This window comes from Lemur catta, chromosome 14, assembly GCF_020740605.2.
Source record: "Lemur catta isolate mLemCat1 chromosome 14, mLemCat1.pri, whole genome shotgun sequence".
In the NCBI taxonomy this organism is placed as follows: domain Eukaryota; kingdom Metazoa; phylum Chordata; class Mammalia; order Primates; family Lemuridae; genus Lemur; species Lemur catta.
In genome coordinates, this window is record NC_059141.1 from 224,542 (window position 1) to 327,869 (window position 103,328).

The 103,328-nt window shown below is 56.8% G+C and overlaps 7 protein-coding genes across 14 annotated transcripts; 4 read left to right on the forward strand and 3 right to left on the reverse strand.

The window, feature by feature from the left end:
- Positions 1 to 16,059: 16,059 nt before the first annotated feature.
- On the forward strand, positions 16,060 to 19,065 carry SPRN (shadow of prion protein). The gene has a single exon (XM_045568763.1). It carries the CDS (start codon positions 16,076 to 16,078, stop codon positions 16,499 to 16,501), a length of 426 nt encoding a protein of 141 aa, XP_045424719.1. The 5' UTR covers positions 16,060 to 16,075; the 3' UTR covers positions 16,502 to 19,065.
- Positions 18,396 to 32,647, reverse strand: MTG1 (mitochondrial ribosome associated GTPase 1). 3 transcript variants are annotated; one of them, XM_045568755.1, is made up of 12 exons: positions 30,655 to 30,733; positions 29,935 to 30,007; positions 29,306 to 29,370; positions 28,088 to 28,192; positions 25,898 to 25,978; positions 25,285 to 25,341; positions 25,015 to 25,105; positions 23,327 to 23,388; positions 22,766 to 22,862; positions 22,279 to 22,360; positions 20,026 to 20,138; positions 18,396 to 19,656 (listed from the first exon to the last, which is right to left on the reverse strand). In XM_045568755.1, exons 3-12 carry the CDS (start codon positions 29,357 to 29,359, stop codon positions 19,517 to 19,519), a joined length of 882 nt encoding a protein of 293 aa, XP_045424711.1. In that variant the 5' UTR covers positions 29,360 to 29,370; positions 29,935 to 30,007; positions 30,655 to 30,733; the 3' UTR covers positions 18,396 to 19,516. The 3 variants fall into 3 exon arrangements, with proteins under 3 accessions (XP_045424711.1, XP_045424712.1, XP_045424713.1); XM_045568756.1 differs by lacking the exons at positions 29,935 to 30,007; positions 30,655 to 30,733 and adding an exon at positions 32,494 to 32,647; XM_045568757.1 differs by lacking the exon at positions 29,935 to 30,007 and having other exon boundaries at positions 30,655 to 30,895.
- On the reverse strand, positions 32,568 to 40,717 carry PAOX (polyamine oxidase). Its single transcript, XM_045568754.1, has 7 exons — positions 40,514 to 40,717; positions 39,583 to 40,069; positions 38,731 to 38,930; positions 36,797 to 37,049; positions 34,749 to 34,861; positions 33,820 to 33,977; positions 32,568 to 32,900 (listed from the first exon to the last, which is right to left on the reverse strand). Exons 1-7 carry the CDS (start codon positions 40,692 to 40,694, stop codon positions 32,757 to 32,759), a joined length of 1,536 nt encoding a protein of 511 aa, XP_045424710.1. The 5' UTR covers positions 40,695 to 40,717; the 3' UTR covers positions 32,568 to 32,756.
- A 6,163-nt stretch (positions 40,718 to 46,880) lies between these two features.
- ECHS1 (enoyl-CoA hydratase, short chain 1) lies at positions 46,881 to 53,904 on the forward strand. Its single transcript, XM_045568758.1, has 8 exons — positions 46,881 to 46,993; positions 48,204 to 48,401; positions 48,803 to 48,930; positions 49,617 to 49,716; positions 50,458 to 50,562; positions 51,082 to 51,201; positions 52,348 to 52,415; positions 53,383 to 53,904. The coding sequence occupies exons 1-8, from the start codon at positions 46,915 to 46,917 to the stop codon at positions 53,446 to 53,448; spliced, it is 864 nt and encodes a 287-aa protein (XP_045424714.1). The 5' UTR covers positions 46,881 to 46,914; the 3' UTR covers positions 53,449 to 53,904.
- A 1,101-nt stretch (positions 53,905 to 55,005) lies between these two features.
- On the reverse strand, positions 55,006 to 81,216 carry ZNF511 (zinc finger protein 511). 2 transcript variants are annotated; one of them, XM_045568760.1, is made up of 9 exons: positions 81,012 to 81,216; positions 80,611 to 80,684; positions 80,171 to 80,372; positions 79,903 to 80,027; positions 78,751 to 78,900; positions 56,454 to 56,520; positions 55,960 to 56,012; positions 55,352 to 55,485; positions 55,006 to 55,244 (listed from the first exon to the last, which is right to left on the reverse strand). In XM_045568760.1, the coding sequence occupies exons 1-9, from the start codon at positions 81,162 to 81,164 to the stop codon at positions 55,021 to 55,023; spliced, it is 1,182 nt and encodes a 393-aa protein (XP_045424716.1). In that variant the 5' UTR covers positions 81,165 to 81,216; the 3' UTR covers positions 55,006 to 55,020. The 2 variants fall into 2 exon arrangements, with proteins under 2 accessions (XP_045424716.1, XP_045424715.1); XM_045568759.1 differs by lacking the exons at positions 55,006 to 55,244; positions 55,352 to 55,485; positions 55,960 to 56,012; positions 56,454 to 56,520 and adding an exon at positions 77,584 to 77,963 and having other exon boundaries at positions 81,012 to 81,207.
- On the forward strand, positions 62,923 to 72,191 carry CALY (calcyon neuron specific vesicular protein). 2 transcript variants are annotated; one of them, XM_045568761.1, is made up of 6 exons: positions 62,923 to 63,072; positions 67,654 to 67,808; positions 68,796 to 68,909; positions 69,778 to 69,891; positions 71,039 to 71,378; positions 72,023 to 72,191. In XM_045568761.1, exons 2-5 carry the CDS (start codon positions 67,674 to 67,676, stop codon positions 71,351 to 71,353), a joined length of 678 nt encoding a protein of 225 aa, XP_045424717.1. In that variant the 5' UTR covers positions 62,923 to 63,072; positions 67,654 to 67,673; the 3' UTR covers positions 71,354 to 71,378; positions 72,023 to 72,191. The 2 variants fall into 2 exon arrangements, with proteins under 2 accessions (XP_045424717.1, XP_045424718.1); XM_045568762.1 differs by having other exon boundaries at positions 63,044 to 63,128.
- On the forward strand, positions 81,189 to 102,286 carry TUBGCP2 (tubulin gamma complex associated protein 2). Of its 4 annotated transcripts, none has more exons than XM_045568752.1 (20): positions 81,189 to 81,293; positions 83,011 to 83,109; positions 84,936 to 85,030; positions 85,522 to 85,728; positions 86,903 to 87,031; positions 87,830 to 88,000; positions 89,893 to 90,052; positions 91,637 to 91,844; positions 92,168 to 92,367; positions 92,655 to 92,844; positions 93,508 to 93,653; positions 94,263 to 94,443; positions 95,122 to 95,302; positions 96,727 to 96,899; positions 97,148 to 97,276; positions 97,977 to 98,097; positions 98,754 to 98,897; positions 99,856 to 99,984; positions 100,781 to 100,944; positions 102,007 to 102,286. In XM_045568752.1, exons 4-20 carry the CDS (start codon positions 85,579 to 85,581, stop codon positions 102,140 to 102,142), a joined length of 2,712 nt encoding a protein of 903 aa, XP_045424708.1. In that variant the 5' UTR covers positions 81,189 to 81,293; positions 83,011 to 83,109; positions 84,936 to 85,030; positions 85,522 to 85,578; the 3' UTR covers positions 102,143 to 102,286. The 4 variants fall into 4 exon arrangements, with proteins under 4 accessions (XP_045424708.1, XP_045424706.1, XP_045424709.1 ...); XM_045568750.1 differs by having other exon boundaries at positions 85,540 to 85,728; XM_045568751.1 differs by lacking the exon at positions 81,189 to 81,293 and adding an exon at positions 81,490 to 81,504 and having other exon boundaries at positions 85,540 to 85,728.
- The last annotated feature ends 1,042 nt before the right edge of the window (positions 102,287 to 103,328 follow it).

The following is a 103,328-nucleotide window of genomic DNA, read 5'->3' on the forward strand; positions in this document are numbered from 1 at the left end:
TGCCAACAATTTAGGTAACCTAGATGAGATGGACAAATACCTAGAAACACAAATACCAAAACTAACTCAAGAAGAAAAGAAAATCTGAGCAGACCTATAACAAGTAAAGAAATTGAATCTGTTATCAAAAACCTCCCAGCACAGAAAAGCCCACGGCCAGATGGCTTCACTAGTGAATTCTACAAAGGTTTAAAGAAGACTCAACACCAATCTTTTAAAATCTTCCCAAAAACAGAAGAGGGAGAAGACCCCCTAACACAGTCCATGAGGCCAAGAGTCCCCTGACACAAAAGCAAAGACACCACAAGAAAAGAAAACTACAGACCAACATCTACAAATATAAGTGCAAAAATCCTAAACAAAATGCTAGAAAGCTAAATCCAACAGCATATTAAAAGGATCACATACCACGGCCGGTGGGATTCAACATAACACACCACAAACAAAACAAAGGTAGAAAACACAGTATCAACTCAATCAATATAGGATGGTCACCTGACAAAATTCAACATTCTTTCGTGATGAGAATTCACAGCCAACTAGGCATAGAAGAAAACGTCTTCAGCATGCTAAAGGCATTTATGAAAACCCAGAGCTAGTGTCACATGCGCTGGGGAAGGATCAAAGCTCCCCTGTGCAGCCAGGACAGGACACGGCGCAGCTTCTGCCACGACTCGGCAGTGTCAGCTCTGCCAGAGCAGTTGAGCCAGGGAAAGAAATTAAAAGCATCCAAATTGGTTAAGAAGTAAAATTATCTCTATTCACAGATGACATGACCCTTTATATAGAAAAGTCCTAAAGAATCTGAACCCCCCAAAACTACTAGAACTAATAAATGAATTCAGCAAAGTTTCAGGGTATGAGATCAACACCCAAAAATCAGTTGTGTTTCTGTATGCTAACAATAACTAATCCAAAATGGAAATTAAGAAAACAATTCCATGTACAATAACCTCAAGAGGAATAAAATATCTAGGCATAAATTTAACCATGGAGGTGAAAGACCTGCACACTGAAAACTATAGACATTGCTGAGAAAAACTAAAGATGAATAAATAGCAAGATGCCCCCCGTTCATAGATTAAAGACTTGATACTGTTAAACGGCAACGCTACCCAAAGTGATCTACAGATTCAACGCAATCCCTGTCGAAATTCCAATGGCCTTTTTTTACAAAACTGGGGAAGCTGATGCTCAGATTCAAATGGAAAAGCAAAGTGCCCAGAAGAGGCCACAGTCTGAGAGAGAAGAACGAAGTCAGAGCACTCACACCTCATTTCCAAACTCGCTACAAAGCTGCAATAACCAAAACAGTGTGGCACTGGCACAAGGACAGACACAGACGGACGGAAGAGGATTTAGAGTCAAGAAACAAGCCACATGTCTGCAGCAGTTGATTTCTGACAAGGGTGTCAAGACCGTTCAATGGGGAAAGAATAGTCTCTCCACGAACGGTGCTGGGACAACTGGCACATCTGGAAGAACGGAGCTGCGCCCACCTCACACCACATACAAGAATTAACTTAAGGCCGGGCACGGTGGCTCACGCCTGTAATCCTAGCCCTCTGGGAGGCCGAGGCGGGTGGATCGCTCGAGGTCAGGAGTTCGAGACCAGCCTGAGCGAGACCCCGTTTCTACTAAAAATAGAAATAAAAATTATCTGGACAACTAAAAATATATATACAAAAAATTAGCCGGGCATGGTGGCACATGCCTGTAGTCCCAGCTACTCGGGAGGCTGAGGCAGTAGGATTACTTAAGCCCAGGAGTTTGAGGTTGCTGTGAGCTGGGCTGACGCCACGGCCCTCACTCTAGCCCGGGCAAGAGAGCAAGACTCTGTCTCAAAAAAAAAAAAAAAAAGAATTAACTTAAGATGGATCAATCACCTATACACAAAAGCTCAAACTATAAACCTCTTAGAAGAAAACTTAGGGGTAAATCTTCATGACCTTGGAATTAGCAAAGGGTTCTTAGGTACAACATCAAAAGCATGAGCAACAAAAGAAAAAGATATATGAATGGGAGTTCGTGGAGATTAAAAATTTTGTGCATCAAAGAGCACCATCAAGAAAGTGGGTCAGGTACGGTGGCTCCCACCTGTAGTCCTAGCACCTTGGGGGGCTGAGACAAGAGGATTGCCTGAGGCCAGGAGTTCAGGACCAGCCTGAGCACCATAGTGAGACTCTGTCTCTACAAAAATAATAATAATAATAAAATTAGTTGGGCATCGTGGTGCACACTTGCGGTCCCAGCTTCTCAGGCGGCTGAGGCAGGAGCATTACCTGAGCCCAGGAATTTGAGATTACAGTGAGCCATGATGACACCACGGCACTCTAGCTGGGCAACAGAGCAAGACTCTGTCTCTTAAAAAAAAAAACAAAAAACAAAAGAAAAACAGGAGAAAAGTTTTGCAAAGTATATATCTCATACGGTTCTAGTTTCCATAATATGTAAAGGACGCTCATAACTCAACAACAAAAACACAAACAACCCAATGTAAAAATGGGTAAAGGATTTGAAAAAACACTTCTGCAAAGAAGAAATGCAAATGGGCCAATGAGCACTTGAGAAAAGACAGCAACGCCATTAGTCATCGGGGAAATGCAAATCAAAACCCCAGTGAGACACCACTTTACACCCACTGGGATGGTATAATTTTGTAAAAGCAGAAAATGAGTGTTGGTGAGAACGTGGAGAAATTGGAATCTTTGTATGCTGCTGGTAGCAGTGTAAAACAAGCTTCTGTGGGAACAGTCTGGCAGTTCCTCAAAAAGCTAAACACGGAATTGTCATATGATCCAGAAAGTCCATTCCCGGGTGCACCCAAGAGAACTGAAAGGCAGAGACTCAAACAAATACTTGTCCACGAATGTCCACAGCGGCATTACTCACAGGAGCCACCATGTGGAAGTGCCCAGTGTCCGTGGCAGATGGACGGACACACAGGATGAGGCCACGCAGACAGTGGGGCACCGTCCAGCCTTCAGAAGGAACGCAGCACCCTGCAGTACAGACGAACAAAAACATCATAAGTGACAAAGCCACACACAAAAGGCACAGGCTGTACGATTCCATTTACATGAAACACTCAGAATAAGCGAATCCATGGAGACAGAGCCAACGCGGCGGCTGCCGGGGCTGGGTACTGAGTGGGTGCAGGGTTTTATTTCGGAGCTAGATTGAGGTATGGTTGAGTTGACACTGTGAATGTACTAAGTATCACTGAATTGTGCACTTAAATCATTAATGTTTTGTTACATGAATTTCACCTCAATTAGAAAAAAGGAAAAAGAAAAGAAAGTTTAAAAAGAAATGAATCCTTAAAAACATTCCCAATAATATATAAATAAATATTATTCTGGTCTCAGAGTAGCCGAGAATTCCCTTTAAAAGAAAGTGAATCATAAAAGAAAAGATTGAAAATTCTGACTGTGTTAAAATTAAGACTTTAACGCCTTTCCAAAAATGACGTTCAGATGAAAAAATGTGAAAATAGGCTCAGCACCATTTGTCACTAAGAAATGGTGGCACATGGGTATTTATTTTTTACTTTGGGTCACAGTCACTACTGGCTTCTTTGTTTTGTTGCTCAGATTGTTCTAGAACTCCACTGGGAGCTCAACCAGCTGTTTTCTGGGACCCTTCAACACACTCCATCACTAGTTTTGGCTTTGGTTTTGGTTTTTTTCCAACTCTGGAGAAAATTACAAACCCATGAGTCCGAGTTGTTCAATGAATCGCAGCACAGGAAACAAAGAAAACCATACCAAGGGACATTACAATCAAACTGCTCAGGACCAATGATGAGATAATCTTAAAAGCAGCCAGAGGAACAAAGATAAATATGACCACAGATGTCTCATTAGAAACAATGAAAATGAGAAAATGGAGCAGCATCTTTTAAGTATTGAAATGAAAAAAAAGTCAACCTAGAATGCTATACTGTATCTATCAAAAACAAAAGTAAAATAAAGACTTTTTCATACATACAGCAGCTGAAAGAACGTATCACTAACAGACCAGCATTACGTGAAATGTAATGATACTAAAAGGAAACATGGATGTGCACAAAGCCACGGCAAGCACAGTGGATAAGAAGCTTATGAATACACATAATGCTCACTGTTCCTTATTAGTTAAAAGACAATTGTCTGTATGACCAAAAATAGTGGATAAGAAGCTTATGAATACACATAATGTTCACTGTTCCTTATTAGTTAAAAGACAATTGTCTGTATGACCAAAAATAATAACAATGTGTGTGGGATTTATAACACGTGAACATAAAATCTGTGATCACAGTAGGACAAAGGCCAGTAGGGGAGAAGTGAAAGCACATTGTTGTAAAGATTTTATTAATATATGTGACAAGATAAAATAGCACTTGAAGGTAGAGTGTGATAAGTTAAAGGTTTAGTCTAACCCTAAAAGGGAACAAAAATCAGACAGGATAAGTTTTAACCAAATAGTAATGTGGTAAATTTAAATCTAACCATATCAATAATCACATTAAATGTGAATGGTTAAATATCCCAATCAAAGGCAGAGATTCTCAGATTGGATAAAAAGACATGATCCAACTATATGTTGCCTACAAGAAACACAATTTAAACAGAAAGATACAAACAGGCTTAAAGTAAGAGTGGTAACAGATATATCGTGCAAACACTATTGGAAGAAAGTTGGAGTTAATATCAAACAAAGTGGATTTCAGAGTAACAAATATTACCAGGGACAAAGGAAATAAATTCATAATTATAAAAAGGTCAATTCTTTGAAGGACAAAACAACCCTAAATATTTATGCACCTAAAAACAACCTAAAAATATATGCAGCAAAAAACAATATAACCTCAAGAAAAAATAGACAAATGCACAATTAAGAGCCACAGATTTAAATATCCCTCTTTCAACAAGTGACAGAACAAGTAGACAAAATCAGTAAGGATATAAGAAATCGAACACCACCATCAACCAGCTTAACCTGACTGACATTTATAAGATGTGCCACCCAACAACAGCAAGTGCACATTTTGGGGAGGTGAACACACATTGCTTACCAGTAGAGACCCCAATCTAGACCATAAAATAAATCTCAAATCACAAACAATTCGAGTTTATACAAAGTACTTCTCTGGTCTCAGTGCAATTAAAAAAGAAGTGAATAACAGAGAGATATCTCCAGACAACCTCCAAGTATTTGAAAATTAAATAATACACTTCCAGATCATCTGTGTCTATTTATATAATGGAACAAACACTTGACACCCTCGGTATGCCTCAAAAACATTATGCTGAGCAGAAGCTGGAGACAAAAGAGAGGACACTGTGTGGTTCCATTTATATTGTGTTCTAGAACAAACAAAACCAATCTATGAAGAAAAGAATCACAAAGTGGTTGCCGCAAAGTGGGGAGTCAAGGTCTACCTGGGAAGGGCATGCAGGATGTCTGTGGTGAAGGGACGCTGCACCTGCTGGGCTCCAAGCACCTGTGCATTTGCCGAACTCAACACTCAAGGTGCCTTCACTTCACTGTGCAAATTGTACCTCAATAAAGAAATTTAGAAATGAATATATAAAGAATTCAAACAAATCAAGTAAAAGATGACACCATTAGGAGAAATGGGCAAAAGATACACTCGGGCATCTCACGGAAGCAGAAACACATGGATACTAACCGTGTTCAAAGAAGCAGGGAATACAAATCACCACCACAGTGAGTTGCCGGCTTTTGCCCACTGTGTGGGCCAAGATTAAGAATTCTACCACCTGTTGGAAAGGGTGGGGGATGGATGGTAGATGTGTAATCAGTACAGCACTTGGGAAAGAACTTGATATTTTCTTGCACAGTCTTGTGCAAAGGTCACCTCAGTGCCCCCATTCTTAGGTGTAGATCCGAGGGGAGCGTCCGTGCACGGCCAGGGCCTGTGCACAGGAATGTCACAGCCCTGCTACTCATAACGACGGGCGGCGGGAGACAGTCCAGCCTCCGTGCACAAGGACCGCGTTCACGAGTGTGGCGTCGTCGCACGACGGCGTGTTACACAGGCGTCAGAATCCGCCGGGCACAGCTGCTGGGAGGAGGAAAAGTCTTAGTGACACAAAGAAGCAAGACCAGGAGGACAAGACAGCGCGATATCCTTTGTCGTGAAGTCCACACGCAGGCAAAACGAGGACGTGTGTTGTATGTAGTTAAAACGCTTTAAGTGCACGAGAATCCCAGTGGGGGCCCTCCGACGGCGGGAGAGGGGAGGTCGTGCGTTAGCAAGTCTTGTGCTGAGGGCAGGCGTGTGTGTTCATCACGCGATTTTATAAATAAATGAATAAACAAATGTCATGCATAGAAGAGCAATAAAAACGAAATGGGCGTTCGGAAAGCTCTGGCAGCACTCAGCACCCCCAGCCTCGGGCGAGGCCCCGAGCGGCGGCGAGGGTCCCCAGCAGCCCCGCTCGCGGGCAGGCGCCGGCGCCGACGCGTCCCGCACGGACCCCGCCGCGGACCTGCGGGGCGCCTCCGCAAATTGCTCTGAGAGTCCCACCGGTGCGACATTTTGCAATTAGAGTCCTCCAGGCTGGGGAGCAGAAACGCGGACGCGGAGGGCAAGGCCACGAAGGAGCCCGATAAAACCCATGGGGGCCCGCGGGGCGCCCGGCGAGATGCCGCGCTTCGCACAGACCCTGGCGCAGAGACGCGCAGACTCCGCACCTTCTGCGAAGGGAGGTCCGGCTGGCGCGACCTTGGTGTGGAGGCGAAGGGCCTGGGGAAGGCGACGAGGGCAGACAGCAGGTTCCGGGCGTCCTCAGACACGGGCCGCCCGCAGAGGTCGGACCGGGCAGCCAGCCCCGCTGCCCAGCGCCCGCAGCCGGGGAGTCCCGCCCTGCTCTGCAGCCCGCGGCCGGCGCGCCCGGTGACATCGGCCGGGCGCTGGGGTCCGCAGTCCGCTCCGCACCGGCCTTGCGCCCCCACCGGCTTCCCGCGGGGCCCTGTCGTGGGCGCCCTTAGCCCCCCGGCGCTCCTGCGGCCGCTGCCGTCGGGGGGCGCCTCTGAGCCGCCTCACTGAGCAGCTCACCTTCCCAGGTGAGGAGGGGGACGCTGGAAGGGTGGGCTAAGGGTCGCCGGAGAATTTCACCTGCCCACGGGAACCCCCCGCTGTGCAAGCACAGACAGACCCTGGCACAGCAGGAGGGAGCGTCTGGGGCTCACCTCCCACCAGGGGGACCGGGCTGCCCCAGGAGCTGCTGCCGGCCGCGCCCCTTCCCCAGCCCCTGCCCAGCCCCCCCACCATCCACGCCCCCTGCCCTCGGGCACGCAACTGCTGGCATGGCCCCGCACCAAAGCCCCAGCCGCACAGGCCCGTCGGAGCCTCCTAGCCACCGCTCCCGCCTCTGCCTCCGCCGCGGCTTTGCAGGAGGAGGACATCGGGGGCCTAACGGTGGGAGGAGCCCCCGCCCTTCTGCAAACGCCCCCCTAGCTGCGTTCTCCCCTGCAGGGCGGCCTGTCACCCGGTGCTTCCCCAGACATGAGGGGCCGCTGGCCACAGCGAGCGGCATGAACCGGCCCGCCCTGGAGGAGGACAGGAAGGGCCCAAAGCAGGTCTTTCCCCGCGCTGTGTGTGCGCCCGGGGGGGGGGTGTGTGTTCACCTGGCGTGCGTGTGCACTAGGGGGAAGGTGCGTGCATCTGGCCATGTACCTGCATGTTGAGACAGGGAAGATGACGCAGCTCAGGGCATATAGGGAGGTGTGTAAAGGGGTATAATCTGCTTACACGGGTGTGTACAGGTCACAAGGCCCCTGGGCCAGGTTAGCTTGGGGCAATTGTGCATGTCGCCCTGAGAGGTGGAGATGACAGATAAGTTCTGCTGCGGGTCCCAAAGGTACACAGTGGGAATGTGTCCTCTCCCTGCCTGGGCACCTGGCCTGTCCCAGGAGCCGGGGCGGGAGTTCCACGGGTCCTCAGGCAGCCACGCAGGCGCGGCAGGCCCCACCTCTGAGACCCCAGAAGGGGCTACGGGTCACTTGCCCAGCTCGCACCAGGGGAGCAGAGGGCCTGGCCCCAGCACACACCACACCCGAGTCTCTCTGCTGCTCCAGGGTGCCCAGAAGTGGCCTCCCCAGCCAGGGGGGACCATGAGCAACTCCAGCGGCAATCTGATGACAGAGTTTGTCTTGCTGGGCTTCCCAGAGCTGTGCCATCTTCGAGGGCTACTATTCGGGTCATTCCTTGTCACCTATGTGGTGACCGTCCTGGAGAACCTGGTCATCGTGGGGACCATCCGAGCCAGCAGCCGACTGCACACGCCCATGTACTTCTTCCTGGCCAAACTTCCGGTGCTGGAGACTCTGTACACCTCGGTCACTGTCCCCAAGCTGCTGGCCGGCCTCCTGGCACAGGGCAGCACCATCTCCTTCTCCGGCTGCCTCACCCAGCTGTTCCTCTTCCTCTCACTCGGCTCCTCCGAGTGCTTCCTCCTGGCCACCATGGCCTGTGACCGGTACCTGGCCATCTGCCGCCCACTGCACTACCCGGCCATCATGGATTCGAGGCTCTGCCTGCACCTGGCCCTCAGCGCCTGGCTCGGTGGCTTCCTGGCCTCCTTTGTGTCCATGGCCCTCATCTCCCGCCTGACATTCTGTGGCCCCAACGTCCTCAACCACTTCTTCTGCGACATCTCACCCCTGCTGCGGCTCTCCTGCTCCGACACCACTGCCATTGAAACGCTGGACTTCGTGGCAGCCCTGGCTGCGCTCGCAACCTCCCTGCTGGTGACCACGGCGTCCTACGCCCACATCCTGGCCACGGCGCTGAGGATCCCAAGCGGCCCCGGCCGCCGGAAGGCCTTCTCCACCTGTGCCTCCCACCTGGCCGTGGTGGCCATCTTCTACACCACCACCACCTTCACGTACGCCCGGCCCCACGCCATCAGCTCCTTCGACCTCAACAAGCTGGCCTCCCTGCTCTACTCGGCGGTGACACCCCTGCTCAACCCGGTCATCTACTGCCTGAGGAACCACAACATCAGGGAGGCCCTGGCCCAACTCCTCCGGGCCCCCGGGCCCTGCTGAGCCCCTGCTGCAGGACCCGCTCCCCTCCTCTCCTCTGCTCACAGACGCTGCCCAGGGCAGCCCACGGCCCCTCCGACCAGGGCCGTCAGCCAGCTGGAGCTGCAGAGACCAGAGTGGCCACAAACGAGACGGCCCCCGAAGCAACAGGGGAGGAGCCACACAGACTAGACCAGGGCTTCGGCCCCTGGCCCGGGAGTGTCAGCACCTGCCCGGGGGACAGCTCCTCACGCTGGCCCCAAGGAGCCTTGCCTGGAAGGCAGGTGGGGGCCCACAGGAAGCCCCCTCTCCACTGCCGCTCCCCCAACAGGGGGTCTGGACGGTTTCTGTGGGGGCTGCCTGCCCTGCATGCCCCACCCCCAAGCCCACAGCCACCTCGGCAGGAGGTCCCAGCTCCGCAGAGCAGACCCCAAGACCAGCCTCAGCTGCCTCGCACAGGCCAGTGAATGCCCCCGGCCAGGAGGACAAAGGGCACCACTAAACACACAGTGCCGCCTCTCCTCAGAAACAAGAATTTGTTTTATTTGGTTCTTTTATCTAAAACTTACTAGGTCTAATGAATAGAGGAGACACCCGTCCGGGGTTGTTCTGCCTTTTCTTTCTTTCCTGGTGCTTGAGGGAGAAATCGAGTGCATCCAGCACTCCCGTCCTCCTGGCTGTCTCCTCGCCGTGCGGACGTCTCCCTGGAGTCGTGGTCCCGCCTGCCACTTCCTTCGTCACAGCCCACCCCACGGTGTGTGTGGCACGTGTCCTTGGAGATAAATATATTCAAGAGATGCATCATGCTGTGAAAGTTTTAAATTTATGTCAATGATTTTGTGCTATAAATCTCCTTTCTTACTATTTTTGTTTTATATATTTTGAGGTTATGTGATTAAGTTCATGCAAATTTAGTATTGTTTTACCGTCTTGGTAAATTTTACCTTTCTGTCATTAAGAAGCATTACTCTTTGTCTCTAGTCCTGCTTTCTTCCTTAACCACTAGGTCTTAAAGTCTACTTTGGCATTAATACAGCTATCTCAGCTTCCCGTTAGTTAGTATTTGCATGACACACACATATATATATATATATATATTTTTTTTTTTTTTTTTTTTTTTTTTTTGAGACAGAGTCTCACTTTGTTGCCCGGGCTAGAGTGAGTGCCATGGCGTCAGCCTAGCTCACAGCAACCTCAAACTCCTGGGCTTAAGCGATCCTACTGCCTCAGCCTCCTGAGTAGCTGGGACTACAGGCATGCACCACCATGCTTGGTTAATTTTTTTCTATATATATTTTTAGCAGTCCAGATCATTTCTTTGTATTTTTAGTAGAGACGGGGTCTCGCTCTTGCTTAAGCTGGTCTCAAACTCCTGACCTCGAGCGATCCACCCGCCTTGGCCTCCCAGAGGGCTAGGATTACAGACGTGAGCCACTGCACCCGGCCAAATGACATATATTTTTATCCGTGGCAGTTATTAATCTACTGCCTCTCCACCTCTCACAGTCTTTCCACAGTCGGCTCTGTGACACTGGAACGGAGACTTGGCAAACCACATCTCCACTCTGCCAGCTCCTTCCTCTCTCTGTTGAGAAGCAGCTGTCCGTCTTACTTTTACTCTTTGTGGGTAGTTTGGGTTTCTCCTGCCTCTGGAATCTCTAAGATTGTCTTGTGCTTGGTTTCCAGCTGTCTTGCCTAGGTATGCTTCTCTTTGTATTTATCACACTTTGAGTTTGTAACGCTTCTAGAACTCATGACTTAATTTCTCTTATCAGTTTTTGGAAATTATTGGCCATTATTTCTTTAAATATTACATCTGCCTCATTCTTTCTCCCCACTTCCCTTGGTTCCACAATTACACAGCATGTCAGACCTCTCTGCAGTGTCCTCTCTGCCTCCAGCATCCTACTCTCTGTGCTTTTTTTTCTGGATATTTTCTTCTGATTTCCACATTACTAATTCTCTCTCTAGCCACATCTAATCTTCTGTGTTTTAAAATGTATTTTTTAGCTCTAGAATTTCCATTTTGTTGTTTGTTTAGTTTCCCATTCTCTACCAAAATTCTTCATCTTGATTTAGTCCTGTGGACACGGACCAGTACGTACGCAAGTGTTAATGGTGTCCTTGTTGTCTTGGACTGCTCTCTGTTCCTTGCCAAGACTGGCTGGTGTTAGTACCATGGCTTTCCACAATGTCTTCATATCTGGCATGCTGGGTCCCTCTTTGACCTTCTTTTTCAAACATTTTAGTTATTGAGGCCTTTATTTTTCCATATAGACTTTAGAAACTCTTGGGTTCTGTACTAGTTTGCTAATAACATGACAAAGTGCCACAGATAGTGGCTTAAATGACAGACATTTATGTGCTCACAACTTGGCAGGCTGGTCCCTCCTGAGTCCTCTCCCCTTGGCTTGTAGATGCATCTCCCCCTGTGTCTTCACACGGTCGTCGGTTGTGCCTCTGTGGGTGTCTGGGTCCCAATCTCCTCCTGATAAGGACAGTTGTCAGATTGGATTAGCACCCACATCAGTGACCTCATTTAACCTTAATTACCCTTCAATAAAGGCCCTGTCACATTCTGAGGTCCCAGGGAGTAGGGCTTCAACATATGCATGGGGGGAAATTCAGCCCATAACAGATTCTTCTAAAAATTATGATGAGTTTTTTTGTTGTAATTGCATTAGATTTACGGATCAATTTGTGGAGAATTGTCGCCAGACCAAGCTGCCCTGTCCTTGCTCCCTCCACCCGTGCCGATCTCCTCTGTGTCTTCGGTAACTGCCTCGTGTGCTCCACAGAGGCCTTTTGCACCACGGAAGGTTAATTATGGTGTCGGCTGCTACTGTGAATGGCATTTTATTCTATAGTTTCTTGCTATTTCTTGTTCTGATAGAGAAATCCTGCCATCTTTCATGAAGTCTGAGACACACATCTGGCTGCAAGTCCCAAAATATCCAGGCAGCAATTGCTTAAACCAACAGGGACAAGGCCCAGCGCTCAGCAATGCAGGGTGACGGGGCACCCAGCTGTGTGCCGGGGACCCACCCAGCCACTGACTCGGTGCCCTGCTTCCAACCACAGTGGGCACCCAGGCCCCACGTCCCAATCCAGCCAGGGAACAAGGAAAGAGGAACAGAGCGGAGAGGTTCTGCACAGCCCCTGCTTAGTGGGGACAGGGGCCCTCTCAGGAGCAGCAGGCACACGCTGCCGTGGGCGGCATCTGCTGTGCCCGTGTCCCGCAGCCTCCCCAGAGGCAGGTGACAGAAAGCACAAGTCTAACTGGCCTCGATGAAAAGGGGAGTCTCCCTCACTAACCCAAAACGTCCGACGTCGGCTCTGGCACTTCTGGATCCTGGAGACCAAATAGCAGCACCACGGCCACCTCTTCTTCTCTCAGCCCTGTCCGCGTCCACGCAGCCCCTGTCCCAGCCTCCGTGTGAGGCTCCTGGGCCTCACCCTTGAGTCGCAGGGAGGACAGTGGCCTGTCCTGGAAGTCCCAGAGTGTGCCAGGAAGCAGGCCCCATGGCGGTACTAGCTGCTTGGCTGTCTTGAGTGGACATTACCCAAGTGCCCAGCGCCAGGGAGGGCACAGCCAGACCCCATGAGCCAAAATGAAGAGAGGTCTGGCTCTCGGGTCACCGTGTGATGCTGAGAGAGAAGCTGCAGCGTCCATGGCCGGCCCCAGCCGTGAGGGCTGCCCAAGAGAACCCTGTTGCCTTGGTGAGCAGCTGGTGGCTGGCTGCTGTGAGTGGGACCGGGAGGGGCTCCACCGGAGTGTGCAGGCCTCTGGCGACCCCCTTTCTAGCCTGCTTCCCACAGCTGCCATCTTCACGGCTGCCCGTGTCCTGCCCGGCCACTGCCCTCCCCTCCCCGCAGGCCCCCTGCACCCGGTGAGCTGCCCCTCCTCCTCCTGTCTCGCCCAGAAACCGGTGAAAACCTCCTGTTCTCATCATTAACCCCTTTACTGTGATTCTCATCAGTCCCACGACGGGGAGGCTGGGGGGAGCGGCCAGCCACCAGGACACCTGTCAGTCACCCCAACACTTTCCAGCCCGTGCTGGCAGGATCCTGACAACACTGTGGTCCAGTCCCACCCAGAGGAGAAGCCTTCTCACCTTCACAGTAGTTCCCGTTTAGAAGAATAAGCATGGTTTTTATTCCCAGAATGCTTCCTTCTGACTTATCTGGAAAGTTAGAAGACAAAAGCGCATTTATTCACTTACTCATCCAACACTGCTGAGCACTCCTGTGTGGGGAAAGAGAAGTCACCGAGCAGTCCCTGCCCTCTAGGAACGCGGACAGCAGGCGCCCTCTGCTGGGAATTTGCAGGAGACACCAGCTGCCCCTGGGACACAGCAGTGGGGTCTGGCCAGGAGGATGCCATAGACCCAGGTGGCATCTGCCACCAAGGGAGGGAGGGAGACTGCCCAGCGGAGCCCGGGGACTGGATCTGGTGGAACCAGGAGATGGCACACACGGAACGAGGTCAGGCAGGCTGAGGAGGTCCTGACTCCCCGCTCCCCAAACCGATAAGGCCTGATGTCCCCAGGTGGCTGGGTGGGGACAAGGCCCCATGTCCACAGGTGGGAGGGGGAAGAGGGTCCCTGAGGCAGGAGCAGACCCTGGAAGGCAAGATGGCCCCATTTCAAGAGGACCCAAGTCCAACCAGGCAGAGCCTGGGACACACCCCTGGCTTGGACAGTCAAGTTACAGGTGACCTTGCTGTGAAATGGCCGTGGGGAGGGCCACCTGGTGGGGTCTGAACAGTGGGTGTGGCCTGGAACAGCAGAATCACCATAAGGGCCCCAAATCATGGCAAGTGGGGGAGGGGCCCACGGGGAAGGGCTCAGACCTGGGAACGGGGCCTGCTGGGGGTGGGGCTCAGGACAGCGTGGGGTCCTGGACAGGCGTCCTCGCCCCCCAGCATGGGCGCTCAGAGGTGGACGCTGGGACACACCCAGGGGGTGGGGATGAGGGGGTGAGAAGAGGGAGGAAGGGGCCGGGTGGCGGAGGAGAAGAGGGTGGGAGGTGGGGACTCGGGGAAGAGTGAAACGCGGCGGACCGGTGCGCAGTCCCACGGGGACAGGGCCGCGCGCCCCGGTGACCGGAGAGCGGGAAAGGGGGTGGGGGCTGGTGACGCAGTGGGTGGGAAGGAGGACGGGGTGCAGCCAGCAAGGGGGCCCAGGTGGCGAGCAGGGCTGCGCCTTCCGCCGACCCCCTTCCCCAGCCCGTCTCCTCCCACCCGGTCTCGCCGGAGATGCGCTCGGCGACGGCCCGCCCCCAAGCCCAGGGCGGAGGCCTCGCGCAAAATCCCAGCGCCGCGGCTGGCGCTCGGTGAAGGAGCTTCCCTGCAGCAGCCACTTCGGGCCGCGGTTCCGACCCGGGTCCGCTGCGGGTAAGGCCGGCGGTGGGACCCAGGCGCGAGCGGGAGGCCGGGGCGGCGCCCGCGGGCCGAGGCAGAGGTGCGGCGCGGGGGCCGGCGGTGCGGGGAGGAGGGCCGAGCCGCCGGCCTGATCGCTGCGCCCGGAGCCGGCCCAGTGACCGGTCCCGGCCCGGCTGCTGGGCCAGACGGCGGGGAAGGCGTGGAGCACCGGGCGGGGGCTGCAGGGACCGTCCACAGGGTCCAGGCCTGCCGGGGCGGGCCCTGCGCGGTATCACCAGCCGCGCGTCCTCCGCGCCGCTCTGGGCCCGTGCCCAATGCGCGCTGCCCTGCCCGCGGGCCCAGAAGGCTCGGAGCCAAGGCTCTGAGGGGTCCGAGATGCCAGGCCCAGGCACGCGGCCGGTCCCTTCTCCCGACCCTGACCTGGGTAAGCCCTCAGTCTCGGATGCCAAGCCCTCCGAACACAACGCCCCAGCCCCCACACGGCGGGCCCACCCAGAGCGCCTTTGTGCAAAGCCCAAGGAGCCCTGTCCCCAGGCACTGAGCCCCCTGTCCCCAGGCACTGAGGCCCCTGTCCAGGCATTGAGCCCCTCGTCCCCAGGCACTGAGCCCCCCGTCCCCAGGCACTGAGCCCCCTGTCCCCAGGCACTGAGCCCCCCGTCCCCAGGCACTGAGCCCCCCCCATCCCCAGGCACTGAGCCCCCTGTCCCCAGGCACTGAGGCCCCTGTCCAGGCATTGAGCCCCTCGTCCCCAGGCACTGAGGCTCCCCCCCAGTCCAGGCACTGAGCCCCCTGTCCCCAGGCACTGAGGCCCGTGTCCCCAGGCACTGAGCCCCCTGTCCCCAGGCACTGAGGCCCCTGTCCAGGCATTGAGCCCCTCGTCCCCAGGCACTGAGCCCCCCGTCCCCAGGCACTGAGCCCCCTGTCCCCAGGCACTGAGCCCCCCCCCATCCCCAGGCACTGAGCCCCCCGTCCCCAGGCACTGAGCCCCCCCCCATCCCCAGGCACTGAGCCCCCTGTCCCCAGGCACTGAGGCCCCTGTCCAGGCATTGAGCCCCTCGTCCCCAGGCACTGAGGCTCCCCCCCCAGTCCAGGCACTGAGCCCCCTGTCCCCAGGCACTGAGGCCCGTGTCCCCAGGCACTGAGCCCCCTGTCCCCAGGCACTGAGGCCCCTGTCCAGGCATTGAGCCCCTCGTCCCCAGGCACTGAGCCCCCCGTCCCCAGGCACTGAGCCCCCTGTCCCCAGGCACTGAGCCCCCCCCATCCCCAGGCACTGAGCCCCCCGTCCCCAGGCACTGAGCCCCCCCCATCCCCAGGCACTGAGCCCCCTGTCCCCAGGCACTGAGGCCCCTGTCCAGGCATTGAGCCCCTCGTCCCCAGGCACTGAGGCTCCCCCCCAGTCCAGGCACTGAGCCCCCTGTCCCCAGGCACTGAGGCCCGTGTCCCCAGGCACTGAGCCCCCTGTCCCCAGGCACTGAGCCCCCCCATCCCCAGGCACTGAGCCCCCCATCCCCAGGCACTGAGCCCCCCATCCCCAGGCACTGAGCCCCCCCCATCCCCAGGCACTGAGCCCCCTGTCCCCAGGCACTGAGGCCCCTGCTCTTCATAGAAGCTGAGGTCCGCTCCCCCTCTTCCTGCAGGTTTTGCCCCACGAAGATGAACTGGGCGGCCGCTACGTGCTGGGCTCTGCTGCTGGCGGCTGCCTTCCTCTGCGACGGCAGTGCAGCCAAGGGCGGCCGTGGAGGGGCCCGGGGCAGCGCCCGGGGAGGGCGCGGGGCGTCGAGGGTGCGCGTGAGGCCCGCGCCTCGCTACAGTGCCCCGGGCTCCTCCCTGCGCGTGGCAGCCGCGGCGGCTGCGGGGGCGGCTGCGGGGGCGGCCGCGGGCCTGGCGGCGGGGACAGGCTGGAGGAGGGCGGCGGGGCCGGGGGAGTACGGCCTGGAGGACGACGAGGACCGGGTGCCTGGTGGCAACGGGACTGGACGGGGCGTCTACAGCTACTGGACTTCGGGCACAGGGCCGGGGCCACGCCTCTGCCTGCTGCTGGGCGGGGCCCTGGGCGCCCTGGGGCTGCTGCAGCCCTAGGCCTGGCTGGGCTCCGGGACCAGGTCCGGCCCACAGCCCACGCCGCCACGCAGGTCCCTCTGGCCCACTCGAGGCCATCGCACTGGCCACCCCTCCCCTTGGCTGCCCACAGTCTTGGGGCCCAGAGGCCTGCCTGGGCATTCTAGCCAGGGGGCAGGAGCTGCAGCCTCTCCTACCCATGGACCTGCTGTCCCCCAACTTGCCCAAGCCACTCCCCAAACTCCCTAATTCCCACCTACCAGGGACCAGCAGCCTTGTGGGCTCCAGGGTGTTAGGGTCCCCCAGCCAGAAGGGCAGGCAGCAGCCTGTGGCTCCCGTACCAACCAGCCCTCCATGCTCCAGAGCTGCCCACAGGAAGGTGCCAAGGCCAGGCTCAGGCCACTCCTCCCCCAGGCCCTACATGGACACAGCTGGCCCCCAGAAGCCACCCTCAGGTTGGGCTGACTCTGCCCCAGAAGCAGACAATGGGCCAGAGGAATTCAGGATTTGGGGAAAAGGGAGGGGGGAGAACATGCACTCCAGCAGTGCAGGAAATGTTCGGTGCTAACCTCGGCCCAGAGGAGCAGATCCTGAGGCTTCACAGCCCAGGAACATTCCCACGCGGGGAAAACCATCCATCCCAGGAACGCCTGTCTGGGCTGCCGAACTCGGCTGCCCACGGAGGCTGCCTGGGCCTTGCGGGACGAGCCCTCACACGAGGCCGTGTGCCCTCCTCCAGGCAGGCTCCCTGCAAGACCCACTGCCAGGAGCGGTTCCCCTCTCCCTCGGAGCCTCTTTGTTCCAACCACTTGAAGTCAGTCACTTTCTTGGGACCCATTTTGGGCAAAGAAAAGAACACATTCCAGAGCTTCCGCTTTCCTTTGAACTTCAGGTTCCCACTCGGGGTCACACAGTTCTCACCTCTACTCGGGTATGGCAACTGCCAACCCCACGCAAGAGCCCTCCCTGGGCACAGCCCGAGCTGCACGGCTCCTGGACTTCCCAGCGGGCATCCGCTTCCTGGAAGCAGCTGGACTAGGTGACAGCCTGCTTGGCAGAGCCAGAAGCTCAACTGAGACCCACGGGCCAACCATGGCCACCAGCAGGTCCTGGGATCAAGGGTGACCACAGCAGGGGGCCAGTACCCAGCAGGTGCAGCCAGCGCCAAGAAGAACTCACAGAAGGCTGAGCCCCTTCACCACTGCGGGTGGTCTGGCTGCCCAGGGCCTTCAGGAAGCGCTGGGTGCTCCTGGCTGGGCTTTTTACATCTCTGTGCAGAAGACCGGCCCTTTGCTGCTCTGCTGCCTGCCAGCCTGGCTCGTCCCCCTGGAGCTCAGCACCACACGGCCTCCGCCCTGTGCCACGTTCTCTAGGTCTCTAACAACCCTCCCCGAGGTAGGTGGGTTTTCCCAGGCCCTGGCACCCTGCAGCTGTGGGATCTCACCCGCCTGCCCCCTGGGCCACTCAGCTGGTGGACACCAGCGTCAGGCTGGCACCACCCAGGGCCCTGCCAGCCTCCGCTCTCCCCAGCACTCGCGTCTGACCAGGTGAGGGTCTGAAGCTCCTGGCGAGATCCTGGACCAGCACTTTCCTCCAAACATCGGGGCCCTAAGCCGCAGGCGGCAACTCCCCGCAGCTCTGCAGGTCCACGCTGCCAGCGTCCTCTGGGCACCAGCTGCTCCTCTGTCCCTTCCGGACCAAACTCGGTGCCACCAAAGACCAGCAAGCCAGGAACAACACCTGCCCAGGGTCCTCAAAGGCAGAGGTTCTGCCATTTTCCTCAAAGGAGGCAGGAGAGTCTGAGTGTCCCCAGGGCAGGGAGACCCACCAGAGCCCCCTCGGCTGCTCAGACACCCACCGGGACCCTCACGCACCACAGGGCGCAGGAGCCGACGTAGTTCTAGACATCGGAAACGTCACTCTTCCATGACAGTTTATTTGGCGCACTAGCATTTGGCGCAGCCGTGACTCCGAGTATGTCCCGCCCAGGCAGGAAGAGGTGGTGCTGGGGGTCATTCCAGGTACCAAGTGCACAGGGCGTGGGGCAGCCACACGGAGCAGCCACATCTGGTGGGGCCAGCGGAAGACACCAGCCAGCCCCGAGGAGAGGCGGGACACCCACGCAAGAGGAAGGCCAGCTGCGCACGGAGCACCGGCAGAGACAAAGCCAGGCCACCGATGGACAAAGATGAGGCTGGAACTTCAGACCAGGTGGCCCCAGCTCAGGCCCAGCAGCACCTCCAGAGTCTGGCCCCCGCCCAAGCCCCCCGGCCTGCCCCGGCCCTTTCCTAGGATGCAGGCTGGAGGCAGGAACGTTCAAGTGCAGATGCCCCGGCTGGGAGGGCCCCACAGCGCCCCCCAGCCCCGCGGAAGCACACGCCCACCATCCCGTCAGCTAGGAGGTGCTCAGAGGCCGGGGGTCTCCACTGCCCACACCAGGCACCCTCCAGCCCGGACGCAGCGAAGCCCAGCGTAGGCCCTCAAGGAATGAGCCCCGGGGCACTGAGGGGAGAGGCCCGTCCTTGGGTTTTGCTACTCAAAACCCCTTGTCCCTGTCTGTGAGCACATTCGATGGTGTGTGAAATAAACCCTCTGCTGGCAACAAGGCTCCCTGCTTGTGGGGGGCAGGTCTCCAGTCTGAGAACCGGACAGGAACCCTGGCTGCCAAGCCACCTGTTTCCCATGCTCCAAGCGTGAGAGGGGCTTCAACACAGGTGGGCCCAGGCCTAGGGCTGCACACTTCATGGGCCAGTGACGAGGGGCCTTCTGATGCAGAATTTTAAAAATCAGAGAGTATAGCTTAACTCCTTAAGAGACACTGAGCAGGAACGTCACTGCCGGGCCAGGCACTCGGGATGTTGGCAGGTGCCCCTGTAACCAGGAGCCGGCCAGGTGCGGGGCGGCCAGGAACACCGTGTCCCTTCCTGGAGCAGGGACCTGAGTCATGGTGGCTGGTGTGGAGCTTCTAGAAAAGGGTAGCCTGTCCCAAGCCTCAAACACCCGGGCCAGGCGGGTCTGGGAGGCCACACGCCCAGTTCAAGGGTCTGTCTCGGCAGTGGGGTGGCCCCGCAGAACATCGAGATCCAGCATCACGGGGCCCAGCTGCCCCCTGCGGAAGGTCCGGAGGAAGTCTCGCGCCGCCTCGGGGTAGTTCGGCTGAATGACGTTCACGTCACCTGGGATGGGAGGGTCTGGTGAGGAGGGGCCTTCAGGGTGGGCCCCGCTTGAGGAATGGGCCCTGGGGACCCCAAAGCCAGCATCAGGGCAGGCCGGGGAACCCGGCACATTCAGGAAGAACCTAGAGCTTGAGCCACGTCTCTGGGAGCCTCCAGAGCCCAGACAAGTGACACCGCCCAGGGCCAGGGCCAGGGCCACCCCCTGGAGCCTGGGCCCAGCTCCTTCCCCTCTAGAACCTTCCGTTCCCCCACCCCCAGACCCGTTCCCTGAACAGCCATCACATGTCTCTCTCCCTGCCTCTTCTGGGGGTGGCGGGGAGTCCCCACCAGGTGTCAGGGTGAGGGCCCCGTGTCTGCAGCCTCACGCACCTGTGCCCGTGAGCACCTTCACCTTCTGCGTCTTCCCCAGCTTCACGGCCACGCTCTTCAGCACGCGCTCGATGTCGTCACAGGCGGCACCCAGGCCGTAGTGCTGCACGTACCTGCACGCAGGGCCCGGTCGGCACTGCAGGCCCAGCACCCACACTGCACCCAGGGCCGGCCCCTCCCGCCTAAAGGCCAGGCCTGGCTCCACAAGTGACGGCCAAGCACCACAGGGGGGAGTGTGGTGAGGGCACTGGGTCCTACAGGGGAGCTGCTGTCCAAGAGTCCCCAGGCTCTGTCCTGTGTGGCCATGGCCAGAGCCCTTGGCTGCCGTGGGTGACATAATGGCTGCTCACATGCAGCGGGCTGCACCCACCCTGCCCGAGTGCAGGGCTGGCCTCCGCACAGGCAGCAGAGTGAGACTCTGTCTCAGGAAAAAAAAAAAAAAAAAAAACATACCACCAGAGAAAATCACTTAACCACAAAGGAAGTCAGGAAGGAAAAAAAGAAGACAGGAGGTATAAAACTGGAAAACAAGTTATGAAAAGGCAGTACTAAGTCTTTATCGATCAACAACAACAATGAATATAAATGGACTCAATTCTCTAATTAACACAGAGTGGGTGAATGGATAAAAATGAAGACCTAACTATATTCTGCCTACAAGAAACCCACTTCAGCTATAAAGACAAAATTAAACTGAAAGTGAAAGAATGGGAAAAGACAATGCATGCAAAAAGAAACCACACAAAAAGCAGGAGTAGCTATACACATCAGATAAAATAAAGTACAATACTGTCTCCAGTTATTAATCTAAATACATTAATTAAAATAAAGCACAAGCCAAAGACTGTAAAAAGAGACAAAAGGTCACTATTATATGATAAAGAGATCAATTCATCAAGAGGATAAAAGAATTGTAAATATATGCACCCAACACTGGAACATCCAAATACATAAAAATCAACATTAACAGACCTACAGGGAGAGACTGACTGCAATGCACTAGCAGTAGGGCCTTCAACACCCCACACTCTCAGGAATGCACAGATCACCCAGGCAGAAAATCAATGAGGAAACATTAGAGTTTAACTACACACTAATAGGACTGATGCTTACAGAACATTTCACTCAACTGCTGCAGAATATACATTCTTCTCATAAACAAATTGAACGTTCTCTAGAATAGAACATGTTAGGCCACAAAATAAGTCTCAACAAATTTTAAAAAGTTGAAATCATATCAAGTATCTCTTCTGACCACAATGGAATAAAACTAGAAATCGGTAACAAGAGGAAACTTGGAAACTACAAAACACATGGACATTAAACATGATTCTGAACGATCAATGGGTCAATGACAAAACTAAGAAGGAAATTTAAAACTTTTCTTGAAGCAAGTGCAAATAAAACACAAACCTAGGAGATACAACAAAAGCAGTACTAAGCGGGAAGTTTATAACAATGAACACCTACATCAAAAAAGCAGAAAGACTTAAACAACCTAACAATGTACCTCAAAGAAACAGAGAAGCAAGAACAAACCAAATCCAAAATTAGTAGAAGAAAAGAAATAATATAAATCAGGACAGAAATAAATGAAATTTCGACTAAAAAAATACAAAAGATCAATGAAACAAAAAATTGGTTTTTTGAGAAGAAAAACAAAGTCAATAAACCTTTACCTATACTAACTAGGAACAAAAGAGAAAACACCCAAATAAATAAAACCAGAAATGAAAAAGGAGACACTACAATTGCTACTATGGAAATGCAAAGGATCATTAGAGACTATTACAAACAACTATATACCAAGAGATTGGAAAACCTAGAAGAAACGGATAAAATTCCTGGACACATACACCTGACCAAGACTGAACCATGAAGAAATAAAAAACCTGAACAGAACAATAACAAGTAACAAGATCAAAGCAGTAATAACAGTCTCCCATCAAAGAATATCCCAGGACCCGATGGCTTCACTGCTGAATTCCACCAAACATTTAAAGGAGAATACCAATTCTATTCAAACTACTGAAAAAAAAAAAAATGAAAAGGCAGGAAACTTCCAAACTCATTCTACAAGGCCAGCATTACCCTGCCACCAAAACCAAAGACACGACAAAAAAAGAAAACCACAGGCTAATATCCCTGATCAACATAGATGCAAAAATATTCAACAAAATACCAGCACACAGAATTCAACACCACACTAAAGATCATTCACCATGATTAAGTGGCGGCCCCACCACCACTCACCCAAAGAGCCGGTGCCTGTTGAGGGTGTAGAGCAGGTAGTCGGCCATGGTCTCCTCCCCCACCAGGTGGTCCAACACGGTCCCTGGGAAGCAGGCAGAGGTGAGTGCCTGAGGGCAGCCCGCTGCTGGATACGGCTCCAGCCCACACCCAGTCTCAGCCCAAAGACAGCCTTGCTCCTAAGGACGAGGCCACACAGGGAGAGAAAGAGCCTCCCCAGACGGTGGTCCCGGCCCCTGCTCCCTCCTGGCACGTGTCCCGCCCATGTGACCTTGGGACCTGATCTCACTGCCCTGTCACGATGGGCAGAGTGAAGGGTGCTCTCCCGTGGGACAGGGTCAGCACACGTTATCTGTGAGCCACGGCAGCTTTCACCCTGGGCTTTGGGAAGTGTCTGGCAGCAACCAGGGCAGAGGCAGTGACAACTGCTCGGTCCAGGGCCCCGTGCAAAGGCAGCAGGTGGAACCCAGACGGTGGCAGAGGGGCTCACCACACAGGGCCAGCTTCAGGCCCGTCTCCACGCTTTCGATCCGGGGAGCCAGCACGCCAGGCGTGTCCAGCAGGAACACCAGGGGCCGCTCACAGACCTGCGCGGGCACAGAGGGTACAGCCAGGTCACAGGCAGCCTCTCCCACCAGGCCGAGCTCCCAGGGAGGCACCTGGGACCCCCGTGGTGGCAGCATCACTTTCACCAAGCTCTAGGCTGCTCCATGATATTAATATGCGTATTCCCCACTTAATGTGAAAAACAAGTAAAAGCACCAGATCCCAACAGCTCGTCTTTTCCTCCGACAGAGAACAAAGGGAAGCACGGAGGGGGGCTCCGCCCAGCTCTGCCCACGGCGTGGCCTGGGCAGGGCTCTGCTCACTTGGACACGGGACAACCAGAGTGCTGCCCTCAGGGCTGGTCTCAGGGCCCGGCCAGGGTGAGCACCGGTGGGGACACCCAGGGGAGGGGACAGGAGGGGTGGTCAGAGGAGGGTGGCCACGTCCTGAGCTCACCAGGCACCACGTGTGGACACCTGTGCTGCTCTGGCCACCGCGGACCCACCTGAATTCTGGACATCACAGCTCTGGTGATCCCAGGCTCGCCGCCCACCCTGGCGGCTTTCCCTGTGGGGAAAAAGGGGCCGTCAAGTGTACAGTGAACACGTAAGCACAGAACAAGCAAGGAAACGACCGTACCTGCCTAACACGTCTGTGCATCCAAAACGGAACCAAGCTTCCCAAGGCTAAAATTCATTCCGTGTTCAGCCCCAAACAGCTCACAGCACGGGCACGTTCCAGGCTATGCAGAGGTCAAGAGGCTTCAACAAGCGCACCAGAACTGACCTCCCCGTGCCAGAAAGGAGCTCCCAGAGCTGCTGCTCCCTCCTGGACCTGCCCCTGCCCCCAGGCAAGCCCCCCTGCCCCCTGTCCCCCCAGGCCCTGCCCACATGCCCCCTTGGGCTCCAGCTGCCACAGGTGCTCCGGAGCCAGCTCAGGGCGTGGGCCCAAGGACAGACGGCTCACCGCTATCAGACCAACGCCAGAGTAAAGCAACACACGTCTGCATGGACAGAAGAACAGACAAGATGTGGCCAGCACACACCACAGAATGTTCTTCAGCCTTAAGAACGTGGCACAGGCTACAACACAGACAAATGTTGCGGACGTCGCACTCAGTGAAATAAGCCAGTCACGAAGGGACAAATGCTGTGATTCCACCCATGCGAGGCTGTTAACAGTCGTCAGTCACAGCGACGGCGCGGACGGGGTGCGGGGACAGGTAGGCGGGGGGGGGGGGGGGGGGGGGGGGGGTGACTGCTCAGGGCTTCTCTTTTGTTTGGCTTAGAGGCAGGGTCTCACCCTGTCACCCACTGCAGTGCAGTGGTGTCATCACAGCTCACGGCAGCCTCAAACTCCTGGACTCAAGTGGTCCTCCCGCCTTGGCCTCCCAAAGTGCTGGGATCACAGTTGTGAGCCACCGCGCCCAGCTTGTTTATATTTACACATCAACACTGGGGTTGTGAAAAAGTTTGAAAAAACAGAGTGTACTTAATGCCACTGATAAAAAAAGACACACAGAGAAAAAATGGCTGTAACTCTGCAGTGAGCACCAAGATACCCTCCTTATAAAACAACAGTTCTGAATACAGTTTATGGCCTTTAGATTTGCACACAGTGAACAGGTTTTTAAATAAATGCTACATTTAATATGAAAAAGCCAATACAGACCTGAATTAAACTTCAAAATGCTTAAGGGAAAAAAAGAGCAGAGGACACAGGGAGTGACAGTGCCAGGGCTTCTGCTGTGAATCAAAATCCGAGAAGACGCCTGAGAGAGGCCCCGGCGCCCAGTCGCCGCCTGCGGGACAGGCCCGGCCACACGGCTCATTAGCGAGTCAGCCTCCCTGCCAGACAGCTGAGCCCCGTCAACTCCACCACACTGTGAACTCTCTGATCAAGGGATTTAAATATGTGACAAAACAAAATTGTCAAATTTAGAAAAGTCATCCTTCCATCAAAGATTTCAAAGGAAAGAACACTCAGATGTAGAATTTACAGCAGACAGCCTCTGTCCCACCATCCAGCCCTGGCTGGACTGCGTCCTCCGGGGTCCCTTTGGTGGAGAGGGACAGCCCCCGGGGTGCTGTGAGATCTTCCTCAGAATGGCAGCGGGAGCCTGGCCGCCCTCCCCGGGCCCGTCCTCTCCAGGAACGACGGAGACATCCAGTCGCCAGCCACAGGCCCCTGTACCTTTCTTGAGGTGCTGCCTCCTGAGGGAGTTGATGAGGGAGGACTTGCCCACGTTGGGGACCCCGATCACCATGACGCAGTACTCCAGGTTCTGCGGAGGCGGAGGGAGGGTCACGGGGCCCGCCTGAGCCACTGCAGCCTCAGACCCCAGCCCAACCCAGGCAAAGGGACCCCCAGCCCAGGCCAGCTCAGGGAGAAGGGAGGTCGCGGCACAGCCCTGCCTCCCCGCCGGGCCCAGCCCACGGCCCTGCTCCGGGCCCACCAACCAACCTCTCCTCGGTGGTAGCGGCAGCTGCTCCCAATCAGCTCCGTGACCACTGGGATGACCTGCAACAGACCAGCCACTCACAGAGCCCTGCGGTGTCTGCCGGGGCTCCGACCAGCCCCTCCTGCCACCTCGCACCCCCAGATCACGGGCTCCAACCCCCCTCCTCGCTCCTCAGCTAAGAGAACAAAGACCCCACATCCAGGCTTCTACTCCACATTTCTCAGGGGAACTTGGCTTCTTCCTTAATTTCTGCTACACTCAAGTGTCCGGCAATGGGGACCTTGGCTTTGTCCAGATCACAGATGTCAGACTGAGTCCCGGGGCCAGGGACGGCCGTGACTGTAACTACCATCTAACAAAGGCGCACACTGACCAAGAAATTCTGCCAAACACAACTAGGGAAAATAAGTTCGCAGACTCTGCAAGGCCCTGACCACTTACAACCTCACACTCCACGCTCTCTGAAAATTCACCCCCCGCCGCTGTGCCCCCAGGAGACCCCCCGGCACCTGTGTGGCAGCTGGACAGCAACACCCAGGATCTTTTCTGAAACGCAGCTTCTTACCCCTGCGCGTACTGAACAGAAACATCAGGGCGTAAATGGAAACGGCCTACCTGCTTGACATTTTCATCCTTTATGCAGTTGGTGAAAATGACATTTTTTAGGCCTTCTCCTTCTAAGTGTTGCAGAATTTTCTGAAAGAGACAAGACATTTCCACTTTAAACACTGAGTGAAAATGTGGGTGGGTGACACGTGCCACTCAAGGATCTGAGGCTGAAGGTCAGCTCTGCCAGGAGTGTCCACGCGCTGACAGCCACTGCAGGCCGACACCCTGGCCGCGAGGAGCTGGGACTGAGGCAGACGTGGGCTAAGGCGACGACGGCCCCCGGCAGCGAGGACTGGGGGTCGGAGGAGCATGGCCGGCCCCCTGCTGGCCCCAGGGAAGGCGGTGCTGTCACAGTCCGGGCCCCGCCAGGGGTGAGGATGCGGCAGACACAGCGGCCCCCCCGGGACATCAGTACCGTCCGTACTCACAGTGAGGGTGAACTGGGTTGTTCTGCAGCCACTGCCAGCACCGAAACCACAGGGTTTTGGTCTTTATGGAATGACCATACTGCTCTCGCACGTTCTACCTCGCACAAAGTGAACTCAGCTTTAAACTAAGGCTTGAGCCCAGTGTGATTACAGAGCACAGTATACGTAATACTTTAAAAGCCCAACAGTAAACTGAGGTTAGTATGAAGTTACTATAATGCCTTTAACATTCAGTGAAATCAGTGTAAAGCTGTACTGTATTTTTAAAGATCAGTATTGTATCGTTTGACCAGCTACTGACCTAAAACTATGATCAATGCTTAAATCAACCAAAGTCATTCATTAATTCAGTTGGTGTTGATCGTTTACTCTCAGTTACGCGTTACCGTGACTCGGGCTGAGACCAAGCACAACAGAAGCACTTGTGAAGCCACTTGCTGAGGGGACAGACTCAGCCAGACCCCCCCCCAGGGAGGCAGCCGGCGGGGCCACGCGGATACTTCCGCCCTGATGCTGCAGACACACCTGGCGTTGCTCCTGCCTCCCGACCAGGCGTGACGGTGGGTGTCCCTGCGCCAGACAGCCACCCCCAGTCCCACACACACCAGCATTCTAAGGGCAGAAGTACCACCAACTGACAGAAACAACTAGAAGAACTGTGATGATAAAGAACTAAAGCTTCAAAAGCAGTGAAAACCGATCAGACGTGCGTGGCTGCCACATGGGAAATGCCTCAACGAACAAAGCAACTCTGTGGCTTTAGCAGATAACGTTTCCCTGGAAACCTGTGGTGGAGTCTCGTGGTTGGGGTTTAAGTACCTCGAAAGCAACCACAGTCAGCTGAGAAGCGTGAAAGGCATTATTGCTGCTGCAACGAAAATTCTGCACCATTAACAACGTTTTAAAACATTGGCTTGAATTCAAAAGATTCTGATACCTACTCTTTGAAGGATTTGACAACAGAGCAAGAAAACCAGAGATGAACACTTCAAAAACGACATTTCCAGAGTGTTCATGTTTCTTTTTCTCCAGATGCCTTGCCCAGGTCTACCTGGCTTTTGAGAAACCCCTGAGCTAATCCACCACCCCCCACCCAGCCCTTCCAGCTTCAGGCTCTCACAGTGCAGTCAGCACTCAGCACTCAGCATTGAGCACTCAGCATACAGCACTCAGCATTCAGCACTCAGCATTGAGCACTCAGCATAGAGCACTCAGCATTCAGCACTCAGTAATTCAGCACTCAGCATTAAGCACTCAGCATACGCCACTCAGCAGTCAGCACTCAGTATTCAGCACTCAGAACTCAAACATTCAGCACTCAGCACTCAGCAGCCAGGCCCCAGGTCACACCGGCAAGCCTGACACCTGGGACACTGCAGCCGTCATGAAGACCTCAGACCCGACCAGTGGCCACTAAAACTTAAAAGTAGTTAAAATTCAGTAAAATATGAAAGTCACATGTGGCAGGAGCCACATGTCAGGTGTTCACAGCCACACGTGGCCACCACATGGGACAAAGCAGACACAGAGCAGCTCCATGGCTAAGGAAAGGTCACTTGGGCTCCAGCAGCACAACTGCCCGCCCTCGGGAGGTGCACACTGCAAGCATCTGGGTGGAAGTAACACGTGACAGGGAAGCATGCTATGCCGAGGAACCACGTTGGAACATTCCGGCAAAGCAAGGCCCGTCTGGGTAACTGACACAGAGTGAGCCAAGCAAGCCTCCAGCAGGCACAGAGACCTGGGAAATGCCGCGCTGCCTGATTACCTGCTGCTCCGTGAGATCTGCCAAGTCCATTTTGTTGAGGACCAGCAAGTGAGGCTTCAGCCCAAGCGTTTCCTGAAACAGAGGGTTTCGGCCTGAAAGTGGGATGTGGCGAAATTAAGGCAAAAACTGCTTCAAAGCTTTACCAGCCAATGAATTTATTTTTCCTCGTCTTGTCACGCAGATTGGCACCACTGTCAGAAGGCGATGGGCAGAGAAGGAAGCCCAGGCCCTGAGCAAGGACAACGGCCAGCCCATCCTCACATCCTAAGAGCTGCAGAACCAATTCCAATTCTGCCCTCCCGGCTGGGGAAAAGGCACCTTTCCCTCCTCACCACAGCAGTGAAGGTCACGCAAGGGTGCCAGCTACCCAGTGGCAAAAACATAAAATGAAGTTCAGAGAAAGATTTTATAACTAAGTCACTGTTTGGTTACCAAATTCAAAATCAATGATCTCATCATTCAAAAAAAAGTGCCTCCGGCTAAGTACAGTGGCTCACGACTATAATCCCAGCACTTTGGGAAGCCAAGGAAGGAGGATCGCTCGAGGCCAGGAGTTCCAGACCAGCCTGGGCAACATAGCAAGACCCCAAATTTACACAAAAAGAATATTAGCTGGGTGAGGTGGCGCATGCCTATAGTCCCAGCTATTCAGGAGGCTGAGGCAGGAAGATCACTTCAGCCCAGGAGCTGGACGCTGCAATGAGCTGTGATCGTGTCACTGCACTCCAGCCTGGTCGACGGTAGTCAATGAACAAATCATCACTTCTTGCCAATTCATGCCTCAAGCACAAGAGGGAAGCCCCAGTTGGCAGGAACATTTAAACTGAGGTTTCACATCCTATCTAGAGAATTCTACCGCTGGATTGTGCCGGACAGCTTGGGTGAGCCAGGCAGAGGTCGAGATGAACAATGCTACGTACCAATGCACAGCTTCAAAAAACAAGCTAGCTGGACGCCACACCAGAGATTCTGATGAAGTGTTCTGGGAAGGGGCCCGGCAACTGGTATTTTTAAAAGCGTCCCCAGGTAATTCTAACGTGCAATGAGAGCTGAGAACCACCGTTTTAAATGCCAATTAAGAGGTGAGGCTGCTGGCCCCAGAGATGGGCTGGCCGGACTAGGGCAGGGGCCAGAGAGAGGTGAGCAGACACCAGGTGACAACCCAAGCCGGCTCCTGCTGCCTGAGGAAGAGGTGCCGCCCTGCGCTGTGAAGGATATCCGGGCGTCGTGGACCTCGATGACGCAGTCCACCAGCTTCAGGCAGCTCTGCATCTTCTTCAGCCCTGGAAAGCAGAAGGACACCTAAGCAAAGTGACTCGCACCCTTTCAAGAGCAGCAGATTTAAACTGCACAGTCCGGAACAACACCCCACCATGAACAACCTGAGAGGATGACATGTGAGTGAAGCGCGCTAAGTAACAACAACCGGAGCCACCTGCTGAGTGCCCCTCCAAGTCCCACACCCATGGCGGCATGGCAGAAGCAGCACACGGCCCTGCCAGAAGGGTGGCAGCATGTCAACGCCAGGTCCTGTCTCCACCACCCGACACTTGGGTGACTCTGGGTGGAATATTTAACTTGTGTGGGTCTCGGCCTGGGCCATACAACAAAGCAACGCTGGCACATAAAGCCCTTGATGCCCTGTGAGGACGACAATGCTTGCACACGAACACGGCACTGAACTAGTGCCCCAGCCGGAAACACAAGCAGCAGTGTCCCCTCAGTGTGGTCTCAGCACTGAGGACACCTGCCATCTACATACATGAGACATCATCACATCATCCCTCCTCTTTCCAACCCCACAGGCCCCCACCCCAGAGTCTCCCCTCTCGAATGCCAGCTTGTACCAGCGCAGCTTTCCAAGGGGGCAGCAGTGAGGCCATCACAATACCCAGGACGGCTGGACGCGTCCTAGATGTCCTGTGGGGCCGAATTTTGACAAACGGTAAGAAATTACCAAACGTTTAGACAGGGAAAAAAAGGAGTCCAGATATGTTTTAAACGTGTTGCGAAGATACAGCTGAATATTTTACAACTTAAAAGAACCTTCATACCCACTATTTCATTTGGTCCTCAAAATAACATTTAGAAAATTACGCCTTTCCACAAACACGGGGACACAGGCTTCAGGGGACTAAAGGGACAAAAGGGACTTGCTAGGAATTGAGATGAGCCCAGTCCACCCCCCACGGCCCTCCGTCCCGAGTCAGTGGGCCTGAGGTCAGGGGTTGAGCAGGATCCGCGGAGGGCGGGGGCGCTCGTGCCGCTTCTCGAGCAGCGAGACAGACCCGGGGTGCGCGTAAAGGGGCGCCGGGGGCTCGGCCAGCTGGGGCGGGGACTGTGGGGACAGGGATGGGGAGCAGAGGTCCAGGGAGGCGGGGTCGGGGGGCGACAGTGGGAGTAGCACTTCTAGGGGTCAGCGGTGGCGGGTAGGGGGACAGGGGCGCCCCAAGGACGACCCCCGCCGGCCGGCTCCTGGCGACCCTGGGAAACGCGCCGCGGCGGCCGAGCCTCTGGCGCAGACGCGACAACAGAGGGGCTCCGGGCGGGACCCCGCCGGACCTCACCCTTGGCCATGTGGCCCGGGAACCAGCGGGCCACATCGCGCCCGTGCAGGGGGAAGTTCTCCCGCCAGGCGGCCCCGGCGGCGCGGCACAGCACGCCCGGGGACAGCCTCATGGCGTCGCCGTCCCGGAAGCGCTCCCCACCGGACCGCCCCCAGCTTCCGGCGCTCGCGGTGCCGGCGCTCCCGGGTTCCGGCGCTCCGAAGGTCCGCGGCGTGGCCCGCGCCTGCGCACAACGTTGCCTGCGGCCGCGCGGGGCCCAGGACGGGCGGGGCTACGAGCTCACGGCGCGGTCGCGGGGGTCGTGCGCTCTGCGGCGTTTCTTCAGCTAATATTCAGTCCGTTTTTAAAATCCTGGTTCTCCCTTAAGCACATCCTGTGTATGAGTGCGACAGAACTCAGCAGTCCCTGGCAACGTCGGGTCCCTTTTCACAAACGTGGTTTAAAACGTCCCAACATTTTAAGTTCACCTTGTAGATGCAATATCTTCATTTTCTTTCCAAGTACTTCAGGTTTTAACGTAACACATGTGAACTAAAATAAACTTTTAAGGCTCACCCCCCACCAGCGGACTCAATGGACCCCTCGAGTGGAAAAGAATTTCCTAAAACTAAACTGCCTGCCGGGAGCAGGGAGGTCAGACCTGCTTCATCATGTCCCCTCCCTTCTTGGGGACGTCCTTTGTAACCCACTAACAGGCCTAAAGGGTACGCAAGACAGACCTGCAGGCCCTCAATTTACACAACAAATCTACGTCAGGTGGCTTGTCTCTGATAAACAGCAACTATGCTGAAACATTCCAAGCCTTTAGACAAAGCTTCATGTCTTTAACCAATTACAAGCCAAAGAATCTTTAAACTCACCTATAAGCTGTAAGCCCCTCCCCTACCCCCCCCCTCCAGATGGCCCACCTTTTAGGGCCAAATCAATGTATGATTCCCATGTATTGATTTATGATTTTACCTGTAACTCCCGTCTCCCTGAAACATATAAAACCAAACTGGAACCCAGCCACAGCGAGTCCACTTGCTCAAGACCTCTTGGGCTTGGCTCCAGGTCATGATCCTCAAATTTGGCTCAGAATAAATCTCTTTAAAATTATTTTACAGGCTGGGCGCGGTGGCTCACACCTGTAATCCTAGCACTCTGGGAGGCCAAGGCAGGCAGATTGTTTGAGGTCAGGAGTTCGAGACCAGTCTGAGCAAGAGCAAGAGCAAGACCTCGTCTCTACTAAAAATAGAAAGAAATTATATGAACAGTTAAAAATATATAGAAAAATTATCCGGGTATGGTGGTGCATGCCTTGTAGTCCCAGCTACTCAGGAGGCTGAGGCAGGAGGATCACTTGAGCCCAGGAGTTTGAGGTTGCTGTGAGCTAGGCTGATGCCACGGCACTCTAGCCTGGGTGACAGAGTGAGATTCTGTCTCAAAAAAAAAAAAAAATTATTTTAGAGAGTTTGGTTTCTTTTCTGTTGACACTGAGCGTGACACTGGTGCACCCCAACACCACCTGACACCCCAGCACTGCCTGACACCCCAGCACTGTCCAGCACTCACACGCTCCCATGCCACCATGCTCTTCAGGCCTCACTGTCTATTCTCTAGAAAGCCTCTGGCCCAGGTGAGGCCAGGGTGCCCCCTCTGCACGCCGTCTCCCTGGTGTACCGTGTGGTGGGTGCAGTGTCTGTCCATGAGTAGGGAGGTTTGCAGCCACGCTGGGCAGCTGCGACAACCACTCGGGGGCACCATAAGGCGTCAGGGACGGGGGCGTCCACAGGACCCAGAGCCTGGGGAATGCAGGGGGCCCGTGGCAGGGTCAGAGACACAAGGCCCGGTGCTGACCTGGGCCTGGGGCAGGATGAGGACAGCAGCAGCAGATGCCGCAGCCAGAGGCAGGAAGGATGACTCCAGACACGGTGACTCCTGAGTGTTTTATGTGCGAGGAGGCGCCCTCAGTGCAGTGTCCCGCGTCTGCTTCAGGAAGACCTCGTGGTCAGCTCGAGGACTGTCATTAACAACCCCGATCCGAGCCAGACTGAAAATCCTCTGTCAGAGGAAAGGAGGGCCCAGGCTCTCTGGCACAGGGGCAGAGCAGGCAGGGCCAGCTACAGCCTGGGCCTGGGCTGCTGCACCTGCGGGCCCCACAGACCCAGCAGGCGGTCGGCTTCCCTCCAGCCGGACAGCAGAGCCCCGTGCGTAGTGGAGTAAAACGTCCGGTGTGTGGCTTCCCCCGCGAACAGAATCTGCAGCTGGGAAGAAGAGCCGCAGTTGGGATGGGGCTTGGATCACAGAGTCTGGGCAGGGAAACACGCACACACTGACTCACATGCAAATCTATAAGCGGGCATGAAAAGAAGCCATTGCACCCTGAGTGCTCAGGCGTGGAGAAAATAAGATCACGTAAACACGGAGAGTGATCCCGCCAAAATCACCTAATTCGGTGGGGGGAGGCTGGGGGAGAGCCCTGAGGCCAGGGCGGGCAGAGCGGGAGGCAGGGAACCCGCCCTGCTGTGGCAAGTCAATCAGCAAGGCCTAACCCGGAAGTTCGAGGAGGAACATCTCCAAACAGGCCAACTAAAGGCACTGGGCACTGCCTTAGTGTCGGGTAATGCTGGGGAATTACTGTCAACTTTTAAGTGGGAAAATAGCATTATAGTACGTCATGTTTAAAGAGTGTCCTTATCTTTTAGAGATATGCACCAAAATATCTGCGGTGAAATGACACTGGGTGTGAGACGTGCTTAGTGACCACGGGGCAGGGGAGGAGCCTCCTGGGACCCAGCCGGTGTCTGGGTGCTGCCCAAGGCTCTGCCTACTTCTGTGGACATCTGACATTTTCCATAATGTTTTTAAAAAGTGGACATTTAAACATGTTTTTAGACACACGGTAAACTCAGAGACAAGAATCAGCTGCAAGCAGAGTCTGGGAAGGGGAGAAGCAGCTATTTATTTTATCGTGTTAGCTAGCACTGTGGAACTCTCTGACTCCTTAAGCTATGTGTGTGCACAATTTGGACAAAAACAATACGTTTAAAAATTCTTAGTTTCAAAGAGAAATGGCTTCTGAGTCTAGGGGTCCTGGCCCACGGGTCACTCGCGCAGGCTCCTGCAGCACTGAGCCTCGGGGGCCCCTGCAGGCCCCGCCGGGGCACTGGATGGACTACATACCTGGGCGTGGGCGTCGTCCGCAGGCAGGGGCCGAGCCAGCAGGTCCAGGTCGTCCCCAGTGCTGCCCACGGCCACGTAGCTGTAGGAGCCCCTGGTGTACGGGGCACTGTGCCAGCAGGACCTCAGCATGCTCCTGGGGGCCGGGAGCTGTGGGTTTCCTGGGCCGCAGAGACGCAGCACATTAGCCCGGAACTCTCACCTGCGTGTCTGCAGTTGGCTTCTCATTTTAAAGATTGAGCAGTTTAAAATGAAAGACACCACCTGGGAAGAAAACTCTGAGCACACTAAGAGGCACTGGCACCCAGGACGGCACCAGCACTTTCTCTGAGCCTCAGCTTCTTCCTCTGTAAAAATCTGATTAAGGGCCAGGCAAGGTGGCTCACGCCTGTAATGCTAGCACTCTGGGAGGCCGAGGCAGGAGGATCGCTCAAGGTCAGGAGTTTGAGACCAGCCTGAGTGAGAGCGAGACCCCCATCTCTACTAAAAACATAGAAAGAAATGATCTGGATAGCTAAAACTATATAGAAAAAATTAGCTGGGCATGGTAGCACATGCCTGTCGTCCCAGCTACTGGGGAGGCTGAGGCAGGAGGATCCCTTGAGCCCAGGAGTTGGAGGTTGCTGTGAGCTAGGGTGACACCACGGCACTCTAGCCCAGGCAACAGAGAGAGACTGTCTCAAAAAAAAAAAAAAAAATCTGATTAAGAACAACTGCACTTGTGTTGGTGGCATATTTTAGAAAAAAGAAATAGAAAGTGTTTGCAAAGCATTTTAGCTCCTCAGAGAACTGTTACTGACTCCAGAAGGAAGAGGAAGGACTGTCCCTGGAGATGTATAGAGCCCAGCTCAGCTCCTCTCTGCTCTGAGTTTAGTTCCCGTTCAGAGATCAGCCAGTGTGGGGGGAGCAGTAACTCCCCACGTGCTGCGTACCTGTCACTCTCCGGAGCACTTGGGTCAGAGATAGAAGCACTTCTTCATCCGACAGCGTCTCCATAAACTCCGACTCGAGCCCAGCAATGAACCCGCAAAGAACGTGGGCAGACCTGGTGGAGAGACATCCGAGACAAGCTCCAGCCAGCCCAGCTCTCCGCCATCTCTCGGCGAGGAACCAGCCACTGTGCCACCCGCAGGGCAGTCCCCAGGCAGCGGTTCTCAAAGTGGGGGTCCCAAGACCTGTCAGGGACCCTCGAGGTCAGAACCATCTTCGTTACACTGAGACGGCATTTGCCTTTCCACTGTGTCAACGTTTTCACCCGTGAAAGAGCAAAGGTGGGGAAACTGCCCCTCAGCAGGGAGGCAGCGACGCAAGCCATGCCAGCAGGCGTGCTTCACCACACGCAGATGCCGACCTCGCTCGAGAGCATCCACGACAAAACAGTAAAAGCTGTTAATTTTATTAAATGTTTACCACTGAGTGCATGTGTTGTTAATAATCTGTATGGCTCGCACCTGTCATCCCAGCACTCTGGGAGGCCGAGGTGGGAGGATGGCTTGAGCTCTGAAGTTCAACACCAGCCTGAGCAACAGCGAGACCCCGTCTCTACTAAAAATAGGAAAAATTAGCCGGGCGTGGTGGTGCATGTGGTCCCAGCTACTCGGGAGGCTGAGGCAGGAGGATGGCTTGAGCCCAGGAGTTTGAGGTTGCTGTGAGCTAGGCTGACGCCACGGCACTCACTCTAGCCCAGGCAACAGAGTGAGACTCTGTCTCAAAAAAAAAAAAAAAATTAGATTAAAAAAAAATCCACCTGTCTGGCCTCAGATTCCACATTCAACCGGTCTTTGAGAGAATGCAATACCACTTCCTGAGTCTTGGTGCAGTACCCACAATACCCATTATCATCTGAAAAACTAAACATTACTCCCTTCCTCCAACTGCCTATCTGTGCAGGCCCAGACTGGCTTCATACACGTCAACCAAAATGAAACGTCACGGCAGGACGCACGCAGGGGCAGCCGTGAGAACCCAACATCGTCCAGTAAGCCTGACAGTAGCGAGATCTGTAGCAAGGACAAAACTCTGCCGCCCCCTCCTTAAATTTTGTTTGAGAAAATATAATCTCGTTTTTAAAAGGTTATTTGTGCTACCATGAAATGGGTTTATTATTATCTCAAACAATAAATAATTTCCCAGTTTTAATTTCTCACGTGGTAAATGGACATAACCTGCATAAGCAAAGGCTCTTCCAGACTCTCAGTCACCTTTAGCACATGAAAGGGATGTGAGACCACACAGTCCGAGAGCCACTGCCCTGAGCCACAGACAGCACCCACCGAGGCACTGCTGTCCCCCACATCCTAGCAACAGAACACGGGCCGTGGAGCAGGTGGCCAGGCGCCCCAGTCACCCGCCCCACCTGTGACCCCGGCTCCAAGCCCTGGGGTGTCAGTTTTCTCTTCAGTGCAGAGATTGGTGGCTGTTCTGAGGCCCCCCACCACCCGGTCCCGAGCCTTTCAGGCTAAGAGCTTGGTCCCCTCTCCCACCTCAGCTCCAAGGGGAAATGCAGAATTATATCTGCTATCTGACCACAGTATGCTAACTTTGCGTTTTAATTTTGCTGGAAAAATCAGCTCCTCCACCCACTATTAGCCCGGTATTATTTGTGCTTTACAGGAGGGTGGGGCCACCAAGTCAGCCCGGCATCTCTGGGTGTACAATTCCATGACTCGTAGGAGGGTTTTGTTCTACGATTTCCTCCTGTTTAAGAATTGTCTCTCCCCATATTTCAACTTTCTTCTGGATCTACAAGCCCTGGCTTCCTACAGAATCCCAGTAAATACCTTCTCACTGGCTGAAGACTGAGAGTGCCTACCAGTGCAGGGACACACCTGAGCCCCAGGTGCATGTAGCCAGCGCCTTGGGGGCTGGTGGCATCCCCACCCATTAAACCCTCCAGATTCCCCTGGCAGTGCACCAGCGCACTGCTGGGTCCTCACCCAGCCTGAGCCCTGAGGAACCGGGCACAGGGGAGCCTACGTACTCAAAGGCAGGCAGGACGAAAAAGCCGATGAGCTTCTTGAACCAGGCGTCCTGCAGCGAGGGGGCAGCGTCCTCCAGGGGCGACGAGTCCTCCCACACCACCTGGATGATCTGGCAGTCTGGCTCCCAGAAGGGCTCCTCGAACTCCAGGAAGATTTTATTGTTGGTCCCGAAGCCTATTTTCTGGATTGCTTCTGCCTTCTCGGTGGGCAGTGGTGGGTCAAAGAAGGTGTCCAGACGTTCCTTAAGGAAACCTGGAATTCATAATCGGACTCAGCTTACACCACATAAAGCTCTTGAAGAAGAACCGGCAGCTAACAGGAGCCCACCCTGATTCCACTTGGAGGAGGCAGAGAGGCTCCCAAACATGCCGCCATCCCCAGGGCCCCTGTTCGTTCAGGACCAGGGCACCCGGAGACAAGGCTGGCAAGGCTGTGCAGGCCCGCAGTCTGGGGAAATCAAAACTGAACTGGAGGGACACAAAAGGCCCAGTGTCCCCACTGGTCACCACCCCACACAGACTGCTCTGCAGGGACAGCTCGTTCCTGAGCCTCTGCAAGCCACACTGCTCATGAATTTATTTAGAGTAGCCGTTAAAGAACAGGCTTTATCCAGAAGCTACATAAAAGAAAGAGTATGCATTGTAAAAAGAATAGATGGAGCCCAAGGCAGACAGCGGCAAGATGAACAACAAAGCACCATGGGACTTGCAGCACTGCAGTGACACACGGGTCTCCTTGAGACACCTGCAAGTCAGTGAGAGAGAGGGGGACCACCCACAGCATGCCAGGCAAAGGTCATCAACAGGCAGTGAGGCCGGGGACACAGGCGCCCCAGCACGTGGCTTGTGCAGTGGGCCACACGGCCTCCCACGGCAGTCACCGTCCAGACCTCTGATCCAGCAGCTCCCACTGCCGGAGTCTGTCCCACAGTCCTGCTCACACAAGTGCTTCTAGATGCATGTGTAAAACACTGTGTGAAACAGAAAGAGTGAACACCCGCCTAAATTCCCATCAATATGTGTTAAATAACGACATGTGCACAGAAGAAAACACTGCCTAAGTGTGAGGTTCAAATGCCAGGAAAGCTGGCTCCTCATCAAACAGGCCATGACTGTAACAATGTATCTGCTGACCCGTCCCCAGGGAGCACTTAGCAGGCTCCATAAGTACCCCCCACAGCCGTGAATGAACAAAGCCACGGGTGGTAAAAACATAAAAATAAAAAAGACCACTATAGATCCATATGTGCAGATTTGGAAACACTGACAGAAAGTTTTATTAAGGAAAAAAAGGCAAACTGATCGCTATTAGCCTGTCTAGTGTGGCCTCGTCTGTGGGAGACAGCAGGGGTGCGGACCGGCCTGGCACAGCCTCCCAGCCGCCCCAGGTGGGGGTGGGAGACACACCCCCAGGTAAGCCCAGCACTTGCTGGCTTTGTCAACTGGGGCAACTAAGTGACTTCCTCTGTCTGCCTCTCTCTGTTCAAACCTGTCAGACTGGGGACGGTGGCTGCCCAAGGAGGAGTCGGGAGGTGATGGTGGCCGCCCGTGTGACACCCACCTCCGGTCAGCAGCAGTCACCCTGGCAACTTTGTTTTCACCCATCTCCACCTTTATAAAATTGTCGTACAACTTCTACTCAAAGACTTACGTCTAAAGCACCAGATCTAGAATTCAAGATTAACAGCTCTGTCCACAGATCACCCACTGGGCCTGACCCAACCGGGTTCTTCACGCCCTCAAGAAAGTGCAGCTTCGCTAACCCCTAAGGCCGTCCCAGCCTTTCCAGGCACCTCTGAGGAGCAGGACACCCCCTTACTTCCCTGGGACGCCTCAGAGCCCACGGAGGCAGGGTGAGTGGGGTGAGGTCAGAGGCCAGGGGCACCTGGGATGGGGACTGGGACTGAGAATCCCACCAGAAAAGCTGGCCCTACCTAAGGGCACGGTGACAATGACGTGGTGTGCTGCAAAATGGCTTCCGTCCTCACATTCCACCAACACCGGGAAGGTCTCCCCGGGCAACCCCGCCTCCTGGAAGGACCCCTCCCAGTGAATGGTCTTGACCGGCTTGTTGAACACCATCACATCCTCCGGCAAGGAGGCCAGCATGCGGTTTGTGAGTCCCTGGTAGCCCCTAGGAGACACGGAGGTTGCTTACAGGACCGGTCCCTGCAAGGGTAAGCGCGGCAGAAATGAGCCCTGCAAGCTCCCACCGTATCACAGCCGCCATATCACAGTGACAGGCACTGCTGGGAGCTCCAGCTCGGGGCGGGGGCCAAGCACTCACTGCTCCGCCCTTGCGGTCTCCCTTCACCACAGGAATGTGAACACCTGCCTTACAGGCTAATGGAGGATTAAGTGAGCTAATGAACAGCAAAGCCCAGGTAATCACCAGACTGGGGCTCCCTCCTTCGCCACCCCTTTCCCACCCCTGCCCTGGTGCCCTGCACTTCCTGAGCCACACATGCCCAGCCCCTGGGCAGGACTGGGAGCTGAGGACACGTGGGTGGGGCGGGATCCCGCCTGTGCCTGCCCAGGGCAGCCACCCTGCCACAGGGAAGGGCCCCTCTGGCCCCTCTGCAGTGGAGGCCTCAGGAAATACAGGAGGAAGTTAGCATCACAAGACATCTTTCTTCCTTTCAATCGCTCTTTTGAAAATCACCTTTTTTTTTTTCTTAAACAAACAAAACCAATTTTCCCAAAATGGGGAGGACAGATGGCCTGTCCCACTCACGCCTCCTCTGCCTCCCAGAGCCCCTGGCTGGGCAGGCCGCACGGAACCCTACCCGGGAAAGGTGCAGTCCAGGCCGGGCAGCACACTGTACTCCCCAAAGGGCGCGAGGGCCACGAGGTCCATGCTGTGTGTGCCGCTAACGCAGCACTCCACGTTGAAGAAGGTGTTCAGCACGGCCAGCTTGAGCTTCTTGGCGTCCTCGTCCCCTGTCCAGCCGGCCGCGTGCTGGCGGATCTCCCTCTTGAGGTACTCTCCCACGCTGGGCACCGGGGTCTCCGTGCAGTGCAGGAACTCCCGGGTCTGGTCGATCAGTCTGTGGAACAGACTGGCCATCTCTGCCACCAGCTGGAGGCTCACGCTCGCCCCCGAGCTGGCGTAGCACGCAGAGGGCAGGCCCGGGTGACCCCCAGTCTCCACCTGCTGGTTCTCCTCCGACAACTCCTGCTCCCCCAGCAGCCCGTACTTGGCGGCCAGTTGGAACACCGGGTTGCCCTGGGAGGGCCCATGGATCCAGTGTGCGCCCACCTCCACCACGCCACCTGGGAGGGGACAGAGAGGCCACCTGGCGGTCCGCTCCCCGGGAAGGTCAGCCTCGGCCCTTCTCCTGGACAACACCAGGCCTCCCTCCCCAGTGTGCGACGAAGAACGGCTTGAGGGCTTCGTGGTCCCCAAGGGCGGGGCCCCGTCGGACCAAGTTTAAGGGCTGACACCTGGAAAGGGGAGTGCTGGCCTGCACCTGCCCTGGGAGGGCGCTTGTGGGGGGTAAGGGTGCCAGGGAAGGGCCCGGGGCCGAGGGGGACCGGCGAGGGCGGAACGGGGCGACTGCCGCGGGATCCCTTCCCGGGCAGGCCCCTCTAAGTCCTGGCAGCTGAGTTTCGGGGAGGTGAACCCTGGCTGATGAATTCGCTCGGGGAGCCGGGCAGGGCAGGCCGAGCGCGGGCAGAGCCGGTTGGGCTCCGGCAGGGGTCGGGAGGGGCGGTTACCGAAGCTGCGCTCCGAGCGGATGCGGCCCCCGGCGCGGGCCGTGGCCTCCAGGACCCGCAGGTGCTCGAAGGCCGGGTGGCCGCAGAGCCTCTGCGCCGCCGCCAGCCCCGCGATGCCGCCGCCCACCACCAGCACCCGCCGGCCGCCCGCGGGCTCCGCGTCGCCGCCCCTCGACTCCATCGCGCCGCCCGGGCAGTCCCCGCGCGTCCCCGCCGCTCCGGGAGGAGGCCGGAGGTGGAGCGGGAGGCGGAGCCAGGGACGCGCACCCGGCGCGCGGCGGGCAGGGGCCAGGCGGGAGGCGCGGGGGGCGCGGATGCCGGTGGGAGGACGGGGCCCTCGCGCGGCCCCTTCCGGCCTGCGCGCGCCCTCGGGGCTGAGCTCACCGCCCGGACCGTGCGGGGCGAGCGTGGGCAGCGCGCGTGTCCCCCGCTGTGTGCGCGCAGGACGCCGGCGGTGCAGGCCCCAGCCCTGCCGGGCGGCGTGGACCAGGGTCCCGCGGAGGGGGTCGGGCCGGCGGGCCGAGCGGCCTCTCTGCTAAAGGACACGCGGGAGTGGCAACGAGAAGGCGCCTCGCCCGGCCTCAACTTCCTGGCTCAGACGAGCCGGCGAGCGCTTCGCCCGGGGACCCCTCCGCCCGCCCAGGCTCGCGGTGCGGCGGGTCTGGGGGAGGCGCGGTGTCAGGGGCGGCGCCGGGGAGACTAACAGTTCAAAGGGGGGCTGTGAGCCTCCAGGCGACGCCGCTGTGCCCTCCGACCGTGTGTGAGTAGTCACATGTCTGCGTGCCCACAGGACGTGTACAAAGTTCAAGGCAAACCAAAGGCAAATGGAGGAACGTCTGGAGGCCAGGTGCGTGTGCACGCATGCTGCATTGCTGGAGAATTCCTCCAACTCCAGCAGGTGTTTTCTACTGCTCTGCGGTGCGGGAGGACCGGAGAGCTCCCACCCTCTGTGGGAAGGGGCGGCGGGGGCACAGCAACCCGCAGCGCACCTGCTCTCTGTCCCTCCGCGGGGAGGGCCGCCCGCCAGGCCAGTGAGAACCCAGGGGTGCGTCCCAGGGCAGCAGTGCCCCCTCCCAAGGGCACACGTATTAAAGAAACACCTCTGGCCCTGCCCCAATTACGCTGACTCAGTCTGACGTCCCAGACTGACAAGGAAGGGGCCAGCCCGTGGAGTCAGAGACAAGTGACAGGACGTGTGGGGTGTGTGGGGTGCAGCCGCCTGGCTCTTGTCACCTGTTTTGCATGAGTGGGCCACTCTCCCTTAGGAGAAACGTTACCCCCTCCACCAGCATCTGCTGCCTGAAGCAAAGCCACCGGCTGGGGGAGCTCTCCCTTCAGAGGTCCCCTGCCAGGCGGGCTGGGTTCCCCAAGATCCAGCTAAGCTGGTGCCCATCAGTGTCACCTGCTGATGCAGCCCTGGCATGGCCACGGATGGCAGATTAAACACTCCACAACTGTGGCTGCTGGCCTCTGGATCTCTGGTGGGCATGCCCAAGGGTGGGGCCCACTGCCTAACGTGACCGTCTGAAGTCCAGCCGCTGGTCCGGCCCACTGCCCAAGACGAGGCAGCACATGGCCCTGTGCACGGACACGATGGGTCTGGCTGTGAGGGACCCCAAGGTGACACCCTGACCTGCTCTAAAGCAGAAAGCACAGGGGGCTGCAGCCAGTCCTGAACTGTCCCGCTGTGCCTGAGGCCACCAGCTGGAACACAGCGAGGGAGGCAACCTTGTTTCCCTCCGACTGAAACTAAGTCATGTGTTTCTCCCGACTCCTGGGGGCCACCCATGGTGATCACAGCTGCCTGTGACGCTGTGACCTGGTGACGCTGCCCATGTGGCTCAACCAAATCAGGTTTGTTCATTTTATAAAAATAGCTTTATTGACATAGAATTTACACACCATACACTTCACCCATTTAAAGTGTAACGATTCAGTGGTTTCCAGCATAGTTACGAGTTTGTGCAATCAAGTTTTGAACATTTCCATCATCCCAAAAAGCAACCCTGTGAACTAAAATATAATCTTAAGGACCTCCTCACCCCCCACCAGCTGACTGAATGGACCCCTCTTAGCCAAGGGGATACCCTAAAACTGAGTTACTATGAGAAAGGAGGTGAGACATGCCTCACCGTGCCCCCCTCCCTTCTTGGAGACATCCTTTGTAACTCACTGGCAGGCCTCAGGCCATCTGGGACAAACCTGCAAGTCCTCAATTTTACACACAAATGCATGGCAGGTATCTCGTCCCTGATTGACAGACCTTATCTTAAAACATTCCAAGCCTTTAGACAAAGCTTCATTTCTTTAACCAATTACAAGTCAAGGAGTGTTTAAACCTACCTATAACCTGTAACCCCTCACTTTGAGATGCGCCGCCTTTTTGGGCCAAACCAGTGTACACCTTCCCTGTATTGATTTATGACTTTACGTGTAATTCCTGTCTCCCTGAAATGTATAAAACCACACTGTAACCCTACTGACACCACTTGCTCAAGGCTTCTTGGGTGTGGCGGCTGTAAGGCTGGCGACAGGCACCCCTCCCCCCCAATGGAAAAAGAAGAAGCCCATCAGACCTGGACGACCACCCCTGGATGGTTACCCTGATAAGAGTCTCGGTTCCTGGAGTCCACACATACCACCAGCCCCTCCTATTTCTCAATACCTGCCCTAAAACTGCAACAGAAAATTCCTTGCTCTCCCCCACCATAAATCTTCCTGCCAAAGAAACCCCTACCCTCAGCCCTAAAAACATATATAAGCCCACTCAAAACTTCTGGGCAATGCGACTTCTCGGGTCTCTCTCTCTCTCTCTGTCCCGGGACCCGAGAATCTCGCCCGGGCCCCTCTCTTGGGACCCGTTACCCCCACCCAAGAGTGCCCCAATAAAGCCTCTTTACTTATCCCTCCCAACTCTGCTCATCTTTCTCTGGCGCTGGCCAATCCAAAAAACCTTACATTTGGTACCGAGACCCAGGAGGGTACTTTGACTTTCAGCTGCACCGCCCCTCCCATGGACTCCGGTCTTAAACCTTACAGCCACAGTCCTCAAATTTGGCTCAGAATAAACTTTTTTTTTTTTTTTTGAGACAGAGTCTCGCTCTGTTGCCTGGGCTAGAGTGAGTGCTGTGGTGTCAGCCTAGCTCACAGCAACCTCAAACTCCTGGGCTTAAGCGATCCTCCTGCCTCAGCCTCCCGGGTAGCTGGGACTACAGGCATGCGCCACCATGCCCAGCTGATTTTTTATATATATATTTTTAGTTGTCCAGATAATTTCTTTCTATTTTTAGTAGAGACGGGGTCTCACTCTTGCTCAGGCTGGTCTCAAACTCCTGACCTCGAGCGATCCACCCGCCTCGGCCTCCCAGAGTGCTAGGATTACAGGCGTGAACTACCGCGCCCAGCCTAGAATAAACATCTTTAAATTATTATACAGAGTTTGGCTTCTTTTCTGTTGACAGCCCAACCGTTTAGCAGTCACCCTCATCGCCCCTGCCCCTGGCAACCACTCATCTACTTTCTCTCTCCATGGAGTCGCCTGTCCTGGACATTTCGTATAAACGGAGCCACAGAGTGTGTGGCTTCTATCTGGCTTCTCTCACCGTGTACAGTGTGTGTCCGTGCTTTGCTGCTTTTCAGGCCTGAATCCTGCTCCACTTCATGCTGCAGTGCATCCTACTGTCTCTGCTGTATGGATGGACATTTTCCTCATCCATTCACGGGTTGATATACCTGGAGGTTTTTTCCAGTTTGGGGCTGTTATGAACAGTGCTGCCATGAACATTCACGGACAAGTTTTTGTGAAGACATTCCGTTTTCATTTCTCTTGGGTATACACCTAGGAGTAGAGTTGCTGTCTGACCTTTGGAGGAACTGCCAGGCTGGTTTCCAAAGCAGCTGCACTGTCTTGCATTCCTGCCAGCAGCGTGCAAGGGTTCCAAGTTCACCATGTTGTAACAGAGGGAATGGCTTGGAGAAAAAAAAAACAGCAAAAATATTTTCTGTCTCTTTAAAACATCCTCCGCTCCTTTAGGAGACCTAAAACCTGTACCCCTGCCTCAGGCCACTGGCTGGGAGGGGCATGGGAATGTCCTTTGTTCTTTGTGCCACAGGAGGTGGGACAGATCAGAACCCTCAAAAGTAGTTGAACAGCAGTTGCCAGAAGCTGAATGACCTCCCTCTAAAACTCTATTTCTGCTTATGGATAGGAGCTTTGAATTCTGAGACAGGACGCCTCCTGTCTCAGGTCTGGAGCTTGGTGTAACAACATCCTCCCAACTCTTATCACTGTCTTTGTATTATAGCCATCCCAAAGGTACGAACTAGTACCTCACTGCGGTTTTGATTGAATTTCCCCAGTGACTAAAGATGTTAGGCACCTTTTCGTGTGTTATCGGACATTTGTGTGCCTGTGCTGGAGAACTGTCTTCAATGCTTTGCCCATTTTTAATTGGGTTATGTTTTATTACTGAGTTATAAGACTTCTGCAAACAAGACCTTTATCAGCTACGTGAACTGCAAAGCTGTTCTTTCGTTCTGTGGGCGTCTTTTCACTATCTCGATAGTGCTCTTTGAAACACAACAGGTTTTAATTTTGGTGAAATCCAATTTATATATACATTTTTTTGGAGCTTGTGCTTTTGTCCCTAAATTTCTTTACTGAGGACAGTAGTTGATGGACCTCAACACCAGCCCTGGGTAGTTAAAACACTTGTGTTTGAGCCATTTCATTTGAGGCCTATTTATTCCTGTGGTCCAACCCTGTGGTCCCCAACCTTTCTGGCACCAGGGACCCCTTTCATGAAAAACATTTTTTGTGGGGGGGAGACGGAGCTCAGGCGGTGATGCAAGCAATGGGGAGTGGCTGTAAATACAGACAAGCTTTGCTGCTGCCCATTGCTGTGCGTCCCCTCAACTAAGTTTCATGAAAGACAATTTTTCCACCATGGTGGAGGGAGAAGGGGGTGGGGGGAGAGGACAGCGGAGCTCTGAGGCCTGGTCCCTAACAGGCTGCAGATGGGCACCACCCCAGGGTTGGGAACCGCAGGTTAAACTTACACTAATACGTAGGTGCTTTTAGTAAAGGTTTGCTGATGACCTGAGTTAATGAAAAAAAAAAAAAAAAGCCAAACTCTGTAAAATAATTTTAAAGAGATTTACTCTGAGCCAAATTTGAGGACCATGACCCAGAGCCACACCCAAGAAGCCTTGAGTAAGTGGACTCGCTGTGGCTGGGTTACAGTTTCGTTTTATACATTTCAGGGAGACAGGGGCTACAGATGAAGTCATAAATCAATACATGGGAGGCATACATTGGTTTGGCCCGAAAAGGTGGAACATCTGAAGGGGGAAGGGGGAGGGGCTTACAGGTTATAGGTGGGTTTAAAGATTCTTTGACCTGTAATTGGTTAAAGACATGAAGCTTTGTCTAGAGGCTTGGAATGTTTTTAAGATAAGAAGCTCTTAATCAGGATGAGCCACTGGACATAGATTTGTTGTGTAAATACCGTCAGGCCTGTTAGTGGGTTACAAAGGATGTCCCCAAGAAAGGAGAGGGGCCATGATGAGGCAGGTCTGACCTCCCTCCTCCTGGCAGGCAGTTTAGTTTTAAGAAATTCCTTTGGCCACGAGGGGGTCCATTCAGTCCGCTGGTGGGCGGTGAAAATTTTATTTTAGTTCACACCAGTTTGTATCTACATGAAAATGTCTTTTCCCGTAGTCTAGAAAAAAGTTTTGGTAGTGTTTCATTCTGGTTTGCATTGAATTATTTTCTTGAAAATCAGTTTTGTTTTTTCATTTCATCTCCACCCTGGCGTTTGCAGCATCTGGGCAAGATTCAAATGGAAGCCTCACAGTATATGTCTAAATACTTAAAAGTTATAAACGAAAATAACAAATGAATCAAAATTTCATTAATTTTTGACGTTTAAGTCGTAAAATATTTCTATGAAAATGAAACGGTCGCTCGCCTGTCGCTCAGTAGCTGTGCAGGTGCCGCACGGGGCCATCCGTGCGTGTCTGCCGGGCCAAGCTCGGGGTGGCGGGACGGCGACCTCGTGGGACCGCGGTCCCACCCCCCGACGTGGCCCCCCCAGCGCGCCGGGGGGCGGCCCCGCAGGTGGTCTCTCCTCGCGCACGCGCATTTCTGCCCCTCCCCACCCCCACCCGGGGAAGCGCACCGGCGAACGCAGGGCCCCACCCCTCCGGCGACCGGGCGGTGGGCGGGGTCGAGTCGGGAGCACTCCTCCCTCGGCCCCGCCCCCCGCCTCCGCGCTGGTCTCGCGAGGTCCTCCTGCTCTCGCGATACCGGCCTGGGGGCGGGTCGCGTCCTGAGTGGCGCGGACGGGGGCGGTTCCGTGGGGCGGGGCCGGGCGGGGCGGGGTCAGTCGTCTGACTGCGTCATGGCCGCGCTGCGTGCACTGCTGTCCCGCGTCCCCCTGCGGCCCCCGGCCCACTCAGTGCTGCGGCGCTTCGCCTCGGGTGAGTGCGGGGCCCAGCACCCCCGGCCCCCGGCACCCCCCGGCCCCCGGCACCCCCCCTGGCCCCCAGATCCCCCCTGGCCCCCGGCGCCCCCGGCCCCCGGCACCCCCCCTGGCCCCCAGATCCCCCCTGGCCCCCGGCCCCCCCGGCCCCCGGATCCTGCTCCTGCGGGCGCCCCGGGGCGCTGGGAGGACCCCGCCTGCTCGCGGGGCTGCTCGTCGCCGGACGCAGACCCCGCGCGGCCCCCCGGCCTGCTGGCGGCTGCGGGCCGGTCCTGGGTCCTGAAGCCCCGTGTCCACCCCTCGGCCCCCGCGCTGTGCCACCAGCTGTACGGGGCAGCGCCGTTCCCGTCGCGCAGGACGGGGGTGGGAGCGCGGGCCCGTTTCGCCCCGTGGGGCCTCCTGTCCGGGCCCAGCGAGGCCAGTGCCCGCCCCGCCACCCCCGCGCTGTCCTGGGGGAACCCGGGCTCCCGCCCATTCTCCTCCCCCAGGCCGGCCGAGTGGCCGCTGCCCTCCGGCTCACTGGGCCGGGGCCACCTGCAGCCTTCACCGGCTCCAGTGTCTGGGGGAGTGTTTGGCCGTGCCCTGGGGCTTCCATCCTCCTCCGCCGTCTCACCCCATACGTCCAGGTGACTGCCCAGTCATGTTGGTCTCGCCGCCACGTTCCCCTCGGCAGTCATTCTGCACCCTGGTCTGCAGTCGGTCGGTCCTGGGTCTGCTACGCGGCTCAGCACTTCGTGATCCCTGTAAAGAAACTACCCCCCAGCATGCAGGCGTTCTCCATTGTCCTTTCGGGTGAACTTTCTTCCTCTCTGCGTCCACTGGCTGCCCCCCCCCAGGCTGAGCTGGCCTCCCCTGCACGTCGTGGCAGTCACCCAAGAATGTAGCTGTCCTTGGCCTCTGTCTGCCTCCCTCCCTGCTGTCCGCCCGGCAAGGCTGGAGCTCCATCCTGGCAGCAGCCTGGTTCTCCGCACCCGGTCTGCCTTCGTTGAAAGAGGACATTTCCCTGTCTCTTGCTTCAGTAGAGTCCTGGGCGTCTTTAGTGCTTTGTCCTGGGAGGAGCTGACTGCAGCCCGTTAGGACGAGGGAGCAGAGCAGCGGCAGGCTGTGTTCTGTGCTGGGGGTCAGTCTTTCACTTCAGGAAACACCCTTCCCCACCTCCCAGGTGGATACCTTTGTGAGTGGATACCGGTTTTACCTTCTCACCCTAGGGGCTAACTTTGAGTACATCATCACAGAGAAAAGGGGGAGGAATAACACGGTGGGTTTGATCCAGCTCAACCGCCCAAAAGCCCTCAACGCGCTCTGCAATGGCCTGATTGAAGAGCTCAACCGGGCGCTGGTGGCCTTCGAGGAGGACCCGGCCGTGGGAGCCATTGTCCTCACCGGCGGAGATAAGGTGTTTGCAGGTGTGGTGGTCAGCGGCAGCAGCCCCTCGTTTGGGCAGATGTGGGGTGCAGACTTTTGCTCTGTGACAGCAGACGACTGGGGATTTACCTAAATGGAAAGCGGGGTGCACGTGGGAACCACTCAGGCGTGCAGCTCTGTGCCGTTAAACATGCATGTGGGCCCTGGCAGCCCAAGAGCCTTGTTCAAAGGGACCCAGGTCCTTGACAGTTCAGCTCTGTGTGTGTTGAGGGTGTAAGCGACGGACAAGTCCAGCATCTCTGGGCCCACCTGTCACCTGTCCTGTGGCACCTTGTTGGGACACACGTCCCCGGTGCCTGCACGTGGAGCACTCGATGGCTCCCGAGGGGTCGGGGATACGGGACGGTGCTCTCTGCTGACAGGACCCCATTTCTGCTCCTAGCTGGAGCCGACATCAAGGAAATGCTGAACCACACGTTCCAGGACTGTCACTCTGGCAAGTTTCTGAGCAGCTTTGACGAGCTCACCCGGGTCAAGAAGCCCATCATCGCTGCTGTCAACGGCTACGCGGTGAGTGTCGATGCGGAGGGTGTCCTCTCAGTGCCTGCGGGAGCTGTGCTGGTGCACGTGACATGTGACAGAGGCTTTCACGAGAGGAGACGGTTCAGCATCTGGTTTTTTGTGGGTGCTCAGCTGCTGGCTTTGCCCAGCACGCAGGCGTCGGCTTTGGCTGCTGCGTGTCATTTGAACGCTGTTCTGACCCAGGCTACGTCCACGACCAGCTGCCTTTTCTGCCATTAAGAGCTGGTCACGTGGGCTGCTTGGACGTGCCGGGGCTCGTCTTATCCCATAGGGAGGTGGTGTGCTCCTGTCACATTGTGGTTTGCAATGACGCTCCCTCCCATGTAAGCCGGGGGTCGGCCAGGAAAGCTTTATTGGAACAGCCACTCCTGTCTAGACATGTTCTCTGTGGCCCCGTGAGCCATGGCCACGGAGTTGAGCAGCCACAGCAGACTGGGGGACCCTCAAGGCCGAGCACACTCACTCCCTGGCCCTCTGCAGAGTCAGTGTGCCCAGCCCTGGTGAGCAGCGTCACCCCTCGCAGACACGTCATCGTGACAGTTAACTAGCTTTGAGCCGCTGTAGTAATACTTGCCATATCCTGGGCTCTGTCATTTTAATGGAAAATTTAAACAGTGATTTTCTGACTGGGTTCCTTGGTAAGACCACCCTCCTGACCCTGCTGTGTTCTGCAGCTCGGCGGGGGCTGTGAGCTTGCCATGATGTGTGACATCATCTATGCTGGTGAGAAAGCCCAGTTTGGGCAGCCGGAAATCCTGATAGGGACCATCCCAGGTAAGGAGTGACGCTGTCTCTGGCGTAGACACTTGAGGTAGTTCCTCAGAATCTGCTCCTGTCTGGTCACCACTCTCTCCACACGAGGCCGCACGTGACTGAGCTCAGAGAGCGGCCCTGGGGGCCCCGGGCCACGTCCTGCTCCTGCAGTCAGTGTCAGGTCCCACATCTGAGGGTGTCGGGAGAGGCTGCTCATGTGGCTTCTAACTACGTGGCTCCTGCTCCTTCCTGATACATGTCCCTGGTGGATCCTCATAGGTCAGGAGCTTGGAAAAGAGCAAGGTGACCCTGGGCTGGCACTGAGAGCACTGCCTGGTGTGCCTGAGATTCCATCCATGCCCATCTTGCTGGCCACGGAGGTCCCATGGCTTCACCAGGTCCAGCGGAGCAGGGAGCCAGCCCTCCGCCACCCCAGGGTCCACCTGGCAGACCCGGGAGGAGGGCTGGGTGTCGCAGGGCACTCAGGGCAGCACGGGCCTGAGGGAGCACAGACATGCTGGGGTCAGGGAGACCGGGAAGCTGCTGGAATGTTTACAAGGAGTCTGGGGAGGGGCCCACAGAGCCGCACACCTCGGTCCTGAGGTCGGGGTAGGGGAGGCACCGGGTGTGGGACCTGAGCTTGCAAAGTGGTTGCCCTGAGGCTTCTGGGCCCCTGGCCTCCCAGCCCCTCAGAGCTCGCCCCGGCCATCTGTGGTGTCGTCTTGACTCACCACAGTGTCCGCCATGACCTCTGCCCTGCAGGCGCGGGCGGCACCCAGAGACTCACTCGAGCTGTCGGAAAGTCGCTGGCGATGGAGATGGTCCTCACTGGTGACCGGATCTCAGCCCAGGATGCCAAGCAAGCAGGTACAGGCGGGGCTGCCGCAGGAGCAGGTGGGGCCCCGGGCTGTGTCCAGGTGTCCCCGTGGGTGATCACACGAGGTTTTGAGTCCAGAGAACCGAGCAGCTCGGTGTGGCTGTGTTTGTTTCTATGTTTTGAAATATCGTATGTGCAAAAGAGTAACTAAACCCATGCACAGATAACAGAATAACAAGGCGGCCCCGTTTCCCTAAGCCCAGCGTAAGTGAGGGGCATCTCCATGCCCCTTGCAAGCTGGGCTTCCCCCTGCCCTGTCAGTGACTGTGGTCCCGTGTCTGGCCACCTCTGCCATCCGGTGCTGTGGACAGTGTGGCCCACGCGTCTAAGCACAGTGACCACACTTCTGAGGCCACCCAGCCCCCTCGGGCAGTGTGGGCACCGTCCCTTGGCGTGTGCTCAGAGACCTGGCATCCCGGGCCGTGGTGTTCCCAGATGGTCACGAGGACCCAAAAAGAAACAACCGGTGCTGTTTCTGCACGTCATTCACCCCCTTGTTTGTGTTTTAGGTCTCGTGAGCAAGATTTTTCCTGCTGAGACGCTGGTTGAAGAAGCCATCCAGTGTGCAGAAAAAATTGCCAGCAACTCTAAAATTATAGTAGCGATAGCCAAAGAGTCAGTGAATGCAGGTAGGGGCTTCTGCAGGGAAGAAGAAGAGGAGGGGTCTCCAAGGCTGCAGAGAGAGTCCCCCCGGGCAGGCCGGATGGCTGCACCCTGAGCCTGCCTGGGCAGAGGTGGCAGGATCCCCAGTGCTTCCATTTTAGCCATTTGTAGAGTTCTGGTTTCTGGTCACTGACTCGTATGTTCTCCTGAGGTGTCCTGAGCTCCCCTTTGTACCAGGGCCGAGAACTGGGCCGCCCCTGGGAGGTGACAGGCACAGTACGAGGCAGGGGCATGGCCGAGGGGGAGCCGCAGGCCGTGAGGCAGAACCATGGTCTTGCTCACGGGACATCGGGGTGCTCTGGCCTGGGGCTGCAGGTGCAGCCCGCCCTCAGCCTGCACGAGCACCAGAGCCCTGGGTGCCGGGGCAGACGCCACGCTGTGTGTGCCCAGTCTGGGTTCTTTCAGTTCTGTTTCTGCCGGGGAAGAGGCTGTGACCGTCCCCTCCTCAGAGCTGCCTGAGTGTCAGAGCCGCAGTTCATGTCAGCGTTTGCGTGAGATTGTCCGTGCTCAGTGCTGCCTGTGGGGGGACAGCCCAGCACAGGCGTGCGTGACCTCAGGCAGGTGACTCGGCCTCTCCGAGCCATTTGTCTCAAGAGCGTGCCTGTCCCCCAGAGCCACACTGTTGCTGTCACTCCGAGGCGCCCATAACACAGTCGTGGCTGAAAGCGTCACCTGCGCTTGCACGGCTCCCCCAGGAGGCCCCAGCAGCGGAGTCTGGGCGGCAGCACACCGGCTCTTCTCCAACCTCAGGGTCACCCTGCCCCACCCTGCTGCAGAGCCAGCGGGAGTGAGCCCAGCGCCCGGGAGTGAGCCCAGCGCCCGCGTTCCTCAGTCGGTCTGCCGCGTTCTCCCTAATGACTTTCCTGTACTCATCACTGGGCAGAGTTTGCTGTTTCCCTTCCATCTGCTTCCTCGTGCCCGTCCCTCTCGGGCCCTGGGCCGCCGGGCGTGATGCTCGGAGCCCCTGAGAACGGAGGTGCCTGGCGGGTGCCCAGGGCCGGGCTGCCCAGCCAGGCTGGAGCAGGGCGCAGCCGCGTGTGTGCTCAGTGGGGAGGAGTCCTGCACTCCCACTCCTGGCGTCTGGTCCCTAACTCCGGGCCTTGTTCTTTCAGCCTTTGAAATGACGTTGGCGGAAGGGAACAAGCTGGAGAAGAAGCTCTTCTACTCGACCTTCGCCACGGTGAGTGAACAGCGCCCGCGGGAGAGCCAGGCGTGCTCTGGCCACACAAGCTGCAGACGTTTTTCTGTTGGATTGTGTCATTAAACAGCGTTTCCCTGTGGTCAGAAGTGCCGGCTTCCCTCTAGCTGGCTCAGGTGTGTTCGCCACTGGGTCTTACATTAGCAAAAAAGTATGGTGTGTGGAAGTTGAAAAGCGAGGAAGACTTTGCAGGGTTATTTCCTTCTACAAAACATCTGTGAGGTGCGCCTTCAGCAGCTCCTTTGCTTAAAATGCAGTTCAAGCTGCGTGCAGTGGTGCACGCCTGTAATCTCAGCTACTGGGGAAACTGAGGCAAGTGGCTCGCTGGAGCCCAAGAATTGGAGTCCAGCCCGGGTAACATAGCGAGGACCCCATCTCTTAAAAAAAAAAAAGAATTATTTTTTAAGTGTAACTCATTTTACTGATAATTGTTGTAGATCATTCCAATTTTTGGAATATGGTTCAAATGTCTTATAATACTACAATCTAAAGGATTAGAGCAATATTTTCTAAGATTTCTGCCAGTAACTTATAGGAAATAATTCTCCTAATTGCCATTATAGTTCATCTTTTTTGTCGCAAAGTCCTATCTAGGTGTTTTATAAAATAAAGATTAACAGTGGCTTGGCTCTCACGGAAGGAGCGTGGAGGCCTGGGCGTGCACAGCACGGGGTGCGGGCGTAGCTGAGTTCTGATGCCCCGTGACCCTGAGCGCGGTGCCTGATGCAGGTCACGGCTCGGTGCATGGCCCAGGGCCTGCATCTGAGGTTCTTTAGACCTGTTCATTGGACACACGGTGGTTCCTGAGTGAACCGTGCCCGGGGCAGTGATAGGAAAGTCCCATTCGGGTGAGTCAGGAGCCTCCTCCCCTGCCGCCCCCTACGAGCCTGGGGGAGGCCCGGGCAGGTGTCGGAGCCTGAGCGTCCACCTTGGCCTCTCCCTTCCCCAGGATGACCGCAAGGAGGGGATGACTGCGTTTGTGGAGAAGAGAAAGGCCAACTTCAGAGACCAGTGAGGCCCGCTGCTGCGGCCTGGCACCCCTGCGTGGAGCAGCTGTCAGTGTGGGAAGGAAGTTGATTGTCCTCTCAGGGCGGCGTGCGTTGTCACTTCTCTGCAGCTGTGTGGAGCATGGGTGGGGCCGGCCACTGCAAGGGCCGGGTCTGGGGGGTGTCAGCCTCTGACCAGAGCCTGTTCTTCTCAATGACAGCCTCGCTGGGGAGCCCTCAGCACCTGCAGCGAGCACGCCATGCTCAGGTGGGAGGTGGGGCCGGCCTGTTCGTGGTGGCAGGAACAGGCCGTGGCTGCTCAGAGGGACACACGCTGTCAGCTGGCTCTGCACGTGTCCCCCGCTGATTAAAGTGACCACGCAGATCACACAGTGCCTTCAGTCACCTTGACAGGCTGAATATTCTGTCACCTTAGTTGTTTCTTAAACTGTTTCTTCAATGTAAATGAAAACATTCGAACTAAACAGAAATTTGTACCATAAGCTGCCCACGCCGCACTCCCAGGGAGCCCCTGCCAACTGCTGGGCTAGCACCTTCCGAGAGAGCTTCTTGTGCCCAGGCACCCGCATTTCTGCTCACGTACACACATACGTGCACACATATGTGCACACATACATGCACTTCTGTGCACACGTGCTCGTGTGCACTCGTACCTGCGTGCTCATGCACACACTTGCTCTCATACATGCATGCTCACATATACACATAGACTCGTGTGCATACATGCCATGTACACAATGCACTCATGTATATACACTTGCATTTAATGCACACACATGCACTTGTGCACACGCGCTCGTGTGCACAACACACATGCACTCAGGCACATGTGCACAGGCCATCCTGGGGCCAGATGGGGCCCTGGGGCTGTGGGGGCACTGGGCTGCAGGTGGGGCAGTGGCTGCCCTGGAGGCCTTGCGTGGGGTGGGGGCTTCTGCCTCGGCCCCTGGTTGTGGACACTGAGGTGACCCTTGACCGGGGACCACTCCTTGGTCCAGCCCCCGCAGCAGGTGGTGGCAGGGGCTGGGATGCTCTGGCGGGGTCTGCGGGTGAGGCGAGGGTGGTGCAGACCATGCCGGGGTGAGGTGGGGGGGAGGGGGCCTGTGTTGGGAGCAGCTGCCACCAGGAGCCCGAGTTGGCCCGGGAGGCAGGGCAGTTGGTCCCCACTGGGATGGCCAGTGACGCCTCCCCTGGGGGCTCAGGCTGGGTCTCAAAGGACGCCTGAGCAGCCATCGACTTGGCCACCCCCCACCCCGCCCCATCCTGCCCTCTCAGCCCCCTTCCCTGGGGAGCCCAGGGAAGGCTGTTTCTCTGCTGTCACTGGTTCCAGTGGCACCCTCAGGTCCCAGCTCCTAACCGCTGCCTTGTCCCTCACGACACACAATGGGAGGGCCTGGGGGGAGCAGAACATTCTAGGAGCTGAGGGTCAGCTGGGCCTTGTGCGGCCCTAGGGGCTCCCCTCTTTACACAGAGCAGGCCTGGGGACACACATGGCCTTCTGCTGTGGGCAGGTGTTTATTTTTCTGGCTGAGGGTCAGAGTCCCAACAGCCTGGGCCCGGGGGCAGGGCTGGGAGGGCATTCAGGGCCCCCCTGACCCCTCCGCAGGGTGGCGGATGTGGTCTTGGTCCTCCTCTGGCCCCTGGAGCACCTGGTGAGACGGCGGCACCCACAGCCAGGGCCTTTCCCCTCCCTGGTCCTCCTCGGTCGGGGGGTGGTACAGGCCGTCATGGTCGGGCTCAGGACCCTGCAGGGGGCTCCGGACGAGGCCCAGGATGTCCTCGGGCTCCGCCCAGGCCTTGGTGCCTAGGGACAGGTGGAGGAAGGTACACCTTCGGTTTCACTCCTGAGACCCCTCCTCCACACCCTCCCAAGGGCCTGTCGGTCCAAGTCACCCCCCAGGGCTTTGCTGCCATCTGAGGGACAGGCCCCACCCTGACCTGGCAGTTTCTCCTCCACGGCCGAGAGCTCTGGCTTTGCTGCGGGCAGCAGCCCCACCGGCCACTCGTCCTTCCCTGGAGGCTCCACCACTCGGGCGCCCCAGGCCCTGCTGGCACAGGTGGGGCAGGTGGACATCACCAGGCCCCCCAGGAGGGCGATCACCGCCCAGGGCAGCAGTGGGCCCGGGGACGGGACGTGCAGGAAGCCGCCTCACCTCCACCACCAGCAGCCCACAGGCCCCACAGCCCATCGGCCAGGCATCCCCCGTATCCCTGAGCCACAGGGCCGGGGCCTGGGGCCGGACCCTCCACTGAGGGTCTCCCGAGGTCGAGGGATGTGAGGCAGCATCCTGGTCCCACTCAGCCCACCCTGGCTGCGGTCATCAGCCCCAGGCCTCAGCTCTGCTCCCTGCTCCTGGCACCGGGCTCTGCTGATGGTCCCTGTGGGGCCCGGTCGCCTCCTCCAGAAAGCTGCCGGACAGGGCTCCCCTCTCCATGCCAGCGCACCCCGGTTCAGGAAGGGCCCAGGAGGGCGGGCTGCAGCTCCAGGGGACAGCAGGAGGGGGGTTGGGGGCTCTTACTTCTCTGTGTCCTGCTCCGGGGCCCTGAGTCTGACTTGAATCTTGACAGGGACCTGGAAGAGAGTAATGGCTGTGGGCAGAGGGCACCGGGTCTGGGGGTGCGGGCAGAGCAGAGCCACTGGGAGGTTGGGACTACAGGCCTGCCGTGAGGCTGCCAGCCTGTCCCAAATGATGAGCCTCCTGGACATCCGGCCAGGCCCACCTCCCCACCTGGGGTCACCTGGGCACCCTCCAGGCCCACCTTCCCCACCTGGGTCACCTGACCACCCTCCAGGCCAACCTCCCCAACCTGGGTCACCTGGCCGCCCATTAGGCCCCAGCAGAGGGGACCTGCCCCTTCTTCCTGGGGCCCCACCTCAGTGCCCTCAGGATTAGGTTAAGATTAGGGTTAGGATTAGGTTACAGGGTTCAGAGGGGACTGCTGTCCCCTGCTGGCTGGGGCAGAGAGTGACAGCTGGGAGTGGGGACTGGGTGGGAGGGGCCCCCACACATACCTGGGGTGCTGGGGCCGCACCTGCTTCCTGCAGCAGCACAGCCACCAGGCCGGTGACCAGCAGGAGCCTGGGGGGCAAGGAGGGGCGTGTGGTGTCGTTATGTGTGTGTGGTGCATGTGTGCTGTGTGCGTGTGTGTGTGCTGTGTGGGATGTGCTGCGTGTGCCGTGTGCATGTGTGTGTTGTGTGGGGTGTGTGGGGTATGCCGTGCGGTTGTGGGTGCTGCGTGTGCCGTGTGCATGTGTGTGTGTTGTGTGGGGTGTGGGTGTCGTGTGGGTGCTGCGTGTGCCGTGTGCATGTGCGTGTGGGGGGCGCACTGTGCCCGTGGCTGCTCTGGGCCCCGCGGGGGAGGTTTCTGTCTGCGGGGAGAGCGGCTGGTCTGGGGCGGGGCTGGGCAGGGTCCGTGGGGCGGGCAGGGCTGTGGGCAGGGCTGTGTCCTGGGTGCCCTGCAGGCCACGCTGTTGCCCCACAGAGACCTTTACTCCTTCTCTGGGTGACTCAGCCCTAGGGGGGAGGTCCCCGTGCGCACTGGGAGGTCGGAGGGCGGCTGTGATGCTGGGCGGGGGTTGACAAGACCCTGGTCCGGGCATCCGGCCCCCACCCCCACTGCCCCTGGAGACACACAGCCCGGCCCACAGCGCTGGACGTGGGGCCTGGGGACGGCGGGTGGGTGCTGAGGGCCCGGCTGTGGGACCCCCTGCCTGCCCTCTCCTGACGGGCAGCTGTGGACACTACAGGGTCCCCAAGGCCCCCAAGCACTGGAACCCACCTCTCCACAAGGGAGGCACCGCCTCTGCTCCAAGTTGGGGTCCCAAGGAGAATCCCAGGGAGGGAGGGGTGGGGGGCCGTGGCTTGTGGGGGGAGGGAGGAGAAGGGGACCCTCGGGGAGAGGAGGAGGAGGAGAGAGGAAGACCCCACAGGAGGGTGGCAGCCTCTGATGCGCTTCCAGCTCTGCCCCCTCCTATCTTCCTGCCCCGTTTGTGCTGGGCAGTCGCAGAGCAGCCTGCGTTGGGCCTTGGCGTCCTCTCCTTTCCCCGGGGTCCCTGGGGGATTCTCCGCTGGGTGGGGGACCCAGGGGGACAAGGCACTCACACGTGCACACACACACACACACACACGTGTGGGGCCACAGAGGCTGCCCTTGGAGGTGGAGCCTGGACAGACCCTCCCCGTCCCAGACGCGGCCCTGAGCCAGGCCTGTGGGGACCCAGCGGTCCCCAGTGTCCCAGCAGGGTCCCGCCAGCGGGCTGGAGCTCGGGCGTGGGCTTTACCTCCTCATGTCCGAAGGCTGCTCTGGGGGAGCCACGGTTGGGAGCCCGTATCCGGCACCAGGCCACCTCCTGCCGGCTGCCCCAGCTCTATGGCCCACAAGGGCGTGTCTGGGCAGAGGTTGCCGGGATCCCACGGCGCACTGCCCGCCAGGTGTCCCACCACGGTGCCCAGCCCCGCTGTCGCCCTGGGGCCCCGTCACACCCGACCCAGGAAGAAAAGAGACTTTTTGTCTGAGGAATGCTAGCCCCTTCAAGACTGAGGTGTAAACTGCCGTATATAGCTTACGAGAGACCTCTTTTCCTTAAAATTTGCATAATCACAAGAAAGGAACTGTTGCGGTTGGATTGTAACAGTGCTCTGCAGTCCTCTGGGAAACATCGGCTTGTTGAATGTGCCTATGATACCTGCCACTCCTCCCCATCCTCCAGAAGAGGGTCCAGATTAAAATTTGAGTCACCTCTAAATAAGATTCCAACCAGGAAAAAAATTAGCTATTCCTTCATAAAAAGCAAATCTGTTTTGTAATTACAGGTTTTTAAACAAATTTCTTGTATCAGGAAGAAATATAAATTTTGTTATGTTTCTCTAGCCGTTTCCTGAGTTTCAAACAAAAACAAATTATAAGTGTACCCAATACCTGAAAATGTTTTAACTCACTCTCATTTTTAATCAGTCGGCCTAGTAAACAGTGTGTCATTTGTCATTACCAAGATGATAGTGGTGGGCAAGCTACATTTAATCAGGAATTCAGTCTTCACATAGTGTATTGTGATGTCTCTGTGTGAGACAGAAAAAATGGCTTGAACCCATGTATCATATTTGATTTTGAAACGAACACCTTGAATGGCAGTAATTTTTATTTGTGATATTTTTCTATAACAAAACAAGTAGCACTAGGAAAAGAGGCTTTATTTTGTAAACAATCATTTGTGACCTCAGACATTCTCTGATTAATATTTTAGCAAGCTCACAGAGATACTTCCAAGATCATGTACGAAGGGTGGTGCATGTTGAGATTTAAATTGGGATAAAGCTGCATACTTTGTCTAGCTTGGTTTGATTTAGTTCTTTAATATAGTGTGCCAATTTTGTGACTGTAATCATGTGAAAGTCCTGTTGAAATGAAAAATTATGTCTGCCCACAAATTAAAGAATTTATGTATAAAATAAAGTGTGAATAAATCTCATATCAAATGTCAAAAAAAACTATATGGAAATGCAGATGACTTAGAATAGCCAGAAGTATTTTTTAATTAAAAAAAATTTGTAATGTAAAATTTTTAAATTTAAAAAAATTTAACTTGACTACCCTGTACCAAGCCTTGCTATAAAGCTACAGTGGGCCGGGCGTGGTGGCTCACGCCTGTAATCCTAGCCCTCTGGGAGGCCAAGGCGGGTGGATCGCTCGAGGTCAGGAGTTCGAGACCAGCCTGAGCGAGACCCCGTCTCTACTAAAAATAGAAATAAAAATTATCTGGACAACTAGAAATGTATATACGAAAAATTAGCCGGGCATGGTGGTGCATGCCTGTAGTCCCAGCTACTCGGGAGGCTGAGGCAGGAGGATCGCTTAAGCTCAGGAGTTTGAGGTTGCTGTGAGCTAGGCTGACGCCACGGCACTCACTCTAGCCCGGGCAACAAAGTGAGACTCTGTCTCAAAAAAAATAAAAATAAAAAAATAAAGCTACAGTGAAAGGCCTGGCCTGAGGACAGAGAGATCAGTGCGTGGCATTAAGGCGCCAGAAATGAACCTCCACAGGGACACTGACTTTTGACACAGGTGTCAAGACAATTTGGCACAGAAAATTAGTGTTTTCCACACAAAGTGATGAGACATTGGATATCCATATTTTTTAAAAAATAAACTTAGATTTTTAACTTACATTGTATACAAAAGTTAACTCAAAATGCATCATACACTTAAATGTAAAAGTTTAAATTATAAAACCTCTGGGAAAAAATAAGAGAAAATTTTCATGGCCTTCGGCTAGGTAAACAATTCTTAAATACACCAAAAGCACAATCCATAAAAGAAAAATATTGATAAACTTGACGTCATCAACATTATAGACTCTTTTTTTATTTTATTTTTTTTTATTTTTTTATTCTTATTTCAGCATATTGTGGGGGTACAAAAGTTTAGGTTACGTATATTGCCCTTGCCCCCACCCCCCCCGCCCCCGCTGAGTCAGAGCTTCGACATCAACATTACAGACTCTTGCACTTTGGAAGATGCCATCAAGAAAGTGAAGGCCGTAGACTGGGAGAGACTGTTTGCGAGTCATGCGTCATACATTTGACAAAGGACTCACATCCAGTACTCACGTGCAAAAAGATGAACCTGGATCCTTGCCTCACACCATATACAAAAACTATCTCGAAGTGGATTAAAGACTTAGATGTGAGACACGAAACCACAGAACTTTCCTGAAAGAAAACACAGGGGAAAGCTCCTTGGTGTTGGTCTTGACAATGAGTTTTTGGATGTGACGCCAAGAGCACAGGCAACAAAAGCGAAAATAGACATGTGGAATCACATCAAACAAGAAAGCTTCTGCGTAGCAAAGGAAGCCAAAAACTGAAAAGGCCACCTATGGAATAGGAGAAATATTTACAAACCATATATCTGAAGAGGGGCCAATATCCAAAATATGTAAGGAACTCACACAACAGCAAAATAAATAATTCAATCTAAAAATGGGCAAAGGACCTGAACAGACATTTTTCCAAAGAAGATATACGAATGACCAACAGGCACATGAAAGGTGCTTAACATCACTACTCACCAGAGAAATGTAAGTTGAAATCACGAGGCACCCCCTCACACCTGTTGGGATGGCTGTTATCAGAAAGACGATGCATAACCAGCGCTGGTGAGGGTGCGGAGGAAAGGGAACCCTTGTACCTGCTGGTGCGAATGCAGATTGGCTGCACCAAAATGAAAAACAGTGTATCATTTCCTAAAGAAACCAGAAACAGAACTACCACACTACCTAGCAATCCTGTTTCTGAGATATCTGCACCCTCATGTTCACAGAAGCCTTATTTACCACAGCCAAGATCCGGAAGTAACGTAAGTGCCCATCAGGGGAAGAGTGGAGAAAGAAAATGTGGTGTTTGTACACGATGGATACTATTCAGCCTGAAGAAGGAGGGAAGTTCCGACACATGCCACAACATAGGTGAATCTTGAGGAAGTTATGCCAAGTGAAATGAACCAGGCACAGAAAGACAAATACTGTATGACCTCACTTTCATGTGGAATCCAAAAAAGTTGAACCCACAGAAGCAGAGAGTAGAAGGGTGGTTGCCAGGGGTGGGGTGGCAGGTAGAGAAAATGGGAGTTGCTGGTCAAAGGGTACAAACTTCAAGCTATAAGATGAACAAGTTCTGGGGCTCCAATGTACAGAACAGGCGGTGACGGATGTGTTAATTTGATTGTGGTCATCATTATTAATACAATGAATATGTATATTAAATCATGTTGTATGCCTTGAATATACACAGTCTTTGTCAATTAAGCTTTAAAATAAAGAAAACGACTTGCATCCAGAATGCATAAAGAACTCTTACAATTCAATAATAAAAAGACAAACAACCCAACTGCAAATGTTTGTAACATTTGAACAGACATTTCACCAAAGAAGACACACAAATGGTCACTACGCACAGGAGAAGGTGCTGGGCGTCAGCAGCCACCAGGGTGATGTGGATTCAGACCACAGTGCGGTATCACTACAGTCTGTAGGGTGGTGGTGTGGACCGACTTGGGTCCCCCTGAATTCATATGTTGAAATCCTAACCCCACAGACTGGGACTATAGTTGGAGATGGGGTTGGTTGGTTTGTTTTGTTATTTTCTAGAGGTACTCAAGCTAAAAGAGATAGGGTTTATAAAGAGGTAATTAAGGTAAAATGAGGTCATTAGGGTGGGCCCTAGTTCCACATGACTGGTGTCCTTATGAGAAGAGGGGATTAGGACCCAGACACACACCAAGGGAAGACGATTGTGGACATGCAGAAGGTGACCATCCACAAGCAGAGGCGAGAGGGCCCGCGAGGCATCAGCCCTGCCGATACCCTGATCTCAGACTTCTGTGGTTTAAACCACCCACTCTGCGGCAGTTTGTCATGGTAGCCTAAGACAGATGGCTGTGATTAACAAAAGAGACAATAGCAAACGTTGGTGGGCGGTGGAGAAACTGGGACCCTCACACTTGCTGGTAGGAAGGTAAATGCTGCAGCCACTTTGGAAAAAACATTTTAGCATCTTTTTAAAAAGTTAAATGTAAATGTACCATCCAGCTGGGCAATTCCGCTCAGAATCTGCCCCACAGACACGAAAGCGCATGTTCGCCAAAGACTTGAAGAATGTTCATAGCAACATTGTGCACAGCAGACAAAACGGGACACAACTCAAAGCATGGACGGGTACGATGTGGCATATTCACAGGGGACACTATTCAACCACAAACAAGCAACGGAACCAACACTGGTACGTGCTGCTGTCACTGTTGCCCCCAGGCATGAGCCCAGTGTCCCTGGAGGTCATGCCTGCACAGACACACCACAAAGCCCGGCACTCAGTCGCCCAACCAAGGTCCACCGAGCACCTTCTGTTTGCTGGGCATCCAGCAGGTGCCAGGACACCAGGTGACAGAGAAAGACCAGGCTGGCCCTCGGAGAGAGACGCAGGGGTTCAGACGCCTACGTGTGAGCGAGGGCCACCCTCTGGGTGAGTTGGAGCCAAACCAGGTGTGACGACTCCAGCCACCCAGAAAGGGGTGGGGGTGAGGTGAAGTCGAAATATCCGACCAAGGAGACCTGGCACCAGGGAGCGGACGGGCCGGGTGTCTGCCCTGTGCAGGGAGGTGGCTCGGATGTGTGTGTGTGTGAGATGTGTGCATTTGTGGGGCTAGTGTGTGAGCGGTGAGTGTGTGAATTGTGGAAGGGGTATGGTGTTGCGCGTGTCACAGAGGTGTGTGCATTAGAGGGGTGTGTGTTGGGGGGTGTGTCTGTTGGCGTGTGTGTGTGTGTGTGTGTGTGTTAGGGAGTGTGTGTTAAAGGGGTGTGTGTGTCTCAGGGATAAGCCTGTGAGGCTGGGGGCCAGGGCAAGGGTCTGACACACGCGGGCTCCCACTGCGGAAGCTGGGGGAGGGGTGTGAGGCAGCGGGAGCGCCCAGCCCCTCCTCCAGCCTGTGTCTCCATGGCAACTGCAGCCTCGGTCTCGCTGCTCCGGCCCCTCCCCCGCCCCCCTGGCTGCGAAGCGTCTGGAACCGCATCCTCCGCATCCACATCCGCATCCTCATCCTCGGCCGCCTCCTGCAGCAGCTGCCCGTTGGAGCCGCCTGTGAGCCATTTCCACGTTTCTCCTGCTGGAGAGGGACGAGGGCCGGGCTCGGTGCGGTGAGGGTGTGCGCGGCGCGTGTGCGGGGGGCACTGCGGGCGACCCCAGGCCTCGCAGCCACAGCCGGCCCGCGGACTGGAGTAGGGTGGTCTTCAGGCCTCCTCGGAACAATCGCCGTGGGGGCGGGCAGGCTTCCCAGGACGTCAGGGGCCGGTGGATGAGTCGCAGCCTGGAGGTTCAGGAAGGGCCGTGGGTGTCCGGCGTTGCGCAGACCCGACGTGCTGCCCGGATTCCCGGTCCTGGGCAGAGTGGGGCTGTGGGGGCGGGGTGGGACATCAGCCGACCCCCACCGTGGGGAATGCAGCCCCCTCCCCAGGAGCTGGCTCCACCCCTGCGGGTCTGAGAGCGCGAGCGGGAGCCGGGCGCCCCGGGGTGGGCGGGGGCGCGGGTCCCAGCCCCTGTTCAGCTGGCGGCCGCGGGGGGCGGGGTTGAGAAGGGGGCGCCGAAGGGGCGCTGGGCCGGAGCACCGAGAAGCCGCTGCCCGCACGGAGGCTGGAGGTGGTCGCAAGAGGGCCGCTGCGTGACTGGCAGGAGGCGGCCAGAAGGCAGGGATGGGGCACGTCTGCGGAACCACCTGCCGCAGGCTGCGATGCGGGGCCACAGGTGGCTGGGACGCGGGAAGCTGGGAGCAGCTCCGCCCTGGCCCCTTCTTGGCCCCGCAGGGCTGGGCTGACACCTGCAGATCAGGGCCCTGGAACCAGGAGTCGGGCCACGACCGCCTGCAGGACGATGGGAGGGCGGCTCGGGGCGGGAGCACCCGGCGGGGCCCGGCGGCGCGGGGGCGAGCCTCAGCGGTCCGCAGTCACGCGCGCACCCGACGCGCACGGCGCCCGTGCCCGACCCGCGCGAGCGCACGCCCGCGCGCAGGAGCGCGCGCCTCCCTGAGTGACGCAGCATCCCGGGTGGCTGGCGCGCGTCGCAGCGAGCCTGTGACGTCACCTCTAGCCGAGCTCCCGAGGACTCTCAACCGCGGCCTCGGCGCCCCCGCCCGTCCGCATCCTGCGCTCCCCAGCCGCGGGGAGAGGAAGCGCGCGGCGAACGGGGAGCAGGGGACCCACGGAAGATGCAGTTACAGCGCAGGGGGTGGGGGGCGGGGGGCCGGGTACGGGCCCCCCAGTTCTGCGGAGCTCTGAGTGCCGTGTGCTTGACCCTGAAGGAAAGGAATGTGGGGGGACCCCACGCTAGTCCCCTTCCCGCATTCTGCCTGGGGCCTGGGCCTGCGTGCAACGCGAAGGTCCAGTGGGCCCCAAATGCCTCCTTGTCCTCGTGGAGACGCGTCTTCGGGGGTCCCGTCTCCGTTGCCACGGAAACCCGCGATGACGTCAGATGGCCCTCAAGCCGGCAAAGGAGGCGGAATTCCTGCTGGGCTCGCGGGGACCTGGGGGAGGAGCTCCTTGTAGGGAGGGGCCTCCTGCCCGACCGGGAGGGGTCGCCCCTGGGCTGGCCGCAGCCTGGGAGACCGAGGGTGTCCTGGAAGGACTGGCCCCCTCGCCCCTCCACGCTCCGTCTGTGGGGGGGCCGGCTGTGCCTCCGGGTCCATGAAGACCCCCAACCGCGCCTCCCGATGGCACCTCACCCCCGACCCGGCCTATGCGCCACGACCCTCCCGTTTCCCGGTCTGCGGCCCTGGCTGCCCTCTGCGCACTTTCTGTTTGTCCTCGGAGACCTCTGCGCGCGGTGGGGCATCTGCTCCGTCAGGTCGCCCTGCGTCCCGCTCTTCCCTCCCCTCTGAAGAGGACCCTCCTGGTCTCGGGGCTCATGGGCAGGGACCCTGCGACAGTTAGGGAGGGCCCTGGGGCGCAGGGTCACCTGCCCGGAGCGCAGGGTGGGGCCTGGCGGTCCAGGAAAGGCCTGTGTCCCGCGCCGCCTCTCCTTCCCCAAAGTGGCGGCGGAGCACCCCGCACCCCTGCCCAGCCCGCCCACAGCCCCCTCCGTCTACACTGACACACCATTGCACGCACACCCCCCTCCGTCCACACTGACACACCATTGCGCGCACACACACCCCTCCGTCCACACCCCCCTCGGTCCACACCCCCCTCCGTCCACACTGACACACCATTGCGCACACCCTTCCATCCACGCACACACACTCTTCCACGCAGAGATCCTCCGTGTCCGTAGGGTTAGCAGCTACCGGCTAAAGCACCAGGACGGCGCGTTTCCTGCCATGGGGGAGGGGGGAGCAGGATGAGAAAGTGGTCTGCTGGCCTTCCTAGAGCCGCTGTCACCAATTGCCACAATTGGGTGGCCTAAAACAACAAAAATTTATTCTTAGTCCTGGAGGCGGGAAGTCCAAAGCAAGGTGTCAGCAGGGCCACTCCCTCCAGAACCTGCAGAACATTCTTCTTTGCTCCCCCCGGCCCTTCTGGGTCCCCAGGCATTCGCTGATGGCAGCTGCATCACTCCAGCGTCTGCACCTGGCGTTCTCCCGGGGCCCAGGCGCCGGGTTGGAGCCCACCCTAACTCATCTTAACGTGATTCCGAATAGGGTCTCATGCATAGATACCAGGGATCAGGACTTGGACATATTTTGGGGGGATGCCATTCAAGCTACACAAGTCCTGCATCATCGGTGGGTTGCAAGTATCTTCTCCCAGTCTTGATTTCTGTTCTGATAAACAGAAGTGGAAGGCTCTGTTTTGATAAACAGTTCTCAATTTTAATGTAGTCATTTTACCAGTATTTCATTTTATGATTAGTGCTTCTTTGTCCTACTGAAGAAATCTTTCCCTCCCTGAGCCCAGAACAATCTTGTCCTGTGTCATCTGTAAGGTGCTTTCCTCTGCTTTTCCAATGTAAGTGTGTCCACCAGGGGGAGATCTGTGTGTGGCGTGAGGTTCACTGTTTCTGGTGAACACAACGGTTTGCTGAGAGGTGACCATTCCCTGGGCTTTGCAGTGGCTTCTCTGTTGTAGCTTAGGGTGGGCGTGTCACGTGGGACTTTGTCTACCACACAGCAGCTCCCAACCCTCAACTTCACTGCTGTGCAGCAAGACAGGCACCTGGTTCTTCCGCAAGGTATCTTATGTTTCCTCATCCCTCTGCCTTCCATATAAAATGACAGCATTCATCAAGTTCATGGAAAAAAATCCTCTTGAGACTTTAAGACTCATTGATTGTACAGATACAGTTTGCGGGGAGGATGCCATGTTTCAACATGGAGACTTTCAAAACCCATAGCCACACCCTGTCCCATTGATTTAGGGGATTTATCGCTTCTTCCGTCTCCGTCAATAATGTTTCATGGCTTTCCACACCCGAGATCTTGCTCGTCTCTTGTTACACCTATTCCTGAGCATTTGATATTTTTATACTATTCAGATGAATCTTTCAAAAATGTTTCTCATTTTATTTGCCACTGATATATTGAAATAGAATTGATTTCTGAATACCATAAATCCAGCAACCTTGCTGAATTCACTTGTCAATCCCTATAATTTGTCTACAGATTCATTTGGGTTTTCCTGGGTGAATAATGCCTGTCTTACTTCATCTTGTCCAGCCCTGAAGCTTCCCTGCCCTGGGGCATTGGCTGAGACCCTGAGCACAAGATTTATGGAACTGAAGGGCACTTTTGTCTCCTTCCTAACCTTAAAGGCTACAAGATTCACATTCAATATTGTTTGCTGTAGGGTTTTTTTTTTCTGGTTAACTTTTATTAGGTTAAGGAATTTTCTTCCTGCCCTTAGTGTGCTAACAGATTTTTGAAATAATAAATGAACGTTGAATCTTATCAAATATATTTTTTAGCTAAGAGGGCAGCCTATAGGTGGAGCCGTGCACCCTGACCCCAACCCGGTGTTGGGGCCACATGGGCTCCAACCCAGGAGGGCCTTGACTGTCTTCCCCACGGCGGCTTGGCTTGCGCCCTCCACAGCCATCAGACTGTCCCGCACACGCGGTGCTGGGACTGCCTGAGCAGGTCCTTCTCGTAGCTGTTTCTCACTTCCTGCCCTCCAGCCGGGCTGCAGGACAGGACACCGGACACCCGTACATTTGAATTGCACTTAGACAACAAATGACTCTTTAGTATTAAATATAAATATGTCCCATATCGCATATTGCGTGGGATGTACTTATGCTAAAAAAAAAAGTATTCATTGCTTATGAGAAATTCCAATTTAGCTGGGTTTCCTGTATTTTTATCTACTAAATCTGGCAACCTAACCCTCCAGACTGCTGTCTGGGGTTTTCTTTGGAACGGCTGCCCTTGGAAGTTCCTCCAGAGCACTGGCCGGTGAAGGCTCCCCTGCATTTGTGTCTGGGCCATCAGTGATCAGGGGCTCCACCCCCTTTACTGCTGTGGGGTCTGGAGGGGCTTGGGGGTCAGGAAGGGATCAGAAGTCTTTGGGTGCACCCGCCAGTTGGCCCCAGGGAGCTTGGGCTGACCGCCCACGGACTGTCCCAGGCTCTGGTGTGAGGAGTGTTGGGACCAGCCCGGGGTGTTCTGCTCCAGAGCCAGCTGCATGGGCATCCACGGGTGGCCTGCGGGCAGTGACCCTGTCTCTGTCTCTGGAGCAGGACGAGGACCGCCACTCACCATGGTGAAGCTGGGCTGCAGCTTCTCTGGGAAGCCAGGCAAAGACCCCGGGGACCAGGATGGGGCCGGCACGGACAGTGTGCCTCTGATCAGCCCCCTGGATGTCAGCCAGCTGCAGCCACCATTCCCTGACCAGGTGAGGGGCCTGCGCTGGCGTGGGGGGCCTTTCTCAGGCTCCCCTGGGAGCAAAGGGTGTGGGGTAAGGTTTGTTAGATGTGGCCTCGTCCTAGGTGCCACAGAGCAAGTGGAGGAAGGCCATGGGGGCCAAAACCTCAATCGGCCACCAGCACTCTGCGACCTTCTGGTCAGTTCCCTGGTCTCCAGAGCCCCTGTCCCCACCTGCAGTGGCTGGCGTGACTCATGCGCCACCTGCAGACAGCACCACACCTACCTGGTCCCACTGGGGGTGGGACAGAGATGGGGTCACTGCCCACCCATGTCTGTGCGTGGGGACCAGCAAGCAACACCCCCCCCTTCTCCTGCTGGGACAGGGGTCCTGGTGCTGGGGCAAGTGACCAAGGGAGGGGGGCTTCTGACAGAAACTGGTGAGAAGCAAAGCGCTCACTCACGCCTAGCCCAGCCAGACCCCCGGGAGCTCTGGAGCCTGAAGGGCACCGGAGTTGGCCCAGGCAGGGGTGAGGGGGGCAGGGGTGAGGGGCTCCCACTGCGTCTGCCGCAGCTCTGGGCTGTGGGAGGCTCAGGCTTTGCCCCTCAGGAGCACACACTGCACCTGCATGTGCCCCACGGGGTACGGGCCTCAAGACCCTGGGAGCCAGAAGCGAAGTCAGGATAGACTTCCTGGAGTAGGAGGCCGAGCTGTGGCTCCACTGAAGGGGGAGTTCCTGGCAGGGAGAGCAGCGCCCTCAGAGCTGACGGCAGCTGGCAGAGAGAGGGGCTCTGTCAGTGGTCTCGCCAGGCCCCAGGGCTGCTCCGGCCCCCAGCAGACCTGCAGCAGCCACCTTCCCTTGGCCTCACCTTGTAGCCACTGCAGCCCTCCAGCCACCAGGTAGCCATGGCAGATGGCCGGCATCCACCCCACTGCCACGCAGCTGACCCTCTCAGTTGAGGCTCTCCTGGGGCCTCACCAGCCGCCTGGTGAGGCCATGGCCGTGTCTTCTCACAGGTGGTCATCAAGACGCAGACGGAATACCAGCTGTCCTCCCCAGACCAGCTGAAGAAGTTCCCTGACCTGGAAGGCCAGAAGGGGAATGGCAGCCAGCCAGAGGAGGGGCGCAAGGTAACCACGCCACCACTCGCGGGGGCCAGGGCTGGCCCTGGGGACCCTGCACCCCAGCCTCCGGCCGTGTTTTCCCTGGGCTGCTCGTCTTTTCCTTAGTGACTCACAGGCTTTCTGCGTAATGCAAAAATTAACTCTTTCCGCAGCACATCTGGCAAGTATCTTCCCATCTTTTTGATCTCTCAGTTTTACTAAGGAAGGCTGTGACCATTTTCAGTGGACTGTTTCTAAAGCCTTTCACCTTTCAGCAGGAAGGTCTGCCCTTCCTGGGGTGGGGAACCCTCAAGGCTACACGTGGCCCTCCAGACCCCCAAGTGCGGCCCCCCAACCAAATCCAAACTTCACAGAACAAATCTTCGTTCAGTCAAACGGCCACACTCAAGGATCCGGAAGGCCACAGGTTCCCACCCCTGCGTCATTTCTGTGATGGAAGCCCCCCCCCCCCAGGCCTGGTGAGGCCTGTGCTTTCCAGAACACGGCTGCAGCTGACCTGAACGTGCCCTCCCTGCCTGCGGTCCCTTGGAGGCCCAGGGAGCCCTCCAATGGGCTCCAGCGCCCAACGCCTCAAATGCTGTTGCAGCCACGGCCTCTGCTGTTCTGCAAGCGCCTGCTGGGTCAAAGGCCATGTGCACGTCACCAGGTGGCAGAGTTTCCAGAATCCCAGAGAAGGGCTGTCAATAAAGCCTGACCCCGAGGGGTGGTGCCTGGACACTCCACCCTGTTGCCGATCTTCCTGAAAGGCGACTTTTCCTGCCTGGGGTGGGGGTGGGGTACCAAGACTTAGGGAGATGGTGGTCCTGAGCCCAGCCCAGCCCCGGCCCGGGCTCGCTGTCCCTCACACCTGAGCTCGTGTCCTTTCCCGCGACAGCTGCCCACAGCGCGGATGATTGCCTTCGCCATGGCACTCCTGGGCTGTGTCCTGATAATGTACAAGGCCATCTGGTACGACCAGTACACCTGCCCGGACGGCTTCCTGCTTCGGGTGAGCAGGGGCGTGGAGGCCGGGCGCTGGGGGGGCAGCCGAGACCCCCTGTGCTTGCCAGGCCATGAGGAGTCCTATAGGAGTCTCTCCGTGGATGCTCTGTGGAGGGGGCACCTCCCCACGCCCACCTGGGAGGAACAGGGAATTTCCTGCTCCTTTGAGACCCCAAAGCTGCCCATGTCCTGTTACTTCTCCAGAATATGCTGAGATTCAATTTTTTTTTTTTTTTCTGTGACAGGGTCTTACTCTGTTGCAGTGGCGTCATTGTAGCTCACTGCAACCTCAAACTCCCGGGCTCAAGTGATCCTCCTGCCTCAGCTCAGCCTCCCTAGTACCTGGGACTAAGGCACTTGCCACCACACCTGGCTAATTTTTCTATTTCTTTTTGCAGAGACAGTCTCGCTCTTGCTCAGGCTGGTCTTGAACTCCTGGCCTTGAGCAATCCTCCCACCTCGGCCTCCCAGAGTGCTAGGATTACAGGTGTGAGCCACTTGGCCAGCCCAGCTAAGATCCAATCTTTTGAAAAGGTGTTTTAGTGACAGGTTTTATCTTCTTGTACTTTAAAGCATGAGTCAAAGGAGAGGCAGGTGGTGCAGAGGTGAGGTGGGGCCCGCAGCCTGCATCTCCCTGGGCGACCCGGCTTGGAGTGTCCCTCCTCTTTTCCTTAGAGACTTGCGGAAGATTTTCAAAATATAATATGGATATTGATGTTTCCTGAATATTTGGCAAATATTTTCTTTCATCTTCTTTTTTAAATCTCAACTTTACCAATGATGGCTATAATTTTTAGTGTATTTTCCTAAAGCCTTTCATTTTTCAGAGGTAAGATCTAGCCTTTCCTGTCAACCCCATCGCTTCTGGGACAGAATCCCCCACCGAGGCGCGCAGGCCGCAGCGCCCCTCCCGCGGGGAGCCGGGTCCCCTCACTGGTGCCCAGGCGGTGACCACCTCCTGTGGCTCCATGAGACCCTCTGGTGGCTTGAAATGGCGGTAGACATGCCTTTAACAGACTGTCCACAGCGCTACCCAACCGGACAAAGCAGGAGGGGTGGGACACAGCGGGCCCCCCACGCGCGGCACGAACGCGATGCGGCACGCGTGTCGCGGTCGCGTGTACTCACTCTCGAGACCTTGGTTCCCCTGGCAGGCCCCGCGCCCTGACCTGACCCTCTCGCAGCACAAGATATGCACGCCGCTGACCCTGGAGATGTACTATACCGAGATGGACCCCGAGCGCCACCGCAGCATCCTGGCGGCCATCGGGGCCTACCCGATCAGCCGCAAGCACGGCACGCAGATGCCCGCGGCCTTGGCGGGCAACTCCCGCGCCGCCAAGGAAGAGCACAGCGGGCCCACCCAGGCGGCGGCGGCGGCCACCCACCCGCCCGGGAGGCCCTCGGCCCCGGGGGAGGAGGAGGAGCGGAAGACGGCCGGGAGCGCGCCGCCCCCGCCCCCCCAGTGACGCCTCGGCCCGCAGCCCGGCCAGGGTAGGTGTGTCTGGCGCGGCGGGGCTCCGGCCAGCTCGGCGGTCTCTCCCTGCCCTTCCCGCCCGCGGTCCCGGGGCCGCCGACCCCCGCCCACCAGAACCTTAGCGAAGCGCGTCCTGGCGCGCCCCTCCCGCGCGGCGCAACCGCGTCTGAGCGGGTCTGGGGCGGGCGGCGGGGCGGGGGTCCCGGGGACGGGGCGGGTCCCGGGGATGGGGCGAGGGTCAGGGGACGGGGCGGGTCCCGGGGACGGGGCGGGGGGTCCCGGGGATGGGGCGGGTCTCGGGGACGGGGCGGGGGTCTTGGGGAGGGGGCGGGGGTCTTGGGGATGGGGCGGGTCCCGGGGATGGGGTGGGTCCCGGGGACGGGGCGGGGGTCTCGGGGACGGGGCGGGGGTCCCGGGGACGGGGCAGGGGTCAGGGGATGGGGCGGGTCCCAGGGACGGGACTGGGGAGAGGCGAGGCGGGGGTCCCGGGGATGGGGCGGGGTCCCAGGGGCGCCCGGGCGGGGGAGGGCACAGGTGTACGCGGTGCGGGATCCGCGGGGGCGGCCTCGCAGTTCTCCCCACACAGGTGGGCTCTTGGGGGGTTCTGGGCGCCAGGCTCTGCCTCGCTGGCTCTCAGCCGCGGTCCCCGCTTTCTTCACAGCGATCTCCCGCGGCTCCTGTGTGACCAGCGCGTGGCCGGATGCTCCCGCACCCCGTGTTTGTGCCCCCGCCCCAGGCACCCTCGCTGAAGCCCCCGCCCCCGGTGGGCCTCTGGCTCCCTCGCTTTTCTCTGAGTAAAGATTCACATCCACCTGAGTCTTCCATTTCTCCTGCGCGTCCTCTGCTCGGCTGGCCTTTGTCCCGCCCCGCGCGTCGCGCGTGCTCCGGTCCCACCTCGACCCCCGACAGCCCGGCGCGCTGGGCCCCGGGAGCCGTGTCTCACACGGGCGAGTCCACGCGCGCCCTGCGCGACAGGGCTGGTCCTGGTCCAGTTGCCCAGGTCTCCCGCAGTGCATCGAGCTCCGGTCCCCGGGGCGACCCTGACCACTGCCCAGCGCCGTCCGCTGCGTCCGCCGGCGTCAGCCTGGCGCCGGGCCTGGTCCCACCTTCGCCGTCTGACCCGAGCGCCTGTCGGCAGCTTGGCCCGGGTTCGGGCAGCGCCCAGAGGTGCCGGCCACAGGAGCGGACGTTCAAATGAAGAATGGATAAAGGCCTGCGCCGCCCGAGCCAGCCCAGCTGTCCCCACCCCACCCGAGTTGCAGCCGTCCTCTGATCCCTTTCACCTTGGACCTGACTCCCACTGGATGGGAGGTGGGTTAGGCCTTGGGACTTGGGCTTAGCAGGGTAAGGGGGCACTGGCAGAGCCGGGGCTGCTCAGGGGCGGGAGGAAACAGTTCCAAGCAGGACGGGCTGCAGTGCACGGTGGACGGGGATGGGCCCCAACACAGAGGGCGGGGCACACCACAGGCAGCCCAGGGCCCCTTGAGGACCCCAACAGGAAGCCGGATAACTGGGACGAGAGCCCAGGGTGGTCTGTAGTGTCTAGGGAGCTGTCCAGAGCCGGTGTCAGCAGGCACTGGTGGGGACACAGGGCTGTGTGTTCAGACCAAGGACAGGCAGGACCCCAGGCCGTTGTCCCCAGCCTGGTGGCAAGGTGGGGGGTCTAGGCAGCCCCTGCCTCAGTGGGACTGGCCTATGCGCCCTTCCCTGCGGGGTCCCCGAGGCGTGGCACAGATGGACGGGCGCATCCTGGACTAGGCTGGCTTTGATGGCCATTGAGTGAGGGTCCGACAGGCCTGGTAGTCAGTGGGGTGGGGGTGGGGGGCAGGGAGAGTCTGCACAGCTGATGTTTAAATTAAAATACTTTTACTCTCTATTTTATTTTCTAACTTTGTGTTTTGAAAGAATTTCAGATTTGGAGAAAAATTATGAGAACATACAGAACTCCCATGTACCCTTCACTGAGATTCCCCAGTGGTTGCTGTCTTAGTCCATCTAGTGCTGCTACAGAGGAACAGCTGAGGCTGGGTAGCCTATAATTTTAGAAAAGTGGCCTACGTGGCTCACGGTTCTGCAGGCTGTAGGAGAAGCACGGTGACAACGCCTGTATCTAGTGAGGGCCTCCAGGAGCTTCCACTCAGGCCGGAAGGTGAAGGGGAGCTGGCACAGGGCGACCACAGGGCGAGAGGGGGAGGCACCAGGCTCTTTCTGACAACAGCTCTCCTGGGAACTAACAGAGGGAGCACCCTCCCATCATCCCCCCAGGGGGGGCATAATCTGTTCAGGGGGGATCCCTGCCGTGACCCAAACACCTCCCACCAGGCTCACCCCTGTGAATCCAAAATAAGTGACTAAGGCAAAGATCTTGTTAATGAACCACAGAGCCGTGACTGTTTTTCCAAAGGAGAATTTGGAAGTTCCAGCATTTAAAGGCACACATAAAGGGGGGAGGGTAGTGAGATAAAATGGTTACATTCTTGTGAGGAAAGAAAAAGAGAAAATAATCGAACGACGAACAGATGAGAATTTATGAAATAATTAGTAAGATGATAGATCTAAATCTAACCATATCAATAAACACATCAAATATAAATGATCTGAACACCCCAGTTAGGAGGCAGAGACTATCAGACTGGGTAAAGCAGCAGGACCCAACCACACACAGCCTACAAGAAACGCTCTTTAAATATAAAGACACAGATCGGCTAAAAGTGAAAGGATGGGGGAAAGTGCTACACTAACTCTAGTCAAAAGAAAGCTAGAGCTGGGCATGGCCTGTAGTCCCCGCTGCTTGGGAGGCTGAGGCAGGAGGATCACTGGAGCCCAGGAGTGAGGCTGAGTGACAGTGATCAATAAGACCCTGTTTCTAGAAAAAAAAAAAAGAAAAAAAGCTGGAGTCTCTATAATAATATCAGACAAAGTTGATTTTAGAGCCAAGACATTGCAGAAATAAAGAATATTGATAAAACAGTGAATTTTTCAAGAGGACATAACAATTTAAAACATTTACGGACCTAATAAGACAGCTTCCTTCAAAATACATGAAGCAAAAACTGATATAATCACAAAGAGAAACAGACAAACCCATAATTACATCGAAAGTTTCAATAATCCTCTCGCAGTAACTGCTAGAACAAGGAGGAACACAGTGGACAGGCGCATCGCCAACCACAGGGACCAAATGGTGCTTGTTGACCACCCCTGCCAGCGGCAGCCCACTGTCTTCCCAAGGACACACGGACATTCACCGAGACCGACCACGTTCTGGCCGTAACACAAGTCTCAACAATTTAGCAGGACTCAATCAGACAAAGTGTGTTCTCTGACCACAATGAAGTAAATAGAAAATCAACACTGAAACACCCCTGGAAAATCCCCCAGATTTGGAAACGAAGTAGCACGCTTCTAAGTAACCCCTGAGTCAAAGATGAAATCAAAAGGGAAATTAGTCTTTGGACTGAGTCAAAATGAAAACATACCAAAGTTTGCGGGTTGCCACTAAAGCAGCCTAAGGCTAAGTTCATAGCACCAAACGCTCTGTTAAAAACAAGAAAGGTGAAAAACCGATGACTCCCGCTTGCCGGCTAAGGAACCAGGAAAAGAAGAGCAAACAAACACCACACTAAGTAGACGCTGGGACAGGAAGAGTGCAGGACGTTGGGACAGGAAGAGCGCAGGGACCGACCGTGGAGGCGGGAGGGCAGCACAGCTGGGGGAAGGGCAGCTGCCACTGGCAGGCACAGCCCCCCGGCGCCCCCCAGGCCCCAGACGCCCCGGCTCTGACGTCAGCGGCTCTGCGGGTGTTCTCAGTTCCTGGGTGCTCTGAGGGCAATCGTGCCCTGAGGCCCACATGCCTGGGCCTAACTCCTGTCCCCTCTGGGGGCGGCTGGGCTCCTCCAGTCTCCAAGCCCATCCTGTGCTCACTGGTGTCATCTCTCAAGGGGTATTGTCCCCATCCCCATCCCACCTGTTTTTCAAGCATCTCCAAAAAAGTTGTTAATCCTCAAGTGAAACAAACATTTACAATTCAGTAATCCCCGAAACAACGTCCTGTGAATCTCTGCGGAACTTCATGCGATTCTCAGGCTCTCACCTGTGACCACAGAGAGCCCTGTCTCTCTCAGGGGAGGCACGGTGGGCTCTGGCTGGCCCATGCTGTCCAGCCCCAGCCGGAGCTTAGAGCCTGAGGTCTCTGCAGGAGGTCTGGGCCAGAGTCCCAACCCCGCTGGACACGGGACACCCTGCCCAGGTCCGCCCACGAGGGGGCATGAGAGAGCAGGGAGGCTGCTAACTGCCTGGGCCGCAGAAGGGGGAGGCCAGGTTCCCTGGAGCCCAGGAGGGCAGGGCCGAACCATCTACCCTCCTACTGCCCTGGTCGGGGTAGGGCTCAGGCCTAAGCCCCTGTGGGTACGCACAGGAGGAGAAGCAGGAGGAAGGGAATTGGCGTCCAAGCCTCAGACAGTCATCCCCCCAGAAGGCAAGTCAGTCTGTTTTTAGGGTTGCTGGGAACAGTGGGTGCACAGGGCTGGGCGGAGTCAGAGCGGAGGCGGAGCTGCTCTGTGGCATCATCACAGCCAGGCTAGGCCTCGCTCCCACCCTCCCACCCGGCGGGCCCACCTCCCAGGGCTTCCAGGGATCCCAGAGATGCCCCTCCCCAGGAGGGAGCCCTGAACTCTCACACTCCCAACTCTCTCTGGCCAGAGCCCAGTGACCACTGTGTGTGGTGAGCTGCCTCCAGGATGCTCCAAAGCCCCGGCCCCCTGGCCTTGCAGAGGGCTGACTCAGCACCGTGCCTGGCTAATTTTTTCTATTTTTAGTAGAGATGGGGTCTTGCTCTTGCTCAGGCTGGCCTCAAACTCCTGACCTCAAGCGATCCTCCCACCTCGGCCTCCCAGAATGCTAGGATGACAGGCATGAGCCACTGTACCGGCCTCCCTGAGATTATAATACTATATTTTTACTGCACCTTTTCTGTGTTTGGGCATGTTTAGATACACAAATACTTACCCACAGTGTTCAGTACAGTGACGTGCTAGACAGGCTTGTAGCCCAGGCGGGCCGTCCCATCTAGGTTTGTGCAAGTGCACTCTGGGATGTTCACACATGACAAAACCACCAATGACCTGGTTCTCAGAACACGTCCCTGTCCTTTTTTTTTTTTTTGAGACAGAGTCTCACTTTGTTGCCATGGCTAGAGTGAGTGCCATGGCGTCAGCCTAGCTCACAACAACCTCAAACTCCTGGGCTTAAGCGATCCTCCTGCCTCAACCTCCCGAGTAGCTGGGACTACAGGCATGCGCCACCACGCCCGGCTAATTTTTTTCTATATACATTTTTAGTTGGCCAGATAATTTCTTTCCATTTTTAGTAGAGACGGGGTCTCGCTTAGGCTGGTCTCGAACTCCTGACCTCAAGCGATCCACCCGCCTCGGCCTCCCAGAGGGCTAGGATTACAGGCGTGAGCCACCGCGCCTGGCCTTCGTCCCTGTCCTTAAGTGGTGTGTAACTGTCCTTGTTCTGTTCCGTCTACTGTTGCAGTTGACCCCCGTTTTGTCTTTTAGATGCTGGATGACTTGAAAGAAAGGCGTTTGCCACCTGTTCCTTCAGTGCAGCCTGTGACAAGGTTTGGCTGAGTACGAGTGTCTCATCAGCACCTGTGCTCACAGAAGGCTGCCTGTGACACACCATTCTCCTGCCCCGGCACCCCCGGCATGGGAAGGCCCGCCCCAGCCACGTGGTGCCCTGTGACTCACCGTTCTCCTGCCCCGGGACCCCCGGCATGGGAAGGCCTGCCCCAGCCACGCGGTGCCCTTCCAGTGCGTCTCCACACTCCAAACGCCTGCCCCAAGTCCCAGCTTGCTTTTCCAGCTGCAAGCCCTGTGCCCTCCCGCTGGTGCACTCGAGGTGGGGCACACTCCGTGGGGCAGGCCGTGCCGGGTCACCGCCCTCCCCGCAGTGTCTGCCAGCATCCCGGCACTGACCACCCTCTCTAGGCATCGTTGTCCCGCCATCAGGTTTGAGTGGCGTGGCGAGGACAACTGGGCATCCCTCTCAGTGACGGGTGGCAGGGACTGGATGCGTGGCCCACCCTTGCCAGTCACCCACCTCTCGGGGCTCTGTGACTTCATGATATTTCTGAAAACAGAGGGTGGAAAACACAATACTCATGGGTAATAACCAATCACTCCCCTATCTAGTTCAACAGAAAAGGAAAACTCAAGATCAATGAAAAATACTTATTTCATGTGTTTAAAAAGTACATTCTCAGGGTGGGCCCTGCAGAGGGCGGGAGGCCGTTGTCACCTCTTTCCCCGCAGTGTCAGGGGCGTTCCCAGAACCTGCGGGTCCCTGGCTGGCTCTGATAACAGCTACAGCTGTGTTTCCTGCGGACGGAGACTGCAGGACGACAAAGGCCTGGCCCCCGGGGGGCCACAGCGGAGCGGTGGACAAAGGCCACTCGTGACATGGGCCTCCCGCCTCTGGGTCTGCTCAGGTGCCTGGTCCCTTCTCTCATCTGCGTCCGTCAGTGGTGTTTGCTTCTTTTCTTGGTGCTTTTAAATCCTCGAGATGCACCCTGTCCAAAACAGATGGTAGAAGGTATCCTGGAATAGAAAAAGGGCTCATGTTAAATGACTGTGTTTTCCTCGCCAGCAAACAGCCAACTCACAACAGCAGTTGTGTGTTTCCTTCTTATTCCAGAATGTCCCCCCCTCTGTGGGCTTTCAGAACATGCAGGCTGCCCTCCTGGGCCCTGGGGCAGCTCCGTTTCTGCGCCCATCTCAGACCTGCTTCCTGTGGGAGCTTCTCCCGGCCACTGGCGCTCGCTCGCTGGCTTGCTCGGAAGTACTCAGCTGGGAGGGCCGGCTCCCAGCAGGCTCTCTAGGGCTCAGGCTCCTGCAACCAACCGTGGGACCGAAGCCCTACCTGCCCCTGGCTCCCAGGACCCACTCACAGGCCAAAGTCCAGGCAACTGCGAGAAGGCCCCGAGGCACACGCAAGTTCATCTTCCTGTCTTTGGATTCTTTGGCATTTTTTTCCCATTTGTTCAACATTTCTCCCACATTAGATCTGAAACAGACTTTAACCCAATCAGAGCAGAGTCAATGCGGGGAAGCTCCCAGGCTGTGACTGCAGCAATTGCGAGCTCTGCCCATCCCAGTGAGGACGACAGTGAGGCGGGGGCTTCGCATTCCTGGGCTTCAGGGGTCACAGTGTGCCGGGGGAACTGAGCTACCCTAGAGACCCCAGACACCGAGGCTTTCATCTCTGCAGCAGCCAGTGTCCCTACCCAGTGCTCCTTCTCCCAGAACACTGGCCCAGGGTCAAACCAGAATTTTCACCATCAAGCACACGTTTAGAACCTCCTTCAACAAGACGCCAGGTACTGACCTGTGGCTGTAGGTCCACCTCCCACCCGCAGGTGCTGGGGAGGGGGCTGCGGGTTCAGAGCAGACTTCCATGGCCTCCCCTTCTGACTGCTCCCTGTGGTCCCCGAGGGCTTCGGCGGCTGTGTGCCAGCTGGCCCCTGGTGTGGCCGGGCTGTGGAGGACACAGCAGTCAGCACCAGCTCAATCTGGCTCCTGCCACACGGTTTTTTCCCAAAAACAAAACTGCAAGGAAGAGACTTTTTTCTTGCAAAGGTGTCTTCTTACTGTTTCAGCATAGTCTAACTTTATAACATAAGTTTTTAGGCTACTGGCAAAAGGAGCATGATTACAGAAAATTCACAGTTTATACAATAAGTCCTATATTTTACATGTCTAACAATTATGCTCTGCCTTTTGAAAATCTTAATTTTATGGTGCCACGGAGTAAATGCCTGCCAAGGTTGCCACGTGTCTTTCACGAGCCTGAGAAATTTACTGAAGTTAAGCAGCGACTGTAAAATAGTCTCCTAACACCGATGTCTCAATCCAGCATTGTAGGGTTTTTCTCTTTAAAAATGATCCCTCAGAAAAGAGAGAATTACTTTATACTTAAGCCCTTATAAAATCTCTCACATCACAGTGGGTTCTCCCAACAACTTTAACCAGCAAAGTGCTACTGCGGAAAATTCAGCCTGAAAAGAGCTGAATCAATGCAATGTTTAGATGGTTATGAAGGTTCACCTAACTGAATCAGTTAAAAAAAGAGACAAACACAACACGATTTAAAGAGTTATTCCCGGTGGTATTTCCCACAGTGTACTCTACACAGTACCATGTTCATAGATGAACGGCTTTGTTGTCCAGCTCCTATGTGTCCACCAGCAGGACAAGTGACAAACCAAAGGGCCCAAGGCTGGCAGGGACACCCCGGCCAGTCCCTCGGTACGGAGCCCAGTGCAGTGCCCGGAAAGCCAGGCGCCCCCTCCCATCCGCCTGCAGTGGTGGCTTCGTAAGCACAGCCCGCTCTGGCGTTGGATGCCCTGCTGGTCAGGGTCTCAGCCACGTTAAGTGAGACACAGAGGCTGACTGTCACATCTGAGTCCTCAGAGTCCACACATCCGAGTCTGTCCAAGGCTTTTCTGGGGTCAGGACTGCGGCACTGAGGCTTACCTACCCTCTGCCTTTCTGTGGCTTGTCAAACCGGAAATCCGCGGGGTACAGGTGAAGCCTCACCAGGTGGTCCTTCCGGGCTTTGCTGGTCTTGAACTTCTCTGTGCAGCCTTCCACCAAGCACTGGTACTGAAACGGACACGGCCTCACCTCCACCGGCCCCAAGATGACCCCCGCAGCCCCCCAGCATGCCCTGGACAGAGAGCTGCGGTGGCGCTCTGACCCCTGCCCCTGCTGGACAGGACGGTGGTGGGCGTGGAGACCTCACTCACCATGTCCTGCCGCTCAGACAGGAGCTGGAAGAGTGAGTCGTGCCACTCCAGGATGTGGGCATCAAGCAGGAGTCCCGAGGGGAAGGCCCGTCTGCAAAAGGAGCAGACGTTTCTGTGCAGTGTGTGGTAGTGGTGCTCGTAGTCCTCCAGAGCGTCGAACGCCTGGCAGCAGCCGGCCACCTGACAGGTAAACTCAGGCACCCTGCGAAGGAGACTCATCTCACTCGGGGGCCAGAGCTGGCGCGGCCACTTGGTCTCCCTTTAAGAGAAGTCCCCTAAAGCTCCGGCGCTTCTCTTGCCAGCCCATAGCCTCTTTCCACGAACTTCTCAGGATGCGCAATAGGCTAAGCAGGGGGTGGGAGGAGGGAGGCAGCGCCACGCGCTCCCACCTGCAGGGTCAGAGGAGGTGTGGCCCCAGGACCACCCCCTCCACCGCTCACCTGGGCCTCTCAGGCGCCTCAGCCACCTGCGAGAGCACGTCCTGGAGGTAGAGATGTCTCTGCACGTCCCCGTCCTGCAGGAGATGTGCCGTGGGCGGGGCTGGGCACCTCGCGGGCCCGCCCCATGCTTTAGGCCCCGCCCCCTGAGGGCTCCGGGCCCGCTGCACAGCCTTAGGTCCCTCCCACCGCGGCTCCGGCTCGTCTTCAGACCTCAGGCCCCACCCACCACCGCTCCGGCCACGCTCCAGGCCTCAGGCCCCGCCCACCGCGGCTCCGCTTCGGGTCTTAGGCCCCGCCCACCGCGGCTCCGGCTCCGCCTCAGGCCTTAGGCCCCGCCCACCGCGGCTCCGGCCCGTCTTCAGGCCTCACCGGACGCCTGCCCTCCCCTGTAACCCACGCACCTCGAAGAACTCGTGCTCCCGCGGGAAGCGTACCAGGCGCGCGGCGAAGCGGAAGGGTGCAGCCCCGGCCGCGGGGTCCCGCTCCACGGGCAGCGGCTCCGCTGCCCCGGGCCCCCCCGCCAGGCGGGTGCGCAGCGCGGGGGGCAGCTGCATCTTCTGGGGCGCCGGCTGGCGCAGCCTGCCGGCCACCGTCCGCGAGCCAGGGGCGGGACCGGACGTGACGTCACGCAGCACTTCCGCTGCCCTCAGGGCTGCGCCGGGGGCTCGGCTGTGCGGTCTGCGGTGAGTTCCCGCCCGGCCGGGTGCGGCGGGCCGCGGGGCGGGGCGGTGGCGCCGGGCGGGAGGCGCGCGGCTTTTCCCGCGCTTTTCCCCGGCCGTGCGGCGCCCCCGGCTCCGCCGCTGGCTCTGGGCCGACGCCTTTCGGGCCCTCGCGCTCCCTGCCCCTCGCGGTCCCCGAGAGCCCGACACCCTGTCCGCGCGGAGCAGCGCCGTGGTGGGTGCGGAGCGGGCGTCGGGGTCGTCCCAAGGTGCCCCTCCCCAGCCGGTCCGCGTCCCCCCTCCCTGCTGCTCCCTGCCCGCTCTCCCCGCCCCCTTTCCCGGTCTCTCTCTCCCCGACCTGGTGGACGGCAGCAGGCTCTGGTTCATTCTTGTTCCCTCCAAACCAGTCACTAACTGGAGCCCAAGTGGCTTTTGGGAAATATGCGTTTTATTGTAGCTCTTTGCGTAAAGCCCTAGAGTGACTTCCGTTTACCTTAGTGCACAGGCTCTTTCCTGGCCTGCCAGGGTTCGGTCCACCGTTCCAGTCCCCTCATCCCATCGGCTCCCGAGAGGGGCAGGACCCTGTGCTGGGTGCTCAGGGTGCGTGGGCGAAGAAATCAGAGGAGGTCGCTGCCAACGTGGCGCTTACAGCAGGAGAGGCAAATGTTTGCCCGAAGAGTTAACTAATTAAGGGTGGGCATGATGGCTCCTGCTTATATATAATCCCAACACTTTGGGAGGCCAAGGTGGGAGGATTGTTTGAGGCCAGAAGTTGAAGACCAGATTGGGCAACATAGTGAGACCCTGTCTTTACAAAAAGTGAAAATTAGCCGGGCATGGTGGTGCACCTATAGTCCCAGCTACTCGTGGGGCTGAGGCAGGAGGGTCACTTGAGCCCAGGAGTTCGAGGCTACGGTGAGCTGGGATCTGGCCACTGCACTCCAGCCTGGGAAACAGAGCAAGACCCTGTCTTAACACAAAAACAGTTGCCTAATTAAACGGTGATTGCGAAGGGAATCACACTGTCCTTGACATCTACTGCACAGGATGGACATGTGTGGCTTACAGAGGCTCTGACTTTCCACTTCTGGCCCAAAGTATTTTATTATTTGGCAGGACTTATACACGTGGGCATATCAGAGAAAAGGGGGTACTGTTTCTTGAAGAGACTAAAAAAAAAATAAAAAGTTTTTTGTTATTTCATCCTAGAAATGAAGGTTTGTGGCTACATTGCCAACCGGTCATTTTTAGGAGTAAGAAGAGCTTCTGTACAGATTCAGACTTTTTCATCTCACAGGGTCACGTGCCACAGAAGGGTGTTCCCATCAATGGTAGACCTCCTATAGGGCGGTAGTCCCCGAAGCCTATACTGCCATGTTTTTCCTGTACCTCTTCTGTGTTTAGATGTGTTAGGTACACGAATGCTGACCACTGCGTTACAGTTGCCTGCAGTATTCAGTCCAGTAACATGCTGCACACAGGTCTGTGGCCCAGGTGTATGCAGTAGGCTAGACTGTGTGGGTCTGTGTAAGCGCACTCACAGTCGCCTGACAACACACGTCTCAGAACGTATCCCCATCTTTAAGTAGCGCACGAATGTACTTTCCTTTGTAAAAGCGTTCGGCCTGTGGACATTTTTCACAAATTGTACAATGTTTTGTAAGCCAGTTTATACAGCTAGCTTTGAACTCTCAACAGGGGCTCTTTTTCACTTCTGTTTTAATCAATTGCTGTTCATCAGGAGGGTGTGCCCAGCTCACCATTGGTGGAAAGAGATATCCGTGCTGTTGCTTCCTTCTCACCGGTCCCTGCAGTAGCTCATACTCAGTGTGAGAAAAAGGTAAGTCCTGTGCAGACATTGGGTTTGTCCATTGTGGTGACTAAGAGCTCAGGACCATCAAAAAGACCAAGTGAGTTGTTACAGCTAAACGTTCTTCAAAGTTGTGTTTTTCAGTGGGCACACTGCTGGCATTTTTGGCGGGACAGTTCTGTTGATGTTTGGCATCCCTGGCCCTTGCCAACTAAATGCCAAGCGCACCTTTCACGTGACAACCCAAAGTTGCCCCAGTACATTCCCAGAGGTCCCTGGGGGAAGTGCTCGTGCAGGGCAGAGCTGCTTCCTGTCAGCTCTGTGCCCACGGTCTCGCGGCAGGCTCTCGTAGGATTAACACTCACAGTGTGGTGATGTCTGTGCTTCTGTTTTTACCACAAATGTAAAGTTTCCTGAAGATAGTTTTAAACAAATATTCACTTAGATGCTCTTTCTTCAGAAGTAGCTCTCTCTGCCCGCTTGTGTCTGGTGGGGGTGCTTTGTCTCTTGGGCAGACGATCTTGCCATCTAGCAGGACCGCGGCGGTGCTCAGCCCTCAGTTACAGGACGACCCGCAATCTTTGGGAAGCTGGTGAAATGCAAGTGAAACCGACGGTCCTTGCGTTCAAAGGGGCCACCAGTCGGAAAGTTTTGTGTTGTCTTTCTTGTTTTGTGAGGAGTTAGTGCCTCATTCAGGGCTACCTGTGACTTTTCAGGAGGTAGCTGGTAGTTGAGGATGCTGTCGGTGATTTGGATCCAACTTCCCTGTTGTAAAACTGTTTCCCAGATGAGTTAGCACTTCCAGGTGGGTGGTCATAGTAGTCACGACAACAGCATCCGTCCTCCTTTCCTAGTAACAGTTGTGCGAGAATGTGCTACCTGAGAGCCCTTCGGGGCTATGAAGAGCGATGTTACTCAATCTCCAGCACAACTCGAGGAGGATCTGCTTCTCTCCCTTTGCAGAGGAAGCTTAGAGAGGACAAGCCCCTTGTCCAGCGTCCCCAGTCCAGAAGCAGCCACGTCAGAGTCCATCTGCCTGCTCCCTGCCGGTCTTGCGCTCATGGCTGTAGTTACCGTGAGCACCTCCTGATTCAAAAGCACATGTGCTGGCGACTTCTGCAGGCGTGCTTATCATTCTGCTTTCATGTCTGGAGGTAGCCTGGCTCTGACTAGCGTCGACGTTCACATGCCGCGAAACTGTTTTCTGTCACGCAAGATCAAAGTCTTCCTCGCTCACTGCAGAGTTCCAAGTTAATACTCACCAGTAAATTAGCATGTTATGGGAGTGTGTGCCTAGTCTTCTGTACTTGATGTTTGTTTACCTCGTGGCTTGTCCTCACTGGAGAGGTTAGCACAGTAGTTGTCGACCTTTCTTGGTTGACAGAGCCCACAGAGCCTTTGAGAATTTGTTGAAAGACCATCTCAGAAAATTCACAAATGATTTTGCCTGTGATTTCCAAGGGTTCATCTACTATTCATGGATCTCAAATGAAGAACCCTTGGGTAGGTGAATTGTAGTGTTTATGTAAAGCTTATAAAGTTTACCTATGTTTATTCTTGAACCTATGGCAAATTGTCTGTGTGCATTTGTATCAATGTCCTTGTATCAGCACTCTTGATGGCAATGGCTGACAACCAGTTATTAGTGGGAACGTGGAAGTCCCCACGCCGCCTGCTGCCGCCCACTGGGAATGTCTGTTAGGGGTTTGATCCCATGTCCTGTGTGTCTAACCGCAAGACCCTGGGGCAGCTGGTCTGCAGGGCCGGGGAGCTGGAAGGCAGCCCTGTGCAGCTCAAATGCGTAGGGAACGTACGTTCGTCTTTCAGAAGAAATCTTACCCAAAGTATCTTCGTAGGTAACCAAGCTTGGACCGGACGAGGAGGTGTCCCAGGTACCAGAGTGCAGAGAAGACACGGAGCTGGAGGCATGAGCGTGGCTGCAGCTGGACAGGTCAGGGTCGAGAGCGGTGGGTGGGACTCTCTCTGCCAGGACAGGGCCACGGCCTAGCCCTGTGCAGAGCTTCCTGTGCATGACCCCAAGGGGGTCATGTCTGCACAGCTGGGGCCAGAAAGCTCAGTCCAGCAGCTGAGGGGAGCAGTGCCCTACTGGCCCTGGGCCCTGTGTGTGGGAGTCACCTGGGAAAAAGGAAAGCCAGGGCCTCCAGAGCCACATTCACTCTGCCCACGGGGTGCCAGCTCCCGAGCCGTGGCGTGAGCCTGGAAGCTGGACTGGGGGCAGGGGTGAACTCTGGGGTGATAGCAAAGCCCTGAGGGCCGCACACTGAGGGAGAGGATGGCCAGGAAGAGGCTGTTGTGGTGTTGGGGGAGGGGCCCCAGCCAGGCCAGGGCAAGGCAATGATTTGGTTTGTCAAAGGCCTGGCCTTGGCCAAGTTTGATTGTTTAAAAAATGTTTTATTTATAGGACTTTAATTTTATGAACAGCTTTCCTGTTACCTTTAGGAGAACACATCGTGATGTTGGTGTCTTAGAGCTAAAACTATGAGTGAATTTCGGATTCACCACGATGTCAATGAGCTGCTCAGCTTGCTGCGTGTCCATGGAGGGGATGGGGCCGAGGTCTACATCGACCTGTTGCAGAAGAACAGGACCCCGTATGTCACAACCACCGTCTCTGCTCACAGTGCCAAGGTGAGTGCCTGCCCTGGTGGCCTCAGCAGGGCCAGCGATGACAGCAGATGGATGGCACTTACCAAAAGCTTTTCATGGCAGTGTGTGCTCGGCTGTGATTCTCGGGGAGGTGGAGGTGGTGGTGTGCGCTTGGCTGTGATTCTTGGGGAGGTTTGTGCTCTGCTGTGATTCTGCTGGCTCCTCCAAGGGCGAGAACTAGGCTTCAAGCCCTGGCTCTGACACGTGCCCACAGGGAGGGAGATTCATGACACACAGGCATTCCTTGGATGCAGAGGGAAGCTACTGGGATTAACCACTTTGAAATCCCTTTTGAGTGTTATTTCTGTAGTTAAATAGTATGCAATTCAAAATCATATACCTTTTATTATAAAAGATGACTTTGAATTTGAAATCTATTTTTTAGAACGCAGTATGGGCTGGGTGCAGAGGCTCACGCCTGTCATCCCAGCACTTTGGGAGGTCAAGGCAGGAGGATCGCGTGAGGCCAGGAACTCAAGACCAGTCTGGGCAACATAGCAAGACTCAGTTTATAAAAATAAATTTTTTTGAGATTAGGCAGGTGTGGTGGTGCACACCTGTAATCCCAGTCACTCGGGAGGCTGAGACAGGAGAATAACTTGAGCCCAGGAGTGTGAGGCTGCAGTGAGCTGTGCCCTCCAGCCTGGGTGACGGAGCAAGAACCTGTCTCAAAAACAAATCAATACACATTAAGCAGCATCAGTTATTTAAATAGCTCACAGTGGCGGAAGGATAATTAGGTTACCTGAGTGTCACAGGGAGCTCAGGGACACATACAGTTATATTTGGTAAATACAAGTAAATAGAGGGTGCATTGGAAACCATGGAGCATGACAACCGCTGAGCCTGTGCATAGTGATAGATTCCAGAGAGAGTGGACTTAAGCGTATAAATGGATGTGCAGACTACTGGGAAGAACCGTGGCTGTCATCTGACCTAAAGCTTAAGTACCATAAAAGAGAAACCATACAAGAAAACATGGGCAGATTTAACAAAACGTTTAAGTGAGTTTTCTTGGTTTATTTTAAAAATACATGGTTATTTAGACTACCTGACTTAACTTTATTTTGGCTTTGTGTTTAATTTTCTTGAAGATTTTTTTTTGAAGTGCTGCATTAATTATTGTCATCAAATTACTCATGTTTGTGTTTTTGAGGTTAAAATTGCAGAGTTTTCTCGTACTCCGGAAGACTTTCTAAAGAAATATGATGAACTGAAATCTAAAAATACAAGGAACCTTGACCCGCTTGTGTACCTGTTGTCAAAGCTCACAGAGGACAAGGAGGTAAGTGCCTGTACCAGCCCTCGTCCCTTACCCGCCTTGGGGGTATCAGAAAAGAATGTTCTGTCAGTGTCTGTGGAAGATGCGTGTTCCTAATTAGGCCTGTGTCACGGAGTTGATGCCTCGCACGTGTGTGGAATGTCCACCTGCCTGCTCTGACCGTGTCACTCGTGGGCTCTTCCCGGCCTCACACCAGTAACACTTTGAGGCCCTTCGGTGCACGTTGTCTGGTGGGTCAGGAGGAGAAGTAACTCCTGATGGGAGTGAACACGGGCAGTATCGACATTAGGTGCCTCCAGCTCGGGCAGTGTGACTTTCCAGTGAGTGCTGGGTTTCTGCCTGCCACACGTTACTTTGATACTAAGAAAAATACACGTTGAGGCTGGGTAGCCGGCCGGTGACGTGTTAGGTCTCCACTCTCCTATTAGAGGTGATGGGTGCAGCTGGGTGCTTCTGGGCCACCAGTGCTAGGGACAGAGAAGGGGACGTGGTCGGCGCAGCCAGGGAGCCTCGGGTGCAATGTGGAGGAAAGCTTGCCTCTGGCAGCAGAATGCAGGATGGACTTTCAAAGCAGGCTGTGGGATTCCCTTCGCCTTGTGTTTTGGAGACGTGGCAGGTGCTGCCATGTGGCATGAAGCATTCACAGACCACCCATAGCCAATGAGCCAACAGGGAGCCCCCTTCTTTCACTCCCTTGTGTGGTGATTGGAGTTAGAAAAGAAGGAAGGGGGGGTTTGCTTTACCTGGCGAGGTACACAAACATGCCAGCCTAGGATGAACGAATGGTTCTGCAATTTCCAGACTCTGCAGTATTTACAGCAGAATGCGAAAGACAGAGCTGAGCTTACAGCCACCGTGGGCAGCACCACCGGCTTCAGCGTCCCCACCGCGGCCTCCAAGATCTCCATGCAGGAGCTCGAGGAGCTGAGGAAGCAGCTGGGCAGCGTGGCCACGGGGTCCGCATTGCAGCAGGTACCGCATCCAGGGCTGTCCACAGGCGCCCACGCTCGCTGTGCACCCGTCTGCCAGATGGGCACGTCTCTCTGTCATTTACTAAAAGTGAATCTGATTTACAGAGGCTGAGGCTTAACGGTTGTGACCTAGCTCTTTATGGGTAATTGTTTTTTAGCTAAGAATTTTGAGTGCCGCTGTTCTGGACAAGAACAGCCAAGCAGTGGCAGTAAGGTTCTGCCTTAGCTGGGGAGCCAGGCTCACCTATCTCAAGGTGGTGACGGAATCTGAGCCAACACAAATGACTCCCCATTTTCCTCCTTTAATTTTTTTTTTTCCTTGAGGTAGAGTCTCATTTTCTTGCCGGGGCTAGAGTGCCGTGGCGTCAGCCTAGCTCACAGCAACCTCAAACTCCTGAGCTCAAGCGATCCTCCTGCCTCAGCCTCCCGAGTAGCTGGGACCACAGGCATGTGCCACTATGCCCAGCTAATTTTTTGTATTTCTTTAGTTGTTTGGCTAATTTGTTTCTATGTATAGTATAGAAGGGGTCTCGCTCTTGCTCAGGCTGGTCTCAAACTCCTGAGCTCAAGTGATCCTTCCACCTTGGTCTCCCAGAGTGCTGGGATTACAGGCTTGAGCCACCGCGCCCGGCCGCCTCTTTCAATTTATGACTATTTTTGAGATTATACTTTCTACGTTATTATATTTTCAGGGTTATTTTCTTCCTTTTACACTTAGTGCTTATTCTCTCATTTTGTTGATGTGAGTCATCCCCAAGGCCCTGCTGTAGCTGCCACACCCCAGCCACTCTGACCTTCCAGCTCCTCTTCAGAGCTGCGTCCCTGTGAGGGCGCCTAGCGTGTGCGTGTCCGGTGCAAAGCTCTGACAAGGACACGGCCGATGCTAGTGGGGCATGTCTGTGTGCCCGACGTGGTGGTGACCCTCTGCCCACGTCGCAGCCCTCACACCGCTTTTCCCATGTGACATGTGAGGAAACCGAGGCTCGTCGCTAAACGCAGTGCTGGTTTGCACCCGCTCCTAGCACTGCCCGCCCTGACGGGGACTCAGTGCTTCCAAAAGCTGTGCCAGCTGTGCCAGTGCACCTGGCCTGTCAGCCTCTGGTGGCCAGGGCCGCCGCAGGGCGAGGGCTCCGTCACGTGCCGGCTGCCTGCGTGCTTCCTCCCAGGTCTGTCCCCCAGGCCCTTCTTCAGGGCGAGGTGCACATCTGGGCTCCACCCAGCAAGTCGCGTTTAGACTTAGTTGCTGCCAGGAAGAAAGAGATTCAGATTCTAGGTGGTGTGTCCTGGTCTGAAAGCCCTGCTCTATGTGGAGAGGCAGCCCCTTCCCTCACGGTTCCCCACCGCTTGTGCCGGGACTCAGGGGTGGGCCCCGCACCGGCCCGAGACCCCTGGGAGGGGGGTTGGGTCTCCCTGTCTCTCTCCTTCCCCAGCCCCTCACATGGCGACAGGCGCAGACAAGTGCATTTTATTTTAGTATTTGCACATTAGTAGAAGCACTCCCTTCTGGGTTTTTTGCTTTTTTTTTTTTTTATTATTATTCAGGATATTTTTAGGGGTACAAACATTGTGGTCACATGTGATGCTGTTTGCCCTGCCCAAGCCAGTGCCACAAGCCTGTCCTTCCCCCACATGGTGCATTCCGCTTCCGTGAGTTGTAGATTCAGCCCCCGACTGGCACCCAGCAAGTGTCGCTACCATGTGAGCACTTTAATGTTGGTCAGCCGGTAGCCATTTGATGGCGGGTACACATGGTGCATGTTTTTCCATCCCTGGGATACCTCACTTCGAAGGGTGGGTTCAGTCTCTACCTAGGATAATATAAGAGGTGCTAGATCACCGTTGTTTCTGTAGTTGATACTCTTCTGTTTTTGTTTTAAAAAATATCCTCGTTAGTCTCTGGAACTTACAAGAAAGATGCTTCGAGACAAGCAAAACAAAAAAAATTCAGGCCAGCACCTGCCTGTCTTCCCGGCGTGGGTGTATGAGAGGCCCGCACTGGTCGGGGATTTCCTGATTGGCTCGGGTTTAAGCACCGACACGACTTTGCCTATAGGTACGTGATGCGTTTATTTCTAGCTCCCCGGGAATTTCACGACTCCGGTGCTCGTGGGGTGCTGCCCTGGCGGGAGCCCGCAACAAAACATGGGCACGGCCAGCCCTCCTCAGGGCCCCCTTTTCCAGGTCTAACAGTGCGTCCCGCCCGCCACCATCCTCCCCTTTCCCAGCCCTGTGCGGCTGCACGTGCCGGCTCACCAGGGTCCTCCGCAGGCTCTTCCTCCCTCCTGCCAGAGCAGGGCTGGGCTGCAGCTGACACCTCCCGCACCGTGCCCCTGGTGCCCTGGCACAGACCCAGGGTGTCAGTCCCATGGGGAAGTTTGCTCTGAACAGCGATCTGTGATTCCTACACTCCTGCCACAGCGGTGCTCTCAGCGGCCTCTTCAGAGCAGTGTGTCTTGTAGACAAAATGCAGACGGGGGACCACATAGTCCTTTCAGGACGGGTTGTTGGGATCTGGGACGTGTCCACTGATGCACTGTGGGCTGCGTGCCATAATTCACAAGTACCTGTTTGGATTGAAAAACGAGACTTTGCAAATTCAGGCCATAGAGCACCTGCAGCGTTTTGCCCCATCGCTGGTCCAGAGTCAAGAGGAGGTGTGGGGGGTTAGTCTGCTTCACTGTGGCCGTGAGGCTGGTGCAGAAACTGGTCGCAGCTGCACCAGGAGCTTCCAGTCGAGCAGTCACAGGACGCTTGGTCCCAACAGCTGTGTGAGCACAACAAAGGGATTTTGTAAACTGCAGGGTGCGTGTGGCACCTTCCCGGGCTGGCAGGCCCCGGTTTGGGTTGGGTGTGGGGTGGCCTGGCCAACATGGGTGCCCCAACCTGCCTGGGGCCCTGTGGGGACACTGTCTGCTGCCCCCCGCAACCTGGGCCTGCCACCCCTCCCCTGGTGTCCCTTCCTCGCAGCCCGTTTCCATTCTAGGACTTTTGCGTTTTTTTTTTTTGAGACAGTCTCACTCTATTGCCCAGGCTAGAGTGCTGTGGTGTCAGCCCAGCTCACGGCAACCTCACACTCCTGGGCTCAAGCAATCCTCCTGCCTCAGCCTCCCCAGTAGCTGGGACTACAGGCATGCACCACCATGCCCGGCTAATTGTTTTCTGTATATATTTTTAGCGGTCCAGATCATTTCTTTGTATTTTTAGTAGAGACGAGGGGTCTCGGTCTTGCTCAGGCTGGTCTTGAACTCCTGACCTCGAGGGAGCCTCCTGCCTCGGCCTCCCAGAGTGCTGGGATTACAGGCCTGGAAGTGCTTTTTGAACTCCTGCCTTTATCTCCTTACCAGTTGCACTCACTCGAGTGCAGTGGAGCGCGGGGTGCAGTGAGACCCCTACACTCCAGGGCCATCACGCTGCCTGGGCCCGGACCTGTCCTGGCAGCTTTGGAATCTCAGCCTCTGGTTCCCCAGTGAGATCACTTGAAGCCAAATGCAACAACTTACTCTTAACCCCACAGCTATTGGAGGAAGTTACACAGAAGGGGGCGAGTGAGAGTGTGACTGACGCGCAGATGAGATCCTGGGGCCGCGGGGTCGGTGGGCGTGGTGCCGCGCGGAGCCCAGCGCCGTCTGTCCCGCAGGCACGCTGCCCCTGGCCTCCCAGGAGGCAGCCATGGTGGAGGACCTGCTCTACGTGCTGGTGGGTGTGGACGGCAGGTACATCACCGCCCAGCCCCTGGCTGGGAGGCAGAGCCGGACCTTCCTCGTGGACCCCAACCTGGACCTGTCCATCAGGGAGCTAGTGAGCAGGATCCTGCCGGTGGCAGCCAGCTACTCCACAGTGACCAGGTGGGCACCAGCGCCTGGGAGCGCATGCCGGCTGGTGGGTCTGGAGCGCGTCCTGATGACTGTAAAGACATTGGCCCCCGTTCTGAAGAAAGTCCCTGTCTTGGTTATTACTCAGCCTTGTTCGTGACACTTCCTGGGGGGCCTATGGGCCGCCATTCCAGTGTCCTGACTCACCACACAGTGGCAAAGGTTCCTCTCTGGGATGAGAGGCTCGCATGAGTCACTCACTTCCTGTTTCAGGAGGGGATGCAGAATGTCTGACGTTTCATCTGGAAATGTAGCTCTTGCCTTTTTAAGGATATGTGATACGTCTTTCTCCACAGGTTCATCGAAGAGAAGTCTTCCTTCGAGTACGGGCAGGTGAACCACGCCTTGGCGGCCGCCATGAGAACCCTGGTGAAGGAGTACCTGATCCTGGTCACCCAGCTGGAGCAGCTGCACAGGCAGGGCCTGCTGTCACTGCAGAAGCTCTGGTTCTACATCCAGCCGGCCATGCGCACCGTGGACATCCTGGCCTCCCTTGGTACGCGCCGGCCTGGCAGGGCAGCGCAGCAGGTGGCGGGCTCAGGGTGGGGCGGGTGTGAGGTGAGGCTGGGGCAGGGCACCAGATCGTGAGGCCAAAGCCCACGTTGCTTCATGTTTTACTAATTCGAGGAGGAAAGGTTTGGAAGGTTTTATTCATAAGCTTTAATTAGCAGCTGCAACTTTATAGTTTGAGCATATCCCAAAAAGAAGTACATGTCCCAGTAAGAAGCCCGGGGACTACCTGAGAGGCCACAGTCTTGACCTGAGCCCCCCTCCCCCCTGCAGCCGCCGCAGTGGACAAGAGTGAGTGCCTGGGGGGCTCGACGCTGAGCCTGCTCCATGACCGGAGTGTGAGCTGCACGGGGGACGCCCAGGCGCAGGAGCTGTGCCTGCACCTGACCAAGGCGGCCAGCGCACCCTACTTTGAAGTCTTGGAGAAGTGGATATACAGGGGCGTCATCCACGACCCGTACAGGTGGGACCCTCGTGTGGCCTCCCTGAGGGACTGGGAGGTGCTTGCCAGCAGGTGGCCGTGTGCGGAGGGTCGGGGAGGCTGTCCATGCTGCGGATTGTTCTGTGTGTGCAGGACGTTAAAATCCCCTCAAGTCAGGCGCCGCCGTGGTGCGTGGGCTTCTGGCCCGGGAGGCCCGTGGCTTCTCCTTGGTTACTGCGGGCATGAAACAAAACGCATCGGGCCTCAGGGAGTCCTGTTACCCTGACAGGTGTCTGTCTAAACATTTTAAAAGATCAGCCTGTGCCGTAGAAATACGTATTTCTTTGCTGATGGACCAAACAAGGAAACCCAGCGTGACGGGCAGACGCGGGCGCAACGTCACACTCGCTGGCGTCACGAGAATGGCGATGGGCGGTGTCTGGTGTCTGCTGGTGACAGGGCCCGAGTGTCATCGGTTGTCTGTGTCCGTGATGGGAGGAAATGCTAGATCCACTCAGAGGTGGATGAAAATAAAGACAAGTTAATTTCCTGTCCTGCTCTGTCGACCCCTGAGGTCCCTGAGTCTCAGGTTAAGTGCCCCGTGCAGCGTGAGGTGTGCAGACTGAGGCCAGCTCACGGGGCAGCAGCCGGAAGTCAGGGCGTGCGCTGGCCTCTGCGCCTGCTGACCTGCGCCCTGGTCCTCAGCGAGTTCATGGTCGAGGAGCACGAGCTGCGCAAGGAGAAGATCCAGGAGGACTACAACGACAAGTACTGGGACCAGCGCTACACCGTGGTGCAGCCGCAGATCCCGTCCTTCCTGCAGAAGGTGGCCGGCAAGATCCTGAGCACAGGTGCGGGCGCGGGCTGGGGCCCGAGGTCCGGACTGGCCTCTGCGGGCTGCGGTGGTGCCGAGTCGGGCCGTGGCGGTCACCCGCACCTGAGTTGCTGGTCTCCAGGCCACTTCTGGACACACTGGCCACCTTCGCTTTGTCTCTGACCCCAGGAGGCCATCTCACAGGTGGCTTCTTTCTTTATTTTTACTTTTTAATTCCTGAAAATCTCATCACAACCGTGGGAAAACCATGAAGGACACAGGCCTGCTGGGCCAGCGGCAGTTTTAGTCACCACCACATGGGTCAGGGCCTGGCCTCGTGCCGGAGAGGGACGCAGGGACCCTATGGAAGGGGCTGGGAGGTGGTGATGGTCTGGTTCTCATAGGCCTTTTGGAGATTGCTTCTGTGCTCTGGATCAGAGATTTGCCTGCAGGAAGAGCTGCCCCGGTTCACTGCGGCCCCTGTCCTTGGTAGCCGGCAGTTGTGTTTCTCTCCTGGGAAACTGAGTTTGCGGAGCTGAGTCCAGTCCACTCCCTTGGCGTTTGGACGCAGACAGCTGAGCCTTCAGGCCTGAGATTTACTGCACACGTGATAAAGTTTCCATTCCGCTTTCCTTTGTCTCTTCAGGAAAGTATCTCAATGTGGTCAGAGAGTGTGGCCACCACGTCACCTGCCCGGTGGCTAAAGAGATTATCTACACGCTGAAGGAGCGGGCGTACGTGGAGCAAATCGAGAAGGCGTTCGACTACGCCAGCAAGGTGCTGCTGGACTTCCTGATGGAGGAGGAGGAGCTGGTGGCCCACCTGAGGTGGTTCTCTGCACCCTCCTTCCTGGGGAGGGCGGGGCATGCGGGGTATGGGGCTGAGATCAGGGGTCACTCCGAATGGTCCTGTCCCATCTTGGGAGAAGTGGGGCTGCTGCCGGGTTGTCTCCAGTCTGAGGACTGCAGCTGTGCAGGGCAGTGTCTGCCCCAGTCCCCTGCCTGGGGCCCAGCTGCCCACCCGTCCCTGCCTGGGGCCCTGCCCACCCGTCCCTGCCTGGGGCCCACCAGCCCTGCCCACCCGTCCCTGCCTGGGGCCCTGCCCACCCGTCCCTGCCTGGGGCCCACCAGCCCTGCCCACCCGTCCCTGCCTGGGGCCCTGCCCACCCGTCCCTGCCTGGGGCCCACCAGCCCTGCCCACCCGTCCCTGCCTGGGGCCCACCAGCCCTGCCCACCCGTCCCTGCCTGGGGCCCACCAGCCCTGCCCACCCGTCCCTGCCTGGGGCCCACCAGCCCTGCCCACCCATCCCTGCCTGGGGCCCTGCCCACCCGTCCCTGCCTGGGGCCCACCAGCCCTGCCCACCCATCCCTGCCTGGGGCCCTGCCCACCCGTCCCTGCCTGGGGCCCGCCAGCCCTGCCCACCGCCTCACCTGACACGTGGCCGCATCACGCGTGTGGCTGTGGTGAGGCGCCGGGGGGTGCTCACCGCCCCCTTCTCGGCGCAGGTCCATCAAGCGCTACTTCCTGATGGACCAGGGCGACTTCCTCGTGCACTTCATGGACCTCACCGAGGAGGAGCTCCGGAAGCCGGTGGAGGACATCGCGCCCCCCCGCCTGGAGGCCCTGCTGGAGCTGGCGCTGCGCATGAGCACCGCGAACACAGACCCCTTCAAAGACGACCTCAAGGTGGGCGGCGCGGGCTCTGGGCCTGGGCCGCCGGGGGTGGCGCCAGGATGGGCGTGGGCGACGGGCTGCGGGGGGCGGCCCCGTCCTGTGCTGGCCGCAGCCGTGTCGCGGGTCTCTTTCTAGTTTCCTAAGTTGCAAAGTTAGGGTACGGATTTGAGATCTTTCTTCTTTCTGCGTGGGGCGTTTATAGCTGTCAAGTTCCCTGGGAGCGGGGCTCGCAGGGCACCCCCTAGGTTTTGGTATTTTGTGTTTTCATTTCCAGTGTCTCAGTGTGTTTTCTAATTCCCTGGTGATTCCTCGGATCCATTCGTTGGTTGTGCTTGATTTACACGATTGTTAATTTTCTGGTTTTTCTCCTGTTCCTTATTTCTGACTTCATCTTGTGGTCAGAGAACATGCTTTGTGTGACTTCAGTTTTGTAAAAGTTATTGATTTGTTTTGTGGCCTGAGGTGTACCCCGGAGAATGTTCCGTGTGCCCGTGAGGCGAGTGTGCAGGCAGTGCCGGGTCGTGAGGTCGCTGTGCCGTGTCGCTGGGTCCCCTCCTCCCTCCAACCTCCCATCGGTGGCTCTGTCCGCTGCTGAGAGTGGGCGCTGCCGCCGCCGTCCTGCGGTCATGTTTCTTCTCGTGACCCTGCACATTCTTGCATCATGTGTTTTGGGGTCTGTTAGGTGCCAAGAGTATTTTTATAGGATAAATTTCTAGCAGTGAGATTATTGGGTCAAAGTGTGTGGCCCCTGCACAGCCAGAATGATCTCACCGGGGTTTAGTCTCAGGACACTGGACCAAGCGGGGCTGCCGTCTGCACACGTCTGTCACTCTGATGCGCAGGGAAAATGTGTTCAGATTTTCGTTTCGGTTAGGTGAGCGTTTTTGTCTGTTCGTTAGCTGCTTGTTTCTTCATCTTTCATCTTTGTTGTTGCCTTTATTTTCTGTCATGTCATCTTCCGTGGATTCGGAGGAGCTGTGTCACACGCGTGTCGTGTGGCTGGCGCTGGCTAAGCAGTGAGTGACGCTGTGGGAGTGTGTTCGGCCTGTCCAGCTCCGTCATCCGCCAGACGGCTCCACCCCTCAGCCTGGGCCTGGCGCTCACTGTGGCGGGAAGGTTTCCATCCTGGGGCTTCGGGTTTATCTGCCGTGTGGTTTCTTGCCCGTGCCATCTGCAGCAGCTGGGGCATTTGTTAGTAGAGAGCAACTCATCTGTGTTTTTCTTTGTCTGTTTGAATGGGCAGTGGCTTCGTTTTGAACTAGGGTTTATCCTTAGATGCTTGGCTGTCCTTCACGCAAGCCCCCAATATCTAGACGCAGAATTCAGAGAAACTCACCTCGGGACTGACTCGCCTTCCCATCCCCTTGGGGTCAGGACTTGACTTTTGGCCTTTCCCTCTAAAAATCGGATGCTTCGTTTTATTTCTTTTTCCCCAGATTGACCTGATGCCTCACGACCTCATCACTCAGCTGCTGCGAGTTTTGGCCATCGAGACCAAGCAGGAGAAGGCGATGACCCATGCCGACCCCACCGAGCTCACGCTGAGCGGCCTGGAGGCCTTCTCCTTCGACTACATCGTCAAGTGGCCCCTGTCGCTCATCATCAACAGGTGAGCGGCCGCCCCGCAGAGGCATGTCCCAGGTCCGCATTCAGGCTTGGCGGAAGGTGCAGCTGTGCTCTGCAGAGGCTGCCTCGTCCTGCCCTGGGCCCGCGCGGCTCTCCCAGGCCTCTTGTGCCCGGGGGATCCTCGGCTGTCCAGGGCCACGGGACATGGAGCGCGGGGACGCCGTGTCGACTGTGATGTCCGGTGCTAGCGGCGGCGGTCCCCGTCTGAGAGTCGGTGCCTTTCGCCCGCAGGAAGGCGCTCACGCGCTACCAGATGCTCTTCAGGCACATGTTCTACTGCAAGCACGTGGAGCGGCAGCTCTGCAGCGTGTGGATCAGCAACAAGGCCGCCAAGCAGCACTCGCTGCACTCCGCCAAATGGTGCGCGCCTCCCCCGCCCCTGCTCTCACGTGGGGCGTTCCTGTTTCTAGCCTTCTAAAAAAGTGACTTGAAGATGTGCGTTTATGGCTTTTACATCCATTATGTGTCAGTTTTCATGTCAAAGGGCAGCGTGACACCACTGTCCACCCCACAGGGGACCCTGGCCCTGTCCCCCAGCCCTGTCCGCAGCCCGGGTGATGGCGCCAGTGTGGAGACCGCCCGGGTCCGTCTGTAGGACACAGCCCCTCGGGGCTGGGGGCCACGTCGTGCTGGCGGCAGCTCCACTCTCCCCCAGGTGCTCTGCTCCTGGCCTGTGCCTCAGGTGGTGCTGGAAGGGAGGGCTGAGGGCAGCCTTTGCTCCGACAGTAAAGCACAGAATGAGAATCTGCTGTGTGGTGCCACCCCCAGTGTCCAGGGTTGGGCTGGCGGGTGACGTCCCTGCAGGGCACAGGGAGACGAGGCAGTGAGTCATGTCAGGCAGAATAGGAGCTGGTGTCCCTGGGTCCCCGTGCCGGCCACCACGCCCTGCACGAGAAGCGCCGCTGTTAGTGCCGGTCCCGTCTGTGTCTGAGCCACCGTCGGCCCTAGGGGCAGTCGCGAGAGTCCCCCATGCTCAGAGGAGGTGCACGTGCTCCAGAGGATGCTGTCGAGGCTTTGGCCTGGCGTCATGTTTTCTGTGACTGTGGTTTGTGTCACTCAGGTTTGCCGGGGCCTTCACTCTGCGGCAGCGAATGCTCAACTTTGTTCAGAACATTCAGTACTACATGATGTTTGAGGTGATGGAACCAACCTGGCACATCCTTGAGAAAAACCTGAAATCCGTGAGTTTGAGCTCAACAGATCATAGCATTTGAAAGGCAGGGTGTGTTTCACAAAATGGTCTTCAGAGCACCAAGTTCTGGTTCAGGTGGGGAGAGCGGCAGCGTCCCTCCCTGCAGCTCCACGCCCCTCGTCCCGCTCTGCAGAGGGGAAGTTACGGGGTGCCGTGGCCAGTCCTGGGGAGAGAGCCTGTTCTGTATGCTGACAGCGGGTTCCTTCCCACACGGTCAGTGTGAGGGAGGCAGAGAGGACAGAAGAAGGGGGGCCTCCTCCCATCACCCACATTGCACGGGAATCACTGTCCAGACGTGTGGACGCCCCGTGGGCACTATCCCCCCTGGGGGGCTCTGAGCACTTAGCAGCCGGCAGCCCCCATGGGGCCTGTGCCAGAACCTCGGTTACCACCAAGCTCCCAAACTAGCAAATAGCCATATTTCCTTCCTGTTTTATAAGAACTAAAAATCTGGACCTTTGAGGGCAGGCTTAGTGGTTTGTTTTTAGTGGTAGTTTGAAGCGTCCCCCTGAATGACCAGAGGCCCATTTACGAGATGGAACCTCGTAAGCAGAAGCGTAGAAAGGCAAGACCGAGTGCCAGGCACAGTGTCCTTCTGAGAGAAAAGGCTCAGTGCTGCCGTCAGCCCCAGCCCTTCCCTCGCAGGCTTCCAACATCGATGACGTCCTCGGCCACCACACAAGCTTCCTGGACAGCTGCCTGAAGGACTGCATGCTGACCAACCCTGAGCTGCTGAAGGTCTTCTCCAAGCTCATGTCCGTGTGCGTCATGTTCACCAACTGCATGCAGGTGAGGACAGGTGACGGCAGGTGAGGACAGGTGCAGGCAGGTGAGGACAGATGACGCCAGGTGAGGACAGATGACGGCAGGTGAGGACAGGTGCAGGCAGGTGAGGACAGATGACGCCAGGTGAGGACAGGTGCAGGCAGGTGAGGACAGGTATATGCAGGTGAGGACAGGTGATGGCAGGTGAGGACAGATGACGCCAGGTGAGGACAGGTGCAGGCAGGTGAGGACAGGTATATGCAGGTGAGGACAGGTGATGGCAGGTGAGGACAGGTGATGGCAGGTGAGGACAGGTGATGGCAGGTGTGATACCCAGGCCAGTGCTACAGCAGCCCCGTCCCACTCCTCCTGCCCTTGTGTTTTGTCAAGCCCAGTGTTCCCTGAGTGTTTCCAGAACTCCTGGGTCGTCCCAGCCTGGTGGTCCCTCCCTGGAGCCCCAGCCTGGCACTGTGGGCAGCGACACCTGCCCTGCCGTGTCCTCCTCGCCGCCGTCCGTGCTGCAGGGTGCATCTGTGGTGCTGGTCCCGCCCTGGCTGTTGCGTTTCCTCGGGACTGGAGCTCCGCGCTCAGCTCAGCGTCTGGGCACTTGTTAACGGGCAGTTGCCCCGAGACGGTGGCGGAGAAAACAAGTGTCCAGTGGCGAAGGGGCAGCCTGGGGGCTACTGAGGCTCCGGGGCGGGGGTCTGAGGCGCGTACCCTGCAGGCAGCGGCATCGCGGGGTGGGACGAGGTGGGGGAGGAGCTGGAAAGTTGGTGACTGTGGAAGGCCGTCCTGGGGACTCTGTCGGCACAACTGAAGTCACTTCACTGGCAGCCTCCAGAGATGTGCTTGCGGGTCCCCTAAGCTGCGGGGACAGCACCAGGTGTGCAGCGGGGAGTCTGCACCTGCAGGGACTTGGGTGTTTTCCACAAATCATAGCTGCAACTAATGGAAGCGCTTCTGTACGACCTCCCACCCCTAGAAATTCACCCAGAGCATGAAGTTAGACGGCGAGCCTGCCCGGCCGACGCGGGAGCAGGGCCCGCTGCTGGGGCCACCCACAGGGGCAGAGAGGGCCGAGGAACGGGTCCGGAAGGAGCTCAGCCGGAAGGTGCGTGGCCGGGGAGAGCCTCTTTCTCCCAGTCGGGCACGACCCTGTTAACGCGGCAGCACTCGGGAGAGGGAACCTTCACTGCACTTTTGTTTCTGTCTCCCCTTGATGGAAAAAGAGACTTAAAACTCAGTTCCAACTGTGAGAACCTTCCTGCTCAATTCTGGTCCTAACCTCAGCCTGGTGGGCTCCAGGGTGCAGCTGCGGTGGTCTGCGGGACGGGTGTCGTGCGGGGAGCCCGGGGCACCCCACAGAGGACAGGGCCACGGCCCTGCTGTCGCCCCTGAGAGCCTTTCCTGAGCCGGTGCGGCAGGCCGCGTGTCCTCTGGGCCCCTGCGGGAGCCGGCTCTGGCTCGGCCTGAGCCCAGGGGGTTTGGGCTCCCCGTGCCCCCTCGCAGGAGGGGCAGAAGAGACGGGGGGGGGGGGGAGCAGGCCGGGAGCAGGGACGTGAGAGATGGCTTGGCCCTCTTGCGGGAGGCAGCCGGGAGACACCTGACCTGTAGCGGGGAAGCTGAAGGTGCACCGGGGGGCTGTCCTTGACCTGTCCCCCCACAAGGCCCAGAGGAACCTCCAGCGTGCTGGTGGTAGCTGTGCCACTTGCTTGGGGCGTCTCTCCATGTGCCACGGTCTTGGGAACGTCTTGTGACACTGAGTTTTTACCTCGTGTCACATGGAACCCGTTTCTACTATTTGAGAAAAAAGGGAGGAAGCGGAAACCAGAGCTCGGGGGCAGGCGGTGGTCAGGATGCCCACTGCAGGCGGTGACCCCGGCTCTCGCTCCGCACTCTGCTTGCAGGGCCTGGCCGAGCACGGGGACGCTCCTCAGCTGGCGTCCAGCTTCGAGGCCACCATCAACAAGTTCGACCAGAACTTCTCCGCGCACCTGCTCGACCTCCTGGCCCGGCTGAGCATCTACAGCACCAGCGACTGTGAGCACGGCATGGCCAGCGTCATCTCCAGGTGGGCATCGTGGCCGCCTCCGCCTCCCCTCCCCTCCACCTCGCTTCCCCTCCCCTCCGCCTCGCCTCCCCTCCCCTCCCCTCCCCCTCCCCTCCCCTCCGCCTCACCGTGGCCCCGAGCCCTGCTCTCCCTTGGCCAACGCCTGTCCCCATGAAGCCCCTGTCCCTTGGGTCTGGCCCTGGTGGAACCTCAGAGGAGGGTGAGGGGTCTGCCCGAGTCAAGTGCGTGTCCGGCTTTGTCATTGGTGCTGCTGCTAGTCACCCTTGTCCCCTGAGGTTGAGGTTAGGGCCCGTATGAGTGCATGTGCTGGTTAGCGTGTGCTGGCTAGCATGTGCATGTATGTGTGCACATGCGTGTCAGGCTGCCTAGCCCTCTTCAGGGCGTGACATTCTGCACATCAGGCTGCCAGGCAACTTGGGCCGCCCATCAGCACCCACACGTTATGCGTGATTCCCGGGGCAGGGTTGGCCGGCCTTGCTCAGCCTCGCTGCACCCAGAGCCGGGGAGGAAGGGGGCTCCTCGGGTGGACGGTGGGTTTGCTCATCACTCACGGGGGTGGGGAAAGGCGGCCTCAGCTTCCAGCCAGGAAGGGGCTCTGTCCTGGCGCTGACCTTGGGAAGCTGCCCCCACAGACGTCCCAATTTCCTGAGTGGGTGTCCAAGGCCACCCTGCCTTGAGATGTGCCGCTGGGTGGCCCAGGCCCCTGCCACCTGGTGCCACTGGGGGCCGAGGGAGCCCCAGCGTCCAGGGCTGGGGGGAAAAGTCTGCGTCCACAGCCCACGGCTGGCGCCCGACTGGGGATGCTGTTAGGACGTTGGTCGGAAGCTTTGGTTGTCCGGCCTCAGTTCCAGTTCTGATGCTGCTTAGAAGCCGTGCAGGTCGTGGGGAGCAGGAGAGCAGAGTGGGTGCGCCCCGCTGCCCATGCTGGGAGGTGGCCGTGCTGTGGCCTCTGTCGCTGGTCCTTTCCCTGGGTGGTGCGGAGGGGACCCAGCACGGCCACCCACGGGACACGCGTGTGCATGTCCTCCAGGAGGGACTCCGCTCCCCTTTCTGTCCATATAGGCTTGACTTCAACGGCTTCTACACGGAGCGCCTGGAGCGCCTGTCTGCAGAGAGGAGCCAGAAGGCCACCCCCCAGGTGCCCGTCCCCCGGGTGCCCCCTGTGGCAGTGCCCAGGGTTGCGGTCACTGCACAGTGAGCTCTCGGCCATGGCTTGGAGGGAGGGTGTGGGGGGCCAGCAGGGGCCGCAGTGTGAGCTAGTGCAGGACTCTCCAGTTCAATATTCCTGAACACGTGTGTTCCGTGTGTTGTTTCTGTTTAAACATAAAGTCTGAATTATCGACTTCGCTTGTTTCATTTCACAGCAGCTGCCCAGGCAGAGCGAATGTTGCTGATCTGTTTGCTTTTTCTAATTGAACTGTCACTGTTTGGGGTGTTCTTGACCTTAAATAAAGACACAGTGAAAAGAGCCGTATTTGAGGAAAAACCGAGGTGACTGCAAGGCCCTATGGGGTGACACTGTCCCAGTGGCCACATGCCACCCGCGTGAGCTGGGCTCCCTGGGGTCCACCGGACCAGGGAGAGACTGACAGCTGGCAGGGACCCGTGGCCTGGGCTGTGGCTCTGCACTGGGACGCCAGGTCCTCGAGTGGAGCCTGGCCAGCGCCGAGCCTCTCCCGTGGCTGGTCTAGGGCAGGAGGCCATAGGCGGGCTCCTGGCATCCAGGCAGGCACCAGACCTCCGTGGGACACGCCCGCAGAGCAGCCGTGGCCCCACCGGCCCTGGCCCCTGGCGCCAGCCCCGCTCACTGGCCCACTCTGCCCGCTGGGCGCTGCCTCCTGAACAGAAGTTGCTCAGCGGTGGCTGGTTGTGCCACCCCCGCGCCCCACCGGCGGCCTCCGCCCTCCCTGCCTCCAAGTGGACAGCAGAGCCAGTCCTGTGGGCTGTCCTGGTGGTTCTCTCGGCCAGGCTGCCCCTGCCGAATCCCATGCTTGTCGTAAGAATCCAGTCTTAAACGTGCGCTCTGGGGGCCCCACGTGGACAGGTCTCCCTGCCCGGGGCTGGCCTTGCAGGGGGAGTACCCGGCTCTCCAGCCAGACGGGCTCCTCTCCTGTCCGCAGTGCTAGCGAGCGGGCTTGGCCTGAGTGACACATTGATCTGCAGCCGAATCCCCACGTGTGTGTGCAAAGGCCACACCCTTGGGCGCGGGAACACTGGCCTCCAGCACAGGCCCCTCTGTCCTCTGCCCGACTGGCCTGACCTCCACTGCTCAGGGCCCCCAGGCAGAGCCACCAGAGGGACACTGCCGCCCATCACCTCACCTTAGCCAGAAAGAGGCTTCCCCCACGAGCCCTGGGTTCCCGGTGACAGGGTCTCACCTGGAG

Bases quoted from the DNA above. Each gene is read 5' to 3' on its own strand.
- SPRN (XM_045568763.1), top strand. From the start codon at position 16,076: ATGAACTGGGCGGCCGCTACGTGCTGGGCTCTGCTGCTGGCGGCTGCC.
- MTG1 (XM_045568757.1), bottom strand. From the start codon at position 30,766: ATGAGGCTGTCCCCGGGCGTGCTGTGCCGCGCCGCCGGGGCCGCCTGG. The intron at 23,389-25,014 runs GTACAGGGGCCT...TTTTCCCCACAG, and splicing joins GAGGCAGCACCTCAAGAAAG to GGAAAGCCGCCAGGGTGGGC. The intron at 19,657-20,025 runs GTGCGTGAGGCT...CTCCCATCCCAG, and splicing joins GAAGGTGCTCACGGGCACAG to GTGACGTGAACGTCATTCAG.
- PAOX (XM_045568754.1), bottom strand. From the start codon at position 40,694: ATGGAGTCGAGGGGCGGCGACGCGGAGCCCGCGGGCGGCCGGCGGGTG. The intron at 40,070-40,513 runs GTAACCGCCCCT...GTCCCCTCCCAG, and splicing joins CCGCTCGGAGCGCAGCTTCG to GTGGCGTGGTGGAGGTGGGC. The intron at 37,050-38,730 runs GTAGGGCCAGCT...TATGAATTCCAG, and splicing joins CATTGTCACCGTGCCCTTAG to GTTTCCTTAAGGAACGTCTG.
- ECHS1 (XM_045568758.1), top strand. From the start codon at position 46,915: ATGGCCGCGCTGCGTGCACTGCTGTCCCGCGTCCCCCTGCGGCCCCCG. The intron at 49,717-50,457 runs GTAAGGAGTGAC...TCTGCCCTGCAG, and splicing joins CCTGATAGGGACCATCCCAG to GCGCGGGCGGCACCCAGAGA. The intron at 51,202-52,347 runs GTAGGGGCTTCT...TTGTTCTTTCAG, and splicing joins CAAAGAGTCAGTGAATGCAG to CCTTTGAAATGACGTTGGCG.
- CALY (XM_045568761.1), top strand. From the start codon at position 67,674: ATGGTGAAGCTGGGCTGCAGCTTCTCTGGGAAGCCAGGCAAAGACCCC. The intron at 67,809-68,795 runs GTGAGGGGCCTG...GTCTTCTCACAG, and splicing joins AGCCACCATTCCCTGACCAG to GTGGTCATCAAGACGCAGAC. The intron at 69,892-71,038 runs GTGAGCAGGGGC...TTCCCCTGGCAG, and splicing joins CGGACGGCTTCCTGCTTCGG to GCCCCGCGCCCTGACCTGAC.
- ZNF511 (XM_045568760.1), bottom strand. From the start codon at position 81,164: ATGCAGCTGCCCCCCGCGCTGCGCACCCGCCTGGCGGGGGGGCCCGGG. The intron at 56,521-78,750 runs GTCAGTACCTGG...CTTGCCCCCCAG, and splicing joins AGGTGGACCTACAGCCACAG to GCTCCTGCTGGTCACCGGCC. The intron at 56,013-56,453 runs GTATGTGTGGGG...ACTCTCTTCCAG, and splicing joins GTGCGGCCCCAGCACCCCAG to GTCCCTGTCAAGATTCAAGT.
- TUBGCP2 (XM_045568752.1), top strand. From the start codon at position 85,579: ATGAGTGAATTTCGGATTCACCACGATGTCAATGAGCTGCTCAGCTTG. The intron at 87,032-87,829 runs GTAAGTGCCTGT...TGCAATTTCCAG, and splicing joins AGCTCACAGAGGACAAGGAG to ACTCTGCAGTATTTACAGCA. The intron at 91,845-92,167 runs GTGGGCACCAGC...CTTTCTCCACAG, and splicing joins AGCTACTCCACAGTGACCAG to GTTCATCGAAGAGAAGTCTT.